The following is a 123,486-nucleotide window of genomic DNA, read 5'->3' on the forward strand; positions in this document are numbered from 1 at the left end:
TACGTCATCCGAAATGCTGGGCTGGATGAAGCACAAGCTGGAATCAAGATTGCCAGGAGAAATATCAATAACCTCCCTTATGGCAGATGACACCACCCTTACGGCAGAAAGTGAAGAGGAACTAAAGAGCCTCTTGATGAAAATGAAAGAGGAGAGTGAAGAAGTTGTCTTAAAGCTCAACATTCAGAAACTAAGATCATGGCATCTGGTCCCATCACTTCATGGCAAATAGATAGGCAAAAAATGGAAACAGTGACAGACTTTATTTTGATGGGCTCCAAAATCACTGCAGATGGTGTCTGCAGCCTTGAAATTAAAAGATGCTTGCTCCTTGCAAGAAAAGCTATGACAACCTAGACAGCATATTGAAAAGCAGAGACATTACTTTGCCAACAAAAGTCCATCTAGTCAAAGCTATGGTTTTTCCAGTGGTCATGTATGGATGTGAGAGTTGGACTATAGAGAAGGCTGAGTGCAGAAGAATTGATGCTTTTGAACTGTGGTGTTGGAGAAGACTCTTGAGAATCCCTTGGACTGCAAGGAGATCAAACCAGTCCATCCTAAAGGAGGTCAGTCCTGGGTGTTCACTGGAAGAACTGATGTTGAAGCTGAAACCCCAAAACTTTGGCCACCTGATGCGAAGAACTGACTCATTGGAAAAGACTCTGATGCTGGGAAAGATTGAGGGCAGGAGGAGAAGTGGATGACAGAGGATGAGATGGTTGAATGGCATCACCGACTCAATGGACACAAGTTTGAGTAAACTCCGGGAGTTGGTGATGGACAGGGAGGCCTGGCGTGCTGCAGTCCATGGGGTCACAAAGATTTGGACACGACTGAGCAACTGAACTGAACTGAACTGAGGAAGAAACCAAGATCTCCAAGCTCTGTGTTTTTTGGAATGAAATTCAGTCCACATGCTGAGATAAAATACATCTGGGGCCGTATCAATAAAGATATAGAACAGGAAGGAAAAGAAGGAAGTAGCTGAGTCCCTACCCAAGAAAACAAATGTTAACATCCGATCATTTCAGTTCCCTACATACATTTACCCAATGTTATCAGGTTAATTCAGAACGGAAATAATTTAACTTTGAAAACCTTCATAAGGAGAAGGAAAATCTAACCAGGGTGGGGAGCTTGGTGAGGCTGAAATGCAGTATTGGAGAGAAGGGGTGAGAGGTATGAACCTGGCAGCGGCCGCTGGGCACGGTCCCAGGTCCTCAGGCTGTGAGTGACGCCGGCTGAGGCCGGAATCGCGGGGCGTGGAGAAGAGGAAGCCGGAAGTGAGAGATAAGACGGTAACACAAGGATCCTCTGACTGGTCACTGCCTCACCCCTGCAATCACTCGGGTGATGGGAGGCGCTCCATTTTCCTTTAAGTGAAAATGTTTTACCATCCAGCCTTGTACAAGATCACACTGCACAACGTGTGGATTTGAAACATCTGTGTATTGTCATATGATCGCCATTATGGTACTGTTAGCACCTCTATCATGCCACGTATATTGTCATTGCTCTTTGTGACTGGCATAATTAAGGTCTAGTCTCTTCCTAAGTTTGATGATTAGGATATAATACTGTTGTCTGTATTCAGTGCACCGTGCCAGTTTGCAAGCTAATTTCAGTCCCTGGGTCCCTAAGTCTTGACCCTCTTGTGGAAAGCTGGTTTATGGGAAGGAGAGAACCAATAGACCATGGAGTGTGAGGAACAAGGGGGAGTCGTCAGGAAAATTCTGAATGTAAAAGTACCTTTTGTGTATCATTTATGTTTATACCACAACAAATGCCACTGGACAAAGTACAATTTTGTGCTGACTACAATGAAGTAATCAATTATTTTCCATTTATTCTAAATTCTTTTATTGCATAGTAACCATGAAGCATAGGATTAAGTTCTTAATAATTTAAATTTGATTTGTTTGACCAGAAAAAATAAACATCCATATGTTGTCTGGTGTAGAGGTTTAGTGTTTATAAAGCATGGTCGCTGGTTTCTAACCTAGAAGAAAAGGAAAACATCAAAAGCAAAATGTGTTGATTCCTGAGGGGAGACACCTTCAGTGGTGAGGCAATTCCCATCCACATCCCTTCCAGAATGACCACCGAGACCCTGCAGTCCTGCAGAGACAGCCCTCTCTAATCAGGTTTCAGACACGACGCTGTCTGTGCAGAGGTGAGATGACTGAGGAAGGGCCTGCAGCCTCTCAGAGTCCACGTGAGTGTCGCCACTCTGAGTAAACAACAGGCCGAGAGGGTTTACTTGACGTGGTTGAGTCCTTCCTGTGGGTCCCCTGCATGCTGTGTCTTTGAATCACCATACAAGGTATTTAACCGGGAAGAACTTGAGAAGTTATTTAGTAGGAAAATTCAATGACTTAGAATAAGACCATTTTAAAAAATGTATTAATATTAATGATCAATCCACTAACACTTTGCTTATCAGGTCCTTGATACAAGAAGTTCCCTTTATTACATATTAAAGAACAGAACCATCAGGGCCTCGGGCCAGAGTGAAAAAGTTTAATGGCGAATGAATAACATCACCAAAATTACAAGCGGCTTTCTAAAAACCCATTTTAATAAAGTTTGTCCCATTGTTTCTTTTTCCCCATCCTGTAAATAAACATTAAAATGGATGACTCGGTTTGTATTCTCTGTGGGGAATGTTGAATGTAACGTTTCCTCAGTTTGGATCTGGTCATCTTGAGTTAAAAGAGTTTTTTCATCCAAGAAAAGCCAGTAACCCACAGCCTGGACCTTCTTTCCCCAGCAGAGGTCCCAGAGCAAAAAGAAGCAAACCTATTTGAAAGTAACACACTTAGAAGACACCGCCAGATCCCAAAGGAGGAAGGAGAACGGGAACAGACATCTTTCAGGAGCAAACCCCAGCAAGACCAGAAAGAGGGGTGGGGGGGCTCAACTGTGGAAGATTCCTGTGACCCTTGGGGCTAGTCGGGGACATCAGCGCTTCCCCATTTCCAGATCTGAGGTCCAACGGATCAGAATACAGGGGAAAATCTACTGAGACTCCCTCAGTGGATCCTTCACCCACCAAACGAGACTCCAGAAACCCAGCTTGCTCTGGCAAGTGACTTGACCAAGGAACACGTGTGAAAGCACAGTTAAAGGGGTGCTGTCGAGTGGTAAGATGAGGATTTTATGCACACATAGATATGCCTGAAGAAAACTAATATAAATGCTTATATAGGAAACTAAATCCACATTAGTCTATGATTGAGAGCTAGCTTTTTGAACCTCAATATTGGGAAAAGGGAAATGAAGACTTTTCATAGCATTACAGAAAAACATAACAAATTTGGAGAAAAATAAACATAAGAACAAAAACTTCCACCTTGAAGTCAGTCCCTCAGGATAATATTGAGCATGTTCATATTTAATACTGATGCGAATTTTATGGTTGCTAGGCATCTAGCTTATTAACTCCTCCCAGTGTTCTTAGCCTGATACACATTGTTAGCTGTCAGATGGGTCTTGCCATACACCTTCCCCAAACTAGGAGGCAAAACCTCATGTCCCTTAAGGCAAAGAATCAACTAACAAAATTGTGTTTTAGATGTTGCAAATCTGAGCTGTGGAGAATTTGTGCTTAAACCATGATACAGATGATTCAAGGCTTAGAGACACATTGATCTCCCAACAGGAAGAGAGCCTTGTAAGTAGTATTTCTCTTGTTCTACGTTATGAAAATCAGTGTAGGGAACAGTGATTCATTTTCCCTTGTGGGTTGCTCTGGAGAGGGAAACAGTCCAGAGTGTGTGTTTTATCCAATACTCAGGATTCAGAGATCCACTAATGATCCCAAGTGTCACACACACTCATGGCCAGATGGACTGGCAAAAAAGCACCAGGTTAGCCACAGACTCTTAAAAAAGATTTTCTTCAGCCTGGAAAGAAAGTGGCAACAAAATTAATGCTTTGATGGCTCACACACAGTGGTTACTGCAAGCACCAGGCCAGAATGAAAACTTAGAGCTGGCAGTCCCTTATTCTGTTTTCCAGAAATAAGTTGTAAAGAAGCAAAGTTCTTCCAACTCAGAGGGATCACTATGCTGAGGCTTGCCTGGCTATGGGGTAGTATATAAAATATGCTTGATTTCCACACGGGAAAAAGAAAGAATGAAGGGGGAAGAAGGCCCTAGGGAGAGGAACAAGTTCAAAGTAGGCATAATAACAAGATGGAGACAGGGAGGAAGCATAATGTTGATGGGATAAAATTTTAAATCCTGACTCGAAATCATTATTTCATATTAACAGTAAAATAAGCATAAACTATAAGATCCCCATACTCTTGAGTAGTCTTTTTGGGGTCAACGATAGTACTAAACATGTTGTACTCTAAATACATGTTTCTCAGTGGTTACTCCTCAGGGAACATGCGGAAAGTCTCTTAGCTTGCCTTGAGGGAGAAAGCATGTTTCAATCCTTTATCAAGTTAAGACTGCCAGAGACAATGCCCTCTGGGTTAACATCAAGTCCTCTGTTAACAGCATAGGCTGCAGTGGGAATTCCTGGTAATGTACTTTCACAGCCTTGAGAAATCCCACAGAAATAGCACCTGGAAAAACAGCATATATTAAGAAACTGTGTTTCTCTGATTGAAACATGCTTTCTCCCTCAAGGCAAGCTAAGCGACTTTCCGCATGTTCCCTGAGGAGTAACAGTATACTAACACATATATATGGAATTTAGAAAGATGGTAATGATAACCCTATATGCAAAACAGAAAAAGAGACACAGATGTACAGAACAGACTTTTGGACTCTGTGGGAGAAGGCGAGGGTGGGGTGTTTCCAGAGAACAGCATCGAAACATGTATATTATCTATGGTGAAACAGATCACCAGCCCAGGTCGGATGCATGAGACAAGTGCTCGGGCCTGGTGCACTGGGAAGACCCAGAGGGATCGGGTGGAGAGGGAGGCGGGAGGGGGGATCGGGATAGGGAATACATGTCAATGCATGGCTGATTCATGTCAATGTATGACAAAATCCACTACAATATTGTAAAGTAATTAGCCTCCAATTAATAAAAATAAATGAAAAAAAATTAATATTGGTGAGAAAATACACTGTAATATGAATTCTACAATATAATAAATCATATGTTGGTTTAAAAAAAAAGAAAAAAAGAAACTGTGTTCATGATTACCTTTCATGTTTTTCTTAGGAATAGTCTCCTTGTTACAAACCCCAAGGCCAGACCCGGAAGGGAGTATGACTGGGATCGGGGACGTGTGGACCTTGGAGCACCGGGTCGGCGCCAGGCGTGAGCGCTGCCTGCTGACTGTTCCCGAGCCGAGCCCAGGAGGGAAGGGCCTGGGTAAACACAGGAGATCTGGGCCTGTCAGTGTCTGCCCTGACACTTAGGAGGAGGTGATTAACACAGCACGTGCCTTGAGAAGGACAAGATCTGAGACAGTCTCGTAGTCTGCAGCCAGGAAGGAAAGCTGGGCCGAGTGGACTCCGCACCTCCATCCAGCACAGGCTGCAGACCTCCCGGCCCTTTGCACCAGGCCTCCTGCTCCGGCTTCCTTCTCCTCGCTCCCGGACCATGAGGGCCAACTCCCCCGAGGCAGACAAAGCACTCTGAGGGTCTCGCTTACCCCTACGCTGTCCCAGGGAGGGAGAAATTGTTAGGCAGTCAGGGTAGAAGTCAGAGCCTTGGTTCTTTTTTCTAGTTTCCATTTTAATTCTCTCACGTAAACGTTTTTGGCTCCACTAGCCTAAAGCTGTGTTTGTTCCAGTTTCCAGGCATTTAGAAGACTGCCTCCCTGGTCTGGAGGGTCATAAAACATTCAGACCCAGTACAATCATTAATTGCTGTCCAGTTCATCATGGAGTAAAACTCCAGCTCCTAGGCTCCAATAGTATATATACTGAGAACTCCCAGATGTTCAATCTATATTTAGAAAAGGCAGAGGAACCAGAGAGCAAATTGTCAACATCAACTGGATCATCAGAAAAGCAAGAGAGTTCCATAAAAATATCTACTTCTGCCTCATTGACTACACTAAAGCCTTTGACTTGGTGGATCACAGGAAACTGTGGAAAATCCTGAAAGAGATGGCAATATCAGACCACCTGACCTGCCTCCTGAGAAATCTGCATGCAGGTTAAGAAGTAACAGAACCAGACTTGGAACAACAGATGGGTTTCAAATTGGGAAAGGGGCACGTCAAGGCTGTATATTGTCACCCTGCTTATTTATCTTATATGCAGAGTACATCATGAGACATGCTGGGCTGGAGGAAGCACAAGCTGGAATCAAGATTGCTGGGAGAAATATCAATAACCTCAGATGTGCAGATGATACCACCTTCATGGCAGAAAGTGAAGAAGAACTAAAAAGCCTCTTGATGAAAGTGAAAGAGGAGAGTGAAAAAGTTGGCTTAAAGCTCAACATTCAGAAAACTAAGATCATGGCATCCGGTCCCATCACTTCATGGCAAATAGATGGGGAAAGAGTGGAAACAGTGGCTGACTTTATTTTTCCCGGCTTCCAAAATCACTGCAGATGGTGATTGCAGCCATGAAATTAACAGACACGTACTCCTTGGAAGGAAAGTTATGACCAACCTAGACAGCATATTTAAAAGCAGAGACATTACTTTGCCAACAAAGGTCCATCTAGCCAAGGCTATGGTTTATTCAGTAGTCATGTATGGATGTGAGAGTTAGACTATAAAGAAAGCTGAGCACCAAAGAATGGATGCTTTTGAACTATGGTGTTGGAGAAGACTCTTGAGAGTCTCTTGGACTGCAAGGAGATCCAACCAGTCCATCCTAAAGGAAATCAGTCCTGAATATTCATTGGAAGGACTGATGCTGAAGCTGAACCTCCAATATTCTGGCCACCTCATGTGAAGCACCAACTGACTGGAAAAGACCCTGATGCTGGGAGGGATTGGGGGCAGGAAGAGAAGGGGACGACAGAGGATGAGATGGTTGGATGGCATAACCGACTCGATGGACATGAGTCTGTGTAAGTTCCGGGAGTTGGTAATGGACAGGGAGGCCTCGTGTGCTGTGGTCCATGGGCTTGGAAAGAGTCGGACACGACTGAGCGACTGAACGATGACAGAAGACTCCTCATGAAGGAGGGCACAGTTCTTGAGGCCTGAGTGTATTGTGTTCCCCTCTCAACCAGCTGAGAATTAAAGCCACCTTTCCACGTCCTCCAAACTCTGTCTCCGTATATTTTATCTGGCTTCAGTGGGCAGAGAAGGGCAAGATTTTGGCCAGCAACAGTTCAGGTGAACACATACACATTACTATGTATACAGTAATCCACAGGGACCCCCACACAGAACAAGGAGCCCTACTCAACAGTCTGTAATAATCTACAGGGGAAAAGAAGCCGAGAAAACATACAGACATTTATATATAAGTGAATCAAGCTGCTGCACATCCAACAGAAATACCCCCGACACAATATTCTAAATCACCTATGTACTCAGTGGACATTAAAATGGAAAAACAAAGAAAGAAGCAATGCTGACTCTGTGTCCCTCAGGCCTTGGTGACCTCGGTTAGTGTCACATCCCTGGAGCCTGAGGAGGCTTCGGTTCCAGGGCTGGAGTGTCTGGGGCTGCGGGAGCTGGAGGACGTGTGCCAACCACGGAGCCCCGTGGGCCTGCAGTGCCCACTGAACTCCGCCCAGGCCCGCCAACGCTGAAATCGAGCCTCCGGCACACAAGGATGGTGCAGCCTCTGCGCTGGAAGAGCTCTGAAGGTCCCGTGGGCTCCGTGTTTCCTGGGGTGGGGTCCCCGGCTCCAGACCCCCTCCTTAGGGCCACCCCACCTACAGATGACCGCACCCTCCACAGGGTGGCATTGTGGGCGCTGGGGTGTGTCCCGGGATACGGGGTAACTGGGAAGAAGTCAGGAGACACAAGCCTCGGGTATCTCTTCTGGCACATTCCTCTGGAGTCGACAGTCCAAGCTGTGGTTGCTGCCTAAGGAACCAGAGTCAGGCAGGAAGCAATGCTGCTGCCTTGCGGCCCTTTCCCACAACAAGTGTAAAACCAGCGCTGATGGGCTCATAATTCTTACAAGGCCCTGAGGGCTTTAAAGGACACCTGCCTTCAAGTAACTTCCTGGGGTAAATCAAGTAAGAATTCAGATCAAGGCCAACATTCAAGCAGTCAATTTCAAGGCGTAAATTGTGCTCACACAGTACCAGATCCGGAGCAGGCAATGGCACCCCCTCCAGTGCTCTTGCCTGGAGAACCCCAGGGATGGAGGAGCCCGCTGGGCTGCCTCCATGCGGTCGCACTCACGACTGACGCAACTTAGCCGCAGCCGCAGCCGCTTGACAAGATCAGAAAGCATTGGAAAGACTACACTTCCCAAACGGCTCAGTCAGGGAGGCTCGGAACCCCACTGGCGAGGCGCCTCACACCAGTCAGGGCAGCCGTCATCAGAAGGAGCGGGAGGGAATAAACGCTGCGGAGGGCGGAGGGCGGAGGGCCTCCTCCTAGCTCTGGGTGGAGGTGTAAATGCGTAAATGCACGCGGCCTCCATGGAAACAGCTCCGAGCTTCTTTAAGGAACTAAACAGACAGGGACCCTATGATCCCGCAATCCCACTTCTGGCTCAGATCCCGAGAAGACTGTCCTTATCACATGGAGTGAAGTCAGAGAAAGACAAAAATCATAAGCTATCACTTACAGGTGGCGTCTGTAAGTTCCTAACAACCAACCATTGTACAAAAGAAACAGAAGAACTAACTTCAAAAACCAACTAATGATTATAAAAATAGGGATAAATTAACTGTTTAGAATAGCGTATTTTGCGAATATATGTCTTATAGGTAATCAAAACCGTCCTACCGAGTTGTTCGGGAGTGTCCTGATTTCATTCTCCTCTTCACTGTTTCAGGAACCAGCACGCTGCCCTCCACGGTGGCGGCTCCGGTTCCATCGTCAGCGTCGGTGGAGGAGGGCTCCCTTTTCTCCATCCCCTCTCCAGCACGTTCAGTACAGAGAACTCGACTGAAGAAGCTGCAATAACCTGTACGGTGACAAAAAACCCAGAACAAGAATAGAATTATGTCCACGTATAACTGAATGAGGTTCCTGGACACTTAAACACAACACTGGAAATCAACTCTGCTCCAATATAAAATGAAAATGAAATTACAAAAAAAAAAAAAAGTGGGTCTTGAAGAAATGCTGCGGACTTGTTCCCATTTTCTGTAACAACTTAACAAGCTGTGCTGATGAAAGCCTGGGGGGCTGTCAGTAAAAAACATCTGCTCTGAAGAAATGTCCTAGGGGGCTCATGGAAATAGAATTCAAAACAGAGCAGACGTTCAAGAAGCCAATTTCAAGAGGCAAGTTTAACTCACACCCTTTGAAAAATATATCCCATAAACTGATGTCAACATCGCTGAGTACTGGAGAAATGCAAATCAAAACTACCACGAGGTATCATCGTGTGAGGGGATAGAATGCCCGTCAAAATCTCTGCAAAGAGTCAATGCTGGAGAGGGGAAGGAGAAAAGGGAACCCTCCTCCACTGACGTGGCGGCGGAAACGGGACCAGCCACTGTGGGGGCCAGTGTGGCGCTTCCTGAAACAACGAAAAGGGGAGTGAGATGATGACACCACACAGAAAACCAACCCAAGAGCTTAACATCTGAATGGAAGTTAGGGCAGTATAAAACTCGAGGAAGATACACCATGAACATGCTTTTTCATAAATCGCAGCAAGCTCTTTTTGGACCCACCTCTTACAAGAATGAAAAATAATACGAAAATAAACAAATGTAACCTCATTAACATTAAAAGCATTTGCACAGCCAAGGAATCCAGGAATGACAGAAAAAGACTATGCTCAAATGGGAAAAAATATTTGCAAATGAAAATACCTCTAAGGAATTCATCTCCAAAACATGCAAGGAGTTCCTGCAGCTCAATATCAAAAAAACAAATAACCCAATAAGAACAATGGGCCAAAGATCTAATGGACATTTCTCCAAAGAAGGCATGCACATGGCCATAAAGCATCTTACGAGGTGCTCACCATCCACGGACAGCTGAATGGATAGAGGAAAACTGAAACATGTACACAGTTGAATATGACTCGGGCTTGAAATGAATCAAATAATGTGAGTTTCAGGAACATAGATAAAATTACAGATTTTTTTTTTTGGCTCCAAAATCGCTGCAGATGGTGATTGCATCCATGAAATTAAAAGACGCTGACTCCTTGGAAGGAAAGTTATGACCAATCTAGACAGCATATTAAAAAACAGAGACATTACTTTGCCAACAAAGGTCCATCTATCTAGTCAAGGCTATGGTCTTCCTAGTGGTCATGTATGGATGTGAGAGTTGGACTATTAAGAAACCTGAGCACTTGGAGAAGGAAATGGCAACCCACGCCAGTATTCTTGCCTGGAAAAGTCCATGGACAGAGGAGTCTGGCGGGCTGAAGTCCATGGGATTACATGACTGAGCGTGTGTGCACGAGGGTGGAGGGAGGTGGGTTGGCAGCAATACAGTGGGAGAACTAAAAACAAACAAAAGAAAGCTGAGCACTGAAGAATTGGTGCTTTTGAACCGTGGTGTTGGAGAAGACTCTTGAGAGTCCCTTGGACTGCAGGGACATCAACCAGTCCATCCTAAAGGGGATCAGTCCTGGGTGTTCATTGGAAGGACTGATGCTGAAGCTGAAACTCCAATACTTTGGCCACCTGATGTGAACAGCTGACTCATTGGGAAAGACCCTGATGCTGGGAAAGATTGAAGGCAGGAGGAGAAGGGGATGACAGAGGACGAGATGATTGGATGGCATCATCGACTCCATGGACATGAATTTGAGTAGGCTCTGGGAGTTGGTGATGGACAGGGAGGCCTGGTGTGCTGCAGTCCATGGGGTCACAAAGAGTTGGACACGACTGAGTGACTGAACTGAACTGACATTAAGTGAAGTCAGTCAGAAAAGAAAGACAAATGCTGTATGACACAGGTAAAGGTAGAATGGAAAACCTGATACTGTTACCAAGTCCCAGCTCACTCTGCTTGCTCCTAGACAGGTCAATAAATTGGAGAGATGAGGTGTTGGGGCAAGGAATGTGACTTTACTCGGAAAGCCGGCTGATTGAGAAGACGGCATACAAGCGTTTCCAAAGGAGCATCTTGTCGGAGCCTGGATGCCAGGCTCTTCAATAGATCAGATTGGGGGGGTGTGGAAACAAAGTAAAAAGACCAGTTAATTCTTGCAAGTATCTCCTAGAATGGCAGGCCTCAGGCAGGGGGATGCCTCAGTTTCAGTTCCTTACAGTCCTTCACAAGTGGGCGGGGTCAGGTTATCTCCCTCTTGTTGTTCCCTTGCTAAGTCGTTTCGACTCTTTGCGACCCCATGGACTGCAGCATGGCTCCTGATGCAAAGAACTGACTCACTGGAAAAGACCCTGATGCTGGGAAAGATTGCAAGTGGGAGAAGGGGACAACAGAGGATGAGATGGTGGGATGGCATCACTGACTCGATGGACATGAGTTTGGGTGGACTCCGGGAGCTGGCGATGGACAGGGAGGCCTGGCGTGCTGCAGTTCATGGGGTCACAGAGTCAGACAGGACTGAGCGACTGAATACCACCACAACAAGCCTTCCCCTCATATGCTCTGATCACAAATGCAGTTATGCCATTTGATACTTTAACTGACATATTCACTGGGAGAATTCAGGCCGTATGTAAAAGTTGCTCTGTAAGTTTAGTTATTAACTATATGTTTTCTTGTCTATGTGCATTTATTGTATTCTAGATTTAATCTCCTTGAGTTTCACAGACAGTCATTTAGTTGAATTCAGTTTGCTCACAGAGCTATCATGCAGCTACTCTCTTTCTCATCTTGCCCAGGAATACATCATTTAATCTTGGACTTAAAAGGAATCTTAAGATATGTGTAGTGGTTAGTTTCTGCTCACATCCTCAGAACTAGATGTAAGATTTTCTTTTATTCATGTGTTACTCTTCATGCTTAGACCAGTATCTGGCTGATACAAGGCAATAAATTAAAAACTGCTGAATGACTGTATTGTCCCGAAGAATGTACAGTTTGGTAGGCAAGCCAGGATTGGCGTAAAGTTAGAGGAACAACTGTGATGGATGCTGTAACGGAGTCTCCCCTTTTCTCCTCCTGGACAGCATATTAAAAAGCAGAGACAGTACTTTGCCAACAAAGATCCATCTAGTCAAGGCTATGGTTTTTCCAATAGTCATGTATGGATGTGACAGTTGGACTATAAAGAAAGCTGAGCACTGAAGAATTGACGTTTTTTAACTGTGATGTTGGAGAAGACTCTTGAGAGTCCCTTGGACTGCAAGGAGATCCAACCAGTCCATCCTCAAGGAGATCAGTCCTGGGTGTTCATTGGTAGGACTGATGTTGAAGCTGAAACTCCAATACTTTGGCCCCCTGATGTGAAGAGCTGACTCATTGGAAAAGACCCTGATGCTGGGAAAGGTTGAAGGCAGGAGGAGAAGGGGACGACAGAGGATGAGATGGTTGGATGGCACCACCAACTCAATGGACATGGGTTTGGATGGACTCCGGGAGTTGGTGATGGACAGGGAGGCCTGGCGTGCTCTGGTTCATGGGGTCACAAGGAGTTGGACATGACTGAGCGACTGAACTGAACTGACAATATCACAGGTATAGCTTTTTAAGAAACCACCAAACTGTTTTCCACAGTGGCTGTGCAATTTTACTTTTCCTTGGCCGTGTGTTTCCCCACATCCTCACTAACACTTGTGATTATCCATCATTTTCATTCCAGCCTTCCTCAGGGATGTGGAGTGGATTCTCACTGTGGTTTTTTTATTTTGGCTAATGGTGTATCTCTTCAGAGAAATGTCTATTCAAATTCTTTGTCCATTTTATTTGTAAATTCACTGAATTGCAAGTTTTTATACATTGTGTATCCTAGACCTTTGTCAGAGATGTATGCTTTTCTTCCAGTCGATGGATTGTCTCCTCACTTGCGTGTGTCCTTTGAAGCACAAAAGGTTTTCATTTTTCGTGAAAGCCTGTTGTTCGGTCACTGTGTCCGACTCTTTGCGAGCCCATGGACTACAGCAAGCCAGGTTCCCCTGTCCTACACGACCTCCCGGAGTTTGCTCAGATTCATGTCTACTGTGTTGGTGATGCTATCTGTCTTTTCCTCTGCCGCCCCCTTCTCCTTTTGCCTTCAATTTTCCCCAGCATCAGGGTCTTTCCAGTGAGTCAACTCTTCAAAATATAGTGAATATTCAATGTTGACCTCCTTTAGGATGAACTGGTTTCATCTCCGTGCAGTCCAAGGGACTCTCAAGAGGCTTCTCCAACACCACAATTTGAGAGAATCAATTCTTTGGCACTCAGCCTTCTTTATGGTCCAACTCTCATGTCTGACTACTGGAAAAAACCATAGCTTTGACTATACAGACCTTTGTTGGCAAAATAACATCTCCACTTTTTAATAAGCTGTCTAGGTTTGTCATAGCTTACCTTCCATGGAGCAAGCATCTTTTAATTTCATTGTCTGCAGTCACCGTCCATGTGATTTTGGAGCCCAAGAAAATAAAGTCTGTTGGGGCTTCCACTTTTTCCTCTTCTATTTGCCATGAAGTGATGAGACCATTAGCCATGATCTTAGTTTTTTTAATATTATGTTTTGCCCCAGCCTTTTCACCCTTGTGGGAAACTGAGGCGGGCCCTCTGGTGAAAGTCCCGGGAAGAGGGCAGGTGTGGGCATCCATGCTGCGGTGGAGCGCCCATGGGCAGACTGCGACCTTCGCGAGACAGGAGCCTCAGACCTCATGTCGGGGCCCCTCCCTCTGGGGGGGGTGGGGAGAGTCTGGGGGGCGGCGGCCTGGCTGCTCCGTCTGGGCGCAGGGATGCTGAGGCGCTGCTGGTGCCCTTGGGGGTGGGGTCGCGGGCAGGACTGAACCACACGCGCTCTGGGACAGCCCCTGGGGGAGGCGGGACAGCACCGGAGCCCTGTCGCCGGGTCCCCGTCCCCCCCCAGCCGGGGTTCAGCGCCGTCCACGAGGAGGACTTGGGCCGGAACTGCTGCCCAGCCCCCGACACCGCCGGCTGGGCCCGCTGCGAGGACAGGACACGTGAGCGTGAGTCCACCGAGCCGCCCCGGGACGACCACGCTTCCCGGTGCCCTGGAGCTCAGCGCCCTCGGTGCAGGCTGCCCGCTGGAGTCCACCGGGTCTGGCGGGAGGAATCCTCTGAAGGACGGCCCGCGGGTTCTCTCCTCATCCTGAAACTTTTAACGAAGAATCACGAGCTCCATTTCTTTGGTAACTGACGGAATCATGGAAAGGTAAGGTTTTGTAAGGTCTCCAGGAGTTTACCCAGTCTGACCATCTTGCAGTAGGCGGAAACTAGGGCTTACCCCAGTAATTTACACTGTGGGAGTGCTTCCTCCTCTGGGTGTCAGGGCTCAATGGAGGCTGAGGCAGGATGGGGGCGGGTGCAGGGCCCACCCCGCCTGTGGCGTCGGACCCTGCGGGACTCCCCAGCTGCTGTCAGATCCGGGAGCTGCTCCAGGGCAGGAGGACGATTCCTGGGCTGTGCCCCGGAGTTCCTGACCCGAGAGACGGAGCTTGGGAGCTGAAGTTATGAAATCAGAATTCACGTGCACCTTTAAGGAGCAGTGGCTCACAGTGAAGAAGCCTGCACCCCAGGACGGAGGCCGGCAGCTGCTCCCAGGCTGGCCAGCGCGGGGCGCCACACCCCTGCGTGGTTCCCAGCACTTCCGTCTGCCCCGGGGGCAGCCCGGCGCCCACCCTGCAGCATGAGCGTGGCTGAGGGTCTCCTGAGGGGCGGCTGGGGCTGGAAGCCCACGTTCTCACCTCCTATTTGCCCTTTTAATCCGCTTGAAACTAAATAATCTGCGGCAAAGGGAAGCCCTGGTGATTCAGGGGTTTTCTCCTTTGGGACTCTGGCTCCCAGCTCTCTCTGTCTCTGTGGGGGAACCATTTCCCAGTAAGAAAGCTGCCGGAAGTGCCCGGAGGCTTGTCAGCGCAGGCAGTGCTTCATGGTTCCGGCGGCGACGGTGCCCGTGGGTGGGCATCACGGCCGCTGGGCAGAGCCACTCCAGGCCTGGGGGGGTGGGGGACAGCATCTTCTCACCCCTCCCCTTCTCCAGATGACCCCAACACTGGCGGCACCATTGGCGGTCCTGGCCATCCTGACCCTCATCACAGGGGGCGTCCGCTGTGCTACAGATAGGGCTACTTCATCAGGCACAGTCGGAGTGGGGAACACTGAGCCTGTCCCGCATGAGCAGCGTGCCCCGGGCACCACTGGGGCCTGTCGGGCCTCACTCGGCTCCGCTGCTCGGCTTCAGCTAAGAGAACCCAGGAAAGCTGGACAGTTAACGATGTCAGGACAGGTGAGGTGAGGAAGCCTGGAGACCTCGGCGTCACCAGCAGGGAAAGTGATGGACCCCAAAACCCAGCGGGTTGCAGGAGAGAGATGTGTGCTCTGGGGGCATCTGGTTCACAGGCCTCGCAGCCATTCCAGTCTGAGAGCTTGCCGCGCGGAGTGGGTGGTGTCAGGCTCCGTCCCACCCCCTCACTGGGCCCTGCAGTCACCAGCTACCTTCTAAGGCCTACTCGGAGTGGTGGGCTCCCGAGTGCCCAGGCCAGCTCGCCCACCCCGGTCCACCTGATGCCTGACGCAGGCAAGGGCAGACCAGCCCTGCCGTTGCCATTCACATACCACATGGGTCTGCCCGGACAGCGCCCAGGGGGCTGGGAGGGGAAGGGTCCTCCATGTGGCCCCTCAGCCTGGCTTCCCTGGTCTGCGCTCTGTGGCTCTGACTCAGAAAATACAGCAGCCCTCTGGCCTCAAAATGCCTTCCACTTCCTCAGGCGGTTCCTGAGATGGTCCAGGGCCAGAAGCAGTTCTGAAATTGAATCTGTCAACTGCATTTATGTCTACTTAAAGACAGTGACCCCCGTCCCCTCTCTGACATGAGGCAGCGCGGGAGGCTGCTCTGCGGGGCCAGGAGGCTGCCCCGGCGGCGTCAGGAGGGGGTTGGGCGGTGGCCCAGCTGACAGTGGGCAAAGCGTGAGCCCGAGTCCAGGGCAGTTTCCTGCCGCTGATGACGTTCTCGTCACCCGACACGCTGCCTGCTTTGGGGGGCGTCAGGAACACCTTGCAAAGGCCTTTGTTCCTTGCAAGCAGGCACTCCTGGCCTCAGACACGCCACTGCGTTCACGCCCGGAGCAGGGGCTTCACAGAAGCATGCCCCCACGCCTCCGTGTCAGGGAAGGACACGGTCATCATTACGTTCAGGGTCGGCATCTTTCATGCTTCGGTTTTTAATTCAACACTCGAGACAACGCTGACCTTTCTTTCCTGAGCGTGTGGGCCCTCTGCCACGAGAACTGGCAGCAGTGGAGGGCAGCCCCTCATGGTGCCGGGGGAGCGTCTTCTCCAAGTTTGTAACTCTAAAGTGCAGACCTGAGACAATCCTTCCTCCTCGGCTCTGCTCGGTGGGGACAGAGGTGCCCTCTGTCTTGGGGGCAGCTCCGTGATGAGGTGGCCTTCGTGGACCCTAAAGCCTCCGCCCCGTGCCCCGGCTCTGAGAGAGGAGAGGGCAGTGACGTGGGTCAGGGAGGTTGCTGCAGACAGAAAAGCAGCCTTGTGAGACTTGAAGACGTAGACGTGGCTGGAGCCTGGAGGCCGGCAGACCTGCTGCTGCGGCCCTGGCTGCACTTGAGCCGGGCGCCGTGGACTCGCGCTCACACACCTGCCCTCCGTCTTCGTTAAACCTCTTCTATGCAAGCTTTACAAAAAAGAGTGAGCAGGGCCTCTTCACTTGCCTCCTCCTTGCGTTGTGTCGGGCGTACCCTTGGTCTGGAGTGCTGGACGGGGGTGAGGGTGTCCCTCGGGGGCTGCCCTCTGACCCCGCTGTGCACACCCATCTGCTCACACACGGGAAGCCGGGTCAGCACAGCACCCACACTCTCATCCTACCAGCACTCGGCGTGCAGCACAGAAAGAAACCCTGCGCTGTTGCTTCTGCAGATCTGGGATGAAACCTGAGCCAACCTCGTTTCTCTCTGCCCATTCTTGGACAGAGCACATGCCCACCAGTGTTTTAAGTGGGCCCAGAACCTAAGGCCCCTCCACCGCAGGGACGGCCCTCAGGGGACTGGATGTAAAGCTCCTGTTGCTCTGGGTAAGAAACACAGAGATTTTCTCTAAGCAGGGACTGCAGTCGATGCTAAGACACCTGCTGTGAGGAGGCGGACGACCTGAAACTTAAAGAAAGCTTGGGTCCCTTCTCCCTAACAGGAGAGATTTGGTTTTATTCTCCTCCAACACTGTCAGTTAAACGACCACTGATAAAACCCTGTTAAAAACACTAGGAGGCTGGACTCATGCTTAACCTTTGTGCGTCGGAAGAAGCTTTAGAAAGTTTGCAATTTAATAGCAATAGAAAAAATATTACAGTCAGGATAAGAGATATAGGAAGCAAAGTCCTTACTATAAGGAACTGGAAAACAGCTAACAGAAGCAGGACTTCTAAGAGACAACATTCTGGACTGGGACCAGAACAGAGCTTATGAGAATGAGCTGGATGTTTTCAGATATTTAAGTCTGTATTAAATACCTAAGGCATTTCCCTGGTGTGTTACAGTTCTTAACCAGGTATTGACCGGCCACAGAGGTGAACATGCGGGTAGCCCTGGGGCTCCAGGTGAGAACTCCCAGGAGAGGCGGTCACTTGGCCCTCTTCTTGGAGGCCTGGCGGCGTGACCTCCTGGTGGCGGCGCAGTCGTCGCTTCTGGACGGAGACGTCACGTTCCACTGGGAAGTTTGCGGGGGCCTGCGGGGAGTGCGCACGTCATGCGGGGCCCCCGCCCTCAGATGGGACAGCTCTGGGCAGGGACTGGGGACTTACGGCATGTCGGGCAGTGACAGACACAGAACGTTGTCCCCCTGGCCGGCGGCTCTCGAGCCCCGCCGGCTTCCTGGGGTGCGCCTCCTGTTCCTGCTCTGGAGGGGAAGCGACTGGCCCGGTGACACGATGTAGCTGATTTCCGAGCCAAAAGTGACATTTGGGATGGTCTCTGGAGGGAGGGAGTGTTTAGTGTAAGGTTAGCAAAGGCCTTCGGAGGAGAAGCTGAGCAAGGGCAGGCACATGTTCAGCTGCGGGTCCGCCGGTGCACAGCGGGGCCAGGGCCTGCCTCCCTCCCCGGGTTCCCCGCCCTGATCGCCTTCTGAGCGCCGCTGCTCACAGCTCCTCCCCGGCCCCCCCGAGGCTCCACCACACTCAGAGCCCCCCCAAACCCCCTGCTCCTGCCGCTCCTCCTGGGTCCCTTGAAGATGCCGCCCTGCTGGCTGGCCCCCGCCACCCACCCTCCCACCTGGGCCAACTCTGGCTTTGCATCCCAGCCCGAGCTAAACTGAGAACCTCCATCTCTAGGGGGGAGACAGGCACCGCCCTCAGGGGCGTTGCCAGGTTTAAAGGAGCTCACTGGGGTTAACTCGGCTCCGCCAGGACAACGTGAGTGCTGAGGACACGGAGCCCCCGCCGTCGTGCGCTGGCTGGCCGGGCTCCCTCCCCGCAGGGCCGTCTGTGTCCAGAGCCCTGTGCGCCCCTGGGCCTGGCGTGCCAGTGCCCCGGGACGCCCGCCCCGGCCCCATTAGCGTGCTCTCACCACACCCGCCACAGGCCAGGCTCCACGCGCTCCCTGTGCCGCGACCACTGGGGTCTGGGGAGACTTTCCTGGCCGGGGTCGGGTCTGCCGGTGCGTGCGCGGCGCCACAGGCCTGGGAGCCCCTCCCGCCCCTCACCGCTGCTGAGCGGACCCCAGACGGGGCTGGGAACACCGCCCCCCACCCGGCACAGCCCAGCATGGCCAGGTGGCGGTGCTTCTGCAGCCTGCTCACCACTGAAGAGGGAACTGCTACCCACTGCCCGCTGCTCAGTTAAATCTAGCTCTGAAAATGCCCCACACCCACTGGCAGCGCCCGGCAGAGGCCGCGGTCAGCAGTGCGCGCTCAGCAGCGCTGTCACAGTCACTCAGGGGCATTCAGCGTGACCACATGCCCCACAGCGTGCGTGAGGGAACTGGGCTGGAGCCCTGCCCACGCAGTGCCCGCCGCAGAGTCAGGAGACTTGCTCGTGCCTGCAGACCACTTACGCTCAGGGGTGCTGATCCCTCGCTTTGTTTCGAGGTCAACAACTCCACTGGACTCCAGGTCAGCTCCACTGGACTCCAGCTCCAAGACCCGCATGGGGGCTGGGATGAAAGGGGACGGCATTACCTCTCCAAAAACCCAAACAGCCCCACAGACAAAACATGCCAATGAGAAAAAACATTTGCAAGATACACAGTACACTAAACATCCCAAATAAAGTTTTTATAAAGAGGTAATTCACAAAGATACACACAAATGGTAAGCATGAGAAACCATGGCTTTTCTCACTAGGATTCAAACAAATGAAATTTAAGTTTTTGGCCTACAGCTCAGCAGAGAAAATGGGATACTATGAACCTGGTTCTCTGCAGGATGTGGGCTCTCGTGGGCCAAGGTGGGAATTCACATGAAGGGAACAAGAAACAATGGTCTGACACCATCAGAAGCTTAAAAAATACTCATGGGAATTAATCTTGAAGATCATGCACATACAAGACTACATTCCAATGTTTACTGTAACATGATTGGTTTTGAAAAGTTGAAAAACACCTACATTTTCAGGGACAGGCAGGTGAGCCCTGCTCCAGGGCCAGCAAGGCCCGGGTGAGGCCAAGGAGCGGCCCCTGGCCCCTCCCCGCCAAGCGCGGACACTGCGGGACGGCCGCTCACGCCTCCCGCAACCACGCAGGGCCCACCATGCCCCTCGCTGCCGCGGCCGCGTCTGCCTCACCCCGTCCTCCAGACCATCCACTGTGAGGAGAGGTGCTGGACACCCTCCGACCCCGGGCCCGTCCCAGTGGCTCGTTTAGACGACAGAGAGAAGCGCCCTGATGGGGACAGGGGAGGGCCCAGGTCTCCTGAGCTCCGGAGCCGCCAGTGGACACACGCTGGGCTCACCTGGGCTCTCAGGACGACTGTCCGAGGGCGGCAGCCCCGCTGTCCGGCTACTGTGCCAGCGGCGCGCCTCGACGACCTTCTTGACCGAACTCAGGATGTCCATGGTGCTCGCCGACATGGGCCTGTTGGCGCAAAGACACCGTGAAGCATGGAGGTGGCGCCCTCGTGCTCCCCGGAGCCCAGGCCCCGCCCACGTGTGCGGGGGGCCACCCCTGCAGCGAGCCGAGCCAGCGTCGCACACCTGTCCTTGGGCACCAGAGACAGGGGTGCAGCCGTGTGGGCAGCGTGGGGCGTGGACGGCTGGTCTGCGGTGGCGGCCGCGGTGTCTTTTTCTCGGCCAGCAGGAGCTGGAATTGTTTCCAAGCTCAGAACCTGTCACAGAAGAGAAATAAAGAGCACATCTCCCAGCACTTAGCTTAAAGGGGATCTTGCATGCTCTGTGCAGGCCCAGGGGAACTCACTTCACAACCACATCAGGCCCGGGCTCCCGGCACTGCCTGGCACAGGGCCCGCGGGGCTGTCCAGGCCTCCAGGGGAACAGCTGCCCAAGCATGGGCCTGGGGGGCCGCGCTCTCTGCCACCAAAGGAGCCCCATCAGGGTCGGCGCTGCCTGGGAACAGGCCCGCCTCCCTCCCCCACTGGGACACGGTGACTTTCCAGCGGGGCAGGGGTGACAGGGAGGCCCTCGCTGGCAGCGCCCCCGAGACGGGAGGCCACTAAGGTGGGTGTGGGGGAGCACCGGGCAGACGGTGGCAGGGCTGCCTTCCCGCCGGCCTGCTCTGGGCCCCCGGGCCGCCTGCCTCACCGGCTCCTGCTGCTCAGTCAGCTGCTCCTGGTAGCGCCTCATGTCGTACTCGAGTTCTGCAGCCAGCTGCTTGTCAACTGTGAAGAAGTCCTTGACTTCATCTCCATAATCCTGCATCACCTCCTAGAATGGACCATGGCATCCCTGAGCATCCCCTGAGCCGGTGCACAGGCTCTCCCCCACAACCTGATCATGATGGGAAGACAGCAGGACGCGTGCTCAGAGCAGATGGTTTCCACTCCATTGACCAACCAGCAAACCTGATGCCACTTTCCCAGGAAGTGCCAACTGCGCCTGTGCCGACCACAGGGGCCTGATCTCCTAGAAGCTTCCCGAACACTTGCTAGGCACTGTGGATCCCTAGAACCTTGGCCGGAAGCAGCCCCCAGCAGGGCTCAGAACTGTCCACGGCTGCAGGGCTGTGGGACCTGTCTCGGGAATCCCAGCGGGAGGCGGGCAGGCGGGCAGCACACGGCATCCTGGCTAGACCGGGCATGGGGAGCCGTCCACAGCAGCTTTCTCAGGACGCAGCTGAGACTTGGGGCCACCTCTGCGTCTCCTCACGACATGACAGAGGCTGGGAGCACACCAGGGCTGAGGTCGGAGGCGAGGACCCGGCCTCTGTGCCATGAGGAAGAAGCCAGGAAGATCTACCTGGCCCTGCCAGAGAGGAGCCCCCCCACCCGCCCCCAGCCTCAGGCCGCCAGGGGGCCCCCAGGTGCAGGCGAGAACCGCGGGGGCTGCTCAGACAGGGTCCACACGAAGCCAGGCGTGCAGCCCTGCTCGAGCGTGCTCAGACACAGGGCCTCCCTGTCCGCACGTGTCTCAGGGGCTACCCAAGATTTTACTCCTTTCTGAGGTTCACCGGGGCAAGGACAGTGTGAGTGACCTCAGGTCCTCATTTTCTCCACAGTCAGCCTGTCTTTCCCACCTTCACTTCTGTAGGATGAAGATGTATTTGAAAACCATATTCGATGTAATTCTGCCACAGCCTTTCTTGGAAAATAAGGAATCTGAGCATTTTTTGAAAAAGAAAATAACAGCATAAACAGAAAGGGGAAAATGCTGTGCTTCTCTCTGACTAGAAGACTCTATAGGAAGGTCTGAGACCTCATTTCTGTGCACTCTTGGTCTGCACATGCCCCCTGGGGAGCCCAGGGCCAGGAGGCAGAAAGGCTGCTGCTCTGAGCCACAACCCCCAACTGGAACCCAGGCACAGAGCCGGGGCTGAGCTCCTGACATCAGCGATGAGCATCTCCATTTCACCCCACACAGAGTGAACCGACAGGGGCCCTGTGTGTGGCCGCGGCTGAGAAACTTCAAACCCAAACCTAATAGTCAGTAAGGACACAGACCCAGCTCCCCAGGAAAGGCAGAGACAGCTTCTGGGGGACCTGTGGCACCTCTGTCTTCTTTCCCAGCAAAGGCCAGCCTGGGGCCCTGCTCCGAGCCAGGGTGGCCCCACAGTCAGGACTGTGGGTCCTGAGTGACCAGTGGGGGCTGGGGGGCCCTGAGTGACCATGATCAGGACTGTGAGTCCTGAGTGACCAGTGGGGACTGTGAGGTCCTGAGTGACCATGGTCAGAACGTGGGCCCTGAGTGACCACAGTCGGGACTGTGGGGTCCTGAGTGACCAGTGGGGGCTGGGGGGCCCTGAGTGACCAAGATCGGGACTGTGGGTCCTGAGTGACCAGTGGGGACTGTGAGGGCCTGAGTGACCATGGTCAGGACGTGGGCCCTGAGTGACCACAGTCGGGACTGTGGGGTCCTGAGTGACCAGTGGGGGCTTGGGGGTCCTGAGTGACCACAGTCGGGACTGGGGGCCCTGAGTGACCATGGTCAGGACTGTGAGGCCCTGAGTGACCAGCAGGGGCTAAGGGGGCCACCACACAGCCCGAGGCCGCCTTACCCTGAGGTAGAGCATGAGTTCTCGCAGAGCTGGGATCTTGTTCTTTTCTAGGGCAGACTTCAGGGAGGTGATAATTGGAATAATCATTTCTATTAAATTCCTCTTTTGAACCTGTGGTAACAAAAGAAGGCTGTTTCAGATGCATGAAGTCCTGAAAGACAAAGGTGTTCCCTTTACCTAGTTCTTCTTGCATGGCCGATCTCAAACATGTCAAGCTTACTTTTTATTTTTGATGTCATTCTGAGGACTGGAGAGGAAGTTACCTCGGCTGGGGAGACTAAGAAACCATCACTTGAAAATGGTGTAAAGCAGGAGGCAGACACGTGTGAGTCTTATTACTAAACAAGAGAAAGGAACTAGAAATAGAGCAGCGCCGTCTGCAGGCGCACAGACCCTCATCTGCGGGAAGGGGGGAGCTGGCACCCCCACCCCCACCTGCTCAAGGGCCCACTGAAGGAAGGGCTGAAAACAGCGCCAGCCCTTCCCACGAGCCCGGCTCACGGCCCGGCCCCACCCCGGGCTCCTCCACAGGGCGAGGGGGTGCTCGGCCCTGCCGCCCAGGCACGCCCGTGCCCCTGCCAGTGGGGCGGCACCGGAGGGCCGGGCCTGGACAGGGTGTGCATCTCTCTGAAGCTCTGCACACAGGAGAAGATCTGCCGGGCAGCTACACAGTGCCTTCACCAAGAATGAGCACGAACCACTAACGTCTGCAGTAAATCTCTGAGAATTAAACATAACTCACTATACTAGCCCATGCATGCCAGACTGTCATTCAGAATCTGAAAATTATTCTTTTCTCATTTAAAGTCACTAGTATATGTTCTTTACTTGTAATCTACTCATTTGTAAAGACTTACCAGAGTTCTTGAACCAGGAGGGCCAAGACTAAAGAAATAATTTAATAAAGATGAGTCTGAGCAGAGGCTAAGTTAGGGAGAGCCTTAAAAACTGGCTTAAACACATTCACTCCACAAATATCATCCAACACCTTCTCTGCATTGGACACCAGTCTAACGTCCCAGGCAACAGAAATGGGGCCAAGAACTCACGCCTTCAAGCTACTTCCAGACCAGGCTGTGTGTCACGGCGTGAGGCTGGCAAGGTGTGAGGGGCTGTGGGGTGCCTGGGAGGGAAGGGGCAGGGCGGGGTGTGTGTCTGGGGGACTCTGGCTGGGCAGGCGGCACAGGGCAGGCTGCCTGGGGTGGGGCAGGGTGGGGGGGGAAGGCCCCGCAGGCAGAGGCGCGGCCCCTCGGAGACCAGAGTCAGCGGCCTGCACGGGGGAGGGTGCGGGCACACAGGGGCATTGAGTTTACCCAGAAGGTGACAGGAAGCCTCCAACCCACTCACTAAAGACATCATCAGTGGGTGTACCTTCCACACGTGTGACACCAGGACCAGGCACACGCGAGCCGCGGAGCCACAGGCACAGGCAGAGGCGGCCCGAGCAGAGCGGGTGCTCAGAGGAGGCCGGAGGGGCCTCTGGACACCCCAGGCACGCGCCCCTCTGGGGGCAGCACGCTCACCTGCGAGAGGAGCTTCTTCTGCGACTCCTGCAGGGCTGCTCTGGCCTGGGCCAGCTCCTCCTCCTCCCCCAGCTGCTCCTTGTCTGCCCTGGCTCTGAGCGCCTGCAGCCTGATCTCCTTCGAGCTGAGCACTTCAAACGTGTCCGAGAGCAGCTCGCTGGCTTCCATGTCTAGGGGCAGGTCGCCATCAGCGAAGCAGGCTGGAGGAAGCAGAGGCAGACCCTGAGAACTGCTGCCCACGGTCGGGGTGGTGGTGCTGGGCATGTATGGAGGCAGTGGCCCGCCAGCCCGAGGGCAGGGCCGGCTGCGAGGGAGTCGGGGTCAGGACGTCGTGGTGGAGGGCGTCGGGGTCGGAACGTCGGGCCGACGGCCAAGGACACCCGGGTCGGGGCGTTGGGGCCCCTGGGCTGCAGGGCAGCTGGGCCCCCGGCCACGCAGCAGTTCCCTCCACAAGCTTTATCCCCACTCTGGCCAGTCCTACCCAGGACATTTTCGAAGATTCTGGAAGTGATGTTGAACCGCTGCTCGTCCGTGAAGTGTTCTAGGAGAAACTTGTATATCCTCATCCTTCTCTCCCTGTTCTTACCCCCCTTCAGGGAGAAGAGCCGCTTCTCTCTGGGGCAGAGCAGGACCGTCTCAGCACAGCCCCTCGGCCAGGCTGAAGGACCTCTCTCCCCAGGGCTGCCCACCAGGGGGCTGGCGTGCCTCGCGGGGAGGCTGCCCACGCCCACCCCCCCGGGCCCTCCGTGCCACCCCCGCCTTGGCACTGACCTCTCCGACTGGGGGAACCTATTGAAACTTTCGTGCTTCTCATAGCTGGTGAAATGGAAGATGCCCTCGATGAAGTGCTGGTAGAATATGGTCGGGTTCCTCTTCAGGAGCAGATGCACCAGGCAGACCTCCCCAGTGCTGCAGAGAAGGGATGGGGCCGGGTGATGCCGCTGACGCCTCGCAGGCCCCCAGGAGCCTTCCCGCAGAGGCCGGGACGGGGCGGGCACGCGGCTCTCCGGCACACGCGGCTCCGGGCCGGGCCTGCCCTGTGAACCCAGGCTCCCCAGCTGTGCTTGCAAGGTCAGAGCCCACCGTCACTCAGCCACACCTCACGTGCAGGAGCCCCGCAAGCCGCCCCTTCAGGTGGACCCACCAGACCCCCCTCTCCTCACATCTTGAGCTGAATGCAATCTCCAGCTGCCAGGAGCCCACCCCCCGGGGGGGGCACTGGGGACAAGGACAGTCTGGACGCGCTGCTCTTGGCCGTGGGATGCACAAGGCCCCCGAGAGCCCTCCCTGCAGCTCTCTTCCAGGCTCAGGACGCTGCCAGTCTGCTCAGAGCTCACACCGCAGCCAGTCAGAGGTGGCCACTCAGAGACCTCAACAGGGCAGTGACCGGCTGCCAACGGCGACCTCGGACTGTTCACCGGATGCACCCTGGACCACACAACCACTAAAGCACCATCTGCTCAGGGGAAGCCCCGGGGAGGAGGCCTGCCGCCCTGAGTGCCCTGAATCCAGTCCACACAGACCCGCCCGGCAAAGCCAGCTGGCGGCAAGGGCACAGCATTAGAGGGCTTTCCTGACAAGGCCACTCTGCTGCGCCAGCAGTGACCCAGGAGAGAAAGCCACTGAATAAACAGACACTCCCAAGGAGCACCCTGACTGGCCCTGGAGGGAACTGATGACGGTTTAACCCTTCATGAGCTAACTTTATACTTTCCACAGCTGCCCAAATTTTATCCCCAGACTTGAAGTCATTCCTACGAAAATGGACCACCAGAGACCAGCGATGCTTCTGCAAGAAGACAGGTGCTTTAGGGTACAACTCCATGTCAAACAGTTTGGCAATTTCTCAAAACATTAAACAAAGAGTTGCCATCTGATTCAGCAATTCCACACCTAAGTGTAATACCATGAGAAAAGAAAACACACGTCCACACAAAAACCTGCAGAGAGATGTTCACAGCAGCATTATTTACGACAGCCAACAAGTGGAAACAATCCAAATCTCCATCAACTGATGAATGAGTAAACAAAATTGGGCTTCCCAGGTGGTGCTAGAAGCAAGGAACCTGCCTGCCAATGCAGGAGATGTACGAGATGCAGGTTCGATCCCTGGGTGGGGAAGATCCCCTGGAGGAGGGCATGGCAACCCACTCCAGTGTTCTTGCCTGGAGAATCCCATGGACAGAGGAGCCTGGCGGGCTACAGTCCACGGGGTCACACAGAGCGGGACATGACTGAGTGACTAAGACTTTCAGACTTTCAACGTCAGATGCTGGTCCATTTGCTTTAGGTCAAAAATAGGTACAAGTGGGGGTGGATGCACAAGGACCATCCCGTGGTGAATCACCGGCTTAACCAACTGAACAAGTCAACTCCACAAGAATGTAAACGACACGGAGGATCTGGACACAGGCTGAGGGAGGATGCAGAGCAGGGAGGACGCCCGGCCACAAGGACAGGGCCTCACAGGGAGAGACTCAGCCTTGAATGCATGAGGACACACAGATCCTACCAGCTTGACCAACTTGCCAAGAGGGACAGTTTGATATCTGTCAGCGGAATCCAGCCTCCTCCGTGGAGCCTCCTGGGGCCAGCCCCTTCTCCTGTCCTCCTCACCCCCAGGACCCTGAACTGGTCAGGGTCACTGCAGACTTCACTGAACCAAGTCAAGGACACTGCAGACTTCACACAGCAGAACCATCTTACGTGAAAAACAGAGGGAAGGGCAGTAATCCCGAGGAACACTAAGAATCCAAATCTCGGTTTCATCAGCCCGACAGGTTCAAGAGGCAAGAAGTGGGGCCACTTCCTTTTTAGATTGAGCAGGAAACGCACACTTTCAGATGTCTTCTTTCAGATGTCTTCCTATACACATGGTACTCTGAAGCTGGTATCCACTCCGTGGAGGCTGCGTGGATGACTCAGAGTCCCGACCCAGACACCCTCAGGCTGGGACCCTCAGGGGGTGGACCCCCGCCCCGCACTGACCTCGGCTGTGAGCGGATGGGGACGGACCCCCGCCCTGCGCTGACTGAGGCCGTGAGCGGGTGGGGATGGACCCCCGCCCCGCGCTGACCGCGGCCGTGAGAGGGATGGACCCCCGCCCCGCGCTGACCATGGCAGTGAGCCGACTGGGATGGACCCCGCCCCGCGCTGACCGCGACTGTGACCTGGATGGACCCTGCCCCGCGCTGGCCGCGGCCGTGAGCGGATGGGGATGGACCCCCGCCCCGCGCTGACCATGGCAGTGAGCCGACTGGGATGGACCCCGCCCCGCGCTGACCGCGACTGTGACCTGGATGGACCCTGCCCCGCGCTGGCCGCGGCCGTGAGCGGATGGGGATGGACCCCCGCCCCGCGCTGACCATGGCAGTGAGCCGACTGGGATGGACCCCGCCCCGCGCTGACCGCGACTGTGACCTGGATGGACCCCGCCCCGCGCTGGCCGCTGTGTGCGGGACCCACGGCCCTGTCTCTCCAGCCCTCCCTGCTGTCGCCTGCGCTCACACCCCAGGTCTGCTCTGCCGCCTGCGTCTTGTCGTGTGCGCTGTGGTCCTGCTCCCACAACATGCTGACTGCTCCCCATTCCATCCCTCCTCTTCTCAGCCCCCCAAGGACGCAAGGAATGAGGCCCACCCTCTGCCTCCATAATTTTCACTCACTGACTCATCAAATGTCCCCTGAGTGTCTCCTCGGCTTCAGGCCGTTTCAGACAGGAAGGCTGCCAGTAAACAAGACCACCCCTGACTCCAGGGTCCCTGCGTCCCACCAGGTGGGCAGATGTTATCAAAACCACACAGAATGTGTTGACAAAAGTGACCTGAAGCAAAAGATGGCTGGGAGGGCGTGGGGGAAAGGGAGGTAGCCAGCTGCTGGGGAGAACCCACGTCCTCCCTAGGGTCACCAGGTTCAGCCTTTCCTCCGGACACTCCTGAACACATCTGTTTCACCCTCACCTGCTTGCTAAGTGCTTCCTGGTTTTCTCCATTCCAAGCCCCAACATCACTGCTAGGGCATGCATTCTAGTTTGTGTTCCCCAAACCCCTGCGCTAGAAACCGGGCCCCCAAGAGGGTGCTATTAGGAGAACATTTGGGAGGAGACTGGCCCAGGCTCTCATGAACAGGGTGAGTATCTTAGAAACAAAGTCTGGAGTCCTTCCCTCCCTCCCACCTCGTGAGGACATGGGGCCGTGTAGACAGCGTGGGGGTCTGGCTCCCTAGAAACTGCTTTGCTGGTGCCCACCTCAGACTTCCCACCTCCAAGCAGTGGGGGCAGTGTCTGCTGCTCATCAGCTGCGCAGGCTGTGGGGCTTGTCCCCGGAGCCTGGCCAGCCTGAGACAGTCTCTCAGAGCACCTTCAGTTCCACACAGCCTCCTGTCCTCCCGGCTTCGACTCCAGGGACCCAGACTCTGTCACAACACTGGAGCCCCCGCTGAGGTCAGGCAAACCGCCCGCTGTTCCGACAGCCTTCTAACTCCCTCACCCCCTCACCTGTCCCGCACGGAGCCCTCTGGATCCTCAGTTACTCACTTTTCTCCCAAATCGAGCCATCTCTGCCTTTCTTTCTTTTCTACGTCAAGGGCCCATCACTGCAGTCCCCCTCCAGCCCTGCCTTCCTGCAGAGCTGCAGCATCTGCCCTGCCCCCCGAGACAGTTAACCTGGTGCCTGGCCATCATCCAGACTGCTGTCTGCAGGGCTCACCTAGCGGGCAGACAGGGTACATCTCATACAAGCTTGTAGCCTCCACAGTGGGGGTTTATATTTTAGGACCAATCCAAACTGTCATGCAAGGAAACTACCATCTGAAAAGATACATGCACCCAGTGTTCACTGTAGTACCAGGCACAGCAGCCAGGACATGGGAGTAATGTAAATGCCATCAACAGAGGAGCAGCTGAAGATGATGTGGTACGTATACACTACGGAATAACACTCAGCCAGAAAGGAGAAAATAATGCCACGTGCAACAACATGGATGGACCTGGAGATGATCACACCCAGTGAGGGAAGCCAGACAGAAAGACAAATATCATGATACCACTTATAGGTGGAGTCTAAAAAATGGTACAAATGAACTGATTTACAAAAAGAAGAGCCACAGATGGAGAAAACAAACTTATGGCTACCAAGGGGGAAAGGAGGGGAGGGATAAACTGGGAGGTTGTGATTGACACTGGAAAAGACCCTGATGCTGGAAAAGACTGAGGGCAGGAGGAGAAGGGGACAACAGAGGACGAGATGGCTGGATGGCGTCACTGACTCGATGGGCATGAGTTTGAGTAAGCTCCGGGAGTTGGTGATGGACAGGGAGGCCTGGCCTGCTGCAGTCCATGGGGTCGCAAAGAGTCGGACATGACTGAGCAACTGGGCTGAGCTGAGCTGGGACTGACACACACACACGGCTATGCATAAGCGAGGGCCTGCTGCGTGGCACAGGCGCACACTTCACTCTTTAATGGCCTGTGTGGGAGAAGAGGAGACACACGTGTAAATAACTGATTCACTTTGGTGCACAGCAGAAACACAGCCTTGTCAGTCAACTATACTTCAGTAAAAATCGATTTCAGAAAGTCACGCAATTTTGCTCACACTGGAATCGTCAGGAAATCCACCTAGACCAGAAAAGTAAATTCACAGGGCTCTGCCACTATAGTCTCTTGTGAAGATCTGTCCTAGCAGACACATAGGGAAAAATTAACGTGTATAAAAGAAGCAGATAGGCCTGACCTTTGGCCTAAAAGTAGATGAACAGGTTAATTTAAATTAGCTTTTCAAAGCTCTTCAAATCACGCTCCACATTTTGCCGTGGTTCACACCAACTCAGAAGGCAGGGCTGAAATGGGCAAACCTAAGGCGGCGAGAGGACTGTGGGGGCACCTGCCTGTCCCCAGTGCCCCTCTGACCTCTGACCACCGAGGCTGTGATGCACACGCAAGGGGCTCGCGCCCTGCGCTCCTCTCTGCCCCTGGGCCCCCACGGCACACGGGGCCTGGGGCTGGCCCGGCGGGGGAGGCGCGAGGGCCACGCAGCGGCCGGACACCTTCCCCACTTACACAGAAAGGACGCGCAGGAGCCTCAGCCTCCGACTCTGGCTCTAGACATGCTCATCAGCACGCCAGCCTTCTCCCAGCTTCTCAGGTAAATGCTCCTCCTTGCAGAAACATACGCAAAGGAGACTGAACAGAAATTCTTCCATGGAACCCAGAGTAAACCACTGGTGACAATATTTAGAACAAGTAAAAGTGAAAGTGTTAGTTGCTCAGTCCTGTCCGATGCTTTATGACCCCATGGACTATAGCCCACCAGGCTCCTCTATCCATGAGATCCTCCAGGCCAAAATACTGGAGTAGCCATTCGTTTCTCCAGGGGATCTTCCTGACCCAGGCATCAAACTGGGTCTCCTGCATTTCAGGTGGATACTTTACTGTCTGAGTAACCAGGGAAGCCCATTTAGAACCAGAGGGACCCATTATTACATGCTATTTAGAGTTAATCAATTTGTAAAGACCTCTTTTCAACTGTGGGAGCTCCTGCCATGCATTCAACACTCTTTATTTTCCAACTATAGGCTTGCCTTAAACAGCATTATTCACGTAACACAACTGAGGTTAGCAAATTCTGTGAGATCATTTCTCAACCCCTTGAAAACAAATCTTTAAGAAAATTCCAGAAGGACAGGAATGAACAAGTGGCAAGGCAACTCTCTTGCCTTCTAATACTCAGGAAATATCCATTTCTAAGGAGCCCTGTAAACTGTACACTCTTACTCCACACTGAGCAATTCTGTCTTAACTCCTCGAACGCCTTCCTTAGTTTCTGCACTTAGAGGAAAGTCTGAACTCTTATGTTACTGACCCAGAAGTCGACTGTAAGTCATGCTGTAAGCGCAGCTTCTGCTCCAAGAGCTGACATGGCAGAGGCGCACCCTGCTCTAAATGCCTCTGTTTGGGACAAACAGTGTCAGCAGATGTGCTCGGTGCTGGGATTCTCCGTGGTCACCTGGACCACGGTGCTTTTGTTCTTACATTTACATGAAAACTAAAGCTTTATTGTACAGTTCAGTATTTTAAAAGTTGACTGATTATCTGGCAACTGCCAAAACCTCACTAAATCCTACATTACGCAAATCCAAAGCAATTTTAAAGAGAACTTTCCAGAAACAAGGCCAATCACTTGGCTGCCTGGAGAAAGGCAAGAGGCTCACCTAGCGACCTCTGGGTTCGGGTCCACGACTGTGATGACGAAACGGAAGAACAGGCAGCCCTTCCACCTCACAAAGTCCTCCTGCAGAGAGAAGGAGGATGCACACTTAATTCCGCTGCTCAGACCCGCCCCCCCTGCCCCCCCAGAGGGGCGGCGGCCAGCGGGCCAGCCCCGACGCACACCTGCAGGAGGCCCGTGAGCAGGAGCAGCGCCTGCTTCCGGACGAATGGGTTAGGGTCCTTCAGACACGTGCAGATGGTGGGGACGTACTTGTCCACCAGGGCCGTGTAGCGGACACAGAGGTCACACAGGACGATGACGACGTTGTTGAGGACGTTCCCGTCTATGCCCACCTCCAGCTCCCGCACCAGGACAGGGACACTCTGCTTTGCAAGATCCTCGTGTTGTAAGCACAGCTTCCCTGTCCCCGAGAGAGACAGACCCCAACGCTGCTCTCATTCCCCGCCTCACAGGCTCTCCAGCCAGGTCTTGCTAGGGATTTTATTTAGTTACAGCTAAAACATCACATCAACAATCACAAACAAAGAAGCCAAAGGCAGACAGACCCATACTAAATTAAGAAGCTCAAAATACATATACTCCCCACCCCCAGGTTAGACGAGATAGACACGCTGAGACGCTTCTCTACGGCAGTTACAAACGCCTTCTTCTAACGCCAACAAATCAATTTTGGAGTTTTCAACTTACCTGGAAAATGACCAGTAAAATGTAACTGAAGATACTTCTGATTATACAAATAGTCAATATAAGTAAAAAGGTTAATAATGAACCTGCTAGGTAAACAAACGATTGTTTACTTCACTTCTCGTTCATATTTAGGAGAGGAAAGGATGTAGCTGAGTTTTGTGTCTGCACTTTTTTTTTGGCCTGGAGAACACTGCTCTTATTTAGTTCTGAGATTTTTGAAAACTCTGATGGACAGACTGTGAGTGTAAAAGCACCACGGGAACCCCAGTGGACTGACGGTGACCCAGAGGGAGGGCCCTGTGGAGCTGTGCCCTCCAGGCTCAGATCACTGGCTTACTGAAGACCCAGAGCACATGAGAGGCTGCCCGTGCTCCTCACTCACCCAGGGTGATGACGGCGTGTGCTCTGATCACCGAGGGCATGACCACGCCCTGGACCTGGGAGAGGGGCTGGGAGGCCGGGGCTGCACTGCTGCCTGGGGGTGCCCGGGGCCCTGCGGGAGGGAGGGGAGGTGGGTTTACTGCACCGCTCAGGGCAAGGCTGGCCCTGGGGAGATGGGGGTAGGGAGGCTTACTGCACGGCTCAGGGCAAGGCCGGTCCTGGGGAGGCGGGGGGTAGGGAGGCTTACTGCACCGCTCAGGGCAAGGCCGGCCCTGGGCAGCGGGCATGGGACGTGTCAAGGGCCTTACGAGGCTCTCTGCTGGGAGAGGCGGCCAGGATAGACAGGATCAGGAGGGTGGTCCTCTGGTCCACTAGGGCTGGACAGAGCTGGGCGACGTCTCCTAAGGTGAAAACATACTTCACCTGCAAAGAGAATCAGTTCTGCAGTAAGAGTGTGGCAGAGGAAATCGAACTCCAGCGGGACAAAGGCCGTGTCAGCGGAGTTCTCTTTTTGTCCCGCTAATTAAATGACTGTCTCTTTCCTCTGAAACAAGACACAGCCATTGTAAAAACTCAGCCACTGCCTGAACTAGAGTAAGAAAGCTAATAATGATATGTGTGCTTAGAGAGACCTGAACATACTGTATCGGTGGACTGAAGGAATATTTGAATTATATTTAAATAAGAGTGAAGTAAACAATATATATATACATGGGAAACTTCTCCATATATTTTGACTGAAGGGTAGATTTTAGTGACATATTGAACAGAAAAAAAAGTCTTACTAAGGAAAACTCCCTGGTCATATTACGCGTTTTTCTTAGACTGGGTAGGGAACCCCAGACCCATCAACAGAGAAAGACCCTCCAGAGAAGCCACTCTACAAATTGAGGCCTCTGACACAAAACACCAGGGTTCCTATTGATTAGGGTAATTCTAATTACTGAACTGGGAGCGTATCGATGTCTCAGCACAAAGGGTCTTCTCCTCCAAAATATCCAAACATAGCCATTGATCCCCAGCTTCAAGTGCGAGGGGGAACTGAACTGAACAGGGGGGAACAGGAACTGAACAAACAGATGAGGAAAATGGCCAGTTTCAGCTAAGTGATGGCCTAGCCTAAAAGGCCCTTACTGGACGGTGTCAGATGCCAGAATCAGAATCACCAATGTTTTGCTGACAGCCAGCCACTCGGATGAGAAAATGGGCCCCGTGTGCAAAGACTCAAAGTCACCTCTTCAAGACACAATTTCTAAAGCAGGTGCATGTCACACAATCTTGCTGCTCCCGGGGCAGAAATTTCTCCAGCTTTCAAACATCTCTTCTTGTTTCACATGTGACCTGGGAACTATTCTCTAGTCTGATGGTCAAACCACTTAGCAGACACAGTAGACAATTTTACAAAACATCAAACTCAAGCCCAAAGCAGCAAGAGTACACTCACTTTACTCTCTTCTCACCTGTTAATTCTGAGCTCACAACACACACTGTGTTCTCTCTATTGGATCAGGAATCCCACAGGACCCAACTGGGAGAAGCATTTGCCATCATTTCCCCCAGGGAGTAAGTGAGAAGAAAATGAATAGGTCACCAGTAAAAAAGTCTAGAAAAGAAGAGTAAGCACCAGGCTAGGAACATCCTTCTCCTGTTCACGGTGTTAGAAACACACACCACAAAGGCACTCACAACCCTGCCGGCGCGGGAGGAGGAGGACGGTGAGATGGCAGCCACTCACCATCAGGTCTTCTCTCATCCGGCCTGGCCCGTCCTCCTTCAGGATGATGTCGGAAAGGTGGCGCACGCAGGTGGCAAGCACGTCCCCAGATGCCTGTGCCAGTAACTCCTGTGGCGAGTCAAAGGTCACCTCTGAGGGGAGCCATGCGCCCAGCAGACTGCCCATGGCGCACAACTCGCTCGGAAGAAACGCTGTGGCCTCCAAATGCGTAAACTGGAAGCCACAAAAAATCCTAGCCATCACGTTTTTGATTCTTTGCTCTTTCTTTTGGCAATCTGGCAATATGAACTGGTTAAGTGGAATTCACAAAGAATACTTTATGTATGCTCTTTCCAATACACTCTACCTACTATATTTTGTGTATATATATACATATTTTATATATAAAAGTCTTTTGTATATGTAAAGTCTTTCTTTCTACATTTGATCTATAAAAGGGAAAGACATCTACTCAGGAAGGTCTAGAGCTCTGACTTCTAAGAGATCTGTAACAGCAGTGCTCCTCTAATAACAAACACATTGCAATTCTTCTGGCATATGTAGATGGTGAATTAACTGCTGTACTAAAGAGTGTATTTTAAATAAACAGACTTAAGAAAAAAAGTTGTCATCCTCCTGGAATGTATTCATTAGAGGCAAGTTTTCAGAGTCTCTGGTTAGTGAAAGTGACTTCCAGGGGTCCCATCTCCAGCCCACGCACCTCACCACACACAACGGGCTGCAGAGGGTCTCAGCTGCTCCCTATGACCTGGATATCACTAGACACCCAGGCTGAGCTGAGCGGCTCCACACCGTGATGGGCCACCACACTGTCAGACAGTCGCTATCTTTTATAGCTTTATATTATTTTTAACTGGACGACAATTACTTTACAGTACTGTGCTGGTTTGTGTCATGTATTCACATCAATCAGCCACAGACACACATACATCCCCTTCCCTCTTAGACCTCCCCGAACCTCCCTTTCCACCCCACCCCTCGAGGTGGTCACAGAGCACCAGCTTTGGGTTCTGACAACAGACAAATACAACAGACAACAGAGAAATACAAAAGATCATAAGAGACTACTATGAGCAACTACATGCCAATAAAATGGAAAATCTGAAAGAAATGGACAAACTCTTAGAAAACTATAACCTTCCAAAATGGAACCAGGAAGAAATAGAAAATATGAACAGACCAATCACAAACATGGAAATCAAAACTGTAATAAAAAAATCTTCCAATAAATAAAAGACCAGGACCAGATGGCTTCACAGGTGAATTCTACCAAAAGTTTAGAGAAAAGCTAGCACCTATCCTGCTCAAACTCTTCCAGAAAACTGCAGAGGAAGGAAAACTCCCAAACTCACTCTATGACATCAAAACCAGACAAAGGTACTACAAAAAAACAAAGTTACAGGCCAGTATCACTAACGAACCTAGATGCAAAAATCCTCAACAAAATTCTAGCTAACAGAATCCAACAAAACATTAAAAGGATCATATATCATGATCAAGTGGACTTTATCCCAGGGATGCAAGAATTCTTCAATACATGCAAATCAATCAATGTGATACATGATATTAACAGATTTGAAGATAAAAACCATATCATCATCTCAACAGATTTAGAGAAAGCTGTTGACAAAATTCACCACACATTTATGATAAAAATTCTCCAGAAAACAGGCATGGTGGTGGTTGTTTAGTCGCTCATTTGTGTCTGACTCTTGAGATCCCATGGACTGTAGCCCACCAGGCTCCTCTGTCCATGGGATTCTCCAGGCCAGAATACTGAAATGGGTTGCCGTTTCCTTCTCCAGGGGATCTTCCTAACCCAGGAATCAAACTTGGGTCTCCTCCATCTGCAGGCAGATTCTTTACCAACTGAGCTACAAGGGAAGCCCGAAAGTAAGCACAGAAGGAACATATATCAACATAATAAAGGCTAGATATGATAAACCCACAGAAAATACTATTCTCAATGATGAAAAACAAAGCATTTCATCTAAAATCAGGAACAAGACAAGGGTGCCCACTCTGCCACTATTATTCAACATACTTTTGGAAGTCCTAGCCACAGCAGTCAGAAAAAAAAAAAAAAAAAAAGAAATAAAGGAATCCAGATTGGAAAAGAAGTAAAAAGTTTGCAGATGATATGATTCTTTACATAAAAAAACCCTAAAGATGCCACCACAAAATTAACTAGTGCTAATCAATGAACACAGTAAAGTCGCAGAATACAAAATTAATATACAAATCCCTTGCACTCCTATACACTGACAATAAAAAATCAGGACAGTCACTTCTGTTTCAGGACTTACTCTGCCACGGAACTAACTGTTAACAGCCGGGTCTCCCCCACTGTGCGGCAGAGGCCTTAAGAACAGGCAGTCTGACCATCACCCCAGGTAGTGCCCAGCAGCTCGACCACAAGGCAGGACTCAAAGTTTGCCAAACTGCTGGCAAACCACCGTCACAACCCAGACGTCTGCGGCTGACTTGCCTAAAATGTGTGCACGCTCCTGCTGCGTTTTACAGATCAACAGCACAACCTGGAGCTTCGGGAATGAACGTGCTCTGTCCCAGTCGTCTGGGTCCCCAGGCCCCTGGCTGCTAGTGAGAGGAAGACTTCAGAGGCTGTGCAACTGGTCAGCCCGCCCACCCGTCTGCCTTGGGCTGTCCCCCGACAGGCGCTCCCGCCCTGCCTCCAGCTCCGCCCTGAGCACTCCCACCGACCAGGGCTGTGTCGAGGCAAGTCTGTCCAGTCCAGGCAGACCTCAGAATGCTTTTTCTTGTTTCCCAAAATCTGTCTCCTTGCAACTTCCACCTACTGGTCCAAACAGGTCCTCAGTGACACCGAGTCAGCCTGATTGTCGTCTGGGTCTTCGGTCGTGTGTGCACGGAGGCAGGCCAACTGCTGCCACGTGCTTCCTCCTCCAGCTGCACACGGCAGGCCCCTCGGTCACCCCGGCTGGCCTGCTCTGATCCCTCGCTGCCGCTCACCCGGTCTCACCCACCCTGCTCTGCAGGCTGTCCTGAGACAGAGGACGGGGCACTGGTCTCAGGCTTGACCTGTGCAGACAGCAATACCGCACCTCTGCTGCAGACCCCGGAGCCACTCACGGCGTCCACGCCTGCGCCCGCTGCTGACTGCGGCTCCACAGCGCCGTCAGCTCACGGCCGCCGACAGAGCAGCGATGCCCACAGCCCCAGCCTACGGCTCGGTGGTCGTGTCTTTGGTACCTGTTTTTCTCCATAAAACAGAGGATGTTCATTTAAAGAAAGAAAAGAAACGGAGGTATGTCTCTGGTCACCTGGATGGAAATCACCCCAGCTTCTGGGACGTTTCGGGCCTCAGTCCCCTGTCCACCACGCTGTGGGGGCAGAGCCAAAACCCTGCCTTCTCCTAACACAGCAGTGAGCTCCATACTCTTCCAGTCTCGTTTCTGCGTGAGAAGAGAACTCAGCCTTCCTCACAGACGAACAAGGACCCAGCTTACTGTTCTGAGCACCGGGGTCCGTGGCGGGCAGACAGTGCACCCTCGGCCCGGCTCCCCCCAGTGCAGACCCTCCTCCAGCCAGGGCTGGGGACCCGGGGTCCAAGCCGCAGGCCTGGCTCCGCACCAACAAGCAACGCGCCTCAGACACAAGCAGGATGGCACCCTCGGCCCTGGCCACAAACCCCCGCCTTCCCCACAGTACTCTTCCCTCATTATCAGCTTTTTGTTTTGTTTTTATCTGTTTTCTGCTATTCACACATGCTCCCTACTTAGGGAATGTTCCTTATTTAAAAGGCTTTCACACACTTTCTTGGATCGGAGATAAATGGTTAGAAAATCAAGAAAACAAGTATCCCATTCACCAAGAAGTGCCGAGAAGTTTAGTGAGGGAAATCCCAAACACAGAAAGAACTGGGCTTTTTTAATTAAGTAAATTTCAACCTGCTCAGACCCTAAGAAAAAAAGTTACGTTATGCTGTCTCACTGTGCCTGTTAACTTACGAGGGAAGGGCTTTTTAAGAAGAGCTTACAAAAAAAAAAAAAAGAAGAGCTTACACAAGAAGAGGAAGCACAGGAAGCTGGCAGGTAGCTCAGACGAAGCAGTGTTTTTTACTCTAGGAAATGTAAATATATTGGGTTGGCCATAAAGTTTGTTTGGGTTTTTCCATAAGATGTTACAGAAAAACAAGAGCAAACTTTCTGGCCAACTCAGTATTTCGGCAATTATCTAATTGTTGACTTCTAAAATCATTATTAATAACCCCCAGTCCTACACGGTTTCATTATGATTAGCACTGTTGGGAAGTATAATTTGAGCATCCCTGGTGGCTCAGACGGTAAAGAATCTACCTAAAATTGGGAGACCCGGGTATGATCCCTGGGTTAGGAAGATCACCTGGAGAGGGAATGAATGGCTACCCACTCCAGTATTCTTCCCCAGAGAATTCCATGGACAGAGGAGCCTGGCAAGCTACAGTCCATGGGACTGCAGAGTCGGACATGACTAACACTTTCACTTTCTTCACTTTCAGGAGTCCATTTCATGACAAAAACTGAATACATGGTAATAAGATGACTCATTAGAGATACTGAAATGGAAAATACTCAGAAGTTGAACTAATCCCCCATCTCCCAGAGAACGCTCGGTCTGTGAGGGAGCTCCCAGAGAACGCTCGGTCTGTGAGGGAGCTCCCAGAGAACGCTCGGTCTGTGAGGGAGCTTCCAGAGGGCGTGTCAGCAGGAGGCCCTGGTACCAGAGGCATTAAGGGGAAATAGCACAAAGATCTACCAAAGCCTTCTGGCCTGGAGGGGAGCCCCGACCAGGAGGAGAGCGCTTACACACCCTGGGAGGGAGGGAAGAACTGAGGCAGGAGGGGCCAGCAGGCTACTGTGAGCACCCAGCCTAAGGGGATGAAAAGACAACCTTGCAGATTCCATCTTGGGACCAAGTGCCCAGCAGGCATGCTTCCTAGAAGAATACATAGAAGAACTGTACAAAAAACATCTTAATGACTCAGATAACAGTGATGGTATCATCACTCACCCAGAGTCAGACATCCTGGAATGCAAAGTCAAATGGGCCTGAGGAAGTATCACTACAAACAAAGCTAGTGGAGATGATGGAATTCGGGCTGAGCTATTTCAACTTCTAAAAGATGATGCTGCAAAAGTGCTGCACTCAATATTGCCAGCAAATTTGGAAAACTCAGCAGTGGCCACAGAACTGGAAAAGGTCAACTTTCATTCCAATCCCAAAGAAAGGCAAGGCTAAAGAATGTTCAAACTATTGCACAACTGCACTCATCACACATGCCGGCAAAGTAATGCTCAAAATTCTCCAAGCTAGGCTTCAACAGTATGTGACCCAAGAACTTTCAGATGTTCAAGCTGGATTTAGAAAAGGCAGAGGAACCGGAGATCAAATTGCCAACATCTCTTGAATCATAGGGTAGCTCAGACGGTAAAGCGTCTGCCTACAATGCGGGAGACCGGGGTTCGATCCCTGGGTCAGAAAGATCCCCTGGAGAAGGAAATGGCAACCCACTCCAGTATTCTTGCCTGGAATATCCCATAGACTGAGGATCCTGGTAGGCTACAGTCCATGGGGTCGCAAAGAGACGGACCCAACTGAGCGACTTCACTTCACTTCACTTGAATCACAGAAAAAGCAAGAGAATTCCAGAAAAACATCTACTTATGCTTACTGGAGAAGGAAATGGCAACCCACTCCAGTATTCTTGCCTGGAGAATCCCATGGACAGAGCATACTGGTAGGCTACAGTTCATGGGGTTGCAAAGAGTCGGACATGACTTTACTCACGCTTGCTTTATTGATTATGCTAAAGCCTTTGACTGTGTGGATCACAATAAACTGTGGAAAACTCTTAAAGAGATGGGGCTACCAGATGCCTGACCTGTCTCTTGAGAAACCTGTATACAGGTCACGAGGCAACAGTTAGAACCGGACATGGAACAACGGACTGGTTCCAAATTGGTAAAGGAGTACGCCAAGGCTGTATATTGCCACCTGGCTTATTTAATTTACATGCAGAGTACATCATGTGAAATGCTGGGCAGGATGAAGCACAAGCTGGAATCAAGACTGCCAGGAGAAATATCAATAACCTTAGATATGCAGATGACACCACCCTTATGGCAGAAATTAACGAAGATCTAAAGAGCCTCTTGATGAAGGTGAAAGAGGAGAGTGAAAAAACTGGCTTAAAACTCAACATTCAGAAAACTAAGATCATGGCATTTGGTCCCATCACTTCATGGCAAACAGACAGGGAAAAAATGGCAACAGTAATCAACTTTATTTTCTTGGGCTCAAAAATCACTGCAGATGGTGACTGCAGTCATGAAATTAAAAGACACTTACTCCTTGGAAGAAAAGCTATGACGAAGCTAGACAGCATATTAAAGAGCAGAGACATTATTTTGCCAACAAAGGTCCATCTAGTCAAAGTCATGGTTTTTCCAGTAGTCATGTAGGGATGTGAGAGTTGGACCATAAAGAAAGCTGAGAGCCAAAGACTGATGCTTTTGAACTGTGGTGTTGGAGAAGACTCTTGAGAGTCCCTTGGACTGCAAAGAGATCAAACCAGTCAGTCCTAAAGGAAATCAACCCTGAAGATTCACTGGAAGGACTGATGCTAAAGCTGAAACTCCAATACTTTGTGCAGCTGATGTGAAGAGCTGACTCATTTGAAAAGCCCCTGATGCTGGGAAAGATTGAAGGTGGGAGGAGAGGGGATGACAGAGGATCAATGGTTGCATGGCATCACCCACTCAATGGACATGAGTTTGAGCAAGCTCTGGGAGTTGATGAAGGTCAGGAAAGCCTGGCGTGCTGCAGTCCATGTGGTCGTAAAGAGTCGGACACAACCGACTGACTGAAGTACCCAGGGTGCATGCTTCCTAGAAGACAGTGGTGCCCAGAAGCAAGGAGATCACCTCCTAAGGGTGCTGTGTCTTCAGCAGCCAAAATCTTTTTGGAGCATGTCAACTGCTTGTCAGATGGGTGCTTTCTTAAAGACCTAACTGCCCTTCTAGGCTCTCTGTGGAGAACACACCCCCAGCCTAAAGGCAGTGAGTGTTCTGTCTCCGTTCTGTCTCCGACAGTCATGCCCATGAGTCTGTAGTGTACCTGCTCCTCCGCTGGTGTCTCTGCAGTTACTCGGCACAGGCTTTGTAAAGTGTCAACAGCTGGAGTGATCAACAGTGTCGACCAGCAGAATCCATTCAGCTTTTTCTTGAGAACATCTAAAAAGAGTCAATTCCCTCCAGGTTTTTAACTTTCACAATAAAGTGAGAGGTGAGCCTTTTCACAATTCTCCGGTAGACACTCACCTGCCACCCTGTCCCGGGTGCTCTGAGGAAGATGCTTGGCGATGTGCCGGATGACACACAGGATGTGCCCCAAGGTGTCCTCACTGGGGTTCTGCTGGCTGGGGAGAGGGCAGGGAAGCATCAGGGCGGAAGCCCGGGACGCGCTGCTATCGACGCAGCGCTTTTCTTCCGGATTCTAGCACTAGAGGGAGGAGGGCAGCCCGGCCCACAAGCCAAGCTGGGGAACGCGACGGCACTTCCCGTACTCAGACTATCAAAGCTTAGCAGCGATTCCATTTTCCCTCTTGGTTTTTACACCAGAATTTAAAGAAAAGATCCATGTACACAAACAGCTATGAGAGGGCCCACTTCCTCAAGACACAAGTCCTGTGTCCGGGACTCCCTCGTGTCTGGAGGCAGCTCCGTGACAAGCGTGCAAACCTGCTCATTCTCTCCCAGGCCTCCATGACGGTGGAGTAGTCCAGGGTGGGCGACGCACCAGCCACCTTGGCGAGCAGCATCCAGGCGGGCGCAGAGTGCTCCTTTTCCGTGTGGGAGAGCACGTTGTTTACAAAGGTCGGGGAGAATCTGTCTTTCCGGGACCAGATATGAAAAGCCTTGTTTAAATAGCAGCTGGAAAAGAGACGGAAAGCAGGACTGTAATTCTGAGTGCACAAGCCTCGGACCGCCCCTCAGTCCAGGGTGCGGGCTTCTGCGGCAGCCCTCCTCCGGTACAGCAGCCACACAGGGGTTCCCGCCCACGGGCACATCTGACACCAACAGAGGTGTCCTTCCAAATGCTACGACACCGAATAAGGCACACTAACCCACTCCTCCCGGAAGGTTTTACTTTGAAAGCAAAGAATAAAGTTTCAGAATACACTGGAGACCCTCTAAAACGTGTATGTACACATATGCAGTAGGATGCCAATAAGAGGTACATCCAGAGCTTATGAGGTTTTAGTGACAAAACATGTAGACAATATCCTTTTTCAATGGAAGGACTAGACAGAAATGACATCCCAGAGGTGAAATATGATGGTATTAAAGGAGCTCAACTTTGCTATGACCTGTCAAAACCATTCAGAATTACACATTTCAAACTTTTCTAAAAGAAAACAAAAAATTCTTCTGATGTATTAAAGTGTCTGTGTGATGTCACTGCTATTTTTAGACCATTTCTTATATGCTTTTTTCCCATAGCAGTGAATGACATCATATGACTAATGAGACAAATGTAACATTTTATATTTAAGTGGAAAAACAAATATATTCCTTCCCCAAGTAATTTCTTCTACTGCTAGGAACACACACACACACACACTCAGATTAGCAAAACTTTTTCATTAAATGAAAAAAAGAATTCTCAAAGTGTGCAGAAGGTGACTACAAGAAAATAAACACACCCATACACAGTAAGTATATGCATATAAATGAATGGTTTGCATTAATAAATTAGCTTTTATCTAAAAAATCTATCTAGAGTTTTACTGCAAATGACTAACATGATTCAAACCTGATTGCTGTCTGAAACCAAGTGAATTGACAAATATTTTAAAATTTATCTAAAAGAATCACACAGAATATTAAATGACATTTACTACAGGAAGCCAACAGAATGGAAGTGTCCTCTGAACTTAGGAGTTTTGAGAGCTCAAATCCATCTCCTCTGGAAGACGGTCACACACACCCTCCACCAGCACTGAGCTGTCCCCAAAGGCCCCCTGACTGGACCCAGTCAGTATCAACCCACTCAGGTCACAAGAATGCGGCTCAGCAAACACCACCTGGGCTTCCTGAAAAGCACGGCTGACCGCTAGCCTGAGACCCACCCAACGCACCCCCAGGGCCGCCACAGTGACCCCTGCGGAACAGAACTGGCCCCTCTCCCTTACACTGCAGTCCACTGCCTGACCGTGGACTAATTCCTGGGCTTCTCATCATGCCAATGCTGACTCTGAGAAGGTCTGTTCCACGTCCTCTGCTCCAATCTCCAGCCTAGCCTGGTGACTCCCTCCACCACCAGAAGTGCTGAAAGCAGGCATTTAAAGCGAGGCTCAATGCGTAGTAGCACTCCCCTGCCCTGGCTGGCCTCAACTCTGCTTCCCAGGCCAGAAACCCCCCAGCAGCCCTGTTGTTTAGGATCCGGGAGGGTCCGGCCTCTCGGTCTCTGCGCTGCCATTTCCTGCCTGGAGACGCTCACCATCAAGCCGGTCTAGCTCATCTCAACTCTTTTCACCTCCAGAGATGACTGCAGTCACGCTACCATCAATAGGAAGCCACTCTAAGCCAGAGAAAGAAAAGGAGATAAAAACCATAAAGGGGAAAGAAAAAAAAAATCAAACTTCTAGGAAACCATCTGGGAAAACATCTACATAACCTAGAGGAAATCTATAGGAAAAGATCTATAGGAAAAACTGATATAACATCTATAGGAAAAGATTTCTTAAAAAATCCATTAACCATAAAGAAAACCACTAACAAACTGAACTCATCAGAAGATACCATTAAGAGACTAAAGAGGCAAATGCTGGGCTGGGGGAGAGGAATCTGTAATGCATACAACAGTGTTTCTGCACCTTTCAATGCTTTTGGGTGAACAAGCAAAAGAGACACAGACAGCCTGATTAAAAAAGTAGGGAGCAGGGCATGATATCTGGGCAGGTAATACACAATGTGACTATCTAGATGCTAATCCACCTATAAAAGGGGCTCAATTGCATCAGTCACCCTGGCAGTGCAAATTAGGACCACCAAGAAATAGCAGTGCTGGCCACCAAAATGACTAAAGGCAAGACCGACGGCAGAAAGACAGGGGGCAACTGCAGCTCTCAGGAGCGCTTCAGGGGGTCAGCCTGGCGCCGCCACTCTGGGGCGCTGTCTGCAGCCACTTAAGCAAGGGTAAGAGCACGCCCAGCAGCATGCTCCTGGGGACATGCGCAACAGAAACGTGCGCCAAAGGCATGCCCAGAAATACTCACAGCATTTTACCTCACAATGAAAACTGGAAACGATCCATCATCAGCCAACAGTCGACAGGATACATCAACCGTGGCTTCTTCATGAACGTGAGGCACACACACGCATGCACATGCAACAATGAAAGTGAATGAGCTACAGCTGCACGCAGCCACCTGAGTGGGCCTGGTACTTCTTTGAGTGGAAGGAGTCAGACCCACAAAGAACAGACCATGTAATTCCGTTCATGTAAAGAGGAGGCGCAGAGAAACCACACCTGGTGCCAGAGTCAGGAGGCACCGCCTCTGAGGAGAGGAGAACCACTGGAAGGGAGAGGGAGGGTGCTCCTAAGCCGAGCAAGGCTCTGTTTCTGGACTCAGGGATCACACCCAAATAGGCCATGTCTTCTGCACTGCAGGGGATTCTTTACCCACTGAGCCAGAAAGAACAGAAGTGAAAGGCAAGGGAGTGAAAGGTTGTTGCTGAACCACGAAACACGCCAGGATTCTTGGCCTCCGGAGGAGAAGAATTCAATCTGGGGCCAGAAACGAGGCTTGATCGCTCAGAGCTTTTGTGTAATAAAATTTTATTACAGTATAAAGGAGACAGAGAAAGCTTCTGACATAGACATCAGAAGGAGGCAGAAAAAACACCCGCCTGCGAGTTTTTAGCCAGATGTTATATAGTTACTAGCAGTCTGTATGAAAGAAAAAAATGTCTTAAAACTCAGAGAATGGCACCAGGCCCTTCATCCACAAGATGTATTTTGGGATAATCTTGGCACCAGACGAGTCATCCTGGGCCATAAAACAATCGACTTGAATCTTGTATAGAGGCAGATTACCATACAAAGAGTTTCATTTACATAGATTAGGGGAACAATGTCTGAGTATAACATACTGGTTTGTCAAGTCTGTTCTGAGTCATTACTCGGAACCAACTTGAAGAGAGAGTTTGGGGTAAATGCATAGTACATTAACATAGCTTAAGACAGACATTTCCATAAGAAAAATGCATTGGTTAGCTCAAAATTTGAGAAAAGTTAAGTTCAGGTGGAATCAGGTGTCACTATGGCAATACAGTATTTTAAGAGAAACCTCTTTTTAAATTTGTACAGACAAGGAAGAAAAAAAATATATATATATATATATATATATATATATCTCTCACTAGTTTCCTCCTGCCGCTTAAGAGAGAGATAAAAAAATGTCTGACACTTGCAGCCTATTTCCTCCATTTGGAGACCCCTGGCCTTCCTGCCCGTTACCCTCTCAGGAGAAAGGGAAAGATACACCCAATTGAATGCAGAGTTCCAGATAATATCAAGGAGAGATAAGAAACTCTTCTTAATTGAACAACACAGAGAAAGAGAGGAAAAAAACAGAATGGGAGAGACCTCTTCAAAAAACTGGAGTTAGAAAGGAAATATTTCTTGCAAAGATGGGCACGATAAAGGGCAGAAATGATAAGGACCTAATGGAAGCAGAAGAGAAAAAGGTGGCAAGAATACACAGAAGAACTGTACAAAAAAGGTCTTAATGATACGGATAACCATGAAAGTGTGGTCACTTACCTAGAGCCAGATAACCTGGAGTACGAAGTCAACTGGGCCTTAGGAAGCATCACTATGAACAAACCTAGTGAAGGTGATGAAATTCCAGCTATTTCAAATCCTAAAAGATGATGCTCTGAAAGTGCTGCACTATGCCAGTCAGCTTGGAGAACTCAGCAGTGGCCACAGGACTGGAAAAGGTCAGTATTCATTCCAATCCCAGAGAAGGGCAACACCAAAGAATGTTCAAACTACCACACAATTATGCTCACTTCACATGCTAGCAAGGTAACGCTCAAAATGCTTCAAGCTAGGCTTCAGCAGTATGTGAACCAAGAACTTACAGATGTATGAGTTGAGTTTAGAAAAGGCAGAAGAACCAGAGATCAAATTGTCAGCATTTTTTGGATCATAGAGAAAAAAGCTAGCAATTACGGAAAAACATCTACTTCTGTTTCACTGACATTGCAAAAGCCTTTGACTGTGCGGATCACAACAAACTGTGGAAAATTCTTAAAGAGATGGGAACACCAGACCACCTTACCAGTCTCCTGAGAAACATGTAAACAAGTCAAAAAGCAACAGTTAGAACCTTACATGGAAAAAACGAATGGTTCAAAACTGGGGAAAAGAGTACAACAAGGCTGTGTATTGTCACCCTGCTTATTTAACTGCTACGCAGAGCACATCATGTGAAATGTTGGGCTGGATGAATCCCAAGCTGGAATCAAGATTGCCAGGAGAAATATCAACAACCTCAGATATGTAGATGGTACCACTCTAATGGCAGAAAATGAAGAGAACTAAAGAGCCTCTTGATGAAGGTGAAAGAGGACAGTGAAAAAGCTGGCTTGATATTCAGCATTCAAAAAACTAAGATCATGGCATATGGTCCCATCACTTCATGGTAAACAGAAGGGGGAAAAGAGGAAGCAATGACAGACTTTATTTTCTTGGGCTCCAAAATCACTGCAAATGGTGACTGCAGCCATGAGATTAAAAGACCCTTGCTCCTTGGAAGGAAAGCTATGATAAACCTAGACAGAGTATTAAAAACCAAAGAAACCATTTTGCTGACAAAGGTCCATATAGTCAAAGCTATGGTTTCTCCATAGTCATGTATGATTGTGAGAGTTGGACCATAAGGAAGGCTGAGCACCAAAGAATTGATGCTTTTGAAGTGTGGTGTTGGAGAAGACTCTTGGAGAGTCCCTTGGACTGCAAGGAGACCCAACCAGTCACTCATAAAAGAAATCAACCCTGAAGATTCATTGGAAGGACTGATGCTGAAGCTGTAGCTCCAATACTCTGGCCACCTGATGTGAAGAGCGGACTCATTAGAAAAGACCCTGATGCTGGGAAAGACTGAAGGCAGGAGGAGAAGGGGATGACAGAAGACGAGATGGTTGGATGGCATCACCAACTCAATGGACATGAGTTTGAGTAAGCTCTGGGAGACAGTGAAGGACAGGGAGGCCTTGTGCACTGCTATCCATGTGTTTGCTAAGAGTCAGACGTGACTTAGTGACTGAACAGCAACTTTATGATGCTAACCCTATCACTCTTTCCGTTGAACGTTAATCCCTCTATAACTACATGTAAACAAGTAGGGAGGTACTTCTTACAAAGTAAAGAAAAAAAAAAGGCGAACACAGTCAAAGGAGCACAAACAAAGGCCAGCTGCTAGATTCCTGTAGTAGAGATTAACACTGATCAGTACAGGTGCCAACCGATCACTGCCTTGCTCCCTACACAGCAAACACCCAACAAATATCAAACGGAAAGAACACTGTGCTATGATTAAGTCATCAACCCAACAAAATGTCAGAAGAAGTCTAATGTGTCCTAATCAGGAAGCCATCTATCACAACCAGTACTGTGGAAAGTTAATGTCAATACAGTAAATCCATTAATGCTTTCTACTATATATTAAGACATCAATTTGAAGCTGGGGAACACTCAAAAAGGCAAAGGAAGGCTTCACAAAAACTGTCACCACAAAAGCTAAAAGATTTGAACTAGGTCAAGAGAAAGAGACTAAGATTAAGTCTTTGTACATCAAGCAATTTGGAGAGCTGATTTTCCAGTATCAACCCAGGAACTGATAACCAAGGCCTGTCCGGGAAAAGCATACCCCAGCTTCCGGCTGTCCGTGTCCAGCAGCGCCAGCAGCGCCCAGGCGAGGGCCTGGCCGTCGTCCGCCTTGCGCCCCTCGCTGTGGTGCCGGATGCTCTGCAGCAGCAGCCGGTCCAAGCACTCCAGGGCCTTGTCCTGCACGCTGCTCTCGTTGTCCGTCACGGCGGGGACCACGCCCCCCAGCCAGGCCTTCTGTATCTGCACACACTGCGGCTGGGCCTGAGAAGTCCAAGTCAGGAAGTCATGAAGGTGCGAGCACAGACCAGGGCAGCTGTGAGCCATGGTTAGGATGTGTCATCAGTAGTTCTAACACAATTACAGATAAAACCTAACAGTGGAAATGTCAACGTTCCAAACATAAGTGAAAACCAATCGGGCCTGGTGCACTGGGAAGACCCAGAGGAGTCGGGTGAAGAGGGAGGTGGGAGGGGGGATCGGGATGGGGAATAAGTGTAAATCTATGGCTGATTCATATCAATGAAAGAAAAAAAAAAAAAAAAGAAAACCAAGTTCAAGCTCCACTTACTATAAAGCAGAGCATACTGAAATTTTAGACTTAAAGTGATTATCTTATGACTGTAGTAAAGCAGCACTTTTTTGGAATAATTCAAGATTGAGAGAAAAAAATATCTATTTCAAGGAGAAATCAGAAAAGATCTAATGAAGAAAGTCAAAGCAGGTATTGCTTAAAGCCTTCTACTGTGAAATAAGAAAAGACACTTTAAAAATTCTTCAAAAACTAACTAGCTGGCAGAAGTAAATTGTATATAGGATTAGTGGATCCGCCCCTTTGGCCATATCACCTATACAGGTTTCAATGGACAAAAAATAATGTAGGCCTCTGGCCTAACCAAACTGATTTTAAGCTTCACATTCTGTGTGAGATGTATGCTGTTAGCGTTTTCCAGCACTGGTCTGCATGATACATGCATATTTAACAGGAAATGCAACCCAGCACAGGCGGTGGAGAGACCCCTCTCGGCACACTGCTGGGCCCACGGCGGCCAGGAGGGTCTCTGACAGGGTGCCGTCACTGGGCCGGGCTGCCCCGATGGAGAAGGTGCCTCGGACGCGCACGGCGGCCTCACCAGCAGCAGCTCGGTGAGCGACTGCAGGGCCTGCTTGCGGACGGACACCGCGACGTCCCGGCAGCGGTCCTGCAGAATGCTCAGCTCCGCCTGCAGACCCGCGACGCTGCAGTGCTTCAGGAGGTTCACCAGCACCTAGAGGGCGCGGGCACAGCAAGGGGCCACAGGCACCGGTCAGCACGCACTGCGGGCAGAGCCACTCCTTCCAGCTCCTGACTCATCTTGAGATCACAGACCCGTCCCTCCTCCCAGTAACATCCCACCTCTTAGAGTCTGAGGAAATTTAAGACCTCTCTGGAGAAACTCTGACATATATTTTACATGAACATGTACTCAGAAGCCGCTTCAGGAGTTTTGCGAACCCGATCAAAATCCACCTACTCTAAAAAAACAAATTAAGGATCTAAAATTGTGGTTCCTAGGAAGCCAGCAAACCAGCAGGCCACTTAAGAACAGAGGATCCTTCAGTTCATCTGTGTAAGTTACATTTAACAGGGACAAGGTGAACTAACCTCAAGTGAAATGTAAGTACTGAATATGACAGAACAGTTTTTTTTTTAAAACAGTCTCTTGCACCTTCAAGCTGTTAGTGCTTAAAAAGAGGGTATGAAAAGAATGTCCAGAAAAACACACCTGGACGGCAGACTTCCTGACGCTGGTCTTCTCGTCCCCGACCCTATTCCTCAGGGACACCAGGAAGCCCATTTCTGCTGAGGAAACGCCAACAAGTCACCCCAGTCTGAGGACACAGAGCCCCAGCCGCTCCCCGCCACTCCCGAGGGCGTGCGCCAGTCCAAAACTGGCCGGTTAGCTGGTTTAAATCATAAGAAACCACAGCAGAAAATCATGTAGAAAAAGAAGAAAATTCAAATAATTATCTATTTACAATAATGCAGAAGTAGTAGTAGGCAGGGTAGTAACATTTCAAAAGGGCAAATTCTGGAAAATTAAGCTTTAAACTGGGCTCCTAAGACTAAAATTTTGAATGAATTTATTTAGATTTTTCTTTCTGTTTACTACAAATGGGAAGATGTAAACCATTAGGTGTCTTAAAGACTAAGTAAGACAATACATAACAGGAGCTTTAAAACCTTCCCATCAAGAGTCCCTTTACACTATTAGATATTACTGAAGACTCATGAGAGTTTTTTTTGTCTGTTTGTTTTAAATAAATGTGGATTATAGCTTTTAACATGAATTAGAAACTTTAAGTATAAAAAGATTTAATAATTCATCTTAAGATACCAAATAAACGGCATACGTTTTTAACTGAAAAATAAAAAAGTAGTGAAGAGAATGGCACTGATTTACATTTTACAAACTCTTTAATGTCAGACTTAAAAGACAGCTGGGTTGTCATCTCTGCTTCCATCTGCTTTTGCCTGTCTGGGACCTCTGTCTGCAAAACTCCAAAGTATACTTGTGAGCAAACCAGAAAGTAGAAGGTAACTGATGTTTTAATATTACTATGAAAACTGTACTAACTTCAAGGGCCCACTTCAAACCTCCCTAAGGAGGCTGAGGGACCCCAAACCACGCTTGAGAAATGCTGATGCACAAGAAATAACAGTAGAAAATAAAACAATATGGAAAACAATAAAGAAAATCAATGAAATCAAAGTAGGTTATTTAAGATCAACAAAACATTTTCCTAGACAGAAAATAATACATGAGTCTAATTGCTAAAGTCAGGAATGAAGGAGGGACAAGGTTATGAATACTATGAACAGTTTTATGCCAACACATTTAAGTAACCTGGATTAAATATCTACATGTGATTAAAGATATACATTAGGAAACCTAACTCAAGAAGAAAGACAGACTGAATACACCATAACAAGTCAAGGGATTGAACTAGCAAGCAAAACACCTCCCACACACGCACAAAGAGTCAGGACCAGACAGCTCTACTGGAGTCTGTCAACTGTTAACAAAAACACCAATTAACAAAAATTAATAACAATGCTTCCTAACCGCTTTCAAAAAACAGAATCCCTATATCACTTCCCACCTCCCTCTGTGACGCCAGTATTATCCTGAGAGCAAAACAAGACAAAATAGCTCAAGAAAACAACAGACCAAAATCTCTTGTGAATACAGACATAAAATCCTCAGCAAGGGCCTTCCCTTGGGTCCAGTGGTGCAGACTCCAAGCTTCCAAGGCAGGGGACAGGGGTTTGATCCCTGGTCAAGGAGCCAAGATCCCATACACCCCGTGTTGTGGCCAAAAAATAAAATAAAATAAAAAATCCTCAGCAAAATATTAGCAAATTAACCCAGCAAGATACAAAAGGGTTTATACTTCATGCTTGGGATTTATCCTAGGACATGGGAAAATCATTCACTGTGATATACCATCATAGAACAGAGGACCAAGGCCACATGATCACCTCCATAGATGCAGAAGTAGTATGTGCAAAATCCTATACCCGTTCACGATAAAAACAGTCAACAAAGTCAGAAAACAGGAAACTTCCTCACAGTGATAAAGGTCATCCTGAAGCAACACAGAGCTAACACCACACTCAACGGGAAAGACAAAGAACAGAAGACATGGATGTCTACTTTCCCCACTTCAACTCCACTAGAAGTCCCAGTCGGGGAAAACAGGCAAGAAATAGAAACAAAGGCATTCAGATTAGAAAAAAGAAATAACTATTCTCACAGATGGCATGATCTGATAGGTAGAAAATCTTAAGGAATCACACACACACGCACACAAAACTTTTTAAGGCTAGTGACTAATTTAGCAACATTGCAGGATACAAGATCAATCATCAAAATCAATTGTATAAACTATAAAAAAATAATCAAAAATGAAATTAAGAAAGCAATTTCACTTATAATCAACAGTGTCAAAGAGAATAAAATACTTAGGAATAAGGGTAAAGAGCAAGAGTTGCACACTGAAAACCATAAAACATCACTGAAGTGAATTAGAGGAGACCTAAATATAGAAAGGCGTCCCTTGTTCACGGGCTGGAAAGCTTGGTCTTCTTACAGTGGCAATATATCCCACACTGGCATTCCCTGATAGCTCAGCTGGTGAAGGGTCTGCCTGCAGTGCAGGAGACCCCGGGTTGATTACTGGGCTGGGAAGATCCCCTGGAGAAGGGAAAGGCTACCCACTCCAGTATTCTGGCCTGCAGAATTCCATGGACTGTATAGTCCAATGGGTCAGAAAGAGTTGGACAATTTGATATTCACGCTGAAAGTTGGATCCCTAACTTACATCATAAGCAAAAATTAACTCAAAATTGAACCAAGATCAAAATGTTAAGAGCTAAAACTATAAAACTCTTAGAACACCATCAAGAAAGTGAAAAGATAACCCAAAGAATGAGGAAAACAGGTGTGCAAATCATATCCGAAAAGGATTTGGATGTAGAAAACATGAACTTTTACCTCAAAAATAAGAAGATAAATGGACACTTGGGTTGTTTCCACTTTTTGGCTACAGTGAAGGATGCTTCTATAAACATTCTTACACCATGTTGTGCATGAGTATGGATGTTGTGTGTGAGTATGTATATGGATTCACTGTTGTGTTCTTCCCTTGTGGTTGCACACCAAGGAGTGGAACTGCTGGGTCACATGGTAACTCTATGTCCAACATTTTGATGAACTGCCAGAATGAATGAACACACAAAATGTGGTCCATCCATACAATGGAGAACGTTCAGCCATAAAAAGGAAGAGAGTACTGATACAGTAGTACATGCCTCAACGTGGATGAACCTTGAAAACAGATGGCAAAGAAGCTGTCTGCACAAGGCTACATGCTCCAGGGTCCCCCTTGCGCGGAGCGTCCAGAGCGGAGCCTCCACAGACGGGGGAGCACCGGGACTGACTGCTCGTGGGTACAAGGTTTCCTTCTCAGTTAATGAGAAGCTTCTGGCAGTTGATTATACAAATTTATGAACCACTAACAACCACTGGATTCAACATACTTTAAGCAGTGACTTTTATGAATTATCTCTCAAAAAAAAAAAAAAAAAAACCCACCAACAATGATATTTACCAGCACAGATTCTGGCATGCAGTAACTACACAATTTTTTTAATGTACAGTTAATGCCAACAACACAAGTCATTTTAGTTTATCAAAAATAAGTTGGGAACATGGGCTCTTTACATCTGGCAAGCTCTTATAATTTAGAAGCATCATTAAAGCAATACAGTAGTGTTTGGAAGTGTCTCTGCAACAGTGAGAATCCACTGTTGGATTCTGAGGCGGAAGAGAAAGACTTGCGCTCATCTACTCCTCCGAGAACACCAAAATTGCAACTAACTGCTGAACAACCATTGACAGGAGAATGTTGGATCTCACCAAAAAAAGATACCCCCACGCCCCAGGGCAAAGAAGCAGCCCTAACAGGACAGCAGGAGGGGCGAAACTGCGTTCAGAATCAAACCTCATACCTGCCAGTGTTGCTCAGAGGGCGCAAACAAAACCCTGTGTGCATCAGGACCCAGGAAAAGGAACGGTGACCCCCACGAGAGACTGAGTCAGACCTGCCTGAGAGTGTCTGAGCCTCTCCTGCGGAGGCACGGGTCAGCACTGGCCTGCCCTGGGGACGGGGCTCTGGCTGCAGCAGACTGGGGGGTGTGGCATCTGGCCAAAGTCCTCTTGGAGGAGGTCGCCATTAGCCCCACCAGAGCCACCAAGCAGAGGACCCACAGACTGGAGAACAATTATACCAAAGAAGTTCTCACACTGCTGCAAAAGTTACAGGGCCCACAACAGACTTCCCAACCTGGGGATCCAGCAAAGGGACTGAGAACCCCCAGGGAATTTGACTTTGGAGGCCAGTGAGATTTGATTACAGAACTTCCACAGGACAGGGAAACAGACTCTCAAGGGCACGAACAAAACCTTGTGCCCACCAGGACCCAGTAGAAAGGATCAGTGACCCCACAGGAGACTGAGCCAGACTTGCCTGTGAGTGTCCAGAAGTCTCCAGTAGAAGCATGGCTTGACAATGGCCTGCCACGGGGTCAGGGGCACTAAATACAACAGTCCTGGGAGCCGAGGCGTGCCAGCATAAGTCCTTTTGAAGGAGGTCGTCATCACCGTCATTAACCCCACCACAGTTTGGCCTCAGCCAAAGCCAAATTACAGGGGGGCTTCCCTGATAGCTCAGTTGGTAAAGAATCTGCATGCAGTGCAGAGACCCTGGTTCGATTCCTGGGTTGGGAAGATGTCCTGGAGAAGGGACAGGCTACCCACTCCATTATTTTGGCCTGGAGAACTCCATGGACTGTGTATGGGGTCACAAAGAGTCAGACAGGACTGAGCAACTTTCACAAACTACAGGGCAGGAACATAGCCCCACACATCAGCAGAAAACTGGATTAAAGATTTATTGAGCATGGCGCCCCCACCAGAGCCAGACTCAATTTATCCCACAGTCAGTCATCCCATCAGGAAGGTTCTGTAAGCCTCTTATCCTCATCTATCACAGGGCAGAGAGAATGAAAACCACAATCACAGAAAACTAACCAATCTCATTGCATGGACCACAGCCTTGTCTAACTCAATGAAACTGAGCCATGCCATGTAGGACCACCAAAGACGGACGGGTCATGGTGGCGAGTTCTGACAGAATGTGGTCCACTGGAGAAGGGAACAGCAAACCACTTCAGTATTCTTGCCTTGAGAACCCCGTGAACAGTATGAAAAGGCAAAAAGATAGGACACTGAAAGATGAACTCCCCAGGGTGGTAGGTGCCCAATATGCTATTGGAGATCCGTGGAGATATAGCTCCAGGAGGAATGAAGACGCTGAGGCAAAGCAGAAACAACACCCAATTGTGGATGTGACTGGTGATGGAAGTAAAGCCTGATGCTATTAAGACAAATACTGCATAGGAACCTGGAGTGTTAGGTCCATGAATCAAGGCAAATTGGAAGTGGTCAAACAGGAGATGGCAAGAGTGAACCTTGACATTTTAGGAATCAGTGAACTAAAATGGGCTGAAATGGGTGAACTTAACTCAGATGACCATTGTATCTACTACTGTGGGCAGGAATCCCTTAGAAGAAATGGAGTAGCCATCATAGTCAACAGAAGAGTCTGAAATGCAGTACTTGGATGCAATCTCAAAAACAACAGAATGATCCCTGTTCGTTTCCAAGGCACACCATTCAATATCACGGTAATCCAAGTCTATGCCCCGACCAGTAACGCTGAAGAAGCTGAAGTTGAACAGTTCTATGAAGACCTACAAGACCTTCTAGAACAAAGAGCAAAACGATATGTCCTTTTCATCATAGGGGACTGGAATGCAAAAGTAGGAAGTCAAGAATACCTGGATAACAGGCAAATCTGGCCTTGGAGTACAGAATGAAGCAGAGCAAAGGCTAACAGACTTTTGCAAAAGAAGGCACTGGTCATAGCAAACAGCCTCTTCCAACAACACAAGAGAAGACTCTACACATGGCATCACCAGATGGTCGACACTGAAATCAGATTGATTATAGTCTTTGCAGCCAAAGATGGAGAAGCTCTACATGGTCAGCAAAAAACACCACCAGGACCTGACTGTGGCTCAGATCACAAATTGCTTATTGCCAAATTCAGACTCAAATTGAAGAAAGTAGGGACAACCACAAGGCCATTCAGGTATGACCTAAATCATATCCCTGATGACTACACAGTGGAAGTGAGAAATAGGTTCAAGGGATAAGATCTGATAGAATGCCTAAGGAACTATTGATGGAGGTTAATACGTTGTATAGGAGTTCAGTTCAGTTCAGATCAGTCACTCAGTCATGTCTGATCCTTTGCGACCCCTTGGACAGCAGCATGCCAGGATTTCCTGTCCATCATCAACCCCCAGAGCTTGCTCAAACTCATGTCCATCGAGTCGGTGATGCTATCCAACGATCTCATCCTCTGTCGTCCCTTTCTCCTCCTGCCTTCAATCTTCCCCAGCATCAGGGTCTTTTCCAATGAGTCAGCTCTTTACATCAGGTGGCCAAAGTATTGGAATTTCAGCTTCAGCATTAGTCTTTCCAATGAACAGTCAGGACTGACTTCCTTGGGGATTGATTGGCTAGATCTCCTGGCAGTCCAAGGGATTCTCGAGTCTTCTCCAACACAGTTCAAAAGCATCAATTCTTCAGCACTCGGCTTTCTGTGTAGTACAACTCTCACACCCGTACATGACCACTGGAAAAACCATAGCTTTCACTCGATGGACCTTTGCTGACAAAGTAATGTCTCTGCTCTTTAATACAGTATCTAGGTTGGTCACAGCTTTTCTTCCAGGAAGCAAGTGTCTTTTACTTTCATGGCTGCAGTCACCATCTGCAGTGATTTTGGAGCCCAAGAAAATGAAGTCTCCCACTGTTTCCATTGTTTCTCCATCTATTTGTCATGGAGTGATGCGACCGGATACAATGATCTTAGTTTTTTGAATGTTGAGTTTTAAGCCAACTTTTTCACTCTCCTCTTTCACTTTCATCAAGAGGCTTCTTAGTTCCTCTTCACTTTCGGCCATAAGGGTGGTGTCATCTGCGTATCTGAGGTTATTGATACTTCTCCCAGCAATCTTGATTCCAGCTTATATTTCATCCCGCCTGGCATTTCACATGATGTACTCTGCATATAAGTTAAATAAGCAGGAAGACAATATACACCCTTGATGTACTCCTTTCCCAATTTGGAACCAGTCTGTTGTTCCATGTCCAGTTCTAACTGTTTCTTCTTGACCTGCATACAGGTTTCTCAAGAGGCAGGTAAGTAGTCTGGTATTCTTATCTCTTGAAGAATTCTCCACAGTTTGTTGGGATCCACATAGTCAAAGGCTTTGGCACAGTCAATAAAGCAATAGAAGATGTTTTTCTGGAACTCTCCTGCTTCTTATGATCCAACAGATGTTGGCAATTTGATCTCTGGTTCCTCTGCCTTTTCTAAATCCGGCTTGAACATCTGGAAGCTCACAGTACACTTACTGTGGTAGCCTGGCTTGGAGAATTTTGAGTATTGCTTTTGCTAGCGTGTAAAGTGAGTGCAATTGTGCAGTAGCCTGAGCATTCTTTGGCATTGCCCTTTTTTAGGATTGGAATGAAAACTGACCTTTTCCAGTCCTGTGGCCACTGCTGAGTTTTCCAAATGTGCTGGCATATTGAGTGTAGCACTTTCACAGCATCATCTTTTAGGATCTGAAACAGCTCAACTGGAATTCCATCATCTGCACTAACTTTGTTTGTAGTGATGCTCCCTAAGGCCCACTTGACTTCACATTCCAGGATGTCTGGCTCTAGGTGAGTGATCACACCATCATGGTTATCTGGGTCATAAAGATTTTTTTTGTAGTTCTTCTGTGTATTCTTGCCACCTCTTCTTAATATCGTCTGCTTCTGTTAGGTCCATACCATTTGTGTCCTTTATTGTGCCCATCTATGCATGAAATGTTCTCTTGGTATCTCTAATTTTCTTGAAGAAATCTCTAGTCTTTTCCATTCTATTGTTTTCCTCTATTTCTTTGCGATGATCACTAAGTAAGGCTTTATCTCCTCTTGCTATTCTTTGGGACTCTGCACTCAAATGAGTATATCTTTCCTTTTCTCCTTTGTCTTTCACTTCTCTTCTTTTCTCACCTATTTTTAAGGCCTTCTCAGACAATCGTTTTGCCTTTTTGCATTTCATTTTCTTGGGGGTGGTTTTGATCACTGCCTCCTGTTTAATGTCTGAGAAGGCCTTACCAACAGCTGAGAAAAGAAGAGAAGTGAAAGGCAAAGGAGAAAAAGAAAGATATATACCCATCTGAATGCAGAGTTCCAAAGAATAGCAAGAAGAGATAAGAAAGCTTTCCTAAGTGAACAATGCAAAGATATAGAGAAAAACAACAGAATGGGAAAGACTAGAGATCTCTTCAAGAAAATTAGATATACCAAGGGAACATTTCATGCAAAATGGGTCCAATAAAGGACAGAAATGGGATGGACTTAGCAGAAGGTAGTAAGATATTAAGAAGAGGTAGCAAGAATACACAGAACTATACAAAAAAGACAAGTTGGTTGGATGACATCACTGACTCAACAGACATGAGTTTAAGCAAGCTCTGGGAGATGGTGAAGGACAGGGAAGTCTGACGTGCTGCAGTCCATGGGGTCTCAATGAGTTGGACATGACTGAGCAACTGAATGACAATGTACAACAGTGAATCTGTAACTTGCTCAGACTGGAGTTAACGCAAACATTCAACATTTTTCCCTATTAAATTTCTTTAGTTATTTTAGGGAATCTATTAGTACATCTGAGTTACTACTCTGAATTTGAGTAACAGAGGCTAATATCTAGTCGTTTAAATGTAGTCTTTCAGACTGCAATGATAAGTATTGATTCTCACGGCACTTCGCTGTGCCTCGGCACCCATCTCACAGCATTATGATTTTAGGTACACGCATACCTGCCTCTCCTCCTGCTCCTTAAGACGGAACTATTTTTGTTAGGGTTCGCACCTGCAGTGCCTTGCACAGATTGGGAGGAATGATATCCATGTTTATCAAATAAACTGATAGATCTCATTATATCATTTATTCTCTGCACATGTTCTCTCTTCTATTTATCTTTTAAAGTCACTTCTCTATGATTTCTGCAGACCTGACAAAAGTCCTTTCAGGATCAGAAGTGACAAGCAGTCAGGGAGGTCTGCTGACTCCCATGTCTTGGGTCATCCAGCTCTTTAGTAACAGAACTGGCCTAGGTATTCAGACTGCGTCTCACTTCTAATGTAGTTTTTCTCTACTACAGTATGCCATGTCATAATATAGGTGAAAGAAGAGCCTATAAAAGTGACTTTCACAGACCATACAGCTGGGCAGAAACAGAATCTGAGATAGCTCCAGGTCTCTCTACTACCTAGCCAGGTGTGCTTCTGCCCTCCTGAACCACACTGACACTCTACCATCCCAGATTACTCTGGTTTAGTAAGTCACTGAAAGAGTACAAACATCACTTGTGTTCAGAATCAAGTACAGGGTTCATGGGAGAAAGGATCCCAGAATCTCCACACGGAATGTGTGACCCGTTAAAAGACAGTTCATATTACTGGTACAGAGAAACTATAATCCAGATTTTGCACTTTCCCATGGAAGCCAGGACTCACAATTCCATACCATGTATTAGAAGTGGATTCCGAGATGGCATGATCACAGTCAAGATGCCACGTGGAAAAAGTAATAAAGAATAAAAATAAACAAGGGCCATAGTATTGTGCATTTTTTCCCCTCTTCTGTGATAACTTATCTCTAAACTAAATTTAATTTCTACTGCACCTTCCCTAGTAACTGGTCGTTTCTGGTCAGCAAGCCCAAGGTGTTCATAACAACTGACTTCAGTGAGCAAATATTTGTAACATTCTCTGAAGTGTGACAGAAATACGTGAAATACAGAAATACATGACAAGTGAAATGTATCTTATTCTTTACCTTGAAATGAAATACAGAATAGTGTAAGGACATCAATTAAGGAAATAAAACAGAAATTACTTTTAAGGGAAAACAAAAGATCTTCCAATAGTAAGGGTGAATTTGAAAAAAAATTCCCACATTTTGAGGCTCTACCTACAGTTGTCTGAAATCTACTGGTTACTACTCATCTAAAAAGGGATAAGATCTGACATACCCATAGATCCAGCTGCTTCACCACTGCTATCTGTGTGGATCACCTCTGAACCTGCAGAAGGGTTATGTATCTGCCTCTGATAGGAAAAAGCTTAAAAATAAATTTTAAAAAGGCTCAGTCAGTACACTAAAAAATTGTTATACTTTTCATTAACATAACCATGGTATATTACACATTTAAGTTACTATGAATCATTACTGAAATAAATTTTAACTTCTTTAAAGAAAAAAGTGCAGTACTAAATCAGGTAATATGCAGACAGAAAACATTACAAATATTCCACAAGCCCTTTAACTAAAAGGACAATTATTCAACATCTGACAGTATACTGACCCATTTTCTTACCTGATGAATTTGTCGATGGACTCTGTTGGTGGCTCTGTACTCCTGGAGCTGCAGGAGCTATAAGCAAGCAGACAGGTCAGAGGAGAAAAGTCACAGTATCAAAAACCGTATGTAAATATTTACAGAACCCAAATCAAGATAATCAGGCCTGAAGATGAGACAGATTCTAAATAATGACAATTCACGGTGTGCATTAAACAGGCCCAATACAGCCACTACCCAACAACACAAAGTAATAGTGACTGCAGCCTACAACCTCAGGCCGAGGACAAGACTGAAACCAGTCGTGTGAGAGCTATTTGAGAGCACCACCAGCTGAAAGGGTCTGAGAGCCGCAGTCTATCACAGCACCCTGATTATTTCTGCCACCCAGTCTGGACCAGCAGGAGTGAGGCCAGGCTCGGGGTGCTCAGCACACTCACTGTTCTGCAGAAGCTCCTGGATGCTGTCTGACGGGGCTGTGGCAGAGGACTCCAGGCAGTGTGCAAAACTGGACAGCGCCTTGCTGCGCACCGTCGGGGCCTTGTCTTTACAGCGGGCGACCAGAATTTCCTGAACCAAGAACTTATGCTTCAGGAACTTCTTGTGCTCCAGGGTCAGCGGGCCATCCACCTCTCGTTCAGGCAGCTCCAGGAGGGCCAAGGCCACATCAAGAGTGAACACCCGGTAGGAGACCTGGCAAAGCAAAACTGCACGTGTCTCCACCACAGAGCAACAACAAAGCATCGCTGCATCTTCAGAGCTGCAGAGCTGGGAGCCAAGAGCTCACGCAGGTGTAGCGCCTACCTTGGCATTTCGTGTTAGTCCATAAAGCCAGGCCATGAAAGAAGCATATTCTGCACAGGGAAGCTTGTTGAGCAGCTGGACCAGGGACTGAGCTGCGTAAGTCCGGTACTCAGATTTATCGACCACCTGAAACACAGACCCCGAGAAGCTGTGCCGCTAGTCCCCACGCAGAACGACAGAAACACACACACTGGTGCAAGCAGACAATCGCTGAGTGCACCCAGCTCAGCAACAGTGCCAAGTGTCTACATGTTACAGAAATGACCACCCAGTTCTACATCTCAGACCTACTGGGAAAGTAACCTAGAAGACATCTCCAAGCACAATTTCAGAGAGTTTATAGATCTCTAGGATCCACAGAGTTCAAGTGAAGCATCATCTGTCCAAATTGTTAAAAATTTTAAGATATTCACATAATTTTGAACACTGACTGGACAATGGATGGTATTAAGGCATTACTGTGAATTTTTTAGGTGTGTTAATATTTTGTGGATATGTTTTGAAAGGGTTCTTATGCTGTAGAGAGACACATGCAATAGTTATGTCTGAAGGGATAAGATGAAATCTGCTTCCTAAGAAAATCCAGTGTGCCTATGTGTTGGCAGAGCTTCTCCTTATACAAAATCACTGAACATTCTGTTCATTACTCTGTTCTATATCTTTATATATTTGAAGTTTTCTAAAAAAGGAAAAAAAGTTGTTTTATTCCCTCAAAACTACTCAAAGAGAACAGCGAATATACTAATAAAAAACACAAGGCTTGGTAGTGACATAGACTCATTTCCAAGAACACTCACACGCATTCACTTTCACATGTTTCTCATACTCTTAATAGCACAGCAAACAGTACCTTGACACAGATGTGCTGCAGTAGGGTACGAAGGACTGGATACATGCTTTCTCTAAGTTCATCCACCAGCAAACTTTCAAAAAGAAAAGAAACAGTCGCTGTTTATAATATATCTATAATAAAAATAAAATAACAACTTTCCTTAAACCTATTCTCAAAAATAGTGACATTTCTACATTTTAGAAACCCTAACTACTAAGAACAATCTACGCCTGCGCTGGCAGCAAAGTCTGAGTGTGTGGAGTGTGAAGACAGCATCACAATGGAGCGCCGCTCCCGGTCTGAGCGTGTGGAGTGTGAAGACGGCATCACAGCGGAGCGCCGCTCCCGGTCTGAGCGTGTGGAGTGTGAAGACGGCATCACAGCGGAGCGCCGCTCCCGGTCTGAGCGTGTGGAGTGTGAAGACGGCATCACAGTGGAGCGCCGCTCCCGGTCTGAGCGTGTGGAGTGTGAAGACGGCATCACAGTGGAGCGTGAAGACGGCATCACAGTGGAGCGCCGCTCCCGGTCTGAGCGTGTGGAGTGTGAAGACGGCATCATAGCTGAGCACCATTCCCCACACCCGGGGGGTCTCCAAACTGCTTCCAGCAGCCAGTCAGGGAGGGGCAGGCCCCAGACCTCACAAGATCCTTGGACTGCTTAAGATGGTTCTTATTAAGGCCGAAATAGGGCTTCCCTGGTGGCTCAGTGGTAAAGAATCCACCTCACAATGCAGTAGACACGGATTCAATCCCTGATCCAGGAAGAACAGGCAGAGGAGCAATTAAGCCTGTGAGCCACACCTCCTGAGCCCACGTGCTGCAACTCCTGAAGCCTGGGAGCCCTCGAGTCCCCGCTCTGCACACTGCGATTAGAGCAGCCCCCAGTCATCGCAGCTAGAGAGACCTGTGCAGCAATTAAGACCCAGAACAGCCATAAATAAACAAATAACTTTTTAAAAATTTGGCAAGCTTTCTCTGTGAAGAGCTTGATAATACCTTTTTTTTAAAAAAAGCTCCACTATATCCTTTTGAAGTAAATGACAGATTGAGACATAGTACTACCTCGTGGTAGCTCAGTGAAATGAATTTCTAACAGTATTTCTCCAGAGTTAACCCTCAAAGAAGCTATTAAAATGCCCAGATTCAACCCATTTTCAAGTGTCAAGTTTATTTATGCCATTATAGAAATATTACTACAAATGCTGACATCATGATGGAAAATTTAAAACAAGTGCTTCTACTTAAAACATCTTATTTACTGTTTAGAAAAAATCCTTAAGGAGAGAGGTTCACTCAGGGGTCAGACAGTGCCTGTACCTGGCTGCCAGCACCCACACCCCCCACCCACGCCCCACGCCTGTACCCACACCCACAGCCCGCGCCAGCACCCACGTCCCGTGCCCCGCGCCCGCACCCCGCACCTGCACCTGCACCCCGCACCCGCACCTGCCCGGGCACCGAATCCGCTCACAGGCATGCTCTCCACTGTCCCCACCATCTCTGTGCTGCTGCCAGACAGACAAAACTGAGGACGGAACAGCTTATGACGCAGCAGCATCTTCCCAGTAAAGCCCAGACATGGGACTTTGTAGGCAAAGCCTACTGACTCATGAGGAGAAGATTAGTCTATCAATTATTGATAAAGAAGTTAAAAAAAAGTGGCAAGGAACCTAAGGAAAGAGGCTCAGAGGAGAGCCAAAAAAGGCAGAGACAGACTTGGAGCAGCAGACACTGAAACCACTGTCAGGACTCAGAGCTGGCCTCACAGGCCGGCCCAGGAACCACAAACTCACAGCCCCCACCACCACACCCTACCACACCAGCCAGATGAGCTGCCATGCACTTTATTCTGAGCCACAAACCACACACAGCCCAGACATGTGTCAGTTCCACAGGTGTCAGAAGTCCTGGCTAGCACAGGGCCCAGGAGACTGAGGGCGAGTGACAGAGAGACCCGAGCTGTGTGCACTTTACCTTACAAACTGGATGGCCAGCTTCCTACTGCTGACAACTGGAGGCGTGATGGCAAGCGGGGCATGATGGGAGCCTTTACCCACTTCTACCATCAGTATTATGTAGAGCATCTGATGCAAAACGTATCTGAGAACCTGAAAGAGGAAAGGAAATGCAACTTAAGGCATGACAGAGAATCCCAAGGCCTTGGAAACTGTGACGCAGACCACAGCGAGCTATTTCAAGTGCCAGCAGGTAAAGGAGGTTGACACAGGTTTTGGTTGACCATGAAGGATATGCTTGCTGGACAATGACCGGGTGTCAATACCTGCATAAAATGAACAGTGTGGAGGTGCTGCCTACAGATTGATGAGCTGGATTCCACCTGGTTTCTCTGCTTACCTTATACTCCAGCCCAGAAATCAGGGCTCAGAGAATCCGCCGCAACTGAGCAAGGGCAAAGAATGCAATGGGTTACCCCTCACAGGAAAGAGGAAGGTGATGATTCTCTACCTGTATTACACCTGAAGCTTACAGAGCACCTTCCCATATATCATCTCACATAATCTACTCAAGGAGTTAACTCATGCATCCAGTGAATAAAATAATTTACTGGAAACTAAGGATGTGGCAGGTACTGCATTAAGCATGTCTCTGTTTTACAAGATTTGACCATACTTACTCTGAAACCTCTCAACTCAATGAGGTCAGCAAGACATTTCCATTTTATACTTGATACTATTATTATCTCCACTTTATACATAGTAAAAGACTTCGAAGATGAGTAGTCCCAAGCCAAGTAATCAAAAGTCAGGCTACAACCAGTGTCACCCAACATCAGGCCAACACTTTTGCAATGAAAAACACCCTATCCTTAGAGATGCTGCCACCTGAAAGGGTAATTTCCCATGCTCTGCACCTTCTACAATGTTAAAAAGGGCACAGAAATTAAAACTCTTACTGTGAATGCTATCACGTATTCCAAACACAGGGAAGATAATGACACCAAAAATTAAAGAAATATGGGGTGTTTTCTAAATAGCAGGCATTACGCTGAGGTATTCTTCCCTGTAGTCCTCCTGAGAAATCCACAGGAAGGGAAGCCCCTCATCCTCCTTGTTCACGTGAGGAAACCAAGGACTCACGGAGGACACATAGGGCTTCTCCTGTGGCTCAGTGGTAAGGAACCCCTCTGCCAACGTAGGGGACACCAGTTCAACCCCTGGTCCAGAAGGCGCCCATGTGCCTCAGAGCAACTAAGCCCGTGCTCCCCAATGAGAAGCCACTGCGCCACAATCAGAGAGTAGCCCCCACTTGCAGCAACTGAGAGAAAGCCTGCTCACAGCCACAAAGACCCAGCACAGACAAAAATAAGTAATACTTTTTTTTCTTTTTAAAGGGAGACACAGCAGTGAGGGGTAGGACCCAAGTGCAGAGCCCGAGTGCCCAAGGCCTCCGCATCTCGCTGCCCTGGAAACCAGGTGTACTGCAGGCACCAAAGGCCAAGGACCTTGGTCTGTCACGTTTTCTGCAAACTCCTGTTGCACTGACGACATTCAGGTTGAGTAACACCCCAGGGCTTAAAAAGCCCTAGCCCCAGTGTTTAGGGCTGTGGGGCTTTGAAGGTCACCGCGAGTAAATCTAGATACGAATGCTGACCAGGAGTGTCAGCAGAGTTATCCACAGAGGCACAAACACCAACAGAAACACAGGGGAGCAGCGACCTGCGAGGGAGCTGCAAGGTCCTGTGCCTGTCTGTCCTTCTCCCAGAGGACTCTGGTGAACACTTGTGTGAAAGTACTGCTCAGTAGCTTTCCTGTTCCTCTACCCAGGCCACACTGGAGCCTTCTTTATGCCTTAACTCAACAAGAGCATCCTGAGGCACCAGGGACCTGGATATGAGCCCGGAATGAGCAGCGGCCACCACGTGGTGACCATCACGCTTTTCATCACACAAACATCAATGACCCAGTGAGTTCACTCGGCATCACACTGAGCCCTTCCAGCATTTTAGTCTCAAGACCCGTATGCTTCCAATTCAACTGGTAACTCAGGTCCTGTCTCCTTTACCTTGTCTCCTTCTCTGTGAAGAGGGGAACAAAGCAAATACAATCCATGATAGGCCAGTTCTGGTATGTATTTCATTTCTCTGAGAATTCTAAAGAAAAAAGGCAAAACATTAGTTAATGGATGTGATTTCACTAGGATAAACTCCTAACCCTATCAGCCATATTTAAATGAATAAATTCTACCTGTGTGCCAATTAGGATAAAATGGCATTTACACCTCTGCTGCAGCAAAACATCACACCATAATTAAATGTTAGCACTGGAAGATTTAATTGCTCACCTGGCTTGTGTAACCTGGAATTCATAATGAACTGGTTCAAAGCTAGTTAATGCAACAAAGACCTGGAAAACAGATACCAAGAAAAGACCTGGTTTTTCCCACTGTTTAAATCTTAGCCATGGTCCTAGCTCTCTGAACCTGCCCAAGGTCCCTGGCATTCTCACTTACCTCTACGCAATTCTGTATACACTCTGGCTTTTCTTTTAAGGAGAATTTAGAAAGAAGCCTTATAAAGTTCTTCAAAACGTGAAAGATGACATTTCGAATTTGATGACGATCTTCAGAAGAAAAAAAAACATTCTCTTCATCCTCCTCTTCTGGAGTAATTTCATCCATCTAGATCATGAAACACACAGCTGACTGTGTGGCACTGCCTCGCGGTTTGTGCCGAGGTCTGCAATGTCCCCAAGCCAAGGCCAGTGGAACTCCAGGTGGCCACCCTGGGCCCCATGGCCACAAGCTCAGTCTGGACCAGATGAAGGCTACCATAGCCTCTGGGTCTGGATTTTCACATCAATGAGACTGCCTGGGTTTCTTACCAACTCTGGTGTCAATGAACCTCTACCATCCTACCCAGTCACACAAGAATGTGGAATTAATGTTATTTTATTATGTTCTTGTGGACATGAGTCCTCTGGACACTTCGACCACGGTCTCTCATGAAATTAAGGTAACACCTGCCAGCCTGTGGCGAGGCACACCTGGGAACAGACTGGAGGGAGGTGACAGGGAGGTTAGGAAGACGGCACGGGGAACGGAGGCTCAGCAGGCCACGAGGCCACTCCTAAGGGAGGGAAGGCAGACAGCACACTAGGGCTTTGGTATAATCATGGCCCCCGACATCCTAACTTAATAAAAATTCTTACAGGAATCAGATACACTTTATGACCACACCCCCTCTTACCTCCACCTCCTCTCTCCTGTGGGGTCTTGCTCTCTTACTGCTCTCCTGTGAGTTGCCCTGGGGGTTCTTTGGTTGCTCTTTCTTTCTTTTCTGATTCAAGCTGGATTCCTGAGGCCAGCACTTCTTCAGAATCTGAATGCATTTGTCAAATATCACTGGATGGAAAACTTGATTGACTACGCTGCCTATTCGTAAAGAATGAAGAGTAAGCAAGGTAGGTTTAATTGCTTTGAAATATGTCTGCTACAACAATGAAATATTAAAAAACAAACACAGACTTTTCCTTAACTTTGAACAAGGAACCTTTAGCAAAAAAGTTCCATTCAACTTCCGCCCTAGGCAATGAGCAGTCAGTTCAGTTCAGTCACTCAGTCATGTCCGACTCTTTGCGACCCCATGGACTGCAGGACGCCAGGCCTTCCTGTCCATCACCAACTCCTGGAGCTTGCGTAAACTCATGTCCATCGAGTCGGTGATGCCATGCAGCCATCTCATTCTCTGTTGTCCCCTTGTCCTCCTGCCTTCACTCTTTCCCAGCATCAGGGTCTTTTCCAATGAGTCAGTTCTTCATATCAGGTGGCCAAAGTACTGGAGTTTCAGCCTCAGCATCAGTCCTTCCAATGAATATTCAGCACTGATTTCCTTTAGGATGGACTAGTTGGATCTCCTTGCACTCCAAGGGGCTCTCAAGAGTCTTCTCCAACACCACAGTTCAAAAGCATCAATTCTTTGGCGCTCAGATTTCTTTATAGTCCAACTCTCACATCCATACATGACCACTGGAAGAACCATAGCCTTGACTAGATGGACCTTTGTTGACAAAGTAATGTCTCTGATTTTTAATATGCTGTCTAGGTTGGTCATAGCTTCTCCTCCAATTCTCAAACCATATGGAGCAGGTCCCTAACATCTACCGCAAAGGCACTGACATAAGCAGCGACAAGCAGCAGGTTGGCTGATCCTGCTTTTCTCTTCCTAGTGAACTCGCGGTCCCACAGCTGCAGCTGACTCCTCAGCCCCACCCGCTCCTGCCCTGGGCTCGGGGTGGGTCGGGGGGAGGCCTCCTTCACAGCTCCCGCCTGAAGGAGGTGGGGCAGCATCACAGACACACCCCTTCCCATGCCTCCTCAATGTGACAAGCTGTGCTCAGCCCTGCAAGTGAGAACAGTCCCACCGACTGTTCACACCACACAGCCGAAACAATAGTACCCCTCCAACCAGCACTTTTCTCAGGCTGGACAGGAGTCAGAAGGCAGGGACATCATGATGGCATGCAGAGTGGGGGTGGAGCTTTTAGAGCTCAGCATGCCCCCTCCAGCCTTCCCACTCTGGGACTGTTTGTGCTGGGTTATAGACTTAGCATAGTAACATCCGAAATCACATTTACAGGAAAACAGGAGAGCTTTCTGAACACCTGTGACAGACCATGTGCTTCACAGATTCACCCTCACCTAACCTCCCAGTGAGGACAAAGCATTGATATAACAGTTCAAAACCAAGCAGACAAATTACAAACAAAAGGCCTGCCCCATCACAGCAAACATGCATACCTGGTACTTCCAACAGCAGGAAATACAGCCCGGCGGCGTGAAGGCCGAATTCCTGCTGCTGAGCACTGACGTTTTTCTTAAGGACCTTATAAACGAAGTGGTGAAACAAGGCCATCAGCGCGTTGTGGGAAATCCTGTTCTCCATGAAGAAGGTCCAAATGCTCTAGGGGAGGGCAAACCGTAAGCACCAGTCGTTAGAGAACTGTGAGAGTCTCCGCTTGCTGTATCTGATTCTTCTGAATGCTTAGTGCCCTATAAGAAAATGAATAGATCGTTCTGCCTCCTAATTATAAACGTCTGTCATTTTCAAAGGGACTAAAACAGAAAATTTAAGTGTATTATTCAAAATTTACAAAGTTGAGGAGTTTCCTGGTGGTCCAGTGGTTAGGACTCCATGCTTCACTGGGGAAAGTCTGGGTTCGATTACTGTTTGGGAACTAAGATCCCACAAGTTGGTGGCTCAGCCAATAAAAGAAAAAATAAAACAAAAGTCACAAAGATAAGAAACTATACAAGAACCTTAATTAAACTTTCAAAATGACTTTGGGTAAGTTTGAAGCATATGTATTTCTGAAATTACTACACCTGAAAGCTACACTAAGATTCTGGGGACACCTCTATCAGTGATTACTCAGACAAGTCACCCTTCCATCTATGTTAAATGTACCTCAATCCATTTATTACTCTAATTACTAACTGAAAAAATCAGAGCAACTGATTTAAGTTGAAATGTTCTGTGGGCAATGGGAGCAGAAGAGGAAAACCTGAAAGTGTCTTGCTCAACAGACTGCAGAAATAGCCTTGATAGGAGAGGAAATAAACCCTAGAGCATAAACCATAATTTCATTAATTTGACCACTGTTCTATGCTTTCTCCTCTTATAGACAGGTTGAGAAAATAGGTTATTTGCATAAAGCAAACAGCAGGAATGAAATATGGCTTACGATGGACCACCTTAAAATAACATAAGCCCACAAAAGCTCAAGAAATCAGACCTCTACATCCTCTTTCCTTCACCACGAAGCTTGAGAAAGAAAGCAGTTACACTTTATTTCTAAGGCCACCTCAGTTCCCCTCCCGCTGCCTGGAACTTTGACCCTGGGGGACCCAATCACCTTGGCAGCATTTCATACCTGACAAAGACCCAGTTCACAAAACTCTATTAACTCTATTTGAAAAAAAAAGTCCCCAGTTTTTAGCCCCCCTCCCCAATTTCCACAACCATAACCCAGACCACAACACAACAAACATTTTTTTAAAAAATCAATGATCAAAATACAATTGACTGTTGAACAACACAGGATGAGATACAGCTCTATACACAGCTCCTTCACATCTATGGTTCTGCATCCAGGGACTGAAACACCTGGGACCATCAGTCCTGTAGATGCTGCTGAAAACTCTGCATGTAAGTGGGCCTGTGCAGCCAAAATCCGTGTGGTTAGTCCCCTCAGGTCTATTAGGTTCCTAGGTCTACTGCGCACTAGAACCCCTTCCTCCAGGAGGCAGACGTGAGGACAAGCGGTTTAGTCTACAGATGACGCTTAGACCTGAACCTTGTGGACAGCAAACACCTCGCTCTGGAAGCCTACCATGGACCTCACTCACAGCTGTCCTGTGTGCCCCCACCCTGCCCCATCCCCTCAGACTTGCTGTACGTCCCCACTGTGAAGATCCCTCTCAAGGCTGCCCTGGAATCCTCATTACAGGGCAGCATTCCAGCCATTGGTGAAGATGTGCCTCCAGCCAGCTACCTTCTTTCTGGGACCTTCCCAACCTCAACCTCAGCAAGCTGCCCTTTCCACACCCCTGCAAGATGGCATCTAACGTGTCCGACAGCAGTTTCTAACACAGAGCTGGTGGCCCATGCTTCTTCACGCCTGCGGATGTGGTCACTGCACAGGCTCTGGCCAGAGCCTGCACACGCTGCACACGCTCCCAGAGCCAGAGCTTAATTCTGCCCTCTCCCGCGTCCCTCCGTAGGGAGAGGCTCTCCACCCTCCCCATGTTACCCTCCTAGGTACTGCATGTGGTACGCAGCATTATGCTTAATGAGTATTTAACAGGTCGATTTAATTTTTGAACAGCTACCTGAAACTAATAACAGAAGTATTTTTTGTTAATTTAAAGCTTTCAGAGACATTAATATCTAGGTATTCTTTGTTCTGCTTTCTAGCCATTCAGTTTTTTGAAAAGAAGTTTATGACCTAAAGATTAACAGTCACACTAGGTAGAACTCCATTTAAAGCAACTTTTTTTTTCCTTTCTTAGTTCAGCTAATCACTTCTCAGGTTAACATTTAATTTCCTTAAAGCGAAGGTATCCTGAGTTGTTACTACATTGTCCTCGGTCATCTTTTCTTATTTTGCTTATTGGTTTTCATCTTTGCCTTGGCCTTTACTCTTTTCCTTTAATTTGCTCTTGTTAACAATGCTCATGACACGAAAAGAATCACAATGACAACTTGGGAGGACGATTATGAGGCCATCCCAGTTACAGCACTCTTCCTTCTGAACTGCACACCAAAGAGACCAAGTTCTAGATGATACCGGGTTTCTACCCGACACTTCTAACAACGAAATGGCTAGCTTGGTTTTTTTTTTTTTTTACCTCAGCAGCTTCACGTTTCTCAGTAGCAAAAGGTAACATTGCGCTGTAAAGCTCTGTGAACGCGCTCAGGCCAGTCTGCACGATCTCTGCTTCTATGCTGGCATCCAGAGGCTCGGTCTCTGTGAACTCCAGTTCCCATACTCCATCCACCCATTCTAGTAGGAAAATGCAACTACAGTCAACTAGTGTTCTGTAGCAATCAGCTTTAGGCTCTGAGTACATTCAAGAAGAGAACAGTTTTCTGGGCACAAGTCATACCACATAGGTGAGGCAGAATGAACAGAGAAGCAGAAAGGGTTAGAAAAATCTGTTTACTCATTAAACTGACAGCTGGCTATTACGTTGGCCATCCTCTAAAAACATGAAGTAGGAAAACACTTTACAGATGTTAACAGTTTGGGGGAAGACCCAACCTCCCCATATGTTCAAGCTAGAGAAGAGATAATAAAAAGCTGTCTCAGCCGTCCCTTTGTGAAAGTCTTATAACCAAGCTGAAGTCGCTCAGTTGCGTCTGACTCTGTGACCCCACGAACTGCAGGCTGCCAGGCTCCTCTGTCTGTGGGATTCTCCAGACAAGAATACTGGAGTGGGTTGCTGTTCCCTTCTCCAGAGGATCTTGGCGACTCAGGGATCGAACCCGTGTCTCCTACATTGCAGGCAGATTCTTTACCGTCTGAGTCACTAGCTAATAAACCCAAATAAAGTGTACAGTGGAAAGGGACAGGTGAGGCAAACAAAATGAAATGACTCAAAAAAATATGAGTCAAAAAAACGACTGCCGGCTACAGAGATGCCGCGGGATGGAACGCAGCCTCCAGACAGCGGCCAGCAGCGACTGCGGCGGGTGGGGACACCCACAGCCCTTCAGTGACGACGGGCGCCCGGAGGCTCCAGCCGCACCCCTGGGCCCCAAGTTTAGAAGGTCAGCTCGGGCCAACAAACAGCCACGCGGTCGAAGCCTCGGCACCTGCGAGGCCGTCCGCGCAGACCCGGGGGCAAGGCCAAGAAGCAGGAGTACAGAGCGGAAGGAGGACGCGGCCCTTGACCAGCACCCCCCGGAGCACCCGGGCCCCGGGCGCGTCCTCACCTTGGCTGAGGTCCAGTGGGCACCAGATCTGCAGGGCGCACGCCAGGTTCCCGCAAGCCTCCATGACGGCCGCTCGCCTCACTTTCAAAGTTGCTCCGGCGCGCGCGCCCAGAAGGCCCCGCTGACGTCAAGGGTCGGCACTGACCAATCACCGCGCCCCGCTGGCACACCGGCAACCAATCAGCAGGGCCTTCCGCCGGATGCGCAAAGGGAGCGGGCGCCCGCCCACGCAACTGAAGTTGGGGGTGGTTTTTAGCTGTCGCTTGAAAGTGGGGCTAAAGAAACGAGCCAAGTATACTGCCTTCCGGCTCCTTTTCCTTACGTGGCGGACGCCCTGAAGAGAAGCTGAAGCAGGGCACTTCCTGTTGTAACTGTCACTTCTGCCCCCTGTCAGGCGGCCTGTCGCCGGCCTGTCGAAGGGCCGCGTTTACCCATCAGTCAGCAAGCGGAGGTGTACACGTCCGAGTGGGGGAGCTGCCTACCGGTCAACGGATTAAACACAGGAAAAGCAGAAAAGGCAGTCAGAAAGGACTCTTTTTTTTTTTTTAGAAAGGATACTGTTAGGGTCTGAATTTTACTGGACTGGTGTTTGACAGGTCTGGCAAGAGACCGGAAGGAGCCGCCGCCGCCCCGGCGTCTGCCGAGCGTGGGGCGGTGCTCGCCGCGCGCAGGCGCAGTGCCAGCTCCCCGGAGGGGCGCGGCGGCCGCGCAAGGGGTGGGCCGTGCGCATGCGTGCAGCCACTCCAGCGCGTCCGGCTGAGCGGCGGACGCGGCCTCCGCTGCTCCGGGGCCGGGCTGTTGCCTCTGAGGTGGGCGCCGGAGGCCGCGGCCGGTGGGTGCCTCGCGCCCCTCCTCTGCCCTGCCCTCGGAACCGCGCCGGCCCGGCGAGCGCGGGCGTCGGCGTCGCGCCCAGCCCGCCGGCCTCCCCAGGCCCGGCCGGCCCGGCGGGGCCATGAGCTTCTTTGGCTTCGGGCAGAGCGTGGATGTGGACATCCTGCTGAACGACGCGGACAGCAGGCGGCGGGCCGAGCACAAGACCGAGGATGGGAAGAAAGACAAGTACTTCCTATTCTACGACGGCGAGACGGTGTCCGGGAAGGTGAGCCTGGCTCTCAAGAACCCCAACAAGCGGCTGGAGCATCAGGGGATCAAGGTCGAGTTCATCGGGCAGATCGGTGAGTGCGGGGTCCGCCCCGCCCGGGCCCACCCCCCTGCCGCCTTCGACCCTGACTCCTGACCCTTGACCCCTGACCCAGCCTCTGACCTCCCTCTCCAGACCCCTGGCGCGACCCGAACCCCTGTCCCCGCCCCCTAGCCCCCGCACCCACGGCTGCAATTCCAGACCCCTGCCCCCCCAGCCCCTGGCGCCACCCGAACCCCTGTCCCCTAACCCCCGCACCCACGGCTGCAGTTCCATACCCCCTGTCCCCACTCTGCCCTAGGCCCTGTGACCTGTTGCCCGCCGCCCTGGGTCCGAGCTCCGCGGGCTTGCCTCGGCTTCCTTGCCAGCTGGGCCCGCCTGCAGGTCGTGACAACCACTCCGAGCCCCGCGTGGCCCGCCCACCTCTCTCGTGTCTGTGGCCCACCAGCCTCTTACCGCACCTTCTCTGGGAGCTTGTTTGGGAAAGCATCCCCGCGGGCTCCAGCATCAGCCCTGTGTCCACACACGCTGCATCCCTAAGACTTCTTGATGAGAACAGAGTCTGCGCCACTCTCCTTAAAGAGTGCTCCCAAGCCCCAGATTTAAGTGGTCAAAATTTCCCAAGGCTCTAACAGATTTCAAACACGATTGTTAGCAGTTACAGCTAGACAATAAAAGACAGTAGCAATACAGAAGATTTGGGAGCTGCCAGTCAACAGGGTTGTCTCCAGTTCTGTTTGGACTTTCGTGTTTATTAAAACTCACAGATATTTCTGAAATAGTTTATGTCAGTAGTTCAGGAGTAGGGTCACAGTAAATACCACAGTTGGCTGAAAAGACGTCAGGCAGAGAAATCGTGCCCCGTGCCACTGGCCACTCTGGCCCTGTGTGGGGGATTTCCTGGGAACGCTCCTCAGAGGCTCTCTGTCACTCCCTGAGATCCCAGCACAGAATCTGTTCTCCATTTTGCAGAGACAGAAAACACAGGAGCCCTGGGGAAAGGCTGTGTGCTCAGCACTTCAGTGCCCAGCCTGAAGTATTGACTTCTGCTATTTAAGTTAACGGAAATCAGGTCAAAGGCTAGCTAATCCTATAGGAACCCACCCGTTGTTATTTTAAACCCAGAATAAGAGTGGACTCAAGCTGAAGAGTGAGTTTCAGACCCTTTGCTCACTTGCTTCCAGCTTATATAGTGTCCATCAACAGCAGTGCTGTCGACACGGTGGGCCTGCTCATTCTTGGTTGTCGGGGGGTGCATTTCATAGCCTCCCCAGCCTCGACCAGCCAGATGCCAGAAGCACAGAAATGTCTTACATCTGTGGAAACTAAAATCACTCCTGGAAAAGAGCTCCTGGGGATATAGGAGGAACCCAAAGCATTCTTTGCTGGGTGTGAGTAAGGCGATGAAGTTCAGGCCTCCTTAGGTTTAGTGTTTTCACATCAAGGTTTGTGAAAGGTTTTAAGGCTTTAAGGTTGTCAGTGGATTCCATGGCTCTGCATTAGGAGTGAAGACAGGCACATCTAGCCAGCAACTGTGCCATCATTCGCGGGGGTGACACCTGCCCCGTACGTGAAAGGTAACCAGAGCACCCCCTGCCCCAGCAGTTGTGGAATGGGCTGTGCAGGGACGCTGGCAAGGTCTCCCTCCAGCCCGACTGAAAGGGAGTTGGCTGCCCTGCCTGGTTTCCTGTCCGCTCACATCCCAGAACAGCATCCCTTCTCAGATTTCTCAGAGCCTCTTCTGCTTCCATCGACAGCTCTTTCTGGGCCCCTGAGTCCACCCTGTGGCCTTGGGGAAGCTGTCCCCTCCCTGGGCCTCGGCGCTCTCACCTGTCAGGCAGGAACAGCAACTCTCCCTTGGGAGAACGGTGAGGGGTCTAGAGCCTAGGCTTTGTGCAGTGTGGGGTGTGTGTGCTGGACCCGAGAGACTTTTGTGACCCAGCCTCAGGGCACTGGAGCGAGACTAGTGAGTGAGGTCCCCACACTGCGGTTGTGTGGTTTCTGCTCCCTTGCTTTCCTGACGCTGCATGCAGCGGGCGGGGCTTTGTTCTGGCTCTGAGGTCTGCTATACCAGTGACACGCGGGGTGGTCCTGCCCTGGCCACCTGTGAGAATGCTGATGTCGTTGTGTGCCAGCCACCTTCCTTGTTCATTTCACTCAGAATTTTCTTCTTACGAACCATTGTTAGGTTTGGAAGTGTGTACATCCTGCCTGTGCATTAGGGAGGACAGCCTGGTGTGTGACCAAGGCTGAAGCAGAAGGCTACTTCGGTTACGTAAGGCTCTGTACTGGGCAGACGTCACTAGGGTCTCGTGAGGACTAGAGATCGTCGATGTGTGTGAAGGGCAGGCTCTGGCACTTTTCAACCAAACGCTTATAACCTCTGTTAGGCTGGATCCGGGGGCTGGACCTTTGAAGCGTCAGTCAGCTCTGGTTGCCTTGCTGACTGCCCCCAGGATCTCCGTGCCAGGCCAGCCTCACCTGCTGCCTGCCCTGCGTCTCCTCCCAGCGGGAGGGGTCATCCGAGTTCTCGCAGGGACAGCTTTCTGGTGGCCATTGCTTGGGTCCTGTTCAGACCGCAGTCCTCACGGCAGGCCGGCCTGGGCGCAGAGAAGCGCCTGTCAGTCTCGATCCGGGGGCAGGATGCGGTCCCGCATCTGCAGTGTCTGCCAGCCCACTCGCCTGCGGCCCGCTCCAGCAGCTGGGTCTGCACCCACCACTGCCATGTCAGCTTGGACTCACGTCTCCCGAGCCTTTCTGCTCGCCTGAGCTCACCCCCGAGTTCTGTGCCTGGGTCTCTGACTGCCTGCTGAATGCCTGCGGAGACACGGTGGGTTGCCCAAGGACACATCCGAACCAGAACGCTCCTTCTCTCTCTCCCTGCCCCAGCCCCCTCACGGGGAGGCCCCGAGCGCCCCTGCCTCCCCTGCGCCCCCAGGGGCTCCCTCCCCCTCCTTGGTGCCGCTGCCCCTGACACCTCTGTGCGGAGCAGTCTCCTGAGAGGCCTTCCTGCCTCTGTTTGCCTTTTCTTTCAGTTCAGTTTCTGTAAGAGCGAACTTTCTAAAAGGCGGTTCTGACACTCTCAGTCCCTTCGTGAACTTCTTGACTCCGTGGGTTGAAGGAGACAGTCATCCAGCTCTTTCCTGAGCTGCCCCTGGTTTTTCCAGATGTGTCTCTCTAACCCTTCACCCAGGCATGTGTTGTTGACTGTTCCCATCAGATGGCTGCGAGATACTCTGCACCTTCTGGAAGAAGAAGGAGCAAAGAGAGGCATGAATAAGTGTCCCCTGTGGTCCATGGGGCTGAGATGCACTTTGTTGGGAAGTCCGTGACTTTCCTTCCAAGAGGCTGGGTTCACAGTGTCACCACACAACAAGTACTATGGCATTTTGTCCCCCTGACACCTTCCAGGACTGGTCCAGTGTGGACTCCACTCTGATCTACACAGAGAGAACCTTACTGAAGAGGGACCATCAAATACTCTTGCTCTTATTTTTATGACTCAGTTGCTCAGTCGTGTCTGACTCTTTGCGACCCCATAAACTGCAGCATGCCGGGCTTCCCTGTCCTTCACCACCTCCTAGAGGTTGCCCAAGTTCATTTCCATTGAGTTGGTGATGCTATACAACCGTCTCATTCCCTGTCTTCCCCTTCTCCTCTTGCCTTCTACCTTTCCCAGCATCAGGGTCTTTTCCAGTGAGTCAGCTGTTCGCATCAGGTGGCCGAAGTATTGGAGTTTCAGCTTCAGCATCAGTCTTGCCAATGAATATTCAGGACTTGATTTCCTTAAGGATGGACTGGTTTGATCTCCTTGCAGTCCAGGAACTCTCAGGAGTCTTCTCTAGCACCACAATTCATAAGCATCAGTTCTTTGGCGCTCAGCTTTCTTTATGGTCAGACTCTCAAATCTCTACATGACTACTGCAAAGACCATAGTTTTGACTAGACGAATCTTTGTTGGCAAGATGATGCCTTTGCTTTTTCATATGCTGTCTAGGATTGTCATGACTTTTCTTCCAAGGAGCAAATGTTTTCTGTTTTCATGGCTGCAGTCACCATCCGCAGTGATTTTGGAGCACATTAAGAGAAAATCTGTCACTGTTTCCCCATCTACTTGCCATGAAGTGATGGGACTGGATGCCATGATCTTGGTTTTTTGAAAGTTGAGCTTTAAGCCAGCTTTTTCACTCTCCTCTTTCACTTTCATCAGGAGGCTCTTTAGTTCCTATTCACTTTCTGCCATAAGGGTGGTATCATCTACATATCTGAGGTTATTGATATTTCTCCTGGCAGTCTTGATTCCAGCTTGTGATTCATCCAGCCTGGCATTTCACATGATATACTCTGCATATAAGTTAAATAAGCAGGGTGATAATATACAGCCTTGATGTACTCCTTTCCCAATTTGGAACCAGTCTGTTCCATGTCTGGTTCTAACTATTGCTTCTTGACCTGCATACAGATTTCTTAGGAGGCAGGTAAGGTGGTCTGGTATTCCTATCTCTTGGAAGATTTTTCCAGTTTACGTGATCCACACAGTCCAAAGACTTTAGCATAGTCAGTGAAGCAGATGTTTTTCTGGAACTCTTTTGCTTTCTTTATGAGCCAATGAATGTTGACAGTTTGATCTTTGGTTTTTCTACCTTTTCTAAACCTTGTGTATCTTGTATATCTGGAAGATTTTGATTCAAGTACTGCTAAAGCCTAGCTTGAAGGATTTTCAGCATAACTTTACTAGCATGGGAAATGAGCACAATTGTGCGGTAGTTTGAGCATTCTTCGGCACTGCCCTTCTTTGGGATTGGAATGAACACAGACCTTTTTCAGTCCTGTGGCCACTGCTGAGTTTTCCAGATTTACTGACCTGTTGAGTGCAGTTCTTTAACAGCATCATCATCAACAGCATTCAGGATCTGAAGTAGGTCGGCCTGAACTTCACCACCTGCACTAGCTTCTTTGGTAGCAGTTATTCCTAAGGCCCACTTGACTTCACACTCCAGGATGTCTGGCTGTAGGTGAGTGACCACACTATCATGGTTATCTGGGTCATTAAGACCTTCTTTGTTTAGTTCTTCTGTGTCAATACAGACACCTCTTCTTAATCTCTTTTCCCTCTGTTGGGTCCATACTGTTTCTGTCCTTTATTGAGCCCATCTTTACATGAAATGGTCCCTTGGTATCTCTAATGTTCTTAAAGAACATTGCACTCCAAAGCAGAGAGCTACCCTCGGGATCTGAGTTTTTAAAAGTAAAGCCCCCGGGTAAGCCAAAGCCCATCAGCCCGGCGGGCCTGTGGTGAGCACCCAGGGGGCTGCTGCACTTAATGCATGAAGCCAGGAACGCGCAGTGAGAGGTACGCAGACTCTCACCAGTTAAGGAGCTGCTGCAGAGATGCCTGCAGGCACCAGAGGTGTCACGGCCCACAGGTTTACCAGGCATGGGGGGCCTGGGGGACGTGTGAGCCAGAATCCTGAGCAGAAGGCAGGATGGAGCTTATGCCCCTGGAAAGAAGCTGGGTGGGCCCAGGGGTCTCCCAGCCACGTGAAGCCTGGCCCCGCAGGTCTCGGGGCGGCTCTTGGGGGGCCTGTGACGCAGATGCAGCCAGTATGGCATCCTTCCATCCACAGTGGCGGCTCCCCCTCAGCCTCTGGTGGCAGGTTTCAGGGTAAGCATCCTGCCTGCAGCGGTCGCTTCCTCCTGATGGGCTGAGACCGGGACGTTACCTTGGGAAAGGACCAGGTGGTTCCTTCTCCTGGCATGAGATGACTGGTCCCTGCGGGCTTCGGAGGCTGAGAAGCGCCCAGGGTGCCTCGGGGAGAAAGTGGCCGTTGACAGTCGCTTTAGGGCCCCAACCGAGAACAGCCGTGGGTTTTCTGTTTTAGTTTATGCGAGAACCCAAAGTTTCCAGCAGATAGCAAAGGACGGCTACTCTTTCTGACCCTTTGGCCCACATTAAAGCACACATTGAAAGGCACAGTCAGGCCCCACTCAGACTACACACTGGCTGCTCTTCCATGACATTTGGGGGTGGGGGATCGTGGGGAGGATCTGTACCCCAGGCAGGCAGCCGCCCCCTCCCCCCACCGGGGGTCCCGGCCCAGCCAGGCCCCCCTCCTGGGAGCCTGCACACACTGTGGCACTGTGGGTCCTGCTCTGGTTTCTCTCTCGTGTTGCCTTTGGGCTGTGTGGTCACATTTGTGTGTCCTGGCGTCCTGCTCTTCACGCCGGCATTTCCCACGTACAGTCCTCAGACACTGGGCTTTGCTCCACCTGCTGCTGTCCCCTGAAACCACGGCAGAGCTCAGCTTGGCACCCGAGACACCCAGCTCCCCAGCTGAGGGCTCCATCCGTTCTGGTCAGCAGAGGCTCCTGTGGTGAAGGACCAGCACGAGGCAGAGGACAGGTCCCTGGCCGGTGGCCCCGTTCCCCCGGCCCCTGTGCATCCCCCCCTCCCCCGTTGAGGGCACCCTGCCCCCACAGCCGTGCCCCGATGATCTGCGTTGCCCCGCATGTGGCAGGCTCGCAGCCTGCTGCTGACACCTGGCCTGGGGGAGCAGGTGGGTTATTGGTGACCTAAGGTGGATCCAGGTATAACGGGGGATCAGCAGCAAACTGTGATCACAGGGCACTTCGTGCAGAAGTAGTGGTGCTGGCTGGGCCTGACCTCACTGCAGCTCCCTGTGATGTGGATGCTGCCCCGCCGCCTGGGAGAACAGGCTCCGTGGGGCGGATCTGTCGAGGCCAGGGCCCAGGGCAGCCGGCCCGAGAGGTCCCTGGAAGCTGCGCTTTCCCCCCAAGCGCCCCCGTGGCAGGCCTGGTTGCCGTGTTGGCTCTGGGAGGCAGGAGATCTGGCCTCTCGACTCCAAGAAGGCTTCGATCGTCTGGGGCTTAAGGCCTTTGCTGTCTGGGGTCTGCCCAGCCCCTCATGCTCAGGCTGTCCCTGAGAGAGCCAGCCGAGAGGTGCAGGCCAGGCCTGGCGGGCGGTGGTCCCGGCCATACCACCCTGTGGCCCTGCCCCCGTGTCCAGGCAGCCAGCAGCAGACGCGGTGAGAGCATGCGTCCCGCCAACCTGTCCTGTCCTGCTCAGGCTGCTGTGGGGAGGCGGGGCAGGTCTTGACTGTGATGGGGCCACGTGGAATCGGTCGGTAGTCAGTGCCCCCACTGCACAGCTGGGGACTGGGGGCACCAGGAGCCGGGGCCTGGGAGCGCCGGGAGCCGGGGTCTGGGGCCTTGTCTCCAGCAGCCACCCCGGAGCACAGTTCACCACTTGAGCAGCAGCCTGATGTGGGCGCAGACCGCCCGGGACACGTGGGTGACATGACTCAGGACAGCCACCCAGCAGGTGTCTGAGAGGACAGAGAGTGTGCAGTAGGCCTTCTCGGAGGGCAGTCCCTGGACAAGCAGCAGTCTGTTGGGATGTCCATCCTGAGTCCCACCCAGGCCCCAGAATCGTAGATATTGGTGGGGGTGGGTGCCAGCTGTCTGTGCCTAAGCACAGCCTCAGGGGTCCTGGTGCTCACAGGAGTCCAGGGACTGTGGCCGAGACTGGGGTAGCCTGACAGCCCCTCCGGCGGCGGGCCGCGTGGACCCGGCTCCAAGTCCTCACCTGGTCCCGCCCCGTGCTCACCCCTGATCTCTCAGGGCCCAGGAGCAGACACAGCCCAGCAGGGGAACTGAGGTGCTGGGCCTGGCCCCGCCCCGCCGCGCCTCAGTTTCCTTGTCTGTTAAACGCGTGACAGGCCCACCCAGCCACTCAGGTTGCCGTGAGGATGGTATGACTGAGTGACGGAGTCAAGCACGCTTCCCACAGTTAGGAATCGCTTTAACTATGTAAAGGGATGTGATGTTTCAGTGGTGGTCCCCCCCCCCCGTGTCCCCTGGGTGCTGCCCCGGGACAGGGTCTCCACAGAGCTCAGGGTGTTTGTGTGCAGGGCTGCCGTACGGGGCGAGAAGAGGGGGTCGTGAAGCAATGTGCAGCTCCGCGGCTGGGAGGGGTGCTTCCGCAGCGGGCCCCTGCCGCCCTCCGTAGGCCACGCTCCGGTAGCAGAGGTCTCCGCTCTCCCCGCAGAGCTCTACTATGACCGCGGCAACCACCATGAGTTCGTGTCCCTGGTGAAGGACCTGGCCCGGCCCGGAGAGGTCACCCAGTCACAGGCTTTTGACTTCGAGTTCACCCACGTGGAGAAGCCCTACGAGTCCTACACCGGGCAGAACGTGAAGCTGCGGTAAGGGACGTGACTCCTTCTCCTCCGGCTCTGCACACGCAGGGATGTGGGCCTGCGCTCTGTCACGTGAGAAGGGGGTCACAGATTTGGATTCTTTTTTAAATTTATGTTTGACTGCGCCGGGGCGTCACTGTTGCCAGCGGGTTTTCTCTAGCTGTGGGGAGCTGGGGCTTCTCTCTAGTTTCGGTGCTCTGGCTTCTCATTGCAGTGACTTCTCTTGTTGTGGCGCACAGGATTAGTTGACCTGAGGCATGTGGACTCTTCCTGGACGAGGAATCGAACCCATGTCCCCTGCAGTGGCAAGCAGATTCTTAACCACTGGACCACCAGGGCAGTCCCAGATTTGGATTATGATCCCAGACCCGTCCTCTGCATCTTTTGGGACAGGAGAGAATAAAATGTAGCACAGTGTGAGAAGCTTTAGAACAGGGATACACACCTTTTAAGTACAGGCAATGGTTTTCCTTGTTTCAGTCTTGAAAACTGAAGGTAGGCACTGATTCCAGGGCCTCTGGGCTGTGTGATGTCACTTGGACTTCTGGCTCCAAGTCGTGGTCATCACCTGGGGCCTGCATGGGGGACAACATGGGCTCTGGGGAGGCCTCCCCTCTCCCCTCAGAAGAGAGACTGCAGGCTCTTCTTTTCCAGCCTTTGCAGGGAGTCCAGATGCTGACAGTGCCCCATTCAGCAGCGCTCTGTGACTGCTCTCGGAGGAGGCAGCAACAGCAAGCACTGTCTAGTTGTCAGTTAAACTGGGCCAGGGGCTTATTGTGATTTAATGTGACGCTCTGCAGTAGATTCCTCATCAGTTCAGTCGCTCACTCATGTCAGGCTCTTTGCAACTCCATGAACCACAGCACGCCAGGCCTCCCTGTCCATCACCAACTCCCAGAGTCCATCCAAACCCATGTCCATCAAGTCAGTGATGCCATCCAACCATCTCATCCTCTGTCGTCCCCTTCTCTTCCTGCCCTCAATCTTTCCCAGCATCAGGGTCTTTTCCAATGAGTCAGCTTTTCGCATCAGGTGGCCAAAGTATTGGCGTTTCAGCTTCAACATCAGTCCTTCCAATGAATACCCAGGACTGATCTCATTTAGGATGGACTGGTTGGATCTCTTTGCAATCCAAGGGACTCTCAAGAGTCTTCTCCAAAACCACAGTTCAAAAGCATCAATTCTTCGATGCTCAGCTTTCTTTGTAGTCCAACTGTCACATCCATACATGACCATTGGAAAAACCATAGCCTTGACTAGATGGACCTTTGTTGGCAAAATAATGTCTGTGCTTTTTCATATGCTGTCTAGGTTGGTCACAACTTTCCTTCCAAGGAGTAAGCGTCTTTTAATTTCATGGCTGCAGTCACCATCTGCAGTGATTTTGGAGCCCACAAAAATAAAGTCAGCCACTGTTTCCACTGTTTCTCCATCTGTTTGCCATGAAGTGATGATACCAGATGCCATGATCTTAGTTTTCTGAATGTTGAGCTTTAAGCCAACTTTTTCACTCTCTTCTTTCACTTTCATCAAGAGGCTCTTTAGTTCCTCTTCACTTTCTGCCATAAGGGTGGTGTCATCTGCGTATCTGAGGTTATTGATATTTCTCCTGGCAATCTTGATTCCAGCTTGTGCTTCCTCCAGCCCGGCGTTTCTCATGATGTACTCTGCATATAAGTTAAATGAGCAGGGTGACAATATACAGCCTTGACGTACTCCTTTCCCGATTTGGAACCAGTCTGTTGTTCCATGTCCAGTTCTAACTGTTGCCTCCTTACCTGCATATAGGTTTCTCAAGAGGCAGGTCAGGTGGGTCTGGTATTCCCATCTCTTTCAGAATTTTCCACAGTTTATTGTGATCCACACAGTCAAAGGCTTTGGCATAGTCAATAAAGCAGAAATAGATGTTTTTCTGGAACTCTCTTGCTTTTTCGATGATACATCGGATGTTGGCAATTTAATCGCTGGTTCCTCTGCCTTTTCTAAACCCAATTTGAACATCTGGAAGTTCACATTCACGTATTGCTGAAGCCTGGCTTGGAGAATTTTAAGCATTACTTTACTAGTGTGTGAGGTGAGTGCAATTGTGCGGTAGTTGGAGCATTCTTTGGCATTGCCTTTCTTTGGGATTGGAATGAAAACTGACCTTTTCCAGTCCTGTGGCCACTGCTGAGTTTTCCAGATTTGCTTGCATATTGAGTGCAGCACTTTCACAGCGTCATCTTTCAGGATTTGAAAAAGCTTAACTGGAATTCCATCACCTCCACTAGCTTTGCTCGTAGTGATGCTTCCTAAGGCCCACTTGACTTCACATTCCAGGATGTCTGGCTCTAGGTGAGTGATTACACCATCGTGATTATCTGGGTCATGAAGATCTTTTTTGTACAGTTCTTCTGTGTATTCTTGCCACCTCTTCTTAATATCTTCTGCTTCTGTTAGGTTCCCACCATCTCTGTTCTTTATTGAGCCCATCTTTGCGTGAAATGTTCCCTTGGTATCTCTAATTTTCTTGAAGAGATGCTAGTCTTTCCCATTCTGTTGTTTTCCTCTATTTCTTTGCATTGATCGCTGAGGAAGGTGTTCTTATCTCTCCTGGCTAGTCTTTGGAACTCTGCATTCAAATGGGAATATCTTTCCTTTTCTCCTTTGCTTTTCACTTCTCTTCTTTTCACAGCTATTTGTAAGGCCTCCTCAGTCATTTTGCTTTTTTGCATTTCTTCTTCTTGGGGATGGTCTTGATTCCTGTCTCTTGTACAATGTCACGAACCTCCATCCATAGTTCATCAGGCACTCTGTCTATCAGATCTAGTCCCTTAAATCTATTTCTCACTTCCATTGTATAGTCATAAGAGATTTGATTTAGGTCATACCTGAATGGTCTAGTGGTTTTCCCTACTTTCTTCAATTTCAGTCTGAATTTGGCAATAAGGAATTTGTGATCTGAGCCACAGTCAACCCTCGGTCTTGTTTTTGCTGACTGCATAGAGCTTCTCCATCTTTGGCTGCAAAGACTATAATCAGTCTGATTTCAGTGTCGACCATCTGGTGATGTCCATGTGTAGAGTCTTCTCTTGCGTTGTTGGAAGAGGCTGTTTGCTATGACCAGTGTGCTCACTTGGAAGAACTCTATTAGACTTTGCCCTGCTTCATTCTGTACTCCAAGGCCAAATTTGCTTGTTACTCCAGGTGTTTCTTGACTTCCTACTTTTGCATTCCAGAGCCCTATAATGAAAAGGACATCTCTTTTGGGTGTCAGTTCTAGAAGGTTTTGTAGGTCTTCATAGAACTGTTCAACTTCAGTTTCTTAGGTGTTACTGGTCGGGGCATAGACTTGAAATACCATGATATTGAATAGCTTGCCTTTGAAACGAACAGAGATCATTCTGTCGTTTTTGAGATTGCATCCAAGTACTGCATTTTGGACTCTTTTGTTGACCTATGATGGCTACTCCGTTTCTTCTAAAGGATTCCTACCCATAGTAATAGATATTAATGGTCATCTGAGTTAAATTCACCCATTCCGGTCCATCTTAGTTCGCTGAGTCCTAGAATGCCTATGTTCACTCTTGTCAGCTCCTGTGTCAGAAAGCTGTTGAAAACAGTATGGCAGTTCCTCAAAATATTAAAAATAAAACTACCAAATGATTCATCAATTCCACTTCTATGTATAAATCCAAAAGGAGTGAAAGCAAGGACTCAAAGCAGGTTCAAGTGCTCTCACGTTTAGTAGCAGCATCCCCAGTCACCACAAAGTGGATGTGACCCCAGCATCCATCAGCAGATGAGTGGGTGAGCGCCATGTGTGTCCACGTGGCAGAAGAGTGCTCGGCCTTGAATGGGAAGCAGACCCTGACCCCTGCTACGGCTGGGAGGAGCCTTGAGAACCTCGTGCGCAGTGAGAGGCACCTGTGTTCCTGTGGCGGGCAGCTCGGGCAGGGTGGTGAAGACAGCCAGGCGAAGCGTGGGGCTGCGGAGGAAGCTGCAGGCTCGAGCAGGACCCTGGACAGCGGTCTCTGGGAGTGTGCTCTGGGGACTGATGACTCTGGGACTGGTTAGAAGCTCAGGAGGAAGGCTTAGCTGGAGAGAGACTGGATCTGTGGAGAAAGGTGGGAAGTTGCAGGATTGAGATGTTGGACAGTGGTTCTCTACCAAGGGTCCTGTGTCAGTCCTTCAGGGCAGTGTCTCCTCTCTCTCACGGGTGCCGGGCCCCTTGGCCCAGCTGGATGCTGTCCAGGTTCACACCTCTCCTCCTCTGCTGCTCTGCTTCTGAGGCCGACTCTCCCTGAAGGCCCCTCTCCCCGCAGCACCGGGTTGCGGCCTCTGGCTGACACTCTGCACGCGCTCTAGTTTCCCCTCGAGTGGCTGTCTCCCTGGGCACAGGGGTTGGGGGACCGCGAGTTGCCTGTGACTCCATCTCTGCGTCCTAGGTCTCGTAATAAACGCTGTGGGGACTTGCTGACCTGGTTTCTCCATCACCTCTTCCTGTCACTGAGCTGTGGGGGACTTGAAACATGCTCACTCATGGAGTACTGTCAGGTAGACAGCGTGCAGACCTAACAGTACATGATCCCTCCTGAAGAGCCAGGAGGAGCTGCAGAGATAAAAGCTGCACACAGTGCCTGGCAGGTGGTGGTGAGGCTGCTCTTGGGGTCCAGCCCCCCTGGTTCCCGGGCTGGGCTCGGGAGCGGCTGGGGAAGGGCCTCTGAGCTCCCTGCAGCTATAATAGCAGGATCATGTCTTGGTTCGTCTCTGCCGGGAGGGGGTGCCCAGAGGCGACTGGTCAGAGGAATCAAAGCTGCAGAAGCCAACTTGGCCAGGGGTTCTCGGGACAGCGGGGGGTGAGTAAACCCAGGTCCCTTCGCTGCTTGCCCACCTCCCACAGGTACTTCCTCCGGGCCACCATCAGCCGCCGTCTGAATGACGTCGTCAAGGAGATGGACATCGTGGTGCACACGCTGAGCACGTACCCCGAGCTGAACTCCTCCATCAAGATGGAGGTCGGCATTGAAGACTGTCTGCACATCGAGTTTGAGTACAACAAGTCCAAGTGAGTGGCGGACGGCTGGTGCCTGAGGGGGAGGGCATGCAGGACTTGATTTTAACTGACCAGAACATTTTAGACCGCACGTGCTGTTACAGCGTCAAAATACCTCAGTGCTTGTAAACTGCAGAACTCACTGACCGTTCAAAACCTACCACGAGCATCTTTCTTTTTAATGTAGTACATTCCTGAAAATGCTTGAAAATTGTATATTCAAGTCACAGAACTAAAAAAGCCCCCGCATCGCTAATGAGCGTCTCTGGGTGGGGCGGCCTCGCCTCAGACCTGCTGGCCTCCAGAGGCTCGGGGTGGGGGCTGCCTGGGCGGTCCTCCTGAGGACTGGGGACACAGGGCCTCCTAGGACTGGTGATGACCGCTGCACTTCCCCCGCCCCCCCACCCCGGCTATGGGAGGGGCCCCACCCCTGGGAGGGACCCTTTGCCTTCTCCTCACAGTCCCAGGGCTCGCAGGCCTTCCCAGGATGGAGCCCCCAGAGTGCTGCCCAGCAGCACCCCAGCCACCTGGTGTAGGGGGGTGCCACCTCGTAGAAACGCAAGCAGCCGCCAGCCAGCAGTGTGGTGAAGACCAAGCTGAGCAGGAGACGGGCATGCCTAAGGCTGGACGGGCACACTGGGCCCTGCCCGCAGAGCAGGCTGCGCCCAGCACACGTGCCCACCGTCCCCCCAGGAAGCTGGGGGGCAGACGGGGCCAGATGCGGGCAGGCCCCCAGCCTGGGGCTAGGCCCCGGCCTGCACCCTGAGTCTGTCACGTGGTCTGTCCTCCACTCTGGTCGGGGCCTGCGTCCTCAGCCCCTGCCCCCAGCTCCCATCCTCTTCCCTAGCTTCACTCGGAAGGTTTGCTCTCTGTGGCCACACCGGGTGCAGACCAGCCCCGCTGCTGACTGACCAGGGAGGGCCCAGCTCCCAGATGCCAGAGGAAGACCAGGACCTGGTCCCTACTCCTGGTGGGTCAGCCTCTCACCCCAGAGCCTCTGAAGTACATGCTAGTTACAGCACCGAGCAAGGGTGACAGGGACCCGTTCTGAGTCGTGTGCGGGACGGCTGTGGGAGTGATACTGGCTGCAGCGCAGGGCGTCGGAATCCGCTCCGTGGGCAGTCTGGAGGAACGTGGGCCCACGTGGCCTCAACTCTCCTGGCCCACCACCCCCAGGCAGGCGGCACCCTCTCTCGATCCAAGAGGCCTGTCCCATCCGGAGCCGCACCTCTTGGCTTCGTCTCTGCAGGTACCACCTGAAGGACGTCATCGTGGGGAAGATCTACTTCCTGCTGGTACGGATCAAGATCAAGCACATGGAGATAGACATCATCAAGCGGGAGACGACCGGCACGGGCCCCAATGTGTACCACGAGAACGACACCATCGCCAAGTACGAGATCATGGATGGCGCACCCGTGAGAGGTGAGCTTTCCAGGCTGGGGTGTCGGGGCTACCGTCACGGCCGGGGGCTGTGAGCCTGTGCTGCCTCCGCTTGCACTGTCCTTGCCCCTGGGGGAGCAAAACGGTCCTTCCTGATAGTTCCCGTGCCAGGCTGACAAAGGCAGGCTCTGGGCTGCCTGGCCAAGTGGACACCCTGACGGCACTCCCTGCTGGCGCGCCCTCTAGGATGAGTGGAGCAGGAGCTGGTGCGACCCTGGTGGCTACTGGGAGGAGCAATTGTTCGGATTCGTTGTTGGCACTGCAGCTGCCGACGGTCTGTGTTTTCACGTGGACGTGCTGGGTGCCTCCAGGGCCTCACTCAGCTCTCCCAGTCCCCACCCCGCGGGAGGAGGGCTCACGGCTTCTCAGGGCCTTGGCCTCCCGATTGGGGTCTTCGGGGCAGCACTGGGTCATCCTGCCCGCTGGCTCCATCGTGTCCCCAGCCACGCAGCAGGCCAGGCTTGCCCTCCCTGGGGCACCGTGGGGCCTGTGAGCCACGCAGGGTGACGCAGGCTCCATGGCTTTGTGCTTGCTCAGTGGAGCTCTGTCCTGATTTTGTTCTGCTTGGCTGAGGAAGGCACCATGTTAGAGGTGGAAGGGATCTGAGATACCATATAGCCTGATTCCCTCACTTTCCGGGTGAGAACACGAGGGTCCAGGGATAGCAGAGACCCACCAGAGCTCGGTGGGGAGAGCTGGGGCCCGCCAGTCTCGGGGAGCATGGGGTGAGCCAGGCCAATCGGGGCGGGGGAGCTCACACTGGAATCGCTGGGGAAGACCATGCGCTAGCTAGGGTGGGACCGCTGGCCCTTACAGCGCAGCTGCTAGACTCGTATGCTGGTAAGAGTCTGAGCTGCTCACCTGGCGTCCTGTGGTTGCCACTCTGCCACCTGGTCTTGGCGGGCCTCAGCCAAGAGGAGACGAGCGGGCCTGGCCCATCAGCGGGCGGCGGGCGGGGCGCCTGCCCTGCCCCCCTGACCCCTCCTGGCCCTGTAGGAGAGTCCATCCCCATCCGCCTCTTCCTGGCGGGCTACGAGCTCACACCCACCATGCGGGACATCAACAAGAAGTTCTCGGTGCGCTACTACCTCAACCTGGTGCTCATCGACGACGAGGAGCGGCGCTACTTCAAGCAGCAGGTGGGGGCAGGGGGCATGGCTGCTGCGGGCGGAGGGGCGGGGCCGCGCGCGAGCGGGGCCGGGGCGTGGGCGAGGGCGAGCTGGTGGGTGTCTATGCCGCTTGGTTCAACCCGAGCGGCCAGGAAGGTGTCTGTGCCTCCTGGTTCACCCTGAGCCCCGCGGCCGGAACTGGGTCCCAGTTGACACCAGAGCCGGTCTCCTCGAGCCCAGCCCCCGTGGCTGCTCCGCCTTCCAGGCCCCATGGTCAGCAGGAGCCCCGAGGCCCCAAGGGATGGACAGCTGCTTGTTGGCGGGAGACCAGGAGGGCCTTTGCCTAAGAGTCCCTGGGACCCTCCCCAGGCCTCCCCTCACATGCCCCTCCCCATGTGCCGCCCGCCCCCTAAGACTCCCCAGGCCCCTCTCACTTGCTGACCCCCATTGCCGCCTGCCCCCCTAAGACTCCCCAGACCCCCTCACGTGCCGTTCCCGCCACCCTGCAGGAGGTGGTGCTGTGGCGGAAGGGTGACATCGTCCGGAAGAGCATGTCCCACCAGGCGGCCATCGCCTCCCAGCGCTTCGAGGGCACGACACCCCTGGGGGAGGCACGAACCCCCGGCCCACTGTCCGACGGCGGCAGCAGACAGTAGGCCCAGGGCGGGGAAGTGGCTGGGGCGGGGTATCGACTGCTGACCCGCGCTTGCAGCCTGAAAAGAAACCGTGTCTTTGACGTAAATCCTTTTTCCTGAAGAACCTGAGGGGCTGGGGTTGGGAGGCAGGGTGTCCAGGACCCTGTGCCCGACAGGGGCGCGGGGAGAGGAGGGGTGTCCCTGGGGAGCTGACTGTGGGGCTGCAGAGGGCTCGGCTGTCAGAGGGGCTCAGGCCAGGAGCTGCCACGGGAGTCTGGACGTGGTGCTTTGGCGCCTCCACAGGCCGCCATCGTCCTCCTCCGACTCCCAAGCATGGTCGTCCTGGACCAGATGGGGTCTGTGGCACCTCTGGCCCCTGCCCCCCAGGCCCAGAGACACCAGGGCCCATGTGGCACGTGGACAGCAACAGGGAGAACTCAGTGGTCGTGCGCGGTGCGGTGGCCCTGGACACCCAGGAGCAGAGGCTCTTGGTCCCTGCTGTCCATCTCATTCCCTGGGACCAGGGCTTGGTCTGACCCCTAGAAGGTCTGCGCTCACCATGGGGGCCGCAGGGGGGCGGGCCTCCCGAGCCGCTGTCCGCCCCTGCAGCTTGGGACCAGGGGTGTTCTGTGTACGTGGGTGCTCGCCACGCCAGAGGGGGTCTTCTGCGGCCGCACCACGCCTGGGCCTGTCATGTTAAGGGTGTGGCTGTCTGTCCTGTCTCCTGGTCTCTTCTCTTCTAGAAAGACTAGGCAGACCCCCGAGGTCAGCAGGTACTATGCAGTCGGGGGTCTGGGTTCTCTGTCTTCTGGGAGGCAGAGGGTTTGTTCTGTATCGTCTTTATAGGGATTCCTTTTCCTTGGAAATGGGGGCAGCTGTGGGCCCCGGACTGGGCAGGGCTTGTGGGTCAGAGCCAGACTGGAGAGGGGCGTTAGGGCGGCATCGGGAAGAGCGCCAGCACTGGGGGCAGGAGAGCCCGGCAAGGGCAGGTGGTCCCCTGGCTGGCCCACGGTTCCGGAGGGCAGAACAGCACCCCTTAGCTTTTCCCGAGCATGAGCCGAGCCCTGGGGCCCCCGGGGCAGCCTGTACCGTGACCACTAGGACCGCCCACCCGCCCTCTGCCCCCAGCCAGCCGCGCCGACATCCATCCTCTGAGGGAGCCAGAGCGCGGCCGCTTCCGTCCTCTGCCTGCTGGTCCTCTGCCTCTGCGCCAGGCAAGTGCAGGGAGGCAGCTAGGGCCCAGCAGAGCGGAGGGACCAGACAGGCAGCGTGGCCTGGGGTTGAGCCGCTGTGCATACCGGTTTCTCGCTGTGTGTCTTTACAGTGGCTGTGTTTTAAACAAAGCTGTTTCAGATGTGTGTCTGATTAAAGTGAGTCCCTGGGCTGGCCCGATCCACGGTCTTCGTGCCCACGGTCCACCAGGCTCTGTGGTGTCTTCATTGCCCCGCCGCACGTGCCACTCCGGCCCACGACACCTGGCCCCCCCACGCCTGTGGCCCCAGGTGAACAGTGATGCCCACGTTGTTAATGCCAGTTTCAGACAAGCACATGGCTGAGAAAGGAATTTCGGATTTATTCCAGCCTGGCAACTGGTCCTGAAACTGCTGGTTTAACCTCCGTGGGACCAGACCCTTGAGGGGCAGGCAGGGCAGGGTAGAGACAATCATGTCACCAGACTGGGCCCTGCACCCGGCCGCGGGGCTGTGAAACCTGCTCTACCCACGATGCTGACTGGAAGACACGCTCTCAACTTAAGCATGGGTGTTTATTAGAAAGGACCAGGCCCTCCGCCGCTCACAACCCAGTGTGCTCCCCGCACTCCCTCTCGTCTCGCGGTAGCTTGACTTCGGGGCAACACCTTATCCATTTCAGCAGCCGCGTCTCCACTAACTCGGTTCCTTTTCCTCCAGGCTCAGGATAAAATCAAACTCCTCTGCCGAAAAGGGCACGAAGAGGAAGAATTAGGTCTGAATCGCCTCCTGAATGGGCTTCCCAGGTGGTGCCAGTGGTAAAGAATCCCCTGCCATGCAGGAGGCATCAGAGACACGGGTTCCATCCCTGGGTCGGGAAGACCCCCTGGAGGAGGGCGTGGAGCCCACTCCAGTGTTCCTGCCTGGACAATGCCATGGACAGAGGAGCCTGGGGGGATATGGTCTGTGGAGTCGCATAGTTGGCACATGCAAAACGACTTACATGCACGCACATGCACGCTCCTGAATGGAGCGGTCCGGCAGGCATGTCTCAGGCACGAGGCCAGCAGCCGCTCCCTCGGGAACGGGGAGGGGGTCTGGCTGCTGCCGCACCCGGCATCCTGGGCAGCCTGGGGAGCTCCTCTCGTGGGAGTTTGGGGGCAGGGCGGGGCGTGGGGAAAACACAGACTCGGCTCTTAACTGCTGTGCTAAGGTTTCACCAGCGAGTATGAGTGAATTCACAGTCGTTCTGGCGTGTGGTCCAAAGACAAGGGCCATCCTTACCTCGGGTCAGGCGCTGGACGGACAGTCTCTGGCGAGTGAAGAGAGCCATGTTTTTTAAAGGGCCGCCAGAGGCTTTGTGTGCTTCGTGATGGGCTCTGAGCTCAGCCAGGGGGATGAAACGCCTCATCATCCGCACAAACTGTACGTCCACCTATGTGGCAGCAGCACATGGGACAGAAAACGCGCCTGTGAAAGGCGTCGTCATCGTCCCCACAAACGACGTCCACCCACATGGCAGCGGTGTGTGGGGCAGAAAGCATGGCTGGCTGTGTCAGCTGGGTGTACGAGGCCCTGCGGGCAGTGCGACCTCCTGGAGCGGGGCTCCGTGCCCTGCCCTAGAGAGCCCCAGAGCCCCCGCCCCCTGTCCATCCGTGAACTAGGAGAAGGAGGAGTCACTTTACCATGGACCACTTGGGGTTGTCTTCTTTGCTGGATGAGTCATAGTGGGGACTGTTTTTCTCAAACTGTGTGTGGTCTGGGTAAGCCTCCTTCACAATCTGAAATCAGATCCGAGTCTCTGGTCATTTGTCCACTCAGCTCCACAGCCAGCCTTCAGTCCGAGTCCAGCTTCCATTTCTTGGCCTACAGTCTCACCCCATCTGTCTGCCGCAGACCAGCGCGGGCTCAGACGTCTGGGAATACTGCAGTCTGAGGCAACCCTGACGGTGGGCGCTCAACCAAGCAGAGCTTGCTGCTGGCACCAGTCCCCCCCCCCACCCTGCAGTCGAGTGTCTGGCTGCCGGCCTGCGTGAGTGCAGGGCCACGATGTGGACCACAAGACGCCTGTGCCCGTGGGGCCGGGGACGCGGGCCCACCTTGCTGTAGTCCTGCCACCTACTCCTGACTGCGGCAGGGGGGTGTGGATGACCCACCTAAGCTGTGTCCCCAGACCCACATGAAGGGAGCCAGCTCAGCCCTCAGCCTGGATACCCGACCTTCATGAGGCCCGCGATGCCCGGCTCTCTGCAGTTGCTGTGGTAGAAGAAGGCCTCCTCGTCCAGCCTCATGGCCCTCAGGAAGTTCCGGGCCTGTTGCAGGAGACAAGGAACAAGTGCTGTCTTCCCACTGGCGGGAAGCACCAGCAGGCAGAAACTGAGTCTGCCTTTGTCAGCGGAGACTGTTTTCTGCAGCTTCCCCCCACTTCAGTTCCATCCTTGCCTTTTACCCAGAGGTGTATCAGGACACTGGCTGGAACACAGGCAGTTTCAAAGCTGCAGGCAGCCAGGTATTTGGGTTTGGGTTCAGGGAAAAAGCGGCCTTGGCTGAGACAGCTTCACTCCTGAGTAGGGCAGAGGGAAGCAGGCTTTACCCCCAAGCCTCACGGCCCCGCCAGCCTGCCTACCTGGTAGTTGCGAACACCGTCCCAGCACGTCGTCTGCCTGGGCTGTGCCTGGAGATCCTCGATGCTGAACTGGGCCAGAAACAAGGTCATTCAGTGAACACTTCTGGGCTGGCTGGTCAGGACGTATGGAAGCAGACACGTTCCTCCCTGTTTAGCGTGGGCACTGCCGGCAGCAGGGCCCAGGAGCCTCCGGGAAGTGCCCCATGGAGCCGTGCGTGCCAGGCATGCAGACAGCAGCCCTGTGCCACCCTGTCATCCCTCACAGTCCAGAGAATTAGCTGAGTGGGTGATTAATCTGGTAACCCAATTATCTCTATTCCACTTAAATATTATGTATCCCTCTATAGCCTCTCCAACTGTGTTGTCTCTGGGCTGTTGTGAGAACTGATTCACACTCACCCCCTGGTTACCGGCTTTTGACAGGGAGATACCTAAGGGCACAGCGGGTGGCAAGAGAAAGGCAGCCCAAGGCCGAGTGTGGCCCGGCTTGGGGCTGGCGGACCAGCCTTCAGACCACATCCGCCCGTGCCTGACACGCAGACAGTTTCACTGGAGCTCAGCCACACCATTTGTTTACTGGAACACAGGTGGCCTGTGGCCAGTTTTTCTAGCGTCATCATTGCTTTTTTTCTTGCGTGGGCATACAGCTGACTGACTGTGGTGACAGGTGGACAGCAAAGGGACGCAGCCCACATGAATCCACTCTCCCCCAGACTCCCCTCCCATGCCGGCCGTGTGGCTTCACAGAGCGAGAGGGCAGAGGGCAGGAAATCCTGCCGGTGCTACTCCACACCACCCTCCCTGCTCCTCAGAGCTAAGAAGCAGGTGATGGGCCCCGTGGCGTCCCCTGTGCACCATGGAGACGGGCGCGGGACCGCACCTTCACATCCACGCCTTTTTCCAGTCGGCTTTCTGGCTCTGACTTCATCAGCCAGTAGCTGCTGAGGGTCTCCCCACCATCTTCAGAGGCTGGAGTCTTCTGGAGGCTGGAGTTCTCCACTTGGGCTGATGCCCCCCCTAGGTTCTTAGTTTTGGTGCGTTTTCCTTCTGGCCCCTTCATGTCTGCAATAGAAGCAAAAAGAAGGGAACTTTCTTACTTGCTGAGAAAGTTCTGATGCAGGAAAAACAGCTGCTATGGAGTCAGAGCTTCCCAGGTGGCACTAGTCTTAAAGAACCCACCTGCCAACACAGGAAACTTAGAGATAGGGGGTTCAGTCCCCGGGGTTGGGAAGATCCCCTGGAGGAGGGCATGGCAACCCACTCGAGCATCCTTGCCTGGAGAATCCCATGGACAGAGGAACCTGGCGGGCTACAGTCCGTGGGGGGTCACAAAATCTGAAGCAACTGAGCACAAGCACAATACAAATAGTGGGCTGAGGCACTGCCTGCGTCATCATCAGTGTTCAGGAACATGAGCTTCTGTGTCACCTCAGACTCCTTCCTTGCTCACTGTGCTCTGAGCCTGCCTCCTTTCCACTCGAAGATGCTCAGAGAAGCTGGATAAAACCGCCACTGAGGAGTTTGCAGACATGGTCAGGACTCAGTTTTGTCCTCCAGTGAGGGAAATGTGCCTGAAGCAGAGTGGGTACCTGGTAACTAAGAGCTGTTAAGTTTTTACCTGTGTTCCGTGGTCACGCTCAACCTAAGGCAGGCAGTCCACACCATCCACCTGGAGGGTATGCGCCAGATCATACACCAGCCTGCCACGCTGGCCTGAACACACCTGACCCTCCTGCACGGCCTCTGAACTAAGTGGAAGCTCCGACGTGAGCCATCCTGACGGCCGTCTAACACGCGGCACCCTCCTGGTGTGCCGGTCGTCCCCCCGGACAGTGATCGGGACACTAAATAAACACCGCGTGCGCTGATAAGCAACAACCCGGAACCCTCGTCCGTCTCCAGCAAGCACTTCCTCTGCCTCTGAGTGCTCTGCTGCTGCTGCTCTTCCACTGAATGCCCCTCACCCTGTGAACACGAGAGACGCCCCGCTCTCCTACCCATCTTCCACGCTAGACTCAAAGCACCCGGCCCCCCGACCTCTTCCCTTCCGCGTGTGGCTCCCCTTGGAGTGGGGGCCGCGCGCGCCGGCCCTCGTCCCAGCGCCTTCCCCGGAGAGTCAGCGCTCGGACGGACGAGCGGCAGAGAAGGACCCAGGACAGAAGCCTGGGGGCGGTTCGGAGCCCGGGATCACAGAACCAGCCTCCCGACTTCTCCCCGCGCGCGCTGAGCGGCCCGGCGCGCTCACCCGGCCCCGCCGGCCTCCTCCGGGCTCGCGGCATGCTGTCCCGCGGGTCGGGACGGCCGCCGCCTCGGGCGCTCGCTGGACCCCCCGCGGCGACCAGCGAAGCCTCTGCACCCCGCGAAGCCCCCAGCGCGCGCCTCTGGTGCTCTCCTCTCTCCGTCAGCGCCGCGCGCTCGGGGCCGACCCTCGCGATCCCCGCCGGCGCCCCGCGGCGCTCTCCAGTCTTGGCTCACGCACCGCGGCCCGCGGGCCTCTGGGAATTGTAGTTCCGGCTCCTACCGCAGGCGCCCCGAGCGCGCCCTCGGGGGCCGCGGCGCGCACTACAGTTCCCGGCGTGCAGTGCGGCGTGGCCCCCGCGGCCCGTCGGCCTCCCGAGGTCGCGGGCGCTCAGACCGCGGCCGGAGCTGCGGGGAGAGGAGCTAGCAGAGGTGATGCTGCGAGGAACCTGCCAGCGCACCGGGGCGTGGCTGAGGGGGCTGCGCCGCGGGCCCCGGGGCCCCGCCGAGAGCGCCCGGAGGGGCGTCGTCTCCTGCATCGACCGTAAGGCCCGCCGGTGGCAGGCTCCGTCCAGTTGGCCGGGCCGCCCCCGGCTCCGCATAGGCGCGTGCGGAGCAGGTGGGGCGCGCGGGCGGGCGGGGGGCCCACGGCGGGCTCGGCCGGGTCCGAGCGGGGGTTCCCTTCTCTCCCAGCGCTCGGAGTTGCCTTGTTACCTCTGCTTGCTGATAAGGGCGGGCTTCGCCGCGGGGACTCGTGAGCTTTGCTGTTATTAATCATAAACTTACTCAGGTGGTAAAGAGTCTGCCTACAATGCGGGAGACCCGGGTTCAGTCCCTGGGTCGGGAAGATCCCCTGGAGAAGGAAATGGCAACCCACTCCAGTACTCTTGCCTGGAAAATCCCATAGTCAGAGGAGCGTGGTAGGCTACAGTCCATGGGGTCGCAGAGTCGGACACGACTGAGTGACTTCACTTTCTTTCACTTTATGTATCATTTGACAGATGGAGAAATTTGTTTTGGGTCTAGTGCAGCCCTCTTGTTTTACAGTGGGGAACCTGAGACAGAGAGAAGCCTTCCCTCCTGAGAGCTGTGTGATTAATAGTTGCAGACCCAGAGCTTGAACTGCCTGGTTGCTCGTCCATTGCAGTTTGCTGGAGCTTCCCACGTGCTCTCGGCTCCAGGATTCGCAGAACTGTTGAGATCTGGTTAGGTGTGTGCTTTGGATGCATTCAGAGTTTCCTGTGTTCAGTTTTTTGGCCTCTTGTTTACCCTTGAACTACTGTACAGTCAAGAGTTTCCTCCTCTAATGTGGGCTCTTGTTCTGTTTAGCTTTACTACTTCTGTGTGTATTTGTGTATGTATATCTTTGTGTGTATGTGCTGGCTTCTTGAATCTGCCAATAGCTCCAGCAAACTTAATGTGGCCTGGTTTTTGTTGTGTTTTTTTCGCTCATGTTTTCTGGAAACTGGGGTATTTATACTCAGTAATATTGAGTATACTCATACAGTATACTCATGCTTTCTTGTGTATTATTTACTTTTTAACTTGACTTTTTGCTTGTTTACTCCAGCGGGTGTTCTCCTTTTGTTGTTGTTGCTGTTCAGTCGTGTCCGACTCTTTGCGACCCCATGGACCGCAGCACACAGGCCTCCCTGTCCATCACCAACTCCTGGAGTTTCCTCAAACTCATGTCCATCGAGTCAGTGATGCCATCCGACCATCTCATCCTCTGTCTGTCCCCTTCTCCTCCTGCCCTCAGTCTTTCCCAGCATCAAGGTCTTTTCTAATGAGTCAGCTGTTTGCATCAGGTGGCCAAAGTATTGGAGCTCCTTTGTTGGCATTCCATTCTCTAGAAATGACTGTTACTGATCTTAAATAAATATGTGACCATGCTGTATCTATGCAAGCACCCTCAGAGACACTGTAGGTTTGGTTCACTGTAGTCTGTGACATGTGCAGCAGCATCGGGTCTAAGAAAACAGCATTCACACCTTAATTTTAAAACACTGCATTGCTAACAAAAAACAAGGCTAACCATCATTTGACAATGCAGGGTTGCTGCAGACCTTTGATTGGTTAAAAAAAAAAAAACAGATTCTGCAGAGTGAAGTGAAGGACAGTAAAACGACGTGTGCCTTTATGTCTGACTTGTCTGAATTTGTTCCCTGTTAATTTACTTTGGATGCAGTTTCAGTTGAGTTCAGTCGCTTTCTTTGTGACCCCATGAACCGCAGCATGCCAGGCCTCCCTGTCCATCACCAACTCCCAGAGTCCCCCCAAACCCATGTCCATCGAGTCGGTGATGCCATCCAACCATCTCATCCTCTGTCGTCCCCTTCTCCTCCCACCTTCAATCTTTCCCAGCATCAGAGTCTTTTCCAGTGAGTCAACTCTTCGCATCAGGTGGCCAAAGTATTGGAGTTTCAGCTTCAGCATCAGTCCTTCCAATGAACACCCAGGACTGATCTCCTGTAGGATGGACTGGTTGGATCTCCTTGCAGTTTAGATGTACTTAAACCTTTTATACCTTGAACTACTTGTTTGAATCTGTCGATACTAATAATAGCGTCTGTAAACATGTGTTGAGCTGTTGCTCAGACTGAAGTTCTGAAGTGCATATACACTCAGGTGTTTGTTTCCTTAGCACTTACGACATCCTGCCCCAGCACTGCCCCATGGTAGACCTTTGGTCCGAATTCTTTTGTGAGTGGAAAATGGCCTGAGTCCTGAGTAGGGAACCGTGAAGTGTTTATCCCTGACCATACTTCTGAGCGCACCACCCAATGTAGTTTTCTGCCTTGGACTTCTCAAGAGAACGCCACCTTTAATCTTCACAACTCCCATCTTAATGAGAGTCCGGGTGGGGACACACAGCTCTCTCCTGGCTCACGGGCAGCTGCTCCCGAGGCCCGGGTTCGCCCGGGTTCTCTGAGAGAATGGCTGCGGGGCAATCAGGCACCGAAAGGGGTTGTCCCCTGAGACTCCGCACCTCCTGTGCTCTGGACCGTCCCCCCAGGACCTTGTTTAATGTTTAACCTGGAAGGGTGTAGTCTTAGGAGGTCACACGGAGCCCGCACCTTCCACTTTGCCCTTGACATTTTCACAGCCACTGCTATGCCTCCCGCAGTAAGAGACACTCCTTGATGCTTCTTAGCACATCTGAGGCAGGGGGTCCTTTCCAAGGGGCAGCACCAAGATATAAAGGAGAAATAACTGTGATTCGCCCTGTGAAGGTTGCTGACCATTCTGTGGTGTGGCTCCCAGGATTCATGGTCCTGTCTACATGCTCTACACCATTCCCAACAGGTTGTGGTCTTCTCACAGGAGCTTTGCTTAGGTTCTTTGCTTTTAGCTTCCGGCCTGCCCTTAGCAGAACGTGTCACCTTGCAAAACGGGGAAAATGGTAAAGGTTTCAGGCCCTGGCTGTTGGGCCTGTTGCTCTGTTTCACAGCTCAGTCCTGTCCTGCATTCACACTGTGCAGTGTTTGGGGGTAAAAAAGAAACGTACAAAATGAACGGTGTTCACGTCATTCGGAGAGCTGGCTATTTAGAGAAAAGCTGTGAAGTGGTGACACTGAACTGGGTGGTCAGGGTGTCAGGCTGATGCAGGGATCTTTCTCCTAAAAAGTGTCACCTGTCGTGAGATACTGGAGGAGTAGTATCTCTTTCAAAACATTTATGGTTCTAGAAAAACTTATCCTGTTGGAGCTGGACTGATAGTATCGCTCAGTCAGTTCCTTAGCTTTTAAGTAGCTTCAAGCTGGAAGTGAAGGAATTACCCAAAGCACTAATAGTCGGGGAGGAAAATACTCTAAAACTTCTGAATGTACTTGGTGAAGACAGATTTAGGGGGCCCTTGGCCTTGTTCTCAGCGCGGGAAGACTCAGCATCCCTGTTAATCCGTGACTGTCAAATGCACAGCTTTGCTGCAGGACGTTTATCCTCAGTGTGGAAAGTAAGCCAGAGTGCACCTATTTTCCTTTCCTGATTGAGCACAATGACTCGGTTGACACATATAGACAGATATGCACAGATTCTGATACAGAAAAGGTAGGGCATCCTAAAGGAAAAAAAAATGTTTTACCATAATATGAGGGTCAGTGTGTATTATTTTTTTAATGTGGTTTTACAAGGAGGAAAGGAGAAAGATGAGTAATGGAAGAAGTAGTAACAGGGTGGAAGAAGTCAGCTAGTGTGTTGGGAGCACCGAAGGGAGGTGCGGGTTCACAGGGGCGTGCGGCGGAGCTCCATGCGGGGGTGCTCTCGAAGGTCCTCTGCCCGCCACGCTGCATGGGGCTTCTGGCCTGCTGTCCTCTCCCCTGAGCCCCGATCCAATTCTGAGTGAATGCTGCCTTGCCCACAGCTTCCATGGGACTAAATGAAGAGCAGAAAGAGTTCCAGAAAGTGGCCTTCAACTTTGCTGCCCGCGAGATGGCGCCGCACATGGCAGAGTGGGACCAGAAGGTGCGGGTGTTCAGCTGCACGATGAGCCCGCCTCCTCCCGAGCGCCCAGCTTGTTCAGTGTCTGTTCTGCTCTGAAAACTCACAGCAAATGCGAGTGCCTGTAGGGGCGCGAGTCCTCCTCCTGCAGATAGCACTGTTTTAATTCGTAGATGAAAATTAAGATTTGGGCACTCTTAAAATCCAGACAGTACTGGAATGATAGAAAGGAATTTGAGTGCCAGAAAGCAGTCCTCGTAGAATGCATTTTAACTGGTACCACTGTGTGGGTAACAAAAGCAGCACTGAGTTGAGGGGCTCCGTCCCCTTGCCTGAGTGCACACTTCTGGGTCCCTCCTCACGCCCCCTGAAGAGAAGCCCGCCTGTGAGTCCCTCTCTGATGACCCTGCCCTTTTGTCCACAGGAGCTGTTCCCTGTGGACATGATGCGGAAGGCAGCGCAGCTGGGCTTCGGGGGGGTGTATGTTCGGACAGACGTCGGAGGGGCGGGCCTCTCGCGGCTGGACACCTCCGTCATCTTTGAAGCCTTGGCCACGGGCTGCACCAGCACCACGGCCTACATGAGCATCCACAAGTGAGTGCCCGGCCCGGCGGGCACAGCGCATGCTCGCATGGGTCGGCAGGCACCTTCTTTGTGAATGGGAGAGGGTTTTGCTGTGTAGGTTGCCTGTCCCTGAGGAGCCAGACTGTTAGCAGTTCACACGAGGTCTGCAGCTGCCTCTTGTGCCCGAATCTGTTATCTTGTGTGTTGCTTAGAGAATGCTGCCCTTCTCCCAGGTGCCAGCTGACCTGGTTCCAGACAAGAGTTCTGCATTAGGGAAGGGCCTCCCTTCCCTTTCCCTCAACCCAGAGATGGAGCCTCCACTAATTTGGGAGAGTACATAGGACGGCTTGGTTTTTGAAGGAGCTCTGTTAACCTAACTGGCGATAGTGTGGCCAGCACCCAGGTGACCTTGGCCCTGGGTCCCTCTGGGTACTGTGTTCCCCGACTATGTGCTAATCCAGGCCTTTGCTTGAAAGGCCTGAGCCTTCTCAGCTGTGGCTTCTCCCCTCTGCGCGTGCCCTCCCCCTCAGACTGCCTTTCCCTTCTGTCTGTCTCTGTCCTCGCCTCCTGGGTGCGCTCAGCATGTGTGTCTGGATGATCGACCGCTTCGGGAGTGAGGAGCAGCGGCAGCGGCTATGCCCGCCGCTCTGCGCCATGGAGAAGTTCGCCTCCTACTGCCTCACCGAGCCAGGTGGGTGTGCCTGCCCGCCCCCCTCCCGGCTCATGTCTCTATCCCGAATGAGAGATCTCATAAGCTCGCAGGTCACAAGGCTCGGGGCTCCCTGGGGCGGAGGGGACAGCGGGGTGGGGGGGGCTCTCCCTGAGCATGGAGCGCTTCTCCAGGCCTGGATCGAAGGCGTCTGTCATTAGGGGCGGTCTCTCGGGAGCTGGGGCCTCACTGGCTCCCTCCCTTCCCCAGCACCCCCACCTCTCAGCTCCCCTTCGTCCTGCCCTAGGGAGTGGGAGCGACGCCGCCTCCCTCGTGACCTCTGCCGTGCGACGACAGGATCATTACATCCTCAATGGCTCCAAGGTACACAGCCAGCGACCACGGCCCTTCCAGGCAGGCTGGCAGCCCTTCCCCTTGCCACCCACCCGGCCCATGTGTCTGCAAGTGAACCTTCCCGAAAACAGCATGTGGGGCGAGGACCTCAGACCTATTTCCCTGTGTTCACCATCGCTGTTTCTCCTCTGGTCTGAGCCCAGTTAGGCCCGTCCTGTATCCATACTTTCTGTGGCCTGGGTGCAGCTTCCTGGGACCCCTTCCCACTGCCCCTCACCTCCCACTGCCCCATCAACGGGGGACCCACTGCGACTCCTCAGGCCTTCATCAGTGGTGGTGGCGAAGCTGACATCTACGTAGTGATGTGCCGCACAGGAGGGCCGGGCCCCAGAGGCATCTCCTGCGTAGTGGTGGAAAAGGGGACCCCTGGCCTCAGCTTCGGCAAGAAGGAGAAAAAGGTGAGTGCGGTTGGACAGGGCGCGTCAGGCGGGAGCCCCACCCCAGCTCAGCAAGTGGGTCGCCCTGGCGCCCCGGCCTTGTAGGCTGTTGCTTCAGCAAGGGTTTCGACAGCGCGGGGAGCTGGGGGCGGGCCTCACTGCATCGCATGGCGCCTGCGTTTGCCAGTGGCTTACATCAGCAGAGATATGAGAAATCTCCACTGGCTCCCGCTGCCACTTCTGGCCTGTATTTCTTACTTCCTACCTCTCCGCCCCCTTGTTACCCAGGAAGATATGCTGACAGGAGACTAGAGGTCTTGGGAGTGAAATGCTCTTGGCCCACTTTTCTTCTTTAGCTCAGCAGAGCTCAGGGGAGGTAACCGTGGGTCCCTCAGGAACGTAAGAGGAGAGTGTTTCCCTAGGCCTCGAGAAGATATCTCCAGGATGGACAGATCCCACAGCCAGGCCCTGAGCTGTAGACCTGTGGTTACCTCACTGCCCTTGGTCCTGAGCTGGGGTCTGCTCAGGTGGGCCGGCCTGGTGAGTCCTCGGCTCCAGCAGGTGCCCTTAGAGTCGGGGCTGGGGAGCAGTCCGCGAGGAGATGGCCCCACGTCTGCCTCTCATCACCTCTGCTGGCTCCCCAGGCCCCCCACGCCCCTCCATGCCCTTCCTGATCCTGACTCTCTGCAGCTGCCAGGGCTTGAGACGCTCAGCGCCCCCTCCCTCGTGCAGCAAAGCTGGACCCTCTCAACACCGAATGTGCAAAGCCTTATGCTCTCTCCTGCCTGCGATTGTAAGACACGGGGCCTCTTACCTTTGTAAACGCTGAGCTATGTGCATGCGGCATGGGAGACGGGTGGGATGTCTGTCTGGTTTTGAGACGGACAGACACGGAGTCTGACATGTTGTATTATAGAACCAGGTTATACTGATTCTGGTGTTTGTGCTCATAAAGCTAGTGTTGGCTGATTCAACACATTTGTATTTCTGGTATCTGTTGGCAGTATTACCAAAGCTAGCTAGCTTGGGGCTTGGGAAAAAATTGTAAATAAATTCCGTATACAAAAAGTTTCTCTTTTTCTCCTTATGCTCTGTGCTTCTCTCACTTTCAAGCATACATTATTGTCTTTTTTTGGTTTTCTTCTTGATTATTAGTTGTGCTTTGCGTATCTCTTGACAAATGGGAAATTCAGAAGGCCATCTCATTGGTTCAGCAGCTAGCAGGTGTCTGCTGCCAGGTACCTGGACAGAGCAGAGCACCAGACCGGCGCGCTGGGCTGCCTGTGAGCAGCAGGCGGGCCAGCGGACTCGCGGATAAATGCAGTGCCTCCTGTCAGCGTGAGGGAAGGGAGCAAGCCCGGGCGTGATGCGGGCAGAGGAGAGCTGCTTGGTGTAGGGACAGCGTGGCCCTCTGAAGATAAGGTATCACCTGATGCAATCTGCCAGTTCAGGAGCCCGCTGCCAGCCAGCCATGAGGAGGGCTCTGGGCAGAGGCAGCAGTGGTTGCGAAGGGCCTGATGTGGAAACAAAATTAGTGTGTTTGAAGAAGCCAGAATTTCTCAGTGTGGCCGGAGCGTCATGAGCAGAAGGCTCCGTGTGGGGTGAGGTCAGAGAGCTTGCAGGCCAGGCAAGGGGTTACCTGCCGACCCCCTCGCTTGATCTGGCTGCTCTGGTAGCCTGAGCAGCTGGCTTTCCCCACCCCCTCCCGTCTTTCCTGCAAGCACATGCTTCCACTTGGTGTACTGAGCGCCTTCTGTAGCTGAGAACTTGAAACAGAAAAGGAGTGAGGAATTGCTTTAGCTTGGATTTAGTTGTCAAAAGATTTTGTATGGAATAATGGTTTTCTCGCCGGACGGGTATCGGGGAGGACTCCTCGATGGCAATGGGAAGGTGGTCTTTGGAATGAAAGACAGACAGGAAGGGACTCCTTGTTCTGGGCTGGGACCGGGGAGTATCTGTTCTTTCTGGTTGCAGCTTCTCAGGGACTCTGGGCGGTGAGGAGCGGGCTTCTCTGCCCTGGGGAGGAGGGAGACGTTTTCACCGGAAGGGGCTGGGAGGTGGCGGCCATGTGTCTGTGGTTCTGTTACAACTCAGTGTTAAGGTCGCCGGAGCTGCCCTATCCAGGGGTGTGTATCCTGCGCGGGAGGTGAGTGCCCAAGGAGACCCCTGGCCAGGGTGGGAGGGTTCAGACTCGGGGTCTGGAAGACAAGAGGTCAGGGCCGGCCCTGCTGGCCAGAGCGGCCTTGGGAGGCTCCACGGGGAGTTGGGGGTGGGGGGTGTTCCCAGGGAGGGGCAGAGGCAGCAGAAGGTCAGTGTGGGAGGCCCTGAAGGGGGCGGGATAGGAGAAAGGGGCTGAGCCCGGGTTGGACAGAGGCCTCAGAGGACAGGCCGTGGGCGGGGGCCGCTTCCCAGGCAGGGCACCCTCAAGGGGGTGGGGGGGGAGGGCTGCCAGCCCCTGGGCCGGGGGCTTGTCTGGCCCTGTGCCCACAGGATCTGACAGCGTGGGTCTTCTGGAGCGGCGAGGAAGGAGGCCAGTCTATGTCTGTGGGGCACCTAAATCGGCTCTTCGTGAGGAAGGGGGCTCTGCCGGCCTCCTGGTGAAGCTGCCCCAGAAGGCACGCGGGCCGCCAGCCGGCTAGTTACAGGGCATGGGCTGCGTCCTAGGGGTGGAGAACTGTCCCTGGGCTCGAGACTGACATACTGAGGGGGTGTCTTGCTAAACCAGCTCCCTAGGAAAAGCAGAGACCAGGAAGTCCTCCTGTGCAGCCTTTGTCGGTGTCTGTGGTGTGAATGCTCCCACTTCCGGCCGCCGGCGTGACGCCGCCGGAAGCCCCGCGGGGGCCAGGTGCGTGACTGGCTTCCGCGCTCTGGAGCCGGTCCCGCGGCAGGCTGGTGTGGTGAGCGGATGCCCGGAAGTAGGTGTTCTCGATATGTTTAAACGTGCTGAAAGGGAAGTCTGTCAGAGCTGACATATTGAGGAGTGGCCTTCCCGTTTCTCCTCAGCTGAGTTCTCGGGAGCCTGAGTCCCGGGACCGTAGAGCGCCCATCTCGGGCCCGAGTGGACAGCGGACGCCGCGCCGCGTGGTGACTGCCGGGCCGCCACACAGCCCCTGATTTTTGCTAGGTGGGGTGGAACTCACAGCCGACCCGAGCGGTGATCTTTGAAGACTGTGCCGTCCCGGTGGCCAACAGGATCGGGGAAGAGGGCCAGGGCTTCCTCATCGCCATGAAGGGCCTGAATGGCGGGAGGATCAATGTCGGTGAGGACCGAAGGGGCTGGGGGTGGGGGGCAGGCGCGACGGCCCCCAACTCACTGGCCGCCTTGGTCCCCTCCCTCCCAGCCTCCTGCTCCCTGGGAGCCGCTCACGCCTCGGTCGTCCTCGCTCGAGACTACCTCAAGGTCCGGAAGCAGTTTGGAGAGCCTCTGGCCAATAACCAGGTAACTCTCCACCCCTTCATTTGCTCTTGTCTCCAGAGCATCTTCTGGAACAGTGGGGCCCTAATGTCTCTTACTGGTTTTACCCTCATTGCAGCCAGAACTTCTGCTTTTTTTCTTTCCAGTTTATAATAATTTTTATTTATAGTCACAGGAAGAGTCCTGATGTGTTACATGGCAAGAGAAACATGATATTTTAGGAGCGTGTGCTATTTTGTTTATGAAATACATAAATACATTTAAACACTAATAAAACGTTTTCAAAGATAGGTCTGAAAATGCAAAAAGTAGTTATTTCAGGGGAGCGGGATTGGAGTGTTTGTGACCCAGTTTTTCATTCTTTTTTCTTTATTGAAGTAACACTGGTTTACAACATCTTTAAGGTTTCCTGCATACATTGTAATTGGACTTCTTTTCCACCATAGCAAGCTCACCACCAGAAGTCTGATTCCTTCCATCACCGTTCAGCTGACCCCCTTTACCCGTTTCATCGTCCTGCCCTCTTCTTCTGGTAACCCCCAGTCTGTTCTCTGTATCTGTGAGGTGGTTTTGTGTTTTCATTTACTGTGTGTTTTTTAGATTCTTCGTGTGAGTGAAATCATACAGTATTTGTCTTTTTCTGTCTGACTTCACTTAACGTAACACTCTAGGTCCATCCATGTTGGCACAAATGGCAGAATTCCATTCTTTTTATGGCTAAGTAGTAGTCCATCGTTGAAGAAGGCAATGGCACCCCACTCCAGTACTCTTGCCTGGAAAATCCCATGGACAGAGGAGCCTGGTGGGCTGCAGTCCATGGGGTCGCTACAAGTCAGACATGACTGAGCGATGTCACTTTCACTTTTCACTTTCATGCATTGGAGGAGGAAATGGCAACCCACTCCAGTATTCTTGCCTGGAGAATCCCAGGGACGGGGGAGACTGGTGGGCTGCAGTATGGGGTCGCACAGAGTCGGACACAACTGAAGCGACTTAGCAGCAGCAGCAGCAGTAGTCCATCGTATGCATATGTTCCATCTTCTTTGTCCTTTTCTCTTGTTGGACACTTAGGTTGCTTCCATATTTTAGCTATTGCAAATGCTGCAGTGAACTTGAGGACGCATGTATCTTTTTGATTTAGTGTTTTCATATTTTTTTGGAAAAATACCATAAGTGGAATAGCTGGATCATGGGATAGTTCTATTCAGCTCTTAGCTTGTTGAGGTCCCTTTGTAGGTTATGGTCTTTTTTCTGACTGACTTTAAGGTTCTTTGTCATTGACGTTGGACAGGTTTAATATATGTCTGGGAGAAGGTCTTTTTGCCTTGAGGTAATCAGGTGTTCTCTTAGCCTTGTGGACATTTATATCCTGTTCCTTCCCCAGGTTTGGGACTTTCTCAGCTTTCTGTAAATGAGCTCTGTACCCCCGTCCCCTGTGTTCTCCTTCTGGGATGCTTACCATCCTTACACTGCTCTTTCTGGTGGAGTGGGATAGCTCTGATAGGGTTGATTTTGTTTTAATCTTAGCTCTCTTCTTCTACCTGAATCATTTCCAGGTTTCTGTCTTCAGGTTCTGTAATTATATGGTCTGCTATATTTGCATAGCTTTCTAATGCACTCCACATTACGTATATTGAGTTCTTTAGCTCCAGGATTTTGGTTTGATTCTTTCTTGGAATGTCAGTATCTTTGGCAAAATATTCCTTCTGTTCATTACTTTTATTCCTGAGTTATCTCGTAGCTCATTGAATTTCCTCATGCTGGCTCTTTTGAATTCTCCACCAGTTAGAGCCAGTATTCATGACTGGTTTGGTTTCTGGAGAATTGTCATCTTTTTGTGATAGCCTGTGTTCCTGGTGAGTTACTCCTCTTCAGCTGGCTCATTTGAAGTAGCCAGTCTGTTCTCAGGTAAAGCTTTTTTCTGCCTGATTCTAACAACCCCACAGGTTGGAAGTTAGAGGCTTTTCTTCTGGTTTCCAGCAGGTGGTTCTGCAGCGCGGGCTTTGATTTCTCTTGCCTGCGTGGCCTCTCCCTGAGGTGTTGCCTGGGCTCCTTGCTGCTCCCTGTGCCCAGGCTTCTGGCTACGGCTGGTATCCCACTGGAGGCACCCAGATGGTGGGTTCCTCCGCCTTGTCCAGGATCGCCTGGGGTAGGGGAGCGGGGGTGGAGCTGGGGTCTCGAGTACCTCACCTGTCTTGACTTGCTGGGTCCTGGGCGCTCCTGTGGGCTCAGCTTCCGGGCCAGGGGCCGAGGTCTGGGGTCTCAGGTCCTCGGGTCCTGCTTCTCCAGGTCGCAGCCCACCACCATGAGGTGCAGAGGTGTGGGCCACCAGGGCACCCTGGTGTGCTGGGCAGAGGAACCTGTGTGGAGCTGTGGGCACTTTACTGGCTGTAGGTTGAAGGGGTGGACAGAGGGGGCATCTCCCTGAGGAGCTGGTACCTGCAGTGCAGGAGTGGAGTGGACTTGGAGCTTACCAGGCACGTTCCTGGTGGGGCCCAGGCCCTGTGGCCCCGAGGCCTGTCCTTGGCGGGGGCTCTCTGGGCCCCGGGCAGTGCTGAGCGTCTGTGTGTGTGGTTCTCTTGCCTCTCGCTGCAGTACCTGCAGTTCCAGCTGGCCGAGATGGCGGCCAGGCTGGTGGCCTCACGGCTGATGATCCGCACTGCGGCCGTGGCTCTGCAGGAGGAGCGGGAGGATGCGGTGGTCCTGTGCTCCATGGCCAAACTCTTCGCTACGGACGAATGCTTTGCAGTGAGTGCTGGTGCTGTAGCTCTCCTGGGCGCCCAGGATGTGGTGGGCCTTCTGTTCGCTCCTGGGGTGCTACTTGAGGCACCAGTTACTCAGGAGAGGCCCACGTGGGCGCTCCTAGGGAGGAGCGCATTCCTGGGACCCAAGGTTCCTCACCCCCATCTCCCTGTAGATCTGCAACCAGGCCCTGCAGATGCACGGCGGCTATGGCTACCTGAAGGACTATGCCGTCCAGCAGTACGTGCGGGACTCCCGGGTCCATCAGATCCTTGAAGGTAAAGGCACCCAAGATGGCTTCCTCCCTGTCGGAGCATTCAGCCCGGCATCTGTCCCCGTGCTGCCTGGGTCCCGCCTCCCCTCCTCCCTCCTGGCCCCTGTGGAGGGGAGGGCACTGGCCTGGGGATCAGGAAGTTCTGCTCTATCCCCTCTCAGGTCACCCTCCCCCCCCCTTGGCCTTTGTCAGTTTATTTATTTATTTGTTTGTTTGTTTGTTTATTATTTTTGTTTGCGCTGGGTCTTTGTTGCTGCCCAAGTTTTCTCTAGTTGCAGCGAGCAGGGGCTACTCTTCTTTGCCATGCGCCGGCTTCTCATGGCAGCAGCTTCTTTTATTGCAGAGCACGGGCTTCAATCATTGCAGCACATGGGCTCAGTGGCCGTGGCTCCCAGGTTCTAGAGCGCAGACTCGGCGGCCATGGCTCCTGGGTTCTAGGGCAGGCTCGGCAGCCATGACTCCCAGGTTCTAGAGCGCAGGCTCGGTAGCCATGGCTCCCAGGTTTTAGAGTGCAGACTCAGTGGCCATGGCTGCCAGGTTCTAGGGCACAGGCTTGGCGGCCATGACGCCCAGGTTCTAGAGCACAGGCTCAGCAGCTGTGGCTTCTGGGTTCTAGAGCGCGGGCTCAGTAGCCGTGACTCCCAGGTTCTAGAGCACAGACTTGGTGGCTGTGGCTCCCAGGTTCTAGAGCATTTTTTGCATCAGAAAGAATGTAAAGATGAAGCAAGCAACTCATCTCCTCCCCCCAGCAACTGATTCCACCCCCTTTCAGGGAAAATGTTTTTGTTCTTTTAAAATTCAGTTTTCTGATTACCAACGATGTTGGCGTATTTATCGTTGAAAAATTACAAAACACAAGAAAAGTTTAAAAAGATCATTCAGGTTTTGACATCTGAATTAATATTTTGGGTTCCTTTTATAGTTTAGACCAAAAATACAGTTTTTGGACTTTTTCTGTGCTTGTAGATACACTTTTAAAGAATAGAATTATATTGCGTGTATGTTCTGCTGTTTTATTTTGCTTTTTACCTAATAAAAGCATTTTTACCATCAGGAGAGGTTTTTCACAGGTTAATTTTTTCTTCTTGCTGACACCTGTCGAGATGAAAAGCACTGCTGTTTACAGTCCTGGTCAGACTGGTCAGAGCCTCGCTGACCCTAGGCCTGGCCCGCCCTCTCCCTCTCGCAGGCAGCAACGAAGTGATGCGGATACTGATCTCGAGGAGCCTGCTACAGGAGTAGCCCGCCCCAGGCTCTGACGGCAGGTCAGTGGTGGGTGGCCCCCATGGAGGCACGGTGACGAGTGAGTCGGGCTGCTGGAAGGGCTGACATCTCCACTGCGGCTTCACAACATCAGCTGAAAGACGGCAGGGCCTCCAGACTGGAGCTCCGGAGAGGACATGCCGCCTAGTCTTCCTGGCGCTCAGGGTGGCGGGGAGCTCCTTACCTGGCCCACAGAGTCCTGGCGTGCCTGCATTCTGCTGGTTGCCTGGATCCGTCCCGAGGGCCCTGGACGCCCCGAGGAGGGCTTCCCAACTGCAGCAGAGGCGTGGGAAAGGAGTGGGGCAGAGATGATTCCTATCAGTTCTGCTCCGCCTGCCCCCTGAGGATGAGACCGTCCCTGTGGCCACCCTCGAGCGGCTCCTCTGAATGCAAGTCACGATGAGAGGGATGTGCGAGGCCTCTTCCCATGCCACAAGTGGGGTGCACCTGCACCTCCGCCACTCAAGTGTCATGGGCTCAGGTGGTCTGGGACAGGTTGTTTAGAAGCACGTGGTCTGGGAATGGTCCTCAAAGCTCCTATGACCTTTCCTGATAAATGCTTTGAGTATGTTTCTTTTCTGAGCTTTTGTTTCTCATTTTCGCTCTTCTTTTTAAATGTTTTTAATCACTACATTGATAAATAAAATCTACCACTGTCTACCTTTTCTGGGTCTGTTGGTGTTTTTCTTTCAAACAAATCCTTTACAACTATTTTTTATAATTTTATTATTTTATTATATTATATTATATTGTTGTTGTAATTAAACGTTTATTTAGACTTGGGGATTATAAACAAAAATATTTCTTGACCAAGTTGACTTTTTAAAAATAGGTTACTTGGGACTTCCCTGGTGGTCCAGTGGCTAAGCCTATCTGCTCCCAGTGCAGGGGCCCTGGTTTCAATCCCTGGTCAGGGAACTAGGTCCCACATGCTCCAGCTAAAGAGCCTGCATGCCATACCTAGGACCAGGTGCGGCCAAATAAATATTTAAAAACAAAAAACTTCAATAAAAGGTCCATTAAATTTCTAATCGCTTTGTAAATTAAGTACTGTTTATGATTTATGACAGCAGATTTAAATTCCTAAAGATGTAGACATTTAGAGAATGCTGTTACAAATGATTATCACATTAATTCATCTCATCACTACAGAAAAAAATATCCAGAATATTTTTTAACTGCATGTCAGCATTTCGAGAAACCAATATATGCACCGTTAGCTACACCGAGTTTTAAATGTGTCCTCTGAGACCTGTGCTGAGTACAGCTGGGGAGCAGAGTGTAGGTGTTCTGCAAAGCTGAAGCTTCAGCCTCCAGAAGCCTGATTCTGCAACTGTAGTGCGGGGCTGTGGAAGAGAGAGCAGTCTGACACAAGTGCTTCAGAATTTGTGGAGAAGGTAGGAATTCAAATTAAACTCTGATGATGTGTGTGATACTTAAAAATAACCAAGAAAGTCAGCTTCAGGCAGGAAAGGTGTGGGCTTTGTGTGGGAGCGGTTTACACTTTTGTTTCAGCGGGATGGAAAGGAGGTGTAAGTTGAATTTGGATGCAGCGTTATGTAAGCCAAGTGAAAGTGGCTCAGTGGTGTCCGACTGTCTGTGACCCCATGGACTTTACAGTCCATGGAATTCTCCAGGCCAGAATACTGGAGTGGGTTGCCTTTCCCTTGTCCAGGGGATCTTCCCAACCCAGGGATGGAACCCAGGTCTCCCACACTGCAGGCGGATTCTTGACCAGTTGAGCCACCAGTGAAGCCCCAGGGTGGGTTTTATTTTGCAAGCAGTGGAGAGAAGGAGTGTTTTATCTGGGAAGATCTGATGAGATTAACCCATTAGAGGAACATTTTGGGAAGGAATTAGAGTGGGGCAAGACGGGGGCATGGGGCATGGCAGTCTGGGCTCTTGAAGCCGTCCAAGCGGCGCTGAGGCTGAACTTGGCAGATGGAGACGGAGTGTGCTGCCATCACTGGGCTTGGACAGCCTCCTGGGTGGTGGTGCCATGCTTGCTGGCACTCAGTTCTGAACGGAGGCCAGAGGAGGTGCTGTGAGGATCTGGCAGTTTGTGCGCGGGGGCGAGCCGCTGGGATCTGACATTAACTCGTGCTTTCCCTCCAGTTGTTTTCTGGAGCCCAGCCTCCCACCAGGGAGTCCCTGGTGGCTCAGCTAGTGAAGAATCCGCCTGCAATGTGGGAGACCTGGGCTCGATCCCTGGGTTGGGAAGATCCCCTGGCCAAGGGAAAGGCTGCCCACTCCAGTATTCTGCCCTGGGGATTTCCATGGACTGTATAGTCCATGGCATGACAAAGAGTCAAACGCGATTGAGCAACTTTGACTATCACTGTCAGCCTCCCAACAGCCTGGCTGCGGGCCCTGTGGCCAGAACACAGTCAACTGGAAGCTCACCTCTGTCAGTGTCCTTTCAGCTGGTCCATAAATGAAACAAACAGAACAGAACGGATGGGCCCTGAGGATCCGCACTGCCAGGGGCTCTGTGGGTGCATCATGCGCACAGGGGACCTCACACCCCACCTTGGTGGGACCTCCCAGGCTGGGAGGCACTCGGGCTGTGGCCAGGGCACCGAAGCCTGCATAGGGTGACGCGGTGGCCTCAGTCACAGCCACCTCTCCCAGTGGTCTGAGCACTTCCACGCCCCCTCAGGCTGCTCCACTCTGACCCTCTGAGCCCCTGTCCCAAGGGAGGGAAGCCCAACCACTCCCGTGTATGGATGTTTAAGCAGAGGAAGGTTTCGGTCACCTGTTAAAAATGTCTCCTTTACAGATTAGATAAATCTAAAACCCTGCCATGCCCAAGTCTGCTGCACCCAGAGCCCCTGCCCCTGCAGCAGTCCACTGATGACTCGCACCTCCACAGGAGACACTCAAACACAGTTCTGTCTCAGTCTCCGTGGGGTCTCTGGGCATAAGCCCTCTTTGAGGAGGTCACCATTAACCCCACCACAGAGCCGCCAGAACTCACACAGGACTGGGAAGCAGACTCTGGGAGGGCACAGACAGAACCTTGTGCACCAGGACGCAGGAGAAAGGGGCAGTGACCCACAAGAGACTGACCCAGACTTGCCCGGGAGTGTCCAGGAGTCTCCCTCAGAGGCGTGGGTCGGCGGTGGCCTGCTGCAGAGTTGGGGACGCTCAGTACAGCAGTGCATGCGTGGAACCTTTTGAAGGAGGTCGCCATTATCCTCATTACCTCCACCATAGTTTGGCCCCAGGTAAATAACAGGGAGGGAAACAGCCCCAGCCATCAACAGAAAATTGAATTTAAGATTTACTGAGCATGGCCCTGCCCATCAGAACAAGACCCAGTTTCCCCCTCAGTCAGTCTCCCCCATCAGGAAGCTTCCATGACCCTCTTATCCTTCTCCATCAGAGGGCAGACAGAATGAAAACCACAATCACAGAAAACTAACCAATCTCATTGCATGGACCACAGCCTTGTCCAAGTCAATGAAGCTGTGAGCCATGCCATGTAGGGCCACCCAAGACAGACGGGTCATGGTGGAGAGTCCTGACAAAACATGGTCAACTGGAGAAGGGAATGGCAAACCACTTCCGTATTCTTGCCTTGAGAACCCCATGAATAGTATGAAAAGGCAAAAAGATAGGACACTGAAAGATGAACTGCCCATGTGGGTAGGTACCCAATATGCTACTGGAGATCAGTGGAGAAATATCTCCAGAAAGAATGAAGAGGCAGAGCCAAAGCAAAAACAACACCCAGTTGTGGATATGACTGGTGATGGAAGTAAAGTCCGATGCTGTAAAGAGCAATATTGCATAGGAACCTTGAAGGTTAGGTCCATGAATCAAGGCAAATTGGAAGTGGTCATACAGGAGATGGCAAGGGTGAAAATTGACATTTTAGGAATCAGCAAACTAAAATGGACTGGAACGGGTAAATTTAACTTAGATGATCATTACACCTACTACTATGGGCAAGAATCCCTCAGAAGAAATGGAGTAGCCATCATGTCAACAAAAGAGTCCGAAATGCAGTAGTTGGATGCAATCTCAAAAATGACAGAATGATCTCTGTTTCTGAGGCAAACCATTCAATATCACAGTAATCCAAGTCTATGCCCCGACCAGTAATGCTGAAGAAGCTGAAGTTGAATGGTTCTATGAAGACCTACAAGACGTTCTAGAACTAACACCAAAAAAACATATCCTTTTCATCATAGGGGACTCGAATGCAAAAGTAGGAAGTCAAGAAATACATAATAATTTGGAGTAACAGGCAAATTTGGCCTTGGAGTACAGAATGAAGTGGGGCAAAGACTAAGAGTTTTGCCAAGAGAACGTACTGGTCATAGCAAACACCCTCTTCCAACAACACAAGAGAAGACTCTACACATGGACATCACCAGATGGTCAATACCGAAATCAGATTGATTATATTCTTTGCAGGCAAAGATGGAGAAGCTCTATACAGTCAGCAAAAACAAGACCAGGAGCTGACTGTGGCTCAGATCATGAATTCCATATTGCTAAATTAAAACTTAAATCAAAGAAAGTAGGGAAAAGCACTAGACCATTCAGGTATGACCTAAATCAAATCCATTGTAATTATACAGTGTAAGTGAGAAACAGATTCAAGGGATTAGATCTAATAGAGTGCCTGAAGACCTATGGACAGAGGTCGGTGACATTGTCCAGGAGGCAGTGATCAAGACCATCCCCAAGAAAAAGAAGGGCAAAAAGGAAAAATGGCTGTCTGAGGAGGCCTTACAAATAGCTGAGGAAAGAAGAGATGTGAAACGCAAAGGAAAAAAGGAAAGATACACTCATTTGAATGCAAAGTTCCAAAGAATAGCAAGGAGAGATAAGAAAGCCTTCCTCAGTGATCAATGCAAAGAAAGAAAGGAAAACAATAGAATGGCAAAGACTAGAGATCTCTTCAAGAAAATTAGAGATACCAAGGGAACATTTCATGCAAAGATGGGCACAATAAAGGACAAAAATGGTATGGACCTAACAGAAGCTATTAAGAAAAGGTGGCAAGAATATACAGAAGAACTATACAAAAAAGATCTTCATGACCCAGATAACCATGATGGTGTGATCACTCTCCTAGAGCCAGACGTCCTGGAATGCGAAGTCCAGTGGGGCTTAGGAACTATCATTACGAACAAAGCTAGTGGAGGTGATGGAATTCCAGTTGAGCTATTTCAAATCCTAAACATGATGCTGTGAAAGTGCTGCACTCAATATGCCAGCACATTTGGAAAACTCAGCAGTGGCCACAGGACTGGAAAAAGGTCAGTTTTCATTCCAATCCCAAAGAAAGGCAATGCCAAAGAATGTTCAAACTACCACACGATTGCACTCATCTCACACGCTAGCAAAGTAATGCTCAAATTCTCCAAGCCAGTCTTCAACAATAACTGTTGAATTTCCAGATGTTCAAGCTGGATTTAGAAAAGGCAGAGGAACCAGAGATCAAATTGCCCACATCTGCTGGATCATCGAAAAAGCAAGAGAGTTCCAGAAAAACATCTACTTCTGTTTTATTAATTATGCCAAAGTCTTTGATTGTGTGGATCACAACAAACTGGAAAATTTTTAGAGAGAGGGAAATACCAGACCACTGACCTGCATCCTGAGAAATCTGTATGCAGGTCAGGAAGCAACAGTTAGAAGTGGACATGGAACAACAGACTGGTTCCAAATCGGGAAAGGAGTATGTCAAGGCTGTATATTGTCATCCTGCTTATTTAACTTATATGCTGAGTACATCATGAGAATTGCTGGGCTGGATGAAGCACAAGCTGGAATCAAGATTGTCGGGAGAAATATCAATAACCTCAGATATGCAGATAACACCACCCTTATGGCAGAAAGTGAAGGGGAACTAAAGAGCCTCTTGATAAAAGTGAAAGAGGAGTGTGAAAAAGCTGGCTTAAAGCTCAACATTCAGAAAACTAAGATCATGGCATCTGGTCACATCACTTTATGGCAAATGAGGAAACAGTGGAAACAGTGACAGACTTTATTTTGGGGGGGATCCAAAATCACTGCAGATGATACCGGCAGCCATGAAATTAAAAGGCACTTGCTCCTTGGAAGAAAAGTTACGACCAGCCTAGATAGCATATTAAAAAGAGACAATGCTTTGCCAACAAAGGTCCGCCTGGTTGCAAAGTCGGACACAACTGAATGACTAAACTGAACTGACCTCTTCTTGGGCACATTTCGACAGAGAAGGGCATGACTCAGCTGAATGCAATTGCCATCAATGTCCCATTACAGCAGTTCTGCTCATTTCTTCCTAAGGGAAGAGGAGTCATTTCATAAGGATCAAAGTTTGTCTTTGTAAATGACTAATTTCTTTAAGCCAATGCAGACAGCCCCTGGCCACTCACTGGTCCCCAAGCTGCACCCGCGCTCCAGACACCCTGGCCTCTCGTCTTCATCACTGATGCTGCTGTTTCCCTTGATTCAGGAGGACTCCCCTTCATTAGACGGCTCCCTAAATTATGTGTCCACTCAACAAACACTGAGTGCCTGTCATAAAATGAGTGTCTTTGTAAGAAAAACAAAAAAAGGATTTTTATATAGAGTCCTCCTGACCTAACAATTACTTCATTACAAGCACTTATTTTCCACCGATGGCAAGTTGATTGAGAATAGTGTTTTCTGTCACATACAAACTGTTGTTCAGGGAGACTAATGCTTGCAACTTCGACTAAGTCTAGTCCTTGCTGATGGTTGAACAAGTGCTGGGTACACTGGTCATGGCATGGCCAAGAGCTGGGCCTGGGACACAGTTTCACTCAAATTACTGTTCCTGCCGGAAAGCACTCACTTGTCAACCACCTGCCTCCTCTGAGGGTCAGCTCGTCGGGCTGGGACCGGAGCCTCCGGTGTGGGCGCCCTGTGCTGGCCCACTGCCCACAGGGCCCCTCTGGGAGGACCATGGGCTCTGGGGGGAACTGTGCCCCAGTGGAGAGGCCCCCCATCACCTGCCCTCCGCGAGCTGGCTCGGCTACCAGCCCTTTCTGAATGGCAGTGGACATCCCCACCGGAGCCAGCCCCCTGGCCTCCAGCTCTCAGAACCCACGTCAACCCTGGAGGTAACTGAGTCCGTTCCCTCTAAACATGGGTATGAGCCGTGTGAAGGTTTGCTCACTCCTCGTGAGCAGATCTGACCACCCCACCCCGGGCCTTTTCCAGCGTCACCAGGCCTTTGGCGGTCGCTTGCTCCTCCAGCCGGGCCTGACGTCGGTCCCATCGTATGAGGACCTCCACCTGTCCAGGTTTGGGCTCCGGGCCTGAGGCGTCACCATCAGTGGAGGGGAGCCATTGTTCCCTCGGGCCTGCAGAGGGGTCGATGGCGTGGGAGCTGAGCCTTCCTCGGTCTGATAGCCACTTTTAAGTCCCGGTCCATGTCCCCAAGAAAAAAGCACGAGTAGCCACTGTCCTTCACGTCAGTGTCCCGAGGACAGATGGTTTAGAACTGCCTGTGGCAACTGGTTACCTTTTTAAAAACATAATGTTTTTATTAGTGTAATTGCTTTACAAGCTTGCGTTAGTTTCTGCTGTACAACAGAGTGACTCAGCTCTAAGCACACACATCCCCTCCCTCTTGAGTCTCCTCCCACCCCAACCCCATCCCGCCCACCTCGGCCATCACAGAGCAGCTCCCACTAGCTGTCTGTTTAACACATGGTCATGTACCTATGTCAGTCCCGACCTCCCAGTTTATCCCACCGTCCCCTTCCCTCCCCGTCCACATGTCTACTCTACGTCTATGTCTCTATTCCTGCCCTGCAAATAGGTTCATCTGTACCATTTTTTTTCTAGAGTCCACGTATGTGCATTAATATATGATGTATGTTTTTCTCTTTCTGACCACTCTGTGTCAGATTCCAGGTCTATACACATCTCTGCAAATGACCCAGCTTCGTTCCTTTATATGGCGAAGCAATATTCTATTGTATATATGTACCACATCCTCTTTATCCATTCATGTCAGTGGACGTCTAGGTTGCCTCCATGTTCTGGCCGTTGTAAATAGTGCTGCAGTGAACATCGGGGTGCATGTTAAAAAATAACTTTTATCTTATGGAAGTTACTTATGTAACACAGGACAGTGTTTGGAATACAGTGAGTGTGTGTCAGTCACTCAGTTGTGCCCAACTCTATGTGACCCCATGGACTGTAGCTCGCCGGGCTCCTCTGTCCGTGGAATTCTCCAGGCAAGAATATTGGGGTGAGTTGCCATTCCCTTCTCCAGGGGATCTTCCCAATCCAGGGACTGAACCCAGATCTTCTGCATTGCAGGCAGTCTCTTCACCATCTGAGCCACTATAGGGGAAGCTACTATATTGGAATACAGTGGGTTCTCAATAAATATTCTTTAACTTAATGAATAAATAAAAGTAAAAGTACAGTATTGTCCAGAAAGGAAAATTCTCTAATTTTTTCTGGCCCCCAAAGCGAAATAGTGAACGATAATTGAAATACCTTGTGTTTAAGTGGGATCTAACTATAACTTGATGAACTTTATGAAGTGATTCTAAAATTAATCTGGAATAGCACATGAATCAGAGAAGGCAATGGCAACCCACTCCAGTACTCTTGTCTGGAAAATCCCATGGATGGAGGAGCCTGGTAGGCTGCAGTCCATGGGGTCTCGAAGAGTCGGACACGACTGAGAGACTTCACTTTTACTTTTCACTTTGATGCATTGGAGAGGGAAACGGCAACCCACTCCAGTGTTCTTGCCTGGAGAATCCCAGGGACGGGGGAGCCTGGTGGGCTGCCGTCTATGGGGTCGCACAGAGTTGGACACGACTGAAGCGACTTGGCAGCGGCAGCACGTGAATAAACAGGAAGCCTCCTTACAGAGAATAACAAAGTCACAGACTCGAGCTATGAAATATGCTGTGTTGTGTAATAATATTCAGATCTGTAGAAAGCAAATAGAAAGGATAAGACTCGTAAGGTGTGTGAGGCATAGGCAAGCCCCCCGCGGGACATGTCAGACTTGGGTGATGTAGGTAGATCACCCGCTTGTGAACACAGAAAGGGACAGAAGGACCAAGCTTGGACTGAATAATTATGATCCCTCCTTAACTTCTGCACCTGCTTACCCCACTGTAGTCCCAGCCCTGTGCGTAGGCCTGACAGTCTGCAATATACTAGGTGTCCATGAGCCTGTGAGGCCCTTGGGACTCGTGAGGTCTAACTCCTGTACCCACTGGGGATACGCATGCCGCCCACAGGGTCCTCGACTGCAGAGCGCAGGGGAGTCCCACGGCCGCCCTGCAGACTGAAGGGAGAGCTGCAGCCCTCAGCCGTCTCCCGGGGAGGGGGTGGTGTGTGACTCCGGCCAGGCAGCTTCTTTCTGAGGGGGCGCTGCGAGCTCCTGACCACACCTTTGCAGGACTCCGGCAGTGTCCGTCTGTCCACTGGCCCTCGATCCTAGAGTGTTACCACTCCATCTCTCTCTTCTCACTCTGTGTTTTAAATTTATTTATTAAACCGTGTGATCTGAGCCAATTTGATCTGTAAGCCTTTCTGTTCCTTTACCTTTGGGAGAACTTGTTGGTAGTATCCATAGAGGCCAATATTGCATCAAAGTAAGTTCCAAACAAAACTCGTTGAAGTGTTAAAGTACACGATGCCTGGCCCAGCGGTTAGTAGCACAGGCTTTTGAACTCTGTCGCAGGGACTGAAACCTGGGTCTGCTGCTAACTGCTGCGTCACCTTCGGGAAGTTACCTAAGCTCACTCTGCCTCAGTTCCTTTTTTTTTTTTTTTATTGTGCTGTACATCTTTTGGGATCTTTATTCCTTAGTGAAGTGAAGTCGCTCAGTCATGTCCGACTCTTTGCGACCCATGGACTGTAGCCCACCAGGCTTCTCCATCCATGGGATCTTCCAGGCAAGAATAATGGAGTGGGTTGACATTGCCTTCTCCAGGGGATCTTCCCAACCCAGGGATCGAACTCAGGTCTCCCGCATCGCAGGCAGATGCTTTACCGTCTGAGCCACCAAGGAAGCCCCTTAACCAGGGATCAAACCCTCACCTTTGGCAGTGATAGCGAGCAGTCCTAACCACCGGGCTGCTAGGGAATTTCCTGCCTGAGTTCCTAAATCTGTGAAATAAGGATAAAAAGAGCACTAGCTGATAAAGCTGATAAATGAATTCACAGGTAGTGCGTTTAGAACTGTGTCTGGCCCTGTGTAAGTTCTTTTTGCAAGTTGGATCTGGTCAGACAGACCCAGTGGAATAAATGGAATAAAATACAGAATCAAAAGCAGATAAAAGCATATGAGAATTTTGTATATGATAAAGGTCTTTGCAAACTAATGAGGGAAGAATTACATTTGGGAGAAATCTGTTAGCCATTTGGGAAAAAATGAAAGGTTCACCTACCTTTCCATCTTATATTAACATAAATTTTTGATGAACCAGAGATTTAAATGAAGAAACAAGCTGCAGAAACATTAGAAGAAAACATAGGCACTGTGGAGTAATCTACAGAATTACTGCCATAGAAGATGTTTAGATCTTACATGGCAGAACTATAATAAGAGCTACAATCAATATCAAGTGAGTAAATATTAACATTTAATATATCCATACAAGCAACAATAGATGTTTTGCAGGAGCACATACAACAAATGATACACATCCTTCAGAATCGGGGGACTGATTCTGGAGCCTCCTAAGACACCCAAGCCCACAGGTGCTCAGGTCCCTCGCCATCAGTCCTCCGTGTCCCCAGAGGTGGAATGCGCAGTCAGACTGTGAGGTGATGGGCATGAAATGAGCACAGAGACACAGGGGAGCTGGGCAAACAGCCGCGCCCGCTCTGCAGGCAGCCTGCGCGGGGCTCACGGCTGCTGATTCATTCTCACTTGCAGAGCAGTGTGCTACATGTAAGCGGTTTAGCGAAGCCTCACTACCACCAAAGCTAGTGGAGGTGATGGAATTCCAGCTGAATTATTTCAAATCCTAAAAGGTGATGGGTTAAACTGCTGCAGTCAATATGCCAGCACATTTGGAAAACTCAGCAGTGGCCACAGGACTGAAAAAGGTCAGTTTTCATTCCAATCCCAAAGAAAGGCAATGCCAAAGAACGTTCCAACTCCCAAACAATTGTGCTCATTTCACTTGCTAGCAAGGTAATGCTCAAAATCCTTCCAGTCAGGCTTCAACAGTATGTGAACTAAGAAATTCCAGATATATAAGTGGATTTGGAAAAGGCAGAAGAACCAGAGATCAAATTGCCAACATCTACTGGATCATAGAAAAAGCAAGAGAATTCAGGAAGAGGATTCCAAAAATACATCTACTTCTGCTTCATTGACTACACTGAAGCCTTTGACTATGTGAATCACAAGAAACTGTGGAACATTCTTAAAGAGATGGGAATTCCAGACCACCTTACCTGCCTATTGAGAAATCTGTATGCAGGTCAAGAAGCAACAGTTAGAATGGGACATGAAAAAAGTCTGGTTCCAAATTGGGAACAAGACTGTGTACTGTCACCCTGCTTTTGTAACTTATATGTACAGTACATCATTCAAAATGCTGGGCTGGATGAAGCACAAGCTGGAATCAAGATTCCTGGGAGAAATATCAATAGCCTCAGATATGCAGATGACACCACCCTTATGGTAGAAAGTGAAGAAGAACTAAAGAGCCTCTTGATGAAAGTGAAAGAGGAGAGGGAAAAACTGGCTTAAAACTCAACATTCAGAAAACTAAGATCATGGCATCTGGTCCCATCAGTTCATGGCAAATAGATGGGTGGAAAACGAAAACATGTCTTTATTTTCTTGGGCTCCAAAATCACTGCAGATTGTGACTGCAGCCATGAAATTAAAAGATGCTTGCTCCTTGGAAAAAAAGCTATGACCAACCTAGACAACATTTTAAAAGGCAGAGACATCACTTTGCCAACAAAGGTCCATCTAGTCAAAGCTATGTATGGTTTTTCCAGTAGTCATGTATGGATGTGAGACTTGGGCTATGAAAGAAAGCTGAGCACCAAAGAATTGATGCTTTTGAACTGTGGTGTTGGAGAAGACTCTTGAGAGTCCCTTGGACTGCAAGTCCATCCTAAAGGAAATCAGTCCTGAATATACATTGGAAGGACTGATGCTGAAGCTGAAACTCCAATACTTTGGCCACCTGATGCAAAGAGCTGACTCATTGGAAAAGCCCCTGATGTTGGGAAAGATTGAAGGCGGGAGGAGAAAGGGAAGACACAGGATGAGATGGTTGGATGGCATCACCTACTCGATGGACATGAGTTTGAGTAAACTCTGGGAGTTGGTGATGGACAGGGAGGCCTGGTGTGCTGCAGTCCGTGGGGTCCCAAAGAGTCGGCAGGGGCACGCTGAGCGACTGAACAGCAAAGCTGCTCTCAGAGCCTGAATCCGGATCAGCACAGACCAGGAGGGCTGTAGCCAAGCCGGTCGCCCCGCGGGGGGAGGGGCGGGCCCCTGCAGGTGTGTCGCGCAGGTGAGCCCTCAGCCCCGCCCCAGCCCCGCCCCCCGGCCCTCACCCCCGACTCTACTCTGGAGCCCGCCTTGCAGGTCCCGCGGGTCTGGAGACAGAAGAGCTCCGCGCTTGAGGTTAGCCGGAGCGGCCAGGGACTTGGCGGTTTCAGGGTCGGTCTGGCAAGAGCCTGGCCTGCCCCGGGGATGTCGCCGGGCCTGAGAGGCGCTCCGGCTGGCCCCAAGTCCAGGAAAGGACCTTCCTGCTCTCAGAGCCTCGCGCAGTGATGTGCGGCGACCGTGCCAAGGGGATGGCCGCTACCGCGCAGGGTCCTGGGGCGGGATGCAAACCGCGGAGAGGGTGCAGGAGGGGGAGGGGTGCAGGAGGGGGAGGGGTGCAGGAAGGGGATGAGTCCTGGCCGTGGGGGCGGGTTTCGGAGGGAGACGGGTGGGTACAGGCCGCCGGAGTCCCCAGCAGTTTGGGCATCGCTTGGGTCCTGAGGGACGCCGCGGTGGGCCGTCGGTCTACAGGGAGCTCCAGAAGAGGCCCGGGGCGGGGCCCTGGCGGCTTTGGGTTCCCTCTCCTTATGCGTGTCCCTGGAGACGGCCTGTTGGGGGAGCGGGTCTAGGGCGGGGGTCCTCTGCACTGTGAGTCTGGGGTCTGTCACTTGAAGCTGGGTCCACCCTGCCCACGACCTCCCTGACCCCCCCCCCCCAACAAGGTCCCCGGGGACACCCCTCATTGCTAGGTGGGCCCCCACGCGGCCCCTGTTCCCTGAAGCATGTTACGGGC

The 123,486-nt window shown here is 51.2% G+C and overlaps 4 protein-coding genes and 1 long non-coding RNA gene across 9 annotated transcripts in view; 2 read left to right on the forward strand and 3 right to left on the reverse strand.

Moving 5' to 3' along the window:
- The window catches only part of LOC122449809, an 11,088-nt gene extending 2,057 nt beyond the window's left edge, over positions 1 to 9,031 (reverse strand). The window contains exon 1 of the long non-coding RNA XR_006272028.1: positions 8,855 to 9,031. This is a non-coding gene — a long non-coding RNA (uncharacterized LOC122449809). The remainder of the gene's footprint in view (positions 1 to 8,854) is intronic.
- Positions 9,032 to 17,327: 8,296 nt separating this feature from the next.
- Positions 17,328 to 73,089, reverse strand: NCAPD3 (non-SMC condensin II complex subunit D3). Of its 2 annotated transcripts, none has more exons than XM_043483006.1 (34): positions 72,451 to 73,089; positions 71,364 to 71,518; positions 68,754 to 68,916; positions 67,204 to 67,388; positions 66,468 to 66,635; positions 66,300 to 66,361; positions 66,021 to 66,108; positions 63,972 to 64,105; positions 62,017 to 62,089; positions 61,167 to 61,292; positions 60,803 to 61,055; positions 60,381 to 60,437; positions 60,036 to 60,125; positions 50,033 to 50,109; positions 49,400 to 49,534; positions 48,310 to 48,530; positions 42,107 to 42,298; positions 41,687 to 41,784; positions 41,484 to 41,599; positions 34,350 to 34,457; positions 32,923 to 33,037; positions 32,616 to 32,726; positions 31,708 to 31,946; positions 31,527 to 31,606; positions 25,092 to 25,229; positions 24,802 to 24,935; positions 24,321 to 24,520; positions 22,798 to 22,908; positions 20,889 to 21,011; positions 20,325 to 20,455; positions 20,084 to 20,205; positions 19,189 to 19,287; positions 17,943 to 18,111; positions 17,328 to 17,867 (listed from the first exon to the last, which is right to left on the reverse strand). In XM_043483006.1, the coding sequence occupies exons 1-34, from the start codon at positions 72,512 to 72,514 to the stop codon at positions 17,762 to 17,764; spliced, it is 4,443 nt and encodes a 1,480-aa protein (XP_043338941.1). In that variant the 5' UTR covers positions 72,515 to 73,089; the 3' UTR covers positions 17,328 to 17,761. The 2 variants fall into 2 exon arrangements, with proteins under 2 accessions (XP_043338941.1, XP_043338942.1); XM_043483007.1 differs by having other exon boundaries at positions 50,033 to 50,106; positions 72,451 to 73,026.
- Positions 73,090 to 73,254: 165 nt separating this feature from the next.
- VPS26B (VPS26, retromer complex component B) lies at positions 73,255 to 91,448 on the forward strand. Its single transcript, XM_043483012.1, has 6 exons — positions 73,255 to 73,625; positions 81,660 to 81,816; positions 86,693 to 86,857; positions 88,095 to 88,270; positions 89,285 to 89,427; positions 89,907 to 91,448. Exons 1-6 carry the CDS (start codon positions 73,403 to 73,405, stop codon positions 90,051 to 90,053), a joined length of 1,011 nt encoding a protein of 336 aa, XP_043338947.1. The 5' UTR covers positions 73,255 to 73,402; the 3' UTR covers positions 90,054 to 91,448.
- Positions 91,449 to 91,778: 330 nt separating this feature from the next.
- THYN1 (thymocyte nuclear protein 1) lies at positions 91,779 to 96,334 on the reverse strand. The gene is made up of 7 exons (XM_043483014.1): positions 96,094 to 96,334; positions 94,729 to 94,910; positions 93,849 to 93,917; positions 93,442 to 93,534; positions 92,908 to 93,003; positions 92,507 to 92,657; positions 91,779 to 91,965 (listed from the first exon to the last, which is right to left on the reverse strand). Exons 1-7 carry the CDS (start codon positions 96,125 to 96,127, stop codon positions 91,919 to 91,921), a joined length of 672 nt encoding a protein of 223 aa, XP_043338949.1. The 5' UTR covers positions 96,128 to 96,334; the 3' UTR covers positions 91,779 to 91,918.
- Positions 96,335 to 96,424: 90 nt separating this feature from the next.
- ACAD8 (acyl-CoA dehydrogenase family member 8) lies at positions 96,425 to 110,889 on the forward strand. Of its 4 annotated transcripts, none has more exons than XM_043483008.1 (12): positions 96,425 to 96,705; positions 97,189 to 97,296; positions 100,450 to 100,550; positions 100,951 to 101,120; positions 101,672 to 101,781; positions 102,047 to 102,123; positions 102,414 to 102,551; positions 105,655 to 105,790; positions 105,872 to 105,969; positions 108,541 to 108,693; positions 108,863 to 108,965; positions 110,151 to 110,889. In XM_043483008.1, the coding sequence occupies exons 1-12, from the start codon at positions 96,522 to 96,524 to the stop codon at positions 110,201 to 110,203; spliced, it is 1,431 nt and encodes a 476-aa protein (XP_043338943.1). In that variant the 5' UTR covers positions 96,425 to 96,521; the 3' UTR covers positions 110,204 to 110,889. The 4 variants fall into 4 exon arrangements, with proteins under 4 accessions (XP_043338943.1, XP_043338945.1, XP_043338944.1 ...); XM_043483009.1 differs by having other exon boundaries at positions 96,492 to 96,630; positions 97,134 to 97,296; positions 102,297 to 102,551; XM_043483010.1 differs by lacking the exon at positions 97,189 to 97,296 and having other exon boundaries at positions 96,428 to 96,630.
- The last annotated feature ends 12,597 nt before the right edge of the window (positions 110,890 to 123,486 follow it).

This window comes from Cervus canadensis, chromosome 11, assembly GCF_019320065.1.
Source record: "Cervus canadensis isolate Bull #8, Minnesota chromosome 11, ASM1932006v1, whole genome shotgun sequence".
Classification (NCBI taxonomy): Eukaryota; Metazoa; Chordata; class Mammalia; order Artiodactyla; family Cervidae; genus Cervus; species Cervus canadensis.

What these genes read in the sequence shown, in the direction of transcription:
- ACAD8 (XM_043483008.1), top strand. Translation starts at nt 96,522, where the DNA reads ATGCTGCGAGGAACCTGCCAGCGCACCGGGGCGTGGCTGAGGGGGCTG. An exon ending in AGCCTCTGGCCAATAACCAG is followed by an intron (nt 105,970 to 108,540) that starts GTAACTCTCCAC and finishes CTCTCGCTGCAG; the next exon opens with TACCTGCAGTTCCAGCTGGC. An exon ending in CTACGGACGAATGCTTTGCA is followed by an intron (nt 108,694 to 108,862) that starts GTGAGTGCTGGT and finishes ATCTCCCTGTAG; the next exon opens with ATCTGCAACCAGGCCCTGCA.
- VPS26B (XM_043483012.1), top strand. Translation starts at nt 73,403, where the DNA reads ATGAGCTTCTTTGGCTTCGGGCAGAGCGTGGATGTGGACATCCTGCTG. An exon ending in CGAGTTCATCGGGCAGATCG is followed by an intron (nt 73,626 to 81,659) that starts GTGAGTGCGGGG and finishes CTCTCCCCGCAG; the next exon opens with AGCTCTACTATGACCGCGGC. An exon ending in GGCGCTACTTCAAGCAGCAG is followed by an intron (nt 89,428 to 89,906) that starts GTGGGGGCAGGG and finishes GCCACCCTGCAG; the next exon opens with GAGGTGGTGCTGTGGCGGAA.
- NCAPD3 (XM_043483006.1), bottom strand. Translation starts at nt 72,514, where the DNA reads ATGGAGGCTTGCGGGAACCTGGCGTGCGCCCTGCAGATCTGGTGCCCA. An exon ending in TCCATCGACAAATTCATCAG is followed by an intron (nt 60,126 to 60,380) that starts GTAAGAAAATGG and finishes TTTATTTTTAAG; the next exon opens with CTTTTTCCTATCAGAGGCAG. An exon ending in GCCTGGGAGAGAATGAGCAG is followed by an intron (nt 41,785 to 42,106) that starts GTTTGCACGCTT and finishes CCCTCTCCCCAG; the next exon opens with CCAGCAGAACCCCAGTGAGG.
- THYN1 (XM_043483014.1), bottom strand. Translation starts at nt 96,127, where the DNA reads ATGCCGCGAGCCCGGAGGAGGCCGGCGGGGCCGG. An exon ending in AAAAAGGCGTGGATGTGAAG is followed by an intron (nt 93,918 to 94,728) that starts GTGCGGTCCCGC and finishes TTTCTGGCCCAG; the next exon opens with TTCAGCATCGAGGATCTCCA. An exon ending in ACGGTGTTCGCAACTACCAG is followed by an intron (nt 93,535 to 93,848) that starts GTAGGCAGGCTG and finishes CTCCTGCAACAG; the next exon opens with GCCCGGAACTTCCTGAGGGC.